Source organism: Lates calcarifer, unplaced genomic scaffold, assembly GCF_001640805.2.
Source record: "Lates calcarifer isolate ASB-BC8 unplaced genomic scaffold, TLL_Latcal_v3 _unitig_5878_quiver_531, whole genome shotgun sequence".
NCBI lineage: Eukaryota > Metazoa > Chordata > Actinopteri > Centropomidae > Lates > Lates calcarifer.
The window spans coordinates 30,343-137,575 of NW_026117778.1; the positions used below are offsets into that span (position 1 = coordinate 30,343).

Below are 107,233 nucleotides of genomic sequence, written 5' to 3' on the forward strand. Positions count from 1 at the left end.
CAGTTTGGTACAACGTACAAGAAAAACACCAGGTTATCACATCTGATGCATCAACCAGCAAACATTTGTAAATTTTGCTTCAATAAAGATTAAAATGATTCTCAGAAAAGCCGCAGATTGATTTTCTGTTAGTCAACTAATTGATAAGTCTCTGCAGCTCTGCCTTAATTAGATGGTCGTTAACTTCTCTTTGGATGTTTGACCTTGTGCTGCTGCAGCGTTTACAACACTTTCTGTGCACAACTTACAGGAATGTTGTTGTGCGTCGACCTCAGATTTAAGTAAAAGTGACGTTTGTTCAGACAAGAAACCAACTTACATTACAACACAAAGGCCAGGAAACGAGAGAGAAATAAAGAGCAAATAAAAAACCAGAGAGAGTGAAAGAAGAAGAGAAGGAATAAAAGACAAGACACCTACACACACACACACACACACACACACTTGTATTTGCTAATTGATGCAGCAGTTGAGGTGTGGTGTCCAAAGGGCGAAGAGGAACACTGGGCAAACAGAGCACAGGATCCTGCTATCTGCTGTGGTGTGTGTGTGTGTGTGTGTGTGTGTTCGAGTCTTCTCAGTCAGACCTTTGTCCTTCTGGGCCCATTTTGCCTCCAGCAACAGTCCTATCTTAACACTGATAGAGACTATCAGCAGTGTGTGTGTGTGTGTGTGTGTGTGTGTGTGGATCACGGACACGGTCACACAGTGTTTCTCTGAACTTGAGGTCGATTTAAACTTGCATCGTGTCGTCCAAACGTTCGTTAAAACACTTTCAGTCTTGTTCCTTGTGACACAGCAGCTGGTTGTAAAATTTGGTTTCATCTGTATCATTATCATCTACTTTCCATTATTTGGCCTCATGGAAACATCCGTCCATTTTCTTCTGTTTATCCAGGGTCAGGTCGTGGTGGTTTCCAGATCCTTCTGCGGGATCCAGAGGTGTTCCCAGGTCAGATCAGATATATGATCCCTCCAGTGTGTTCCTGGGGTCTCCTCCTGTTTGTATCCAGAAAACCTCCAAAGGAAGGCGCCCAGGAGGATCCTACCCAGATGCCCAAACCACCTCAACTGAGCCCTTTCGGTGTGAAGAAGCAGCAGCTCTACTCCAGGGTCCTACCCTATCTCTAAAGCCGAGTCATACTGAATCTGTGTAGGTTCTCAGTCGTCCAGGTCATGGTAGTCTTAAGTGTTGGAGTGTTGGAGGCAGCTGAACTTCTTTTAGTTCCTTGAAGACTTTTCACCTCTCATCCAAAAGGCTTCATCAGTTCTTAAAGTTGGGGAGTCCCAGGTGTTTAACCTTGTAGGTGGTTGTCAGAGTCGTTGACGCACCCAGTTGCCATGTGAGTCGTTAGGGTCACATGGGTCAAAGGGGTAATGAAGGTTAAGTCGTCTGGGTAAGGATCTCAGGACTTTGTTATAGGCTGCTGGTGAAGCCTTTCAGATGAGAGGTGAAAAGTCTTCAAGGAACTGAAAGAAGTTCAGTTGCCTTCAACTCTTAAGAATAATGCTGAGCCCAGACACCCTGCAGAGGAAACTTGTATCCATGATCTCGTTCTTTTGGCCGCTACCCCTAAACTCATGTCTTTGCAAACAGCTTTGGTTCAAGATGCAGCTATTATTGGAGTAAAATAGTAAAATAAATCAGATACAGTTTGGTTTGATTTTTCAGCTCTCAGGAGTTCAGCTGTGGTTCAGTATAAGAAGGATAAAGTAAAGGTCACCAGAGGAGACGTCAATAACTCAGCTTCACTCACATAGTTCAACAGAGATAGGAGACACTCCCAACTCCACTTGATCTACTCTTGATAAGCAGCTATATTCTGTATAAATAGGAACGATGGCAGTGTGCCCAAAACCGTAAAAAATATATCAAACTAGAACACAAACTGAAACTGTTTATATGTCAAAGGTTTGTTAAGGTCTCAGTAAGATTCAGATCAAGTGTTTGCAAGATCATTTAACAGTGTTAAAACATCTATTTTCCAACAGCAGAATTAGGAGATTTTGTACGACAATTTAGTGACTTTACAAATTAACCTGGATTAGCATCGTAAGGGGCACCAGGGAAAAATGTTGTTGGACCCTCATTGACCCCCATTTCCTCAGACGCCCAGAAACCAGCCAGGTCTCAAAAGCTGAAATTCTAATTCCACTTATGGACAGAAAACCTGCAACAATTTTGATTTTTTTTTTTAACTTTTCAAGCAAAAAGTTGTTTAAAATTCACTTTTCCAGCCTCTTAAATGTGAATATTTGCCAGTTTTCACAGTTTCTTACGAAAGTAAATGGAACTTTTTCAGGTTTTTGACTGTTGGTTTCACTTTTTTTGTCACTTGTTGACGTTTGTTCTCAAGTGTAGAATGGGCTCATTGTTGGGTCTTATGGCCGTTGGGATTTAAAACACCCACTACAACTGTGGTTCTCACCAACCACCAAGTATCAGTGGGGTCTCCGACCACAGGGGGCAGTAATCAACCCGTGACAGCTTAGTGAACTGCAATGAGGCGAAGAAGACATCGCACTTGGAAAACATTCAAACAGAAGCAACACAAAGGTGAGATTTATGCTTTAACACTGTTCACTGTGTATTTTATGGTTAATCAAGAGTAAAGACTTAAAGGATGAGGACTAACTGGTTGGTTTCACAAATGTACATCCAGTTAAAGGATAACTCCAGTATTATTATTTTCTTGTCCACTGACAGACTCAGATTGTTCTTCTCAGTGTCTGACAACATGATGAGAGGATTCCTACAGAGACAGAGCTTTTTATTAAAGAGGAAGATCCTTTAGTTTAACCAGAGACATCTCTATATATCACTACCAGACTCCATTGACAAAAACAGGAATTTTACTGAGCAGAACACAGGAGCTGCTGCCTTGATCTGTTAGTTTGTGTTATTGTGTGACTGTCAGTGGTGGAAGAAGTAATCAGATACTTTACATAAGTAAAAATACCACACAGTTATCCTTTAACTTCCCTAACTCCGTTAATGTTCAGTGCACCAAATGCTTTTCTTCTGGAGATTGTGTAATATGAACAAATACATGGGAGGATTTGGTGGAATCCACTTTAACCATTTAATATCTCTGATAAATCATCTTTATTTGTGTGAACTAAGCAGGGATAGTGAGTATGTCTACGTTGTGAGTAGCAACGTCTGTCCTCGCGTCTCATTTTTGGGTAAACAGAGGGTAATGAGAGCGTAGCTGCCTCTTCACCACCATAAAGTTTATTGTGGGGGGTTGGACGCAGTAAAAAAGGTTTCACCACAGAGACGAAGATATGTTTGTTGAGGAGGCGTGATGAGCTCTGATAGCAGCAAGGGATTCACCACACTGAGTTTGGATGTGTGGAGATTCAGACATGAGATTATTTAAAAGGTCTCAACACAAAAATCTGTTGGTTACGTTCACTGCCTCCAGTTTTCTGGGGTAAAACAAAGGTGAAGTTACATAAAAGTGCAGGTAAATAGACAAGTGACAAATAGCTCGTAGAAGTGAAACCTGAATTTCAGGGTTCTGTTCCTAATCAAAGAAAACTTCATTCAAAATCTCATTGACATTTGTAATAATTTAAATAACTAAAAATCCAACTTTGGAACAGAGCCTCTTTCAACAGTATGTTATGTTAAGGATGGTATTTTTTAAAAACAGAAATACTTACACAATATTTCTGTTTTTAATTAACACCATTACCCATAAGCCCACAGCTCATCAGGTTAATGCTGCATTTATACAACATCAGCAGAATGGAAAGACCCTTTAAATTATCCATTATTACAACGTGGAAGTTTTCACACGTTATTATTAAAGAAAAATAATAGACAAAATAAATAAAATGTAGCAAATTCTTAATGAGGTTTGGTCTGTGTCACTGTGTTAGGCTGCTTTTGTAAATGACAGCTGATTAAAAATGGAGAATAAATGGACAAAAAGCATGTATGTAATATGTATGTAGATCTAGAGAATAAAATACACAATAGCAAGTTTATAGTAAAAATAATGGACAAATTCTGAATATGGAAATAGTTTCCAGTTAACTTTCTGTCAGAGCTGGTTGGTTTATGAGGACCTGGGAAATGATTAATCTTCCATGTGTCAACGGGGCCAAAAGATTTTTGCCATCAGAGGTTAATCCATCGAACATTCTGAAGTACAGTTTCACTTTTACACAGTAGACGAGTGAAAAACTGCTCAGCGGGAAACACAGAGTGTTTTTATGGCTGAGGCCTGGTGGCTTCGCTCGTTGTCTGTGGGCAGTGACGGTGTTAATGAGGAACAACATCCTCGGCTGTTATCAGCGAGGTCAAAGGTTCACTCTGCAGCAAGTCAGAGGCCAGTAAAGACCAAGATGTCGAGAACGCTAACCTGTAAAATACAGATCGACTGATTATCACTGAAGTGACGTAACCTGCAAAGTAAAAAGAGTTGTTTTTATCTGCTTTTTAAAAAATGACCCAAAATTTTTCTTCGTTTTGTTTCTTGTTTCTCTTAAAATGTCATTTTGAACTGTCTTTATCAGCGCCAGTATTATCAGTATCAGGTATCAGTTTTGTATCGGCTGGTTCTTCCCGGAAGCTAAACTCAAACACACTCACACGGTCAAACACCGACGACAGCCCGATGATAACGACCGAGGCGGCGGCCATTTCAGGGCATGTTTCACCTCTCCAAAACAAAATGGCTGACGGTAAAACACAGCAGTGACGACCTTGAACAAATGTCAGGCTTCAGGTCGGACACAGAGTTACAGTGAAAGTGAAAAAGAGGCTAAATATTCATGTTCAGGTTTAATATTAAAAGTTTAGTTATAAAACTACGTCACCTCTGTTGCCTTAACTTCGTCTCATTAAAATGTGTCTGCAGGTGATCAAAGATGTTTACTGCATCATCTCTGTCAACACTCCAATAATTAGAGCAAATAAAATGAAAAAGTGAGCAAATAACTCTCACCTCTTGTCAGCGTCCATAAACACTGAGGGAATCATCCCTCGCCGCAGCTCGTCCAGACTTATACAGCCGCGTGTTTATGGGCCATTTTACCATAAACTTTCATTTACAATATACTTACTGCCCCTAATACGCCCCTGTATTGGCCACATTGATTGTGGATAAACAGTGGAGTTGTAAAGACGCAGTGTTGGAACGGTAGTAACGCTGTAAAGAGCAGATAATACTGAAGACACGACGGGGACTACTGGTATTCCCCCGTAACAGCTTCGTAAAACGCAGCAGATTCTCAGTGAGGTTTGGTCTGTGTCACTGAGCCTGAGCTGCTTCTATAGACTCTTTTAAGTTGTGTATAAACACTGAAAAACAGACAATAACAATAGATTCTATAAACGACAAAATTACATTCAGTTTAAAAATGAAAAATAATCAAATTACATATCATTTTATAGAGAAAGGTAACAGACAAATAAATAAAATGCAGCAGATTCTTAATGAAGTTTGGTCTGTGTCAGTAAGTGTGTGTGTTACACTGGTTTTTTAAATGAGAGTTTATCAAACACAATGAATAAATACACAAATACACACCATAAGGTGAAAGCAATACGATAAGAAACTTTTAAAAATATGTAGAATTAAAAACATAAAATACACATAACAATTTAATAGTTTTAAACATAATAGACAGATAAATAAAAACTAAATATAAAGAATTTAAATTTCATTAATTAAAACATGATCCCTGATTAAAGAAACAAAAAACAACAATATATGTGAAAAAAACTGACGGTGCAGATTTATCTTTTATACTTTTATTTCTTAGGAACATTTTAGAAGCAAAATGAAGACATGAAGTTATGAATATAAATTAACATTAAAAAACTCACAAATTAAATTATGATGACATTAAACTTTGCAATTTTATTTTTATAATTGTAGATTTTGCTGCTGTGTGTGTGTGTGTGTGTGTGTGTTCAGGTGAAATGAGGAGTTTTATGAACAGTGATTACAGTCTATCAGTGCGACAGGTTATTGTCTCCAATTACAGCTCATCACACAGTAAACTGCTGCAGCCCATTAACCTACATCAGAGACTCAACACACTGTCACAGCTCTTATCAGCTCAACTGTTTCTATTAAGTCAAGTTTATATTATTGTAGTGACGACACCTTTCACTGGATTCATTATTATGTTACTGCCTTTAATGAAACACAGCAACACACTGACTGATGTTTCCACTGACCAACAGAAACATCAATACATATATATAATATAAAACAATTTAAACTGTGGGAAAATTGAATAATGAAGAAACAGGAAGTAGAAGTGAAAACACGACAAATAAATATTTCAGCTTCAAATAGCAGCTGTGATCCAACCAAGTTCTTTATGAGATTCAACCAAAGTGAAAGAAATTAGAAAAAATGATCAATAGCAGAATAGATAAACAAATAAAACAGACAACAACAATGTGAGGTCACTGCCTCTAAAGATACGTGAGATAATTCAAAAATATTCTGAAATTAGAAAAAGTAGAATTTCCCTGTAAGATGATAATGAAACGAATATAAATAGGATCATATATGAAACCTCGTCAGCAGTGAGGACAGTGATTCCTCTGACATTTAAATCTGAACCATTCACAGATCATGTTCATGTTCATAGCAGAAACACAAAGTGTTTAACAGATGAAAAACTCTGGTTGTAATATTGTAGTGTGTGTGTGTGTGTGTGTGTGTGTGATGGTCTCCACTGTTTCATCAGTCAAACTGTGGGAAAAAGGAAGAAGTTAGTGTGAGAGGACGACTCTGTCAGAAGAGTCAGAAATACTGACGTACGTCACGCGGTCAGTGAACGCCACACGACAAATCGTCTTTATTTAAGTACAGACAGTTTGATTCTCTGCTCGTGGTCATGTGACAGAGTTTAAAGATGTTCAGGGTTCTAGAATGTTGCAGTGGTTGCTAAGGCCTTCTGAGTGGTTGCTAGGGTGTTTCTGGGCAGTGGCTCTCTGGTTGCCATGGAGCTGTGGGTGGTTGTTAGGGGTCAGAATGTGAACACTGTACTGACCTCAGAACAGTTCACCGACTCTAACACGTGTTATTTAAACCCGAGCTGCAGATTTTATTCTCAGGTGAAATGCATTGTGGGAGGTATTTGGTCAGGAGCAGATGGAGTTCACAGTGAATCCTGATCTAAGTGAATCAGATTTTCCAGCTCTTGACCTGTTTTTACCTGCAGCTTATAAACGCAGGTTTAACTGCAGGTGTGTGTGTGTGTGTGTGTGTGTGTGTGTGTGTGTGTGTGTGTGTGTGTCCTCCCACCTTTACCTTTCCCCCTCATTAACCTTCGTCCTGGTGATAGCGTCGGATGTTTCGACACTGACGTTGCAGAACTCTGATTCCTCTCCAAGTTCATGTTTGGCAACAGCAGGAGAAACACTGATAGGCCTCCTGCTCCTCCTCCTCCTCCTCCTCCTCCTCCTCTTCCTCCTCCTCTCCTCCTCCTCCTCCTCCTCCTCCTCCTCCTCCTCCTCTTCCTCTTCCTCCTCCTCCTCCTCCTCTCCTCCTCCTCCTCCTCCTCCTCCTCTTCCTCCTCCTCCTCCTCTTCCTCTTCCTCCTCCTCCTCCTCCTCCTCCTCCTCCTCTCCTCCTCCTCCTCCTCCTCCTCCTCTTCCTCCTCCTCCTCCTCTTCCTCTTCCTCCTCCTCCTCCTCCTCCTCCTCTTCCTCTTCTTCCTCCTCCTCTTCCTCCTCTCCTCCTCCTCCTCCTCCTCCTCCTCTTCCTCTTCTTCCTCCTCCTCTTCCTCCTCTCCTCCTCCTCCTCCTCCTCCTCCTCTTCCTCTTCTTCCTCTTCCTCTTCCTCCTCTTCCTCCTCCTCCTCTTCGTTTCAGTCCTGTGTGACCTGCAGGTTGTTAAACACCATCAATGGTTAACCAATGAAAAAGTAAAAGGAAGTCGCTGAGCGTCGTTATTCTGTTTTATGTGACCTCCGTGTCCTCGGTCTGACCCCAGGTGAGTTATAGGTTCATACCTGTTCCATCAGCTGCACCTGAAGCTCAGGAAGCTTCACACACTTTAAAGGTTTAACAGAAACATTTGATTTACAGTCAAACTGATTCTGATTCTGAGACTGAAACACAGTCGAGTTATAATCAGTCATACACACACACACACACACACACACAGTCATACACACACACACACACACACACACACACAGTCATACACACACACACACACACACACACACACACACAGTCATACACACACACACACACACACACACAGTCATACACACACACAGTCATACACACACACACACACACACACACACAGTCATACACACACACACACACACACACACACACACAGTCATACACACACACACAGTCATACACACACACACACACACACAGTCATACACACACACACACACACACACAGTCATACACACACACACAGTCACACACACACACACACACACACACAGTCATACACACACACAGTCATACACACACACACAGTCATACACACACACAGTCATACACACACACACACACACAGTCATACACACACACACACACACACACACACACACACACACAGTCATACACATCAAAGCAGCCCCTCCCTGCTGTGTCTCAGTCACTGAGGCTCCACAGGTTTATAACTGTGTTTGACCAGAAACAGTCAGACTGCTGTGTGTGTGTGTGGTGTGTGTGTGTGTTTGCCTTGTAATAATCTAATAATTTGACCTTTCACACACGATCGTCGGTGATACTTTAACAGCATCATTAACTCGTGTCTTACTTCACTCCATGTTAAAATACATGGCAGCTGGGGTTAAAGGTCACGACCCAGAGTCAACCTGGAGGAACCGCTCACACCTCTGAGGCTGCCGTGCATGCTAAAAATGCTAATGCTAATGACAGAGAGGGGAGGGGCCGGCCCGGCTCTTCCTGGCTTCCCCTGCTTCCCGCCATTGTTTACCCAGACTGCACCTGTGAAGTGTGGCCGGGCGCCTCAGAGGTGCAGCGAGAAATTTAACACCAGGACGACAAGAAGGTGGAGGAGGAAGATGGAGACGACAGAGAGGAAGAAGGAAAACAAACAAGGAAACAGTTCCATTAATACTTTTACAGCTGATGAAACGTGTCTCAGGATTTTAACTTTAGCCTCGTTTTAAACTACAATATTTAAAGAATCTAAAATTTAAATTAGCGTAAACAAAAATAAGAGATATCTTGGAAAAAATAAGATTAAACATGGCTGAGGTGGAGCAGGCAACTGAAGCCACAGGTATAAAGATATTAAAGTCGCTAATATTCAAAAATACTTTATTCAAATTGTTAAAGCATCGTGAAGCGGATCACGTGATCAGAGCTTGATGACTCGGGGAATCAGGAAGTGAACGTGGGCGTGTGCGTCATCATTTCCAGACTAAAACAGTTTTAGTTTCCAAACTAAAACTGCGGACGTCACACGCAACCATGGCAACAGGGATTAGTGTGGAGGTAGCTCGAGAGGCGGCCATCTTCCTCGACCTGTGGGGTTAAAGACAGAGGAAAGGAACAGCACAGGTTCCACATAGAGATGTAGAAGGTAATAACAACCATGATAATAATAATAACATTAATGAGAGTTTGTTTGTTGTCCAGTCACAGATCCAGATCAGTGCTGTGGAGGTCAGTGACCTCTGGTCCAGACGCCGACGTGTCGTGGTTCTCATGGTTTTATGGCGTCGATGTGAGTGAACGAGTCCATAAAGGCCGACAGGTAAACTGAGCTGATTAATAACTGCTGAGCTCGGCGGTGGGAAACACGCAGCGGGCTGCAGAGGTCAAAGGTCAGAGGTCACACACTGTATATTCTACAAGTTCCCAGAGACGACTGTGAAAAACGTGTACGTGTGTTTTATCACTCACCTGTGGACAGAGTCAGCTGTTTGGACAGGTACAGGTAGAGACCACACTGGATCACAGAGACCACAGAGGACAGGTGTCTATCTCAGCTGAAACGTTACTGAGACAAACATCAGACCATGAACATCTTCATCATTTACACCTTGTTCTGTCCTGAGATCAGAGAAGGAGGAAGGAAACTAAAGACTCAGTCTTATTTAACCTGACGCCATAGATGAAACAGTTTGATCTCTGACTCTCCTGTCTTTAACTGAGAGCAGGTGCAGGGTCTGATCTGACTCCTGTTGAAGAAGCTGCAGTGAGTTCAGCTCTACCTGCTGGTTTACACAGCGGCTGCTGTTTGAGTCAACACCTTTATCAGACTCTCGTTCCCGTCATCGTCTTTACATCCTGAGTCTGTCAGAGGCGTTCGTCATCTGCAAACCTGCAGCGGCTCGTCGTCTTTCTCAGCGATAAGACTCCACACTGAGCGTGGTTTACGACCTCTGAGATCTGTTATCACACACGTCCAGGGCTGATTTATTTCACCTGTGGGATCTGATCTGCTTTTAAAGGACCAGACCGCTGTTTTGAATCTTTCTAACACAACATTAACACTGGTCTGAAACCTTTGGACGTCATCTGGTCCTGGTCCTGGTTGAAGTGGTTCCTGGTGGATTTTGAGAATCCTGGGATGATGGCAGGACGTCCTTCATCTTCAGCTCCTCACTGTTGTTTGTGTAGAGACGTTACGTTCAGGATTCAAGAAGAATACCAGATAAAGAAGAAGCTGTTTTCTGTGATTCTGATTTTGAGTTTATGTGTAATCGTACTCTTAATACTTTAATACTTTCACTGTGTTTTTGTTTTGTTTTACTGCTTTTACTTAAATGTGACGTTTCAGGATGTTTATTTATTTGTTTACTGTGTATCTGGGATGTTTTCAGCTCCACATGTTTGAGTGAAGTGAGGAGAGTTTGTGCAGAAAGAGAGAGTCTCTCGCCCAGGGTTCAGTATGTTCTCCTGTAGCGCCTCCTGCAGGTTTCCTGTGGTTAAACCTTTGTATAGTCCTCAGTTATGTGAATAAAATTATTAATACAAAATAAACGCATATACAGAAACATGTAAACAAACACGCTGTGAGCTTAGTGTCCATTTATTTCTATGTAACCTTCATTTTTCAAAAAGTAACTTTACCACATGGAACTAACTGTATTTAATTACAGCATGTTCCTAAATATATTTCTCTGTTTTCCATCCTTTATGTTGTTGTTTATATTTGTTGTTGTAGTTTTACTGTTTACAGTATTTAATAAATATTTTTTGCAGCGGTGAAAAGTAACGAACTACATTAACATTAGTAATCAGCCTGTGTGTGCGTGTGTGTGTGTGTGTGTGTGTGTTAACGTGGGTGATGACGTCCTCTGACCAGCAGGTGTCGCTGACGGTTTCTGCGCATGAGCGGAAACGTCAGAGGAAGAAGCAGCCGAAGAAGAAGTGAAGCCGCTGCGGGAGGAACTAAAATGTCTGCTCCGAAAACCATCCCGAAAGACGCTCAGGTAACGGCGCTGAAACAGTCCGGTGGAGGTGTGTGTGACGCGGAGCCGCAGTTTAAACTAAACACGGCCGCTGTTTTGAGTAAAAACTACAGGGAGCGTCGGTAACGGACGCGTTTCTCTGAGCCTTCTGAAGCGGCAGCTAGCCTAGCAGCTAACGTTAGCATCGCACCGCCGTTCACAACAATAGCCACCGGCTAGCGTGTTAGCCTAGCTTAGCCGTTAGCTGTTTTTGATATTGACAGACGCTGGATTTAATGAAACATTAACGGTCAGAGTTTGACTGAGACACTGTGAGGTGAATTCAGAGGGTCAGTGAAGTACTCAGATACTTTACTGCTGTAAAAGTACTTGACCACACAGTATAAATACTCCGTTACGTGTATAAGTACTGCACTCCGTGTCAGATCAACAGATAACATGGTCAGCTCGGACCTTCCTGGGTCTGATTCATATTTTGTTGAAATAACGTCGTTATGTTCAGTAACTGGTGTTGCAGCCTTCCTCTTTAGTTCCTGAGGTTTATTAAAGACGTTATTGTTCCATTCATCACCATGTTTAATATTCAGGGACAGTTATGGTTTGACTCAACTTTATATTGAGTTTATTCTCTAATTAAAACCTGCTCTTTACAGGTTTATTTTAATTTTAATGCTGGACTGGGACTTTGTCACACACATTCCTCATTTGATATAAATACAGGTTAATATAATGTAGGTGTGAAGTGTTGCTCACCTTCAGGCTTTATTGTTGTCTGACCCTGACTGTGTCGGCGCAGGTGATGATCCAGATCCTGAAGGACATGGGGATCACAGAGTACGAGCCCAGAGTCATCAACCAGATGTTGGAGTTCACCTACAGTGAGTGAATCTCTCTGTTTAACAGAGACGTAAACATCACATACAGATGGCCTTTAGATTCATGGATTACTGTTTCTAACCTGTTCCTGGTTTAATAATGAGGACTCACTGAAAACATATTAATCATTGTATAAAACTTTATTGTAATCTCAGCTGTTTTCTCTTATTAAACAAGCTGTTTATTTGTTCTGAACCTCAGGGATCAACAGACTTAAATTCAGTCGAACAGGAGAAGATAAAGGAGATAATCACGTGTTGACACAGTGAAGCTCAGTAAACACTCACATTAATGCAGTCACTTCCCCTGTCGATTAAACTGCAGACGTAAACAACCGATCATGGTGTTTAACAGAAGTTGAAGTGTCATCGTCAGTCTGCGTTCTGTTTCTCTTCGTAGGATACGTGACGACCATCATCGAGGACGCCAAGATCTACGCCGCGCACGCCAAGAAGTCAAACGTGGACGCCGACGACATCAAACTGGCGATCCAGTGCCGCATGGACCAGTCGTTCACCTCGCCGCCGCCACGAGACGTCAGTTACACCTCGGCTCAGTCTCCTGCTGTTTGATTCGTCTCCTCAGCTGTTTGTTTATGTTCTGTTTCCTGTTTCCTGTTGATCAGTTCCTGTTGGAGGTTGCACGGCAGAAGAACCAGACTCCTCTCCCTCTGATCAAACCTTACACCGGACCTCGACTCCCCCCAGACCGCTACTGTCTCACCGCCCCCAACTACAGACTCAAATCCATACAGAAGAAGGTAAAAACGCCGTCACCTGTTTCCTCAGGTTTTATTTTACTGATGTTCGGCGACACTACAACTCTTTTTCTTCCAGGTGTCGTCGTCTGCCGGCAGGATATCAGTCCCTCGCCTCAGTGTCGGCGCCGTCTCCAGCAGACCGACCACGCCGACCCTCGGTGAGCATCTGACATCAATATGATAGGATTCCTACAGAAACAGATCCTTTAGTTTAACCAGAAACATCTCTATATATCTCTACCAGACCTCATTGACAAAAACAGGGATTTAACCAGGAGCTGCTGGAATACCACTGCCTCCATCTGTTAGTGTGTCTGTGTTACTGTGTGGTACTTTTACTTCAGTAAAGTATCTGATTACTTCTTCCACCACTGAGAAGTCTCACAGTAACACAAACACACTAACAGATGGAGGCAGTGGTATTCCAGCAGCTCCTGGTTAAATCCCTGTTTTAGTCAATGGAGTCTGGTATACTGTTCTGACCTGTGTTTCCTCCACAGGAACTCCATCTGTTCAGTCCGTTACCACTAAAGTTGGAGCTCCGGTGTCTCTGACGGGTCAGAGGTTCACCGTGCAGATCCCTCCCCCCTCCCAGACAACCACCACCAAAACCAGTAAGAACCCACGTCCTCTTCAGTTTAACGTCAGGGTTCAAAGCTGGCTGGTCCAGTCTGTTAAATCTACACGTGTGGGGGAGTCACAGAAAAATAAGACCAAACTAAAACAAAATTACTTTCATTGCATTCAAAAGGTCTAATAATAAAATACAGTCAGATAAAAGCTGGAGAGCAAATAATGTTTATAAACCATAGCTAATGAAAAGCCAGACTGAGGCTGTTTTGCTGTCAGGTGTCAGGTGACAGTCAAACTTTATTAGAATCACTATAGACTATAAACTATTCACATATATTATACTATTCACACGCTTTGAAACTTGCAGCTTAAACAATGATGCGGCTAATTTGTAGATTTTTACGGGCTAACGAGCTTCATACCGCCAAAACATTTAGACACCTGCGGCTTATAGATAAGTGCGACCTGTATATGTACTTTTTTTTTCTTTTTAACTTTAGTGGGTGTGGCTTATAGTCAGGTGCGCTCAATAGTTTGGAAATTACGGTATTAAGTTTCCTTTATGTGGCTTTACAAAGGAAATTCTCCCTCTTGTGGCCAAAGTGAGTCTTACAGTTAAAAACACCAAAGAGACTTGAACTATTCCACGTTGGAAACATCAATGGGAATGAACAGGAATTGACTGTAAATTTGGGTTTATTTATACAAACTGTATCATATGTAAACATAAACATGTTGTTACGTCTGAAGCTGAAAACTAATACACATTTTAAAAACATTTTTCACTTGATTTATTTGTGCGTAGAACTTTGATTCTTAAACATATTCCCGACTCAATTTATATTAAATCTGGTTGTTTTAACAAACATTATGCTGCAAGATGGTTTTTCCAGCTACATGTGAGTTCCCTGTTATAGGCTAACCTGTTATTTTGCAGATTTCCAGTTTATTCCCGTTTATTCCCGTTAATTCCCATATATTCCATTTAATTCTCACAGAAAACTTCCAACTTTTAAACTTCACCAAATTTTGCAACTCTACCTGAGAATGTGACATAATCTGAGGAAACAACAGGATTTTTATATATACAGGTGTTTAAGATGTACTGACTGTGTTGAGCGTTGGTAAATGTGATGTGTTATAAAGTTTGGAAATGTCAAAATGAGAATTTTTACTGTTCCCTCAAACTCATTTATTTCCAAACACTGAAAATGTTCATATGAGAAGTGAAAGTAAGTAAATACTAAACCTGCAGCTCCTTCTAATGTTGATGCTCTGTTATTTTATCTACTTTAAAGAAATCTTTAAATTTCTTCTCTTCTTTCTGAAGTAGTTGAAATAAAAAGTAACATCATCTCTGTCAAAATGGCCGCCGTTGAGCTCCACCTTCTTCTTTGCACAGAGGTCGCAGTCTGAAATCTAAAACAGTCTAACCTCCTCTTCTCCTCTCGTCTCCATAGCGACGCCGTCCACGCCGGCTGTCTCCAACGTCCTCATCAACCCGTCTCTAATTGGCTCCAAAAACATCCTCATCACCACCAACATGGTGTCGCAGAACACCGGCGGAGAGTCGCTGAAGAGGAAGCACGAGGACGACGACGACTACGACGCTTTATGACGGCCAGACTGAAGATGACCATGCCTCTTTTTTATAAAAACAAATCTCCTTTTTCCTAATCCTGAAAAAGTAAAGAGACTGACCCCTGTTACTCAGAACCTCACTGTGTTAGTTTAAGTTTTCTAGAACATTTGTTGAAGCAGTTGGAGCCTCCACCTGTTCACACTGGGAGTTCACCAGTGAAACCAGTCTGAGGTCTCCAGTGAGTGTTAAAGCTGGACTGTGGATTCAAACCGACAAACAGAAGCTTCAGTGGAGCAGAGGAAAACCTGCTCTGATGTGATTTACAATAAACTATTGAAATAAACACTAGCCGCTCCTGTTTTTAAAGGAAAGATACCAAGCTGCTGCTAAAGTTAGCTTGTTTTTAGGTTTGGATTCCATCAGTGTTCATCGTTCGGGGGGGTTTGTTAGGAGCTGAATTATCCACAGAGGTCTCCTCTTCTCTAAAACAAACAGAAACAATGAGTGAAACGAGTAAAAACACCAAATAAAGTAGTTTCACGTTAAAAGTCAATTTTTTTCCGATGCTTTTAGGTGGACTCAGGCCAAGCTGCTGCTAATGTTAGCTCAAACTGTTAGCTCAGTTTGTTTCTATGTCAGGATTCCTTCAGTATTAATGGTTCAGGAGGTTTTTTACCAGTAGCTGATTTATCCACAGAGGTCTCCTCCTCTCTAGAACAAACAGAAACAATGAGTAAAACCAGCAAAACACTGAATTTAGCAGTTTCACTGTAAAAAAACGTATTTTCTCCGGTGCTCTTCAGCTGCTGCTAACGTTAGCTTAGTTTGTTAACTTTGGATTCCTTCAGTGTTCGTCGTTCAGGAGGTTTTTATTAGGAGCTGAATTATCCACAGAAGTCTTCTCTAACAGACCAGGTGAATAAAATCTGTGAAACGCTGGATAAAAGAGTTTAACATAAAAAATCTTTCTCTATGAGGACATCAGAAGGGGCTGTTAGCCATCAGCTCACAGAGAAAATATTCGATTTAGATTCTACAGTTATCGTACATGTTTAAACATTAAATCTAATCTCTTTTATATTGACTTTTATTCATTAAAATGAAACTCTCAATTTATGACCTTGAGCATGACTGTTGGTTGTAATCATTTGGAGAAAGGTTCGTGTTTATTACTAAATGTTCTGGCAGTGGGTAGGATCTGAACTAGACTCTGTTGACCTGGCTCGGATTCTTGGGGGCAAATATATATTCACAGTGGCACTGACCGGAGCAGACTCAGCCAACCAATCAGCGTTTTGTCTGCCGACATTGCTGCCGTGTGTCGTCACCGGCCGTACGTGGGTCGGCATTGACAGTGACTGAGCAGAGCAGAGTAACAAAGAAACATGGTCAGAAAAACGAGTGAAAATACGGAGTAAAACCACCGTTTGAGTCGTCGGCTTCGTCGCTTTGTTTTGTTAGAACTGTGAAAAACTTCATTACTGAAGAAGTCTGAATGTTAAAACGAGTTTGGAGCCGTTTTTCTCAAAGATGACAATTGGTGCTAAGGTAAGGCTAATGAGCTAACTCATTAGCGTTAGCATTAGCGTTCTTTTTTAATGACATAATTTGATTTATTTGTGTTTTCAGCAGTTTGTGGTGAGAGTGTGCTTGTGCGTGACTGAAGCTTCCCTGACATGAATTGTGAGTCTCTAATGTGGACAGATGAAAACACAATGGTCATCTCTTGGTCTGTGTCTGGTTAGTGTTGTGTCTCATCCTGAACATTTTAAATCTAGTTTTGGATCTCTGCGTTGTCAGGATGAGATATATATACATATATATATATATATATATATATATATATGTATATATAATGATATATTACATTGATTCCAAAAATGTTAAGGCAGAGGTTCAAAAATACCAAAGTTATCTTTCTTTAATAATATACAGCTGTTTGTTTTTATTCATTTTCTGAAACCGCCTGCAACTTTTTGTTAAATGTTGTGGTTCAGCTGTAATGTTGAATATTTCTCTATGTTTCATGGTTAAACTGTTGATGAGGAATAGGTAGTAGTGTATTGATCATTTTCCTTCGTGTGTTTCTCTTTGATTTCCTCCAGGTGTCACCACTTCGTCCACGACATCGTCCACGATCGCTGAGACGTCGTCCATGACTCGTGGTGACTCCCCAATTAATTTGCATTGTCAGTGTTCAGAGAGACTTTGTCAATAATCTCAGAAATATTGTCCACAATCGCAGAGAGTCTTCGTACAATGAAGTTCTTTGAGACCAGGACAGAGGCCTCCAGGTAATTCACAAACACCTTTACATCAACTGTCCAACACAGAGCACGGACATCAAACTGTTTATGTTGAGTATTCAAGTAATATAAAAATAAGTAGCCATATCGTAAGATGTAATAGTCACAGTATTCAGTTAATAGCTGTAGCTTGCGACAGTAAAAGTTCTCTGCAAATACAAAAGTAATTTGTAATGAGAAGAGTAGTATGTAATGCTAAAAGTAATCTAATATTAGTGGTAACAGTTAAAGAAATGTTTAATATAAGAGCAACACAGAAGTGATAGAATTCAGAAAAAGAAGTAAAAATGTCACGTTACAAGAAGGCATCAAAAATGTTATAGCATGCTTTTAAAGATTCCTAAAAATGTCATACTATACTATGTGCAAATGTCAAAAAATGTCATTATATGTAAGACACAGTAGAATAAAGCAGCAAAAGAAAATCACAGAATTGCATGTGGTCAAAAATGTCATAAAAATTTCATAGTATTCAATTCAATTTTATTTATATAGCGCCATATCACAACAACAGTCATCTCAAGGCACTTTTCATATAGAGCAGGTCTAGACCGTACTCTTTAAAATAGGTATTTACAGAGAGAGACCCAACAAATCCGACCAAATCAAAGTATAGCATGTGGTCAAAAACAATGTAAAAATGTCATAAAAATGTCATAGTGTAGTAAAGTGTCGAAAACCAATCAAAAATGTCATAAAAAATTCATAGTATAGCACGTGGTCAAAAACAATGTAAAATGTCATAGTATAGCATGTGGACAAAAATGTCATAAAATGTCATAGTATAGTAAGACATCAGAAATGTCATAGTATAATATGTAGTCAAAAACAATATAAAAATTTTATAGTATAGCATGTGTTCAAAAATGTCATAAAAATGTCATAGTATAGTATGTGGACAAAAATGTCATAGTATAGCATGTGGTTAAAAATGTCATAGTATAGTATGTGGACAAAAATGTCATAAAAATGTCATAGTATAGTAAGGCATCCAAAACGTTATAAAAACGACATAGTATAGTATGTGGTCAAAAATGTCATAAAAATGTCATCGTATAATATGTGGTCAAAAATGCCATAAAAAATTCATAGTATAGTATGTGGACAAAAATGTCATAAAAATTCATTGTATAGTATGTGGTCAAAAATGTCATAAAAATGTCATCGTATAGTATGTGGTCAAAAATGCCATAAAAAATTCATAGTATAGTATGTGGACAAAAATGACCAAATCAAAGTATAGCATGTGGTCAAAAACAATGTAAAAATGTCATAAAAATGTCATAGTGTAGTAAAGTGTCGAAAACCAATCAAAAATGTCATAAAAAATTCATAGTATAGCACGTGGTCAAAAACAATGTAAAATGTCATAGGCATGTGGACAAAAATGTCATAAAATGTCATAGTATAGTAAGACATCAGAAATGTCATAGTATAATATGTAGTCAAAAACAATATAAAAATTTTATAGTATAGCATGTGTTCAAAAATGTCATAAAAATGTCATAGTATAGTATGTGGACAAAAATGTCATAGTATAGCATGTGGTTAAAAATGTCATAGTATAGTATGTGGACAAAAATGTCATAAAAATGTCATAGTATAGTAAGGCATCCAAAACGTTATAAAAACGACATAGTATAGTATGTGGTCAAAAATGTCATAAAAATGTCATCGTATAGTATGTGGTCAAAAATGCCATAAAAAATTCATAGTATAGTATGTGGACAAAAATGTCATAAAAATTCATTGTATAGTATGTGGTCAAAAATGTCATAAAAATGTCATCGTATAGTATGTGGTCAAAAATGCCATAAAAAATTCATAGTATAGTATGTGGACAAAAATGACATTAAAATGTCATAGTATAGTAAGGCATCCAAAACGTTATAAAAACGACATAGTATAGTATGTGGTCAAAAATGACATTAAAATGTCATAGTATAGCATGTGGTCAAAAATGCCATAAAAAATTCATAGTATAGTATGTGGTCAAAAATGACATTAAAATGTCATAGTATAGCATGTGGTCAAAAATGTCATAAAAAATTCATAGTATAGTATGTGGACAAAAATGTCATAAAAATGTCATAGTATAGTAAGGCATCCAAAACGTTATAAAAACGACATAGTATAGTATGTGGTCAAAAATGTCATTAAAATGTCATAGTATAGTATGTGGACAAAAATGTCATGAAAATGTCATAGTATAGTATGTGGTCAAAAATGTCATAAAAATTCATAGTATAGTATGTGGTCAAAAATGACATTAAAATGTCATAGTATAGTATGTGGTCAAAAATGTCATAAAAATGTCATAGTATAGTATGTGGTCAAAAATGACATTAAAATGTCATAGTATAGCATGTGGTCAAAAATGCCATAAAAAATTCATAGTATAGTATGTGGTCAAAAATGTCATAAAAATGTCATAGTATAGCATGTGTTCAAAAATGTCATAGTATAGCATGTGTTCAAAAATGTCATAAAAATGTCATAGTATAGCATGTGTTCAAAAATGTCATAAAAATGTCATAGTATAGTATGTGGTCAAAAATGACATTAAAATGTCATAGTATAGTAAGGCATCCAAAACGTTATAAAAATGACATAGTATAGTATGTGGTCAAAAATGTCATAAAAATGTCATAGTATAGTATGTGGTCAAAAATGACATAAAAATGTCATAGTATAGTAAGGCATCCAAAACGTTATAAAAATGACATAGTATAGTATGTGGTCAAAAATGTCATAAAAATGTCATAGTATAGTATGTGGTCAAAAATGACATTAAAATGTCATAGTATAGTAAGGCATCCAAAACGTTATAAAAACGACATCGTATAGCATGTGGTCAAAAATGCCATAAAAAATTCATAGTATAGCATGTGGTCAAAAATGTCATAAAAATGTCATAGTATAGTAAGACATCAGAAATGTCATAGTATAATATGTAGTCAAAAACAATATAAAAATTTTATAGTATAGCATGTGTTCAAAAATGTCATAAAAATGTCATAGTATAGTATGTGGTCAAAAATGTCATAAAAATGTCATAGTATAGTAAGGCATCCAAAACGTTATAAAAATGTCATAGTATAGCATGTGGTCAAAAATGTCATAAAAATTCATAGTATAGTATGTGGTCAAAAATGTCATAAAAATGTCATCGTATAGTATGTGGTCAAAAATGCCATAAAAAATTCATAGTATAGTATGTGGACAAAAATGACATTAAAATGTCATAGTATAGCATGTGGTCAAAAATGCCATAAAAAATTCATAGTATAGCATGTGTTCAAAAATGTCATAAAAATGTCATAGTATAGCATGTGGTCAAAAATGACATTAAAATGTCATAGTATAGTATGTGGTCAAAAATGCCATAAAAAATTCATAGTATAGCATGTGTTCAAAAATGACATTAAAATGTCATAGTATAGTATGTGGTCAAAAATGACATTAAAATGTCATAGTATAGTATGTGGTAAAAAATGTCATAAAAATGTCATAGTATAGTATGTGGTCAAAAATGACATTAAAATGTCATAGTATAGTAAGGCATCCAAAACGTCATAAAAACGACATAGTATAGTATGTGGTCAAAAATGTCATAAAAATGTCATAGTATAGTATGTGGTCAAAAATGTCATAAAAATGTCATAGTATAGTATGTGGTCAAAAATGCCATAAAAAATTCATAGTATAGTATGTGGTCAAAAATGACATTAAAATGTCATAGTATAGTATGTGGTCAAAAATGCCATAAAAAATTCATAGTATAGTATGTGGTCAAAAATGTCATAAAAATGTCATAGTATAGCATGTGGTCAAAAATGTCATAAAAATGTCATAGTATAGTATGTGGTCAAAAATGCCATAAAAAATTCATAGTATAGCATGTGTTCAAAAATGTCATAAAAATGCCATAAAAAATTCATAGTATAGTATGTGGTCAAAAATGTCATAAAAATGTCATAGTATAGCATGTGGTCAAAATGCCATAAAAAATTCATAGTATAGCATGTGGTCAAAAATGCCATAAAAAATTCATAGTATAGTATGTGATCAAAAATGTCATAAAAATGTCATAGTATAGCATGTGGTCAAAAATGTCATAAAAATGTCATAGTATAGCATGTGGTCAAAAATGTCATAGTATAATATGTAGTCAAAAACAATATAAAAATTTTATAGTATAGCATGTGTTCAAAAATGTCATAAAAATGTCATAGTATAGTAAGGCATCCAAAACGTTATAAAAATGACATAGTATAGTATGTGGTCAAAAATGTCATAAAAATGTCATAGTATAGCATGTGGTCAAAAATGTCGTAAAAATTCATAGTATAGTAAGTGGTCAAAAATGACATTAAAATGTCATAGTATAGTATGTGGTCAAAAATGACATTAAAATGTCATCGTATAGCATGTGGTCAAAAATGTCATTAAAATGTCGTAGTATAGTATGTGGTTAGAAATGTTTTACCTTGTATATCACAGCTTGTTTAACTTTTCCAGTGTGTGTGTTGATTTGTTTCAGCATATTACCTGAGCTTTGTTGCTGTGTATGTTTACATTCAGGTCACTGAGTAATGTTAGCTTGTTCACACATGACTCCCTGTATTGTTTGCAACTTGCAGTCCTCCCCCTTCAACCTGCCACTTTCTGACTTGGTGTTGAATAAAGGAACATTCCTTTGTTAAAATCTCTTTGTGTTTGTGATTTCATTTTGGTGTTTGTTCAAATAAAGACTTCTGAACTCTGAATATTTACCTGGTCTGTTTAATATTGTATGAAAGTAAATATTACCAGTCTCCCTACACACTACACACTCACTACAACTACAAATCCTTCAGCTATTAATTTTTATTAATGTTACGGCTTTTTAGCCACTGTTAGCCAGAGACTAGGGTTAGGGTTTCAGTTTTAAGACAGAAACTAGGGTTAGGGTTAGGGTTTCAGTTTTAAAACAGAGGCGAGGGTTAGGGTTACAGTTTCAAGACAGAAGCTAGGGTTAGGGTTATAGTTTTAAGACAGAAACTAGGGTTAGGGTTAGGGTTTCAGTTTTAAGACAGAAACTAGGGTTAGGGTTAGGGTTTCAGTTTTAAAACAGAGGCTAGGGTTAGGGTTACAGTTTCAAGACAGAGGTTAGGGTTAGGGTTAGGGTTTCAATTTTAAAACAGAGACTAGGGTTAGGGTTTCAGTTTTAAGACAGAAACTAGGGTTAGGGTTTCAGTTTCAAGACAGGTTAGGGTTAGGGTTTCAGTTTTAAGACAGAAGCTAGGGTTATGGTTATAGTTTTGAGACAGGCTAGGGTTGAGACAGCTATTAATTTTTATTAATGTTACGGCTTTTTAGCCACTGTTAGCCAGAGACTAGGGTTAGGGTTTCAGTTTTAAGACAGAAACTAGGGTTAGGGTTAGGGTTTCAGTTTTAAAACAGAGGCTAGGGTTAGGGTTTCAGTTTCAAGACAGGTTAGGGTTAGGGTTTCAGTTTTAAGACAGAAGCTAGGGTTATGGTTATAGTTTTGAGACAGGCTAGGGTTAGGGTTAGGGTTTCAGTTTTAGGGTTAGGGTTAGGGTTAGGGTTTCAGTTTCAAGACAGGTTAGGGTTAGGGTTTCGGTTTCAAGACAGGTTAGGGTTAGGGTTAGGGTTTCAGTTTTAAAACAGGTTAGGGTTAGGGTTTCAATTTTAAAACAGACTAGGGTTAGGGTTTCAGTTTCAAGACAGGTTAGGGTTAGGGTTTCAGTTTTAAGACAGAAACTAGGGTTAGGGTTAGGGTTTCAGTTTTAAAACAGGTTAGGGTTAGGGTTAGGGTTAGGGTTAGGGTTAGGGTTTCAGTTTTAAAACAGGTTAGGGTTAGGGTTTCAATTTTAAAACAGACTAGGGTTAGGGTTTCAGTTTTAAGACAGAAACTAGGGTTAGGGTTAGGGTTTCAGTTTTAGGGTTAGGGTTAGGGTTAGGGTTTCAGTTTCAAGACAGGTTAGGGTTTCAGTTTTAAAACAGAGGTTAGGGTTAGGGTTACAGTTTTAAGGCACAGGTTAGGGTTAGGGTTATAGTATTTAGCTAGAGGCTAGGGTTAGGGTTTTTAGCCAGATGTTAGGGTTACGATTTTAAGGCTAAGGTTAGGGTTAGGGTTTCGGTTTTTAGCCAGATGTTAGGATTAGGGTTAGGGTTACACTTTTAAAACAGAGTTTAGGGTTAGGGTTAGGGTTTTAAGACAGATGTTAGGGTTAGGGTTAGGGTTTTTAGCCAGAGGCTAGGGTTAGGGTTAGGGGTTAGGGTTAGGGTTTTTAGCCAGATGTTAGGGTTAGGGTTTTTAGCCAGAGGTTAGGGTTAGGGTTAGGGTTAGGGTTTTTAGCCAGAGGTTAGGGTTAGGGTTAGGGTTAGGGTTTTTAGCCAGAGGTTAGGGTTAGGGTTAGGGTTTTTAGCCAGAGGTTAGGGTTAGGGTTAGGGGTTAGGGTTAGGGTTAGCTTAACAGCTTAACTGGGTTAGGGTTAGGGTTAGGGTTAGGGGTTAGGGTTAGGGTTAGGGTTAGGGGTTAGGGTTAGGGTTAGGGTTAGGGTTAGCTTAACAGCTTAACTGCAAGCTGCAAATAGAGAATATTTGATGTTTTTACATTAGAAACTGAACTCAAGAGTTAAGTTGCAAAACTTTATTGATTTAGATGTAGAAATTTAACAAATCACAGCAAAGATAACAACAGAAGTTTGACCATTTGGAGACACTTTGTTTTATTCTCTCACCTCACATTTACAAAAGTGATGAGCACACATGAGGATAAGCTTATGAAAGACATTCACACACTTTTTTTTAAACATAAAACATACATACTATAATATGACATTTTTATGACATTTTCGACCACATACTATACTATGAAGAGAGAATAGCGAAAGAAGAACATAGCATAACATGGGTTCCAATAAAATGTAAGGTGATGCCAATAATATTTGTGACATTTATGACACTTTAAATTCTATTTTGGATTTCTATTACTTACTTTTTTAAATTACATAACTGTTACTGTTGCAATCTACATCTAGTATCAGATTACTTTGATTATTACATCTTTCTTTGTACTTATTATACTATACTATGACATTTTCATATTTTTGAGGCCTTACTACACTATGATATGACACACTTCACAGACACACTTCTTAGAAACTTAGTAATAGTTTGAAAGAGTGCAAGTAGAAACACAACTCTGAGTTGTAAAATCCTGTCTCAGAGTTTTATGAACCTTCATTATGAGGAACTGTGCAGAGTTGCTCATGCACCAGACGCCAGTTCTCTCCATCAAAGAGGCCAAAACTTCTGATGACAGGACAGCAGTGAGTGTTAAATGAACGATAACAAAGGTGTGTTTTTATCATTATTATTATTTAGTAATACACATGATGCCAAAAGTTAGATGAGCATTTCTATCGACTCAGGTTATCAGACCTCAGGTTATGTTTCAGCTTGGAGAGAATCAACTTCTTTAAAAAAAATACATTTGTTGGATTGTTCCCAATCTTGTTTTAACCTTGTGGTGTTGGTTTTCTCAGATTGCTTCTGCTGGACACGTCATGTTAGACAAACTGAGGATAGAGGAACAAAGTTTCACACTTAAAGATGACACAGATGAAATCAGGATTGACCTGTGGGGAGAATCCATCGAGCAGCTCCGAGGAAATTCAGAGGGAGACTCTGTTAGGGTGGCCAATCTGAGGACCAGTTGCTACTTCAGTCTAACTACTGAGTCTGTGAAGAGATTCTTGTTCAGAAACAACTGAAGAGAAGCTGCAAATCAGTCAGTTTAGAACAATGAACACAATTTTATAAAAAGCTCCAGAAACAGTAAAATTGATGAGCTAAAGATTCAGCAGTGACATCATATGTGAGGCTTTAGACGATTAAAAGAAGTAGAGTTTAGCGGTCTTCATCACAAGCTAACCCAGATAAACTCAACAGGAGTCTGAAGGTTTTCAAATCATTTACCTTTTTGAAGTGAATGATTAAAACTTAAAGGCTTCAGGTTCAGGTCGGCTGTACCTGTCAGGTCCTCTGAAAGCAAAACTTTCTCGAAGTCTCAAGAAACTTGTAAAAAAATACTTCATCAAGATCTGAGATCCTGAGAAACTTTTACAAACTCTCCAGAAAAATCTCACAAAAGCTTTGCAAGATCTCAAGAAACTTTCAAGAGATCACACAGAACTTTTGACTTTTCTGGCTGCCATTTGGGAATCGGCTAAAAAGAAGAATCATGGAGGAGGATTTTATACATTTCCTGAGATCACGATGGCCTAGAACAGGACGCAAAGGGACGAGGTGGGCAGAAAATTATGGAGCCTGAGATAGGACATGAAATAAAAAAAAAATTAATGGTTGAAAAAAAAGAAACTGCTAATTTTGCAAGATCAAGATTCTGAGAAACTTTTACGAGATCTTGTGAAAAATCTCGCAACAGCTTTGGATGGAAAATTACAGAGCCTGGGACGGGACATGGAGTAAAAAATAAAAACAATGATGGTTGAAATTTGGTTGAAACTCTGTAGAGAGTTTTGTGCAATCTTGCATGAGTATATTTTTGTTTTCAGATCAGATTTTTTTTTTTTTTGTTACTCCATGTCTTCTCCTGGACTCTGTCTCCCTGACATTATTCACTGACTTCATGCAAATAAAGAACCATTCCTGAAAATCTGAATAAAAATTAACAGAATAATCTTAGTTTTTCCTCACACTCACTTTATTGCAGAGGATTATCCACCATAATAACTTTGTCACATAAACATCGTTCATTTTGAGCCACAGTCGCTTTAACAACAAACAGCACAGCATGAACATTTTTTACTTTAACATTTCTATTTCTTCAGGAAACAGCAGGAGGATCTGAACGGTTGATTTACTGTCGACAGGTTGACGTGTTTGTTTCTGATCAGTTTACTTCAGCAGATACAGCAGAGTTTCTTCTTTTCAAAATAAACTGACTCAGTTCAAACCTTGTTCATTTAAACCCAAGAAAAAAATCTGAAGCTGAGGTGGTCAAATGTTTGGTCGCTCAAAGGAATGACGGAATGATTCATCCCACAACAACAACAACAACAACAACACAGCAAACATGGAAGCTTTTAATTTGAAAATAAATAATTAAGGTGATGCCTGACCTCCACCTCCCCCCGTCACCACATCGCCCTGAACTGACATTTAAATACTCAACTCGGGTGAAATCATAAACGGTGTGGACAGAAGATGACCTCTGGCTGCTGCTGATGTCAGGTGGTTCAGAGGTCGGAGGTCAGGCCCAGGTCTTCGCAGCAGATCTTTATGTCACCATGTACTCCTGCCGCTTGTTGAGTCGGACCTGGCAGAGCGAGATGGCGCCTACCGCCACGTAGATGCCAGCGGCGATGAAGCAGTTGATGCCGACCTGGTTGTACAGATTGTAGATGTTCGAAGGAGGATTTTGACTGTGGGAAAGAAGAGAGACGGGAACTGGATCAGGACTGGGATCACTCACACCTGAGGGGGCAGGTGATTCTACTTCCTGTTTGTCAGGTGTGTTTTTTGTGGTGACTCACTCTTTCCAAATGTCGTCCTCATTGAACGGGACGTCCTCGATCAGCACAGCTGACTTTGCGGTGAAGAAGATTCCCAGCATCGCCTGAAACAGAGAGGGTCAACATGAGGCTCGGGGACCCAGTAGAGGCCACAGGAAGTGTTGGTGGAGACAGAGCTATCACTGAGTATCACAGCTCTTTATCTTTATTAACTGGGTGAATTAGAACTGCATCATTTTAGTCACTTTCTAAAGCAAAAATGACAAATATTAGTTGTTGTCAGATTCTTAAATGTGAATATTTGAGGATTTTCTTTGATAATAAACTGAATGTTTGAGTTTTTAACTGCTGGTTCCACAAAACGACATTTTGAAGATTTGTTTCCACCATTTTCTTCCACTTTTTAGATAAACTACTGATGGGTTAATTAAGAAAATAATCCCACCTCTGGTTTATTCATTCAGTCAGTTACAGTTTTATGACTAATATTACTCCCTCTAACAGACAACGCTTTTTAAAACCCCTTTATTTATTCTTTTAAGGAAACAGAGACTTTTAAAGACCTTATTAATGTATTTAACATCTCTGACGGCTCCTGTGGACGTCCAGCACTGGCGAGTGAAACACAGCTGGAGTTATATAAGACACGTCTTCACAGGAAAGTTAGAGCAAATACTTAACATTTATAAACATTTAAACCTTCCTTATAGCTGCTTACATTTATTAAATGTTTGTATCCCGTTTAATAAGGTTGAATAGCAGGAGTACAGTGTTGATTTAATGCTGTAACAGAGCAGTGTTTTTTAGGATTAACAAATATAATGTATTTTTTTAGCCTCTGCCATCATTAAAAAAAGAATCCAAAGAGAAATGAATCATTAGTTACAGCTTGAAAACTCATGTAAATCAAAGATCCTGTATTTTCTGGTTTCACACTGTGGAGGTGGAAAACCTGACTTCCTGCTCTCCAACATCACATGACAACAAAAATAAAAAGTCACATGATTCATCTGAAACAGTCTCCTGCCTCTGGAGTTCCTCAATTAAAAAGCATCTGAGTCAGGGACAGTTTTCCAAGATGGAAAATGTTTTGAATCAGTCTGATCCTGGTTCAAACTGATCTATAACTATCCGTCAATAACTGGACAGATACCAGAATTAGCCGGGTCCTCTGTGACATTCTGGCTCCTGTTTGAACATTCATTTGACTGGAAACCCAGGCTTTAGCCATGTCCATACCTGGTGTAGTTAACCACAGCAGAATGAGATTTAACCTGAATCAAAATCAAACCTAAACAGATCACTGTCATAAAAACAGGTTAAAACATCCAAGTTCACATTTAAGAAGCTGAAACACAAACCTGTAAAAATGGCTGAAATGATCTTCATCGTACAGTCAATTTATTTGATTAACTGGTTAATCGACTGCAGCTTCAGTATTGATTACTAACATTTCCTAACAGGCGTTTAGCTGGGCCTAGTCAGGCTCCGTCTATTAACCGGAGACACATATCTGTTCACTGGCTCCTGCGCGGTAAATACCTGCTTTATTCAGTTTAGAGAGTCTCTGCGACTTTAACAAAAACGTCGCTTTTCTAAAAACGTCCTCTTCTCCGCGAACATTTCTTTAGCTAAACAGTGTAATTCCAGCAAATAGTCGGTTCCAGAGATCCATATGTCTTACCAGCATTATGACGCCCCAGATGCTGATCACGATCCCGCACGCGGCCATCTTCGGCCCGCAGAACAGAAGCGACGGCATGTCGGTGTCCGCTCGTGTCGGTCAGTCGGAGCTTGGTTTTATTTTTGATTCACTAAAACTGAGAAACGTTTTAAACCGGAGGACGACAGCCAGACCGAGGCTCCCTGTCAGCTGATCCTCATCACTCGGCTTTACTCGGAGGGGTTCGATAACCGCCGTGACCGGCAGCGAAGCGACCAATGAGAACATCTCACACTACACGCCCCGCCTCTTCCGCTGAGACTGACCAATGGTGTGCGACTTCCATTCTCGCGCAACTTTCTCTTCATCCCGTCTTCCTTTTGTTGTCCGATATTTACTGTTTTTCTCTGAACATGTGATTTATTCATAATTAAAAATAGAACCGCAGCGCTGAACGTGTGCGCGTCCGACAACACTTCGTTTTTAAAAATCTCCCAGAGCTCTCAATGGAAGCCCGCTAACGATAGCGAGCTAGCTAACGTTACAGAAGCTAACTTTAGCTAGCAGCTAGCTGTGCACGGTCGTGTTATTGTTTTGAAGACATTTACAGAAAAAGCTTCAGATCCTCCAGCGAAATGACGTCCGCCTCCGCCAAGGTGAGTCTGGACTCTGTTAGAAACCGGCGCGTGCACCAAACTGAACAGTAACTGTTAGAGAGCAGGTCACACAGCTGCACACCAAACCTCATTCAGAAATCTCTCAATTTAACGCGTTTGCCTGTGGCGCAAAGACAGACTTCATAAAAAGTGAATTTACTTTTTCCCTATTACATTATAGAAAGTAGTGGTAGATTCGGCATGTAGTTGATGTGGAAAACCTGTAATTTAAAAACATAAATGGAAACATAACTGATTAGTGAGCTGCGATATGAAGCTCCTCAGTGACAGTCAGGGCTGCAACTAAAGATGATTTTATCTCTATTGATAGTTTGATCCACAGAAATGTGAGATGAACGATCTAAAACACAACGCTGCAATAAAATGAAATATTGTTATTGTACTGTGTTTTGTTGTTTTGTGTTATTTGACACTGTGGAGGTGGAAAAACTGACTTCCTGCTTTTCAAAAACCACGAGGACAAAAATAAAGAGTCAAAACCCAAAGAATTCACTTAATAAATATATAACAGAGAAAAGTAGAAAATCTGAGACTCAGAGGATTTCTGGCATTTTTGCTTAAAAACATCTTTAACAATGAGCTGTTTATAAAATCGAGTCATCAAAAGTAACAATTCTCTGATCAATTTGTTACTGAAGAGGCTGAAAACATGAAATATCAGATATTTTCATTTAAATATTGATATGCTGCTGATTGATTTTCTGTCCTCTGATCAGTTAATCAGCTTACCTCATCAGCAGACTTCATTAGGAACCTCTCACCACATGGAGACGGTACTCTGTCGTCATGGTTACAGTGATGCTGCGTCTCCGTGACTTTGACCTTTAACCTCTGTCTCTGCAGGTGGGGGAGATTTTCTCAGCAGCAGGGGCAGCCTTCACTAAGCTGGGGGAGCTGACGATGCAGCTGCACCCGGTGTCCGACTCCAGTCCTGCAGGGTGAGCGCTAACACGCTAACGTACTTCCTGGTTTGAGCGGCCATTTTGTGTGATGAATAAAGATGGAGTCTGTGTTCGTCCTCAGAGCCAAATGGACGGAGACGGAGATCGAGATGCTCAGACTGGCGGTGCGTCGCTTCGGAGACGACCTGAACAACATCAGCACAGTGATCAAAGAGCGAACTGTGTAAGTGCGCCTGCGTCGTTAACGATGTTCGGCTCAGAAGCTCCGCCCCTGTGCGGCCAGGTTGTTAACTTCCTGTTTCCTGTGCAGAGCTCAGATAAAGAGCACGGTGAAGAGGAAGCTGTACGAGGACAGCCGAGTCCCCATCGCCTCCGAGTCGCCGAAGAAGAACGTCAAGAAGTCTGCTGTCACCATGACGTCAGCGCCCGCTCCGGCTGCACCCGCCATGATTGCCGTGCCGACCTCGCAGGTCGTCGTGGCGACAGGGATGCAGAGCAGCCCCTCCCTGGCCCCGCCCATCAAGAAGCAGAAAACGGCAGGTGAGAGACGACAGGAAGTGACTCCTGGCCAATCAGATTTACTCCTCCTCTTCCTCATCTTCCCCTCTTCTTCTCCTCCTCTTCCTCCTCAGACGTGACTCTCAGTGCTCTGAATGACTCGGACGTGAACAGCGACCTCGTCGACATCGAAGGACTCGGTGACGGCTCCTCCAGCAAGAAGCTCAACTTTGACCAAGGTCAGTGTCACAGCTCGTTAACAGCAGCAGCTCGTTAACAGCTCGTTAACAGCAGCAGCTCGTTATAATGATAAATAAAAATATGCAGATGATGTCAATCTGTTGAGTTTTACCTGTGGTTTCCTCAGAGAGCCTGAACCTGGACTCCAGCCTCATCATGAACTCCAGTGACCTCCCCCTCCTCTCCCGCTGACCTCTCAGAGGAAACACGTCTTTTAGTTTTTAATACAGTTCCTCGTTGTGTCACCTGACGTTCACCTGTCAACGAACATCAAGGTTTTTTTTCTTTTTAGTAAAAACAGACTTTTGGATTAGAATTATGTTTTCATCAGATTTTAGTTTTATTTTTCAGTAAAGTTTCTGTTTTTCCAAAAAGAATCAGGTTCAAGAGACGATTTAAAATGAAACTGTCGTGTAATTAGATGACGAATCACTCAGTCGTTTGTGCTCAGTACTTATTTCATTAATCCCTCAGAATAAATGCACAATAATATTTGAAAACAAAACTTTCAGTTGTTCTGAAGATTTTTCCAAAACCCTCAAAGACTTTTCTAACTGAGAGAAGAAAATAAGTTTACTGAACAAACAAGTAAATAACATGAGGAGATGGTTTATCAGAAGATTTCACCTGGAGCCTTAACAGGACTTTTATTTTGAAAGATAAGTCTGGTCTTAATCTGTATTTTTCTTCTTGTCAACAAATTCCAACATCACTTCCTGTCTGTGGCTCTGAGCTCATTGGTTATTGCCGAAGATGTAATTATTATTTCATCGCTAACGAAGCCCTAGTTAACATCTTTTAATAAGATATGTACACGATACCTGTACATAGTTTGTTTATGTAGGAGAAAAGATTTGTTGACAGAAAGAAAAACATAGAAAAGCAGAACGTGATCAAGATGGCGGCTGACGACAGAAAATCTGATTCTGACTCAAACCTTTTCTTAATCAGTGGCTGATGTAAAAACATTGTTTTAATTATGTTAAGGGAAAAAAAACGTAAATAAAAAAACTTAGAACAATTTTCTCATCTTTTCCTGTTTTTGTTTGGATGTTGGAACCAAACAGTTTGATGTTTTAACGAACAGGACGACAAACCGCAGCATCGTTCAGACTCAAACCAACAACTAAATAAAAACAACAAATTAATCAACAAAGAAGGGAGTGTATTTGACAACGCATTAAGACATCAGAATTTCTGAGATCAAAGTAGTAAATTTCTCTATTTAAAAAAAAAAAACTTTTTTAATTTACAGAAAGTTTTGTGATCTTTGAACATAACCTCCTGGGAGCAGTTTAGAGGCGCAGTGTAAATAATCATGGCAGCAGACCTCAGGTAAAACCTGTCCACCACCATAGTTCGTGTTAATCAGGAAGTTACACCTGACGTCACTGAGCGACACCTGAAGTTACTCTGATAACTTCACTTTGTAGATTCTGTTTATTTTGTGTTTGTTAAACTAAAATGTTCCCACACTGCTGGCCTCAATGTGCCCAGAGCGTCTGAGGCCTCGAATAAATTTCTTAAAATTTGGTACAAACGTTCACTTGGTCTCAAAGATGAACTGATTAGATTTTGGTGTTTTTTTGGCCGTAACTCAAGAATTCACAGGTTAATTAAAGACAACTGGACTTGTTGGCGGAGGCAAAAACCACAAGGTGGTGATTCTAGTTTCATCAGGGATTAAAGTTTTAAACAAGACACAAACCTTGAGCTGCTCAAAGACGGGTCATCATGTTCAAATGTGAACCCAGGATTTGGCTAGACGCACTGTAAACACAACAAACAGAAAATTAGAAACTTGTAATAACGCATTTAATTTGAAAAACTGAAACAGAAAATGACAAACTTACCTTAATTATCTTTACATGATTAACAAACTGTTCCTGACAAATAACACACAATATTTCCTGGTATGGTACAGATTTTCTTTTATTGATAGTTTTCATATACAATATACATACTTTATATATATATATATATATATATATATATATATATATATATATATATATATATATATATTTTATAGTGTGTACATGAATTGTTTCCACTAAAAGGTCATTCTGCATCATTTTTACAGCCATGAGCTCATCAGGAGGGAATGAACACTTGAATATAGACTTTTGTTTTTCAGTTGCATAAAAATACATCATCTCATTTGTCTTATGTAGAGAATTTGTCCAAAAGAAAAAGAACAGAAAAGGAAAAACTATTTACACTTTGAAAATACTTGTGTGAATGCTTTCATAGATGTGCTTTTAGTTCCCTTTATCATATCAAACTCTAGCAGCCCTTTTTAAAGTCGTATCTCACTCTGGTAGACTCTCATCATTTTTTAGCACCGTCGAGCTACAGCTAATGATTGTTTCATTATCGATTAATCTACTGAGTAATTGTTAGTCAGAAATTGCGAAAAAATGTCAATGTCAACATCGTAAAGTTGATAGCGATGTCCTCAGATGCCTCGTTTTGTCCGACCAGCAGTCCAAAACCCAAATCCTCCCATTTCAGAAGCTAAAACCCGACAAAGCAGCATTCTTTTCAACAGTTGCAAATTTGTTCTGTCAACTGACTAATCGATCAACTGAAAAGCTGTTTCTGCTCCAGTTCTGACAAAAAAATTAATAACAAATATAACTAATATTCTGTGGCCTCAATAAAAGTGAGCGTTAGATTGACATTGTGAAATCACTTTCTTTTGATTGTGCAAAAACAAAATCCTAAATGTTCTTAGAAGCATCAAAGCTTATCTAAAATGACGTGAACTAAAGGTCCAGATCTTAGCGTCTTTCAAAGCAAAGGAAATATCTTGAATATATTATTTTGTCAAAGCTCTAGTCCATGCCTGTCCTCTTCTGTAAAAATAAATCATTTCAGTCTGGACAGAACCAAAACATGTGATGGGCCAGTTTCAACGTTTTGACTATTGGTGCTGAGAAATAACGGTGTTCCTCCAGAGTGAGATATTCCTTTAATACTGAAGAAACGTTGACTGGTTTACTTGATTAAAAAACATTTGTCTCAGTGACGACAAACAGAAAAACACAAACGGAGAGAGATCAGCGGTCCCACACTCACTTCAACATCAATTCAACAAGGACTGATTAAAGTATAACTGGAATCAGGTGAAGAAAAAGACTAAAGATAAAACGAGCTAAAGAACATCCAGATCCTGATCAATACATCGAGCAACAGGAAGCTTCAACCTTGATAATTGTTACAATGACAAACTTTTCATGTAATAACACAATATCTTTTTGTCATTGTTGCTAGAAACCAAATTATTCAGTTTATACAAAAAAATTACTCGTTAATATCCCAGGGATAATATTCAGATAATAAAACCCCAAAAAGGTCGGAGCTGTAAACTTACAAGGAAAAAACCTCTGAAATTTATGAGTAATTGATTAAAATATTCTCAGATTATAAATTTGTGAAGCAAAATTCTGAATTTCTAAAAATAAAATCTGAATTGTAATTTGCAAGGAAAAAAAATTATGATAAAATTACCCAAATTCTCTCTGAGATTCTAAAGTAATAAATTTGTCATGGATCAAGAAAGTCAGAAAGTTTTGTATTTCCACATCGTGGAAATATTTAAAATCTTTAAATTTGATGAAAATTAACATGCTTTTTTTCTTGTTAATTTAAACCTTTAATCTTAGAAATTCTGAGTTTTTTTTTTTTCAGAACATTACCCGACAACCAAACAGTTTTTTATTTTTACCTACAAAAGCCATAATAAAACTGGACTTCAATGATTTCAGCCCTAAGACATTTCTGGGAATCTGTGGTACGATGGGATGCTTTAAACATCTGAAGAAAGCCAAGAGAGGGAAATTCAGTGAGGGCATAAAGGCCAAGAGGAGAGACAGAAAACACACACAAATGAATACTGTTTTTCTAATATTACAATTAAGTTGCATTTTGATGAAGAATTTTTGGCTTTAAAAAACATTCTTTGAAGCAGAAACTCGTTCAAGCACCAGAGTGAAAACTACTGACGTTCAACTACAAAGATAAGAGTCCACGTCACATTTTGATCCAGCTACATAAAAGCAGTTTCTCTCTTCATACTTACCAACAGTATGGTGAGTGTGCAAAGTTAAAAATAACACAAAGAAAATTGTCTTAAAGCTACAGTTTGTGTCTGTACAGCTATATGAATTTGGCAGCGTGTCGTTACCTCTGAGAAAAGTCTATCCTGCTTCTCACCACCTCAGTCTGCAAATTATTAGTAATTTAAATCTTGTGTAAATGTTTCTCTACATGTTTTGCTTAAACTAAAACCTGTAACTACACTTTTTTCCCCCCACCACAAGACAATTCCTGTGCGAAAACAAATAAAAGCCAATTTATTTTCATACTGATTTGAAATAAGACAGTTTGTCAGAAATTTGCAAATGTTGACGCTAAAAACTGAGGTATCTGCGGGGTTTGGATTAGGAGTTTTGGTTAAAGCTATGTTTTCGTTCCTGTATACAGGGAGGAAGTCTGAACGACAACTGACCCAAACTAATTTGGAATTATTTTCGGCTTCAAGTGCATTTCTCAGAAACAGGGTAGACTCTCAGAGACGGTAACAAGTCGAGAAATAAAGCAGGAAAAACAGAAAAAGCAGCAAAATGTATCAGCATTTCTTACATGGCGATATGTTACCAATCAAAATAATCTAACTAGCACTGTGCAAAGTCGAGATAATAGAAAATACAATGTCAAATCCTGTCACTAAAAAAAAAAAAAAAGATTTGGAAAGATTTTTTAAAATGAACTCAGAAGTGTTGGAGCAGCTGAATGAGCAGCGAACCACACTCACCGACTCACATCAATTCATCGCTTTTTTTCTTAGGGGGAGGGGAGATTAAAGACACTTCCATAAAAACAGCTTATTACAGACTCTATGTACAAACATATCTCACAGGTGACAGGTCAGGTGATTATAAAAGACCAGGACGCTCTGAGAAAAGAGCTTCCTGTCAGCGTGGGAAGTAAAATCTCTCAGATCTGATGTGTCAACAGGTGAGGAAAAACAACCCGACTGTCGCTCCTTTAAAATATGACGACATGTTTAGGCACGATGATGAGTGATAGTACAAAACTGTACAATACTGTGCAAGTGCAAAAGTTGGAAGCAGAACAGCAGCTCGTTTTCTGAAACCCTCACCACCAACACCAACGACCGGATCGGTGAGGTGGCTTTATGAATCTGTGACTCAGACTCAAGTCACAGTTTTGTGCACTCGTACTGAATTTTTACAATAATTTCAAAGAAGAAAAATCTCACATCTACACCTATCCGACCACTCATGAGCCAATCACAGCTTGAGCATTGTGTCGTCCATTTTGCAATGAAACCATTAAAATATTAGCAAGACCATCTAGGGCTGGGTGATATAGTTGACAACATAATTTCAATATTAGGCGATTTGGACTGGAGGAATTTTCTCATAGCTCTAAGAACAGTGTGGGGTGATCGGTAGAATGCGAGCTAATGCAGCATTGGCAACCACCATTTTAAAAAACATCTGCTGTGTAAACAATAGCAGGTAACGTCTTGTAACCTGTAAAAAATGGAACAAAACTTAAATGGACTGACAGGAAGTCCTGGTTTTACTGAGAGTATATGTGATGGGGGGAAATACAACTTTTGACTTTGCTATACCAAACATCGGTCGGCTTACGTCACTTCAGTGTTCCTGTTGGCTGGTGCAAATGCAAATAGAAAAAAGCCCTTGAAGGTTTGAAGTTCTGGGGACTCTCTGAGAGGAACTGCTCACCGTGGAGCTTCCCCAAGAACTGTTCAGAACAAAAACGCAGATTAATTCCGATATTTTTCGGTATAAGATACAGGAGATATGTGCAAAATCCCATCAAATAAACAGATGTTCAAAATGAACTGTCTCGCTGTTCTGAGTTAGTTTTTTACCTACAGCCTGCTCAGACTAACTTACTGGGACAACAGAAGTTTGTAGAAACATAAGTTCATGTCATCACAATGTAATTAAACTAAAGTCAATCAATGAAAATATTGAATTATTGCCCAGCCCTAGGACTACCATCGACTACAACTGGTGACTTCTTAAATTAAGGGGAATTCTCTGAAATGGGAAAATAAGACTGGTTCAACGATCAAGACTGGTTTTGATCAGTCCTTTTTCAGAATAAGTATAATAGATATATCGGACAAGTGCAGAGAAAGTAAGAATTATTACTGACTGTTGTTGAGCTGTCTTTAACCAATCAGATGACCTTCATGAACTACTCAGCGAGAACTGAAATGCTTTGGAAGGACAATGTGGTTGATTTCAAGTAGAACAAAGTGAAGTCGGTCAGAGAGGAAACTAACTGGGAGATGAAAAAGTAAAAATATAAATGCACCTTTAGAAGGGAAGAGCACGGTTGCTTCCTGCAGATTCAATATGTACAATCAAACCCTACAGGCTAAAGAAAAGTGAGCACATATCAGCTGCTCCGACTGTCAATATTCACATATAGATACACTATTAACAAACGAATGTGGTGCTGCAGACCACGAGTTCTTCATTCTACTACTGACCGGGAGTCAGTTTATCAAACTCATCCCACAAACAAAACAAAACCACCCTCCTACGGTGAAACCATCGACCAAAGTTTAACAAACTGTAGACGAATATTTGAAGTCTGTCGAGTTTCTTCTGGAAAAACCAGAAGGCTTCAGTCAGGGTGACTCGGCTGTGACAGACAACTAAAACATTTCGTTAAAACACAAAAATCTTCGGCTTCATTGACTGAAACTATGTTCAGCTGCTGAATTTCATGTTTGTCTCAGGAGTTAGCTGGTTTAGACTAAAAAATACCACTGCTGACTGTGGTTTTTCATTTTAGACAAACAGCTTTTCAGGTTTCTGTATATTTAGTAATTTGTCTTGTTGACTAAAGATTGTAACCCCCTGCTGGCAGAGTCTAGATGCGACTCTTCAGATCCACCGGTCATGAACACTCATGACTTCGGCCTCAGGACCTTGTCTAAATAAATCTGTTCATTTGTACGTCTTCCTGACAGAAAGCTCAATTTACATACTTGATTTCCAACAACAAGTACAACTCCAGGACAAAAAGCATCCTTTAGTTCAATGAAGGTGGAACCACAACCTTCCAGAAGCGCCTTGACGATTCGGATCAACCTTTTTTCGTCTCCTGCATCAGAGTCTTGATTACAACTCAAGACCTTTTTACAGCTTCTTCAGAAACTCCGGATGATTGATAGAAGATCTAAAACTTCATTTAAAAAAAACACTGACTGATTGGTCAGATCGGACCCCAGCTGTGTCCTCCGATGGGCAGCCTCCAGAGCGTCTGCAGAACTAATCGAACAGAACCATTCGATGTGATTGTCCAACCCGAAGAGAAAATCTTCAAGGGCTTGTTCAGAGACATCCATGTGCTTTGTTCTTTTATCCTTGTACGCCATATCAGTCAATGTGTATAACAATTAATTAACTTTATTCCTCTTCGCTGTTTGGTACTCAGGTTCAACACCTCCACCTATCCCAAGTCTGCACAGACTGTTTATGTGAATCTTTGCATAAACGTAATTCCAGCCTTAAGCCCGACGACACAACCAGTGTGTCAGTTTCTCAAAAAATTTCCCAAAGGTTTTTTTCACGATCTTCATGTCGTGATGATACTGATGATGAATCTTCTGTAGACTGTCTGATTTGAGGAGGACTGGGTTCATGCTTGGACCCTCAAGTCTTTCTGTCCGGACTGAACTGGGATTGACCAAATAGCGACTGCGTCCGATAAGGTGAGTGATACTGGTTTTAAATATCCAACCAGATTTGGAATAGTTGATGGACAGATAAGGAACTTAAATCTGGAGCTTCTAGAGGACAGGAAACCAGGCTGAAGGGAGGGTGAAGAAACGTCTCGACCTTCAGATCTTGACCTCCTGTTCTTCTGTCCGTCACATGTGGTCACAGGAAGAGGCGGGACTTACAGTGATGCTGGCAGACACTTCAAACAGAAATAAGGTGCAATGAGGGTCCATATTCCTCCAGGTTTTTTGGGGGTCTGTGGAGTTGCTGGTGGGCGGTCGGCACCCACAGTGACCGGGTCAGGACTCTGGGTGAGACGGGAGGTTTAGTGTCCAGGGTGCTGGTGGGAGCTGAAGGGGGTGAAGGAGGGGGGAGGAGACAGGGACAGAGGGCTGGATTGAGGACTGACGCCTCCTGCTGGTGGAGAGTCTGCCGTCGACTGAGAGACACTGAGGGGGAGGAAAAAGAAGCTTTATTCATGATTTTTCATTTATCATTTGATACTAATGTGACTGTGGGTGTTTCAGGTGATCCTCACCTGACCGTGTAGCTGCTGCGGTGGGCGGGATCTGTTACCCCGGCAACAAAGAGCTTCTTTGGGGGGCCGTCGGACTCTACCCCACCTGAAGGTTCGCAAATTTATACAAAAATAAGAAAAATGGTCAGTCTGAAATTCTGATCTGGATTCAAACCAAAACCTCTGATCTAGATCAAGTTTAAGTCTGACTTACAACGTTAGTGCATGAAACAAAAAGCAATTAACATTTAAAGAAAGGCTAATTATCTGTTTTCTGCAGGGTTTGGATTTAATTCTTTTCACTTCAAAAATGAGAAATTATGGAACATGCCCCACACAACTGTATCTTAAATATTTCTCATGCATCTTTAGAATTTTAAATAAAAGAATTAGAGAGGAGGAGACATAGCTCTTGACAAAACAACAATAAACTTAGTTGTCAGTTTAGTAGGGAACTGGTAGCTTAAGCTGCATCAGTCCAATCTGACAGTCCTGAAATAAATCCTCCGTCTTTGAAGTTATAATGTTCAGTTTGTGTGGAAACTGTTAAAGAGGACGTGATTAGGCTGAGTGATCATTTTGGAGGCTGTTCCTATTATTCTGTCCACCCCATTAAAATCAGTGAGAGCAGGTTAAACCACAGATGCGCTGTTCAATACCTTTCCTCTTCAGTGGAGTTAGTGCCGGCCATCTGACAGTGGCGCTGACCGCTGGTCTGTCGGACAAAAAACAAACATGTAAATACAAACACAAACAACCAGCTCGCATTAAGTCCAGAACACCTGAGTATGAGTACCTGAACCTCCTGGTTGGACTTGGGGAGGAGTTGGGTGTGATGCCGCTGTCCTGCGACTGAAACCACTGGAGAAGAAAAAGGTGGAGATCAGAAAAATCAGTCAGCGCAAGACCTCTGATTTGGATTTATTCTTACAGTTGAGTTCAGTTTGATCTGGATCCAATAACACAGTCATCTGGACATACTCTGGACCATATAGTCTGGATTCAGTCCAATAATCTAATCTAGATTTAGTCTCAAGAGTCTGATTAAGGTCAGTCTGAAACCTCTGATCTGGATTCACGTAGACACTGATCAGTCAGAGCTTCTTAGCTGGATTTAGGTCTTATCTTGGAACTGGAAGTGCCCAAAAACCTTCAAAATAAGAGCCAAGCAGTGAAACAAGTTGGTGTGGAGATGCTCACCACTGAAGCATGGTCGTGCCACTGACTGACTGGAGGAACTGGGATCAGACTGGAAGCACTGGGAGATAAAGAAACAGGGGAATGGTTAATGGTTTTAGTTTTAAACCTCTGAAAGATGAACAGTGTTGTTTCTGTCTGTACCTCAGTCTCTGCAGACTACCTCTGAGCGTCATCTCCATGTTCTCCTCCTGAATTCAACACAAACAGATGGGAGTTAACGTCCATGTCCGTTAAGACCTCAAGAAGAAGAAGGTTTATCAGAGTTTACTTGGTTAATAACAAGGTTTCTGCAGGAGTCACCAAATTAAAGACTGTTTAATACCATGTTCCAATATATTTTTCATGGTCACACTGGTGACAGAGAGTCGGAAATAAAGTACAATAATTTACTAACATTTATCAAACTGACTTAGATTTAACACATCTGAGATATTTATTAATCCAAATTAAAGAAGGTTACGAAAATTAGAACGTAACGTTTTCAAATTTCAAAAATAAGAAACTAAAATATTTTTAAATCTTGAGATGAATTTAGATCATGAAGTGCAACTTTGTCTCAATGTTCACTTAAATATCAAATTCTTACCATTGAGTCTCGTTATTTTCATCCAGTTTTACAGACATATCTGGATTTTAGATCATGTTTCTGCTTTGGAAAACACTTAACATCTCAGTGTTTGATAAAATATATAAAGAAGATTTAGATGTACACGTTTTTTGTTAGATTAAAAGCCGTTAAAGCTATCGGACACACCTTTTGAATTTGAGAAAAATATGGGGGACTGATTTTGTTCATTTGAATAAAACAGAAACACAATAATTTAGTTGTATTGAAGGAGCCTGTCAGACTGTCCTGGATCGTCTCCAGCCTGTTCAGACATCAGGACAAAGACAGTGTTGTGTTGGAGTGAATGAACAGAGACAGAGAAATGTTGTGAAGGAGGAAGAAGAAGAAGAGCTGAACTCTGTCCGTCCTCACCTGCCTCTTCTGGTCCAGTCTGTCTCCAGTCAGAGAGAAAGGAGAGAGAGGGACGAGCTGAAAGACGACAAGAAAAACAAAAACAACTGATGAAAGTCTGCGGGGCTCGACAAGAGAAACCAAAACAAAACTCAGTGTTTTCTGTCTCTGCATGTAATCCCAGACTGACTCCTTACAAGAAACAGGAAGTAACTGTTTTTTAGCCTGTGTTTCTTTACGTTTTGGGAAATTAAATATGCTGAATTAACCATTAACAGCTCCTGTTATCATCGTATCCATGGACGTACAGACGACTATCACTGATTCACAGTGAGACTGAAGAAAAGTTAAAAACATGAGGATTCTGAATGACGTTCTGCAGCTATAAGAAGCAGCTTTTTCTTGATTTCTAGGCGGGTTTACTGAGACACTGACCTGTGAAGGACAGCTGGGGTTGATGGAAACGCTGCTTCGTCTGTATCGAGCCGAAGACACAGGGCTGAAGACCGTCATCGCATCACTGAGAGAGAGACATTAACAACACATTCAGATACAGAGAGAGAGAGGGAAAGAGTCTGTAAATTACAAACAGAGCAGGGGGATATAACTATTCACAAAATCACAAATATGATATTTGATTATTTGGACATTAAACTGTCAAAACAGGTGAAAAATGTCCACCGCAGTTTTCTTAAGTCCAGAATGACATCTTCCAATGTCTTGTTTCCAGAATACAAACATATTCAGTTTCTAACGACATAAAACAAAGAAAAGCAGAAAATCCTTGTGGAACCTGAGAATATTTGGCATTATTGTTAAAATAATGACTCAACCCATTAAACAATTATAAAAAAGCAGTAGGGAACTGCTATAAAAAAAAGCAGTTGCAGTTGTACTTGTGTATAAAAATATAAATAAATACCTTTGGGCAAATTAAATATTTTGTTGTTTTCTGGAGGGAAAAGTAAATAAACCTCCTCCAACAAACACACATTAAAAATTATTGTGTTAATACGCTGTTACTTTGTTACTTAATTGTATTAACGAGGAAAAAATCAGCTCACTTCACAAATCAACAAAATATATCATGAGTGCAACGTTTTTTACACAGTTGCACTTTTCTATTGTGGAAATACAAGCCAAACAAAAGTTTAGACATTATCTTTGTAAGTACTGTTTGGTGTTGTTAAACGTATGCCGAATTAAAAAGTGGCTCCTACAGGTTAATAAAATGTCCGACATGAGATTGTGTAACTTCCTGTAAACAAGACAGATTATAAATGCTGTATTTTTTGAATGGATTACAGTACTGCGCATTGGGGTGCAATACCACTGACCTGACACTGGTGATCATGGGGGCGCTGTTCGACCTGCGGAGTGCCCCGCCTCCTGCCCCGCCAGCTGCGCCTGCGCACTGGTCCACCTCCATCCGTTCCATACCTTGGTCCGCAGGCCCGGCGGTGGCAGCGCCAGTAGCCGGCCTTCGACCCTTCAACTGCGGCGTCGGGCTCTACTCAAGCCCGGTGGAAGCCCGACCCGCAGGCCTCACGAGCGGCAAACCCAGAGTCGCCGAGTCAGCGGGCTGAACACCGAGGCTGCCCGCTCTCTACCGCATTTCCCTCCAAAAACTAAAGCCCTTATCCGTGTGTGACTGCGGGTCTGATCGACATTTGTGATCCCGCAGCTGCGCTTCACTCGCCGCTGTCTCCAACGCAAATTTAACGGCTGCGTGAAAGCGAGTTAAAATACGAACCGCGCGCAAAAACACTCGCCTCAAAGTTTGGTAACTGCGGACGGTTAAAACTCACCCGGCTGTCCCGGCTTCACGGGGAACTTTTATTTCGAGTCCGCACAGGTGACGCGACTTTTAGGATTAGCTGTTGAGCTAACTTGGGTTTGCAGTAAAACCTCCAGTCAGAGATCAGAAAACCGCTGAGCAGGTCGTCCGACGCCGTCCAACCCGGGACCGGCCGCGGTCCTTAGAGAGAGTCGGTCACACGGTCCCCAGATGCACCGGGCTGACCACCCAAGACAGGCTCGGAGTCACCGATAATTAACAGTTTGAAAGATTTTTACAACATAGTCCTTCGCCAAATAGAGGTAGTTCACCAACTGTGAAAACAGCGCCCCCCTCCGGTCACTGAGAGAACTGCAACTCAAACACAGCAACACGAGCAGAGAGAAAGTCAAGCATCAACTTTTTCATGTTACACACAACATGATCTTTAAAGCATTTCTATGGATGTTAAGAATAATTTAATCATATTAAATATCTAATTATATAATAAATATATAATACAACTAAATTATTGTAAAGAGATGCAAAACAACAACAAAGAGACACAAACAAGTTGCATCAGCTTGTTGTCTCATACGTCATCTATCTTTAAATGTGCCATTAACAAACAGTAATTAACAAAACAACATATCCTCAGTTTACCTTATTGGTATAATCTATAGAATGTTGCCTAATCACATAAAACTTAACAACAAAAATGTTTATCTTCTAGTTGGAGTTGTTGTGTCCCATCTTTTAACAGGGCTGAGTGGGTTAGTCGGTTCCTTTGCTTCCAGGTTTAACAGAATAATAACAATATTACATTAAAAAAACTAATTATATTGGTTAGTTGACGGCTCAATGTTAACATCAAAAACAGCTGGAACTGGTTCAAGTGGAAGGAAGAGTGAGCAGCTTAATAAAAGTATTAAAAATAAAATTATGGCAGGACTTAAGCATTAAATTCTATGTTTTCATTGAATGCATTGATAATTTAATGTATAAGTCCAAGACTACATCTTAAAATGTTTTGTCTGACCAACAGTCCAAAACTCAAAAACAATCATTTTACTGTGATGTAACACAAAGAAGAGCAGAAAATTCTCACACTTTAGAAAGTGGTACGAGTAAATATTTACTATTTTTGCTTGAAAAATGACTTAAACAGTTATTAATTTTCTGCTGCAGCTCAAGTGTAAATAAAGTAGTTGAAGATAAAGTGAAAACCCAACAGGAATATTACAAGAATATCATATAAAGCAGAGGTGTGTAATAAAGCTGAGGCTCTGATGTGATCGTTGGGATGTTATAGGAATGCTGTGGTGTTTTCTTTGTTGTTGTGAATCCCCCAAATCCTCCATCTGCTTTGAGTCGTCATCTCCAAAAAATGGTGAAACAGGACACCGGGAGGCTCGGCCTTTAACCCCTTCACTGCCTCCACCCGGAGCAGATTCTCCACACACGGTCCAGACCAGAGTCCAGACCTGAACCAGAGTCAGACACAAACAAACACAGAGATTAGACTTTTAAAAATATGTTAGATTTTCAGAAAGGTTTTCTTTTTTAGTTTTTTCTCTTTACGTCATCTTCAGTGTTTACAGGGACACTTTAAAGAACCACAGCAGGTCCTGTTTATGTGTGTTTGTGTTTCCAGAATGAAAAATGACGCTGTGACCAGGAGACTGACTCAAACAGGGGGAGGGTCTAAGAACTTTTAAAGAAAGGGTTTTAAGTGGAAGTCCGGATTTTTGGTCTGTTTGTGGTCATTGTCATCACTTTGTGGTCGTTTTGTGTCTCTCAATGGTTGTTTAAAGAGTCGTAGTGGTTGTTTTGTATCTTTGTGGTTGTTTTGTATCTTTGTGGTTGTTTTGTATCTTTGTGGTCATTTTTTTTTTTTTGACTCTCCAACAAGAAAAAAATCAAAATAAAAATAAGTCGCTTCATACAGAGTTTTAGTTTGGGGCCTGTACCCAGTTGGGCCCCTCAGTACTGTACTTATGTACAAATTTGAGGCACTATTACTTTACTTACATATTTCCGTGTTAAGCTACTTTATCCTCATAGTCCATGACAATTCAGAGAGAAATATTATTTCACAGCTTTACTCAATTTATAAAACAACACGTTGTTATAAATGAAACTACCCAACAGAACTTTTAAACTACAAAAATTAAAGAACTTTGACTTTTGATACAAAGCATCAACCAAACTTGTACTTTTTTCTCATGGGAACTGTAGTTTTTAATTAACGATTAATGAACTATATATATATATATATATATATATATATGTGTGTGTGTGTGTGTGTGTGTGTGTATAGTTGTTGTGACAACCAAAGCAAACTCCATGTTGCTGATGAAGACTCTCAGATGTGGTTGAAAGCTCTGACAAACTTTAAAACTATAATTTATTTCTTTTGTACTTCTCCTTTTTGTGGCGGGACTCCAGAGCTTCTTGGAGGACATCTTGTCACTTTAAGTTTCTATAAGTGTAGGTAAGTGTCCTCTCTGTGCTGCTACAGCCAGTACAACATGTACTTATACTACAGCGAGTACTAGTGGTACTGCTAACGTTACTAATCACCGGTAACGGGCTCCTGTGACTCGGTGCTGTCCGCCGTTATAACCGGATAAAGCTCCGTCACTCCAAGAGGTTAAAGAGGGAACAGCGGAAGGGGTGAGGAGGGGGGAGGAGGAGGGAAAGGGAAGATCCTGCCTTCCTTCAGACGGACTTTTAGGCCACTTTTATTTTTCTACTTTAATGTTTCCGTCGCTCCGGAGCTCGGAGCCGCGGTCAGCCCCACACAGCCGGAGCGGAGCCGCGCACTGACGGACGGCGACATGTCGGGCAGATCCGGGGCCGTCTGGATGTGACTGGTAGGTGGGTAAAAACCCTCCGAGGTCTCCCCGCCGCTGGTAAACAACCGCGGGGCAGAGGAGGCGGTCTGCGGCTCCACAGACCCGAGAGAAACCACTTCAATCCGGATTAACGTGATCCGGACTCGCTTTAAATAAGTTTGTTAAAAAGGTTTTCAACTGAAACTACAACTGATTACAGAGACAGTGTTAAAAGTACTAATACCACACTGAGAACATACTCTATTACAAAGAAAAGTACTGCATCCAGAAAGTATGTGCGAGTAATCAGATAAATGTACTTTAATTATTAGAAGTTAAAGTACTCGGTGCAGATTATTAGATTGTTATGACTGATGTATTAATGTACAGAGGTTGATGTGGAGCTGATGACTGTTTCCATTACTGATTAATCGATTGTTTAGTTTCAGTTACTCGGAGCCAACAACGCGTGTTTCACCCACATTAAAAATTAATGAAAAGATGAATAAGAATTAAAATAACTGGAAGTTAAAGCAGCAGATCCGTCATTTGTAAAGTCATTATTAACTGTCAGATAAACGTGGTGGTGGGAAAACAAAATACTCAAGTACAAGTACCAAATCTGCTCTTAAGTACAGTACTTAGTTACATCTGTTCTATCCACATTCTATCTTAAAGGTTGAAGGACTTAACAGAGTCCTGCAGGGATGATGTGTTTCTGTAGTCCAACCTGAAGTTAGAAAATAAACAGTGAGCAGCTAAAGTTTCTGATCCTTCAGGTTTAGTTGATCAGATCATCTTCACAGATGAACACCACTGTTCTGATGTTTGAAGTAAGAAGCTAATGTTAGGCTATAAACCAACTACACCACGGTCACATGACGTCAACGTCTCCACCACTAAGCTTCCAACTGGTCAATGATTAAAAGTAAGAATGAAGAGAAACGTCAGATCAGAGGCCTCAACGACTGATTGAGTAATTGATTGACAGGAAATGAATCAGCAGCCATTTTGATGATCAGATAACTGTTAGAGAAATTAATCGATTAATCAGGAAACTAATCATCAGATTAATCAATGACCAGTTAATTGTTACAGCTGTCAGTTGTGTTGACGATCGTCATGCTTTAACGCAGGACTTTTAATGGTGTATTTCTACTCTGTGTAGGATGGAGGGAGAGAAAGAGACGGCCGAAGAGAAGGAGGAGGAGGAGGAGGACAAGCTTCATCATCACATCGCAGCGGCGTCCTCTGTGGACTACCAGGACCTTCCCATCATGCACTGGGAGGACCTGAGCCAGCGGATAGCCGAGTTGGAGAAACAGGAGCAGGAGAGGAGGGAAAGGTCAAAGGTCAGACATGAGGAAGAGTGGTGGTGGATATTTCCTGGTTTGAGTCTGTGGTTCTGTTGGCCTAGAAAGGTTAGCTGTTACTGGTTAATATTCTGAAAAAGACAGGGGAAAAGACTACATTTCCCATCAGCCTCGGTGTCTGTCTCCCTCCCTGAGGAGGGACAGTCAGCTTCGACTGGAAAGATTTAGTCAAATCTGAAAATGAAACGTTTCAGCCACAAAGATTTTCCAACATTTCTGCTGGTTCTCATGAATCTCAGAAAATGACCACAAAGAGTCAATATTTCCCTCAGGAGGTGGTGGAGACCAAACACAGGGATAAAACAGAGGCAATACTGGACTTATGAACACATGAATCATGGTGTTGCTGCATGTGGAAATAAGAAACTGAAACTTAGATGTCTGTGTCGGGTTCATGTTGTGTTTCTGCTGCACTAAAACTCACTGAACTCTTTTAAACTGCGTCAGTGTTGGTTTATTTCCCCCCTTCTTTGTCATTATTTTACTCTCAGTGTGATTACATTCCTGAAGGGATGAGAACATGTTTGTTGTGGCTGTAAATCCTCAGTTTGTGATTCACACAGCGAGAGGAACTAAAATAAGACTCAGTTCAAACCACCCTGACGTTACAGAGACTCTCTGAGTAGATGGCAGCTCCAGATTTGTACATTCTCGGATAATGATAACTTAGTCGTCTGAAAACTTCCCAACGCCTGTTTCCTCTTTGCTTCAGTAAACAGGCCTCAGATCAGATCTCTGTGGGCTGTAGCTGCTGTATGATCTTTTCATTCTGGATTAACACTGTGTTATTCTGTCTTCCTGCAGAGGGGGGCGGAGGGGAGTCAGGGGGGAGTGTGGAGAGACGTCTGGGAGGAAGAGGAGGAAGACTTCAGGAGGTGTCGAGTCGCTGTCGTCACGTCACGGTAATGAACAGCAGCATTACAAAAGTATCGTAACAGAAAATTATCGTACGCGAATCAGAACCAAGAGAACGAAGAGGCATAAATGTGTCATTTAGGAAAATGCAGATGTTTGATTCATGCTGAGATAACTCTGAAAACTCGTAACATTGCGAATTTAATGACAGCTGTGTTCGTGAGTCGCGATCATCATCACATCAAACGTGACTGGATGGAAAGACGTCACATGACATGAATAATCGTACATTACTGGATTTTTGGGGTTTTGATCGTACGTCATACAGAGGGTAAAATTATCGTACAAATGCGATAATCACTGTACATTTGGCAATGCTGATGCAGAGCCACACTTAAAAGCCTGTAATGTTTTTTATTTGTGTCCAATGATTTTACTGTTTTTTAATTTATTTTTATACCAAATACTGGGCGACATGTTTTTTTAATTTAAATCAACAGTATCAAAGCTGAAACTAGAAGTTGATTAATCTGTTAGTCGATCAACTAGAAAAATGTAATTGTTTCATTCACTTTTCAAGGAAAAAATGAAGAAAAATCAAAATATTTTCACATTTCTGACTCATGTAAGAGAAGATTTGCTGCTTTTGGACATTTGAAGACGTCACTTTCAATTCGATAATGAAAATAATTGCCAGTTGCTGATCTAGAACTGCAACATTTCATCGATTGAATTTGTTTCTGAAATTTGTAAAACTGAAAATGTCATCAAATCATAAGGAGTGAATTTTGAATTTGATGAACTCACAGGAAAGTCTTGAACCGCTGAATATGGATGTAAGCAGCTGTTGGAGCTTAAGGATGTTTATTATCTGTTTCCAGATTTCACAACCACAGAAACCTGCAGCTGTGCTTCATCAACAACAGTGACAGTGAAGAGGAGGAGGAAGGAACCAACAGAAAGGTCTGTTTCTGTTCGAGCTGGGTATCCATTACGTTTTCTGGTCCAGCGTCAATGCGACACTCGAGTTTCATGACCACTCAGAATAATACTCTTTTTGACTCCATTTACAGTCACTTCATGTGTCTCAGGTGGATCAGATGTCGGCCTCATCTCTAAAAAGCTCAGAGACTCTTAACATCCAAACACATCTGTAATCCTTTAGTTGGTCACAGTTTATTTTCTGGAATAATCCAAAACCCAATGAAAAAATCCCATTGGCTTTTTGTGGAGGAACCAAGGCTGATGCTAACTTCAGGGCTGGACTACAGAAACACATCATCACTGCAGGACTATATTGAATTAGATTTTGGTGGTCAAAGGTCAAAGGTCAAAACACAAGCAGCTGTACAAGAAGTTTAGTCTAAAGGTGCAGAAATATCAGATCAGAGAAGAAGTGAGCAAGATTCTGGATCTGACCTGATGTCTACTTTCACAACAGGACAGTTTACGACACTGTTCAAGTCAAGTCAATTTATTATATACGCAATTCACACAGAAGTTATCTCGAGACGCTGTACATATAGAGCAGTCTAGACGTACTCTTATTATAAGATACAGAGAAAAAAACAGATCACATGACACACTAGCACTTGAAAACACTGCCATTAACTTGTTCATATAACATCTATATTAGACCTTTATATTGGGAAAAGTGACAAACTTGAATTCACCTTCATCTCCCATCAGGTTTCCGTGGGAACAGGACGCAATGGTTGCCATGCTGCTGGTCTGAAACAGGAAGTGGCCACCGCTCTGAGGACACTGAGAGACAAGCTGCTGGCTGAACAGAAGGAGAAGGAGGTAAAGAGGAAGGAGAAAGTACAAAATAAGTAACAGAGGAAATGAAGAAGATTATAGCAGAGTGTCTGTAGAACAGTCTAAAAAAAGAACGTGCTCAGTTTCCTTCCAGAGAAAAAGGTTTAGAAAAGTCCAAATTAAATTTAGTCATAGACTGAAAACAAACAATAAGAGTTGGAATCATTACATGAATTTATTATTATTAATATCACATTTTCATCAGGATTATACCCAGTTGTATATGTCAATAATTACTGGTAATATAATCGATAAATGAACGTGACCTGATGTATGGATTAGTGATCAGGTCTACAGGGGCCGGAGGAGTCAGGGAAGTCACAGAGCTCAGTTAAAAGACTAATGTGACTCACAACAACTACAAAGAGACAAAAAATGACATTTGTAGTTGTTGTCATTTTGTGGGTGTGTAAGATCAATCGGAATCGGTTTTAATCCATTGGTTTGTTTTGCTCATTGTGTAGAAACTATTGATCAGACAAAAGACATTTGAAGACGTCAGCTGAGAGAAATCACAGTATAACTGGTATTTTCTTACTATTTTCTGACATTTTATACATTTTATAACAATCAGCAATCATCCATGGTGAAAACAGTCATTAGCAGCAGCTCTAATATCTTTATATCCTGCTGGTGTGATATAATAATAAACACTTGTCTTTGGGTGGTTTGAAGCTGAAACAGACTCTTCAGAAACCCTGTAAGTTCAGTTAACGTTCGGTCAGTAAGTGCGTGTGTGTGTGTGTGTGTGTGTGTGTGTGTGTGTGTGTGTGTGTTGCAGCGTCTGGCCGGCAGCAGTGGTGTTGCCAAGAGGAAACATCTGGAGCGCTGGGAGCTGCAGGAGTGTTCGATGCAGCAGCTCAGCAGCTTGAGAGCATCGCTTCAACAGGACGTACACGGTACACAACACACACACACAATACACAACACAGAAACACACAAAATATGTCACAACACAAAGAACAAACTGAACTTCAACTGTACGAACCCTGGACGCTCCAACACTCACTTTCCTGGAAATACAGCATCATCCACATCGTCTTCAGGTTTGTGTTTGTCATTTGCGATGAACATAAGGAAACATAACTGCGATGTGATAAAGATAAACATCACATTTTGGTGAATCTTGCTGATGTTTTGACAGTGTTGAGGTGAGAGAAAGATCAGATGGTCTGTTGTACTGCTGTTCTCCATGAGCCCTGTTCTTTTTGCTCTGTATTTGTTTCCATTCAGTCAAACTGTCTCCATTAAAAGCTGCAGAATCAGCTGTGATCAGCTCCAGTTTGCAGTGTATCCATGGACGTACAGACTGAAGAAAGCTTAAAAACCGGAGGATTCTGAGCCTCTTTCTTCTCTGATTTCTGGAGGTTTATTCTGGATGGAAATCAGAGTTAATGACGTCACAATCATCATATCAATAATTATTTTTCACTCTAATTCACCCGACACTGTATCTCTGCCCCATGTCCAATTAGGACTTTAGACGTGTAAGGCACTGTTACAACCTTCATTTAGATTTTGGTGTTGTTGTTTTCCTTCCAGCTCTAAGCTCAGAGCTCGTGGCCCACCTGTTGGTACGAGACCAGCTGAGGACGAAGCAGGACGCCATGCTGCTGGACGTCCAGGACCTGACCTAACACCAGGACCACAGACTGGACGGTCCACCCAAGAACTTCAAGTTCTCTCCACATCTAAGTGAACATTTTTTTCCACTCTGGGACCAGGCCAGGCTGCTCGTCCACGTCAGTCCAGTCCTTTACTTCAACAAAACGTTAGTGAACCTGCTAATTTATCCGAAAATGACAAATCACCACCGAACGGAGCAACAAGATGGAGATTGGTGTGGATGGTCACGTTGACAGGAAGCTGAATAACTCAGATTTGGCATTGCTCTGGCATTGGACGACTGGATGCCTTCAACAAACATCCAAAGGAAAGTTCTTATCAGAGTTGGTACATGATTGGTTGACATGAAATGACATGAAGAAGTAACCACACAGGCAGAATCTCACCCATTTCAGTCGGATTGCTGGGAATCCAAATCCATTTTGTCAATCATCTCCAGTCAGCTTCTGACGAGCGAGGGCCGTGTTTAAGAAGCCGGGATTACGAAGACTATAAGACATCAAACACAACACAGGTCTTCAACAGATTCTGTCCTAATGTCTTCAATCTGCAATCAGCCATTTAATTGACATAGTGTAAGTGTTGTGGTCTGTTAAACTACTCAGGATCTGTGTTTTCAGGTTTTTTGCATTGTACCTGGAAATGGCTCAGAGTGGAAATATACAGGTTGATGGACACAGTATACATAAGAAAGTAGTATGAGGGCAGTTCTTACAGTTAAGAAAACTAGACACAGGATTACTAGCAGGTGACACTTAATGATTGGCAATAACATCAAAGGAAGTTGTATTTCAGTCAGTTTACTTCACAGGGAGAACAATGTTTGGATGCACTTGGATGTTATTTGCTCAGATTAATCTAAAAACATAAGAAAGATCATTTATGTCTGGAGTTATGGATATTTCAGAATCAAATACAATCTCCTTCATCTCCTAAAATGCAGCTCATATACTACTAACTTAAAACAAGAAGGAATGAAATAAGTTCTTTAATTAGCCTCAGTCACAAAATGTTCATACTGAATGTGTCTGTATCTCATTTTATGGTTCTGTTTAGTCAACTCAAAGGAAACGTGGTGGTCTTAGTTAAATATTGAAAAAGTCCATGTTGACTTAGGTCACAAGACAGGACAACAGTGTAGTTCTATGGACACATCTGTCTGTTGGTCTTCAAAGATGAAGTTTTGTTTCAGACATTCATGGTTCCCAGAGGATGAATCCTGTTGACTTTGGTGATCTACTGACTCTGGCACCACTATGAGGTTAAAATTTGTGGTTTTGAGAGAAATATCTCAACGACTACTGGATGGATTGGCATGAAATCTGGCACACATATTCATATTCCCCTCAGGATGAACCGTAACAACTTTGGTGATCCTGACTTTGCATCTAGTGCCATCATCAGGTCAACATTTTAAGACATTGGTCAGACCTAGTCCATAAGATGTGCAGAGTGTTTATGCCTGATCTGAATGGCCACACTGGACAGCGGAGGGAAAAGCCGATGTTTTTTAAAACCAGGGATAAAGTGACACAAATAGTTTTGAACCCAGCATAATTTCTCACTGCTACACACTGAGTGAGGTCGGCGTAAATGTTTTGGAAAGTGACAGAAGTAGTCGAACGTAGACCCCTTCTAATCAATTGTCTGAAAGGTGTGGGTAGAGTTGGTGTCTGAAGCTATTCGACTATCTGACTACCAGTTTGAACAGAGTGTAAAGCTAACTTTTGTTATTGTTTTAATCTTTCTTGAATCTTTACCTTTTAGGAGCCTGAACCTAAAACAGGTGTCCTGTGCTCTAGCTCTATACATCCATTAATGCTGACAACCTTCCTGAGACTTTGGTCTGGTACAAGAACGCAACACAACTGGAAAAACTTTAACCCTCCCAGTTTAGATTATCAGCCTAATACTTTGGTGAGAAATGGCTAATTTCAGTTTCACTTCAGTGAAAGGGGACAGACACTGTAAATATATCAGTATTTTTCACAGAGGACTCACTTATTCTTGGGCGAAGTAAAGATTACATATTAATCTTGGAGACAGATGCATTTACAGAAAGAGTGGTTTGGATTTCAGTCTCTGGTCTGCATTAGTTTCATATACACTTTTTAATATCAGATAGTTTCCCAAGACTTAAAACATTTGCAACAATCTAGTTTTAAAAGACTAAGGTGTGGTCAAGGGGTAATCCTTAAAGGCCCTGAAAACCCATTCTCTCAATCAGCTTTTTACACATAAACAATATTTTCTGTCAAAGTTTCAGTTTCAGTTTTGGTTACACATTAGAAATTTATGCCATTTGTTTTCTGTCATATTCTTCCTTCTTGTTTGAAGTGGGCAGGACATGTATTTCCATCCACCAATCAGACTTTTAAGCTTATTTTATTCAGGATCTGATGGCTACTGTCAAACAAATGTGCTAAAACTAGACACAGAGTTCTATTGAAGCAGATTAACTCAGTTTTTTGTGTGTCTAAACTTAATTAATAAGAAGTAATGATGTTTTTTTTCCAGACAATAGTTTTAATTGTTGCTCTTATTTTTTTTAAATATTTAATCTAAAAGAAGAAAAAATGGTTTTCAAGGACTTTAAGATGCACTCAAAGAAACAAACGCTGGTGTTGTTGGAGTAAAAACGAGGGAATCTTTAATCTTTTAAAATTTGATGCTCTGACAACTTTAATGTAGAACACATAAACGTTGTGGTGAAAAGATTTGTGTGATTTTTCTCAGGTAGAAAGTCCATCAGCAAGTTCACTACTGGAAATCAAAGCAGTTGAGAACTTTGACATCCAGAGTAGCTTTAGACGTGAGAGTAACCACAACTACATGAAAAGTTTTGGGATCAAATTGTCATATTCAGATATTATTCTGATTTTTTATTTTTTATTTTAGCCTTAACACTAAAAAGAAACGTCCAGATTGCGTTACTTTCCAAGTGAGACAAAAGTTAAATATCTTTGGATAAAAGGATTTGGATTTCTAACTTATTTAAGTTTTATTGTGTTTATTACTTTATTACTTTTGCCTGTTATTATAAGAAGGGAACAGCACACTCATACAGCATTTGTAGCAAGACAACTGATACCTTTTTATTTTGGTTGTTATGTTCTGTTTTTCTTAAAAACACAAAAGGGGAATTTCACCAAAATTAGTTTTTATATATGGTGTCATTGTTGAGCTAAAAAGTCCTCTGCACTTAAGATAAAATGAAAATTATAAAAGGTTTTATAATCACATTTGATTTTAGGTACAAGAACAAAGCCGTCCATTTGTTTAAAAGCAATGAAAGTTGATTAGCTGCCTTTTTAAATTAATTCTTGTCTTGAAATTTTGGTGGCATTCCTCTTTAACTGATGCTAAACACTTCAGGTACAGGCAGCAATTATATTATTGTTTACTTGTAAGGAATGCAAGGGAATAATCCACTTAATATAGCCAACTGTATGTGATGTTGTACATCAAATATTGCTGCCATATTTTGAGTTTTGCTCTTTTAACTTGATGTTTATGTCAACATGTGGTGGTCCACCTTAACAAGCTGTTTTTATAAACTCCCTATTATTTTTAAGGTTGCGTTTTCATCTAACTACAGCAACTTACCTTTGGAGACTAGCTACGGATATTTAGATGATTTAAAACATGGCTTTTATAAACCACCACTTGCAATGTCCTCTAGTGCCTTACAAAGAAATTATATTTTGATACTGATTATTTCCACATTTTCTCACATTGATCTGTGATAAGAAGCTGAATGTTATATGGAGGGCGATGTACTGTAAAGGGAAAATGTGTTAACTTTTTTATTCACGTATATATATTTAAAGTCACACTGAAATGTTATTATGAGAGTGTCAAAGTGATGAAGCATGTTTAATGTGACGTGTTTCCTCTTGAAGCATTATGTCAGTGGGGGACGTAACACAGTGAGGGATAATTCAGAAGTGATGAATAATAATAAGAGTAGTATTTTGTCCTGAAAATGAGTTAACAAAGTGAACAGATAGTTTTTCGTTTCACTGTGACTTTAAGATTATTTAGAGATGTATTTTAAAATGTAAATAAAATTAATTACAATTGTATTTGTGAATGTAAACATTAATTATGAAATATATTTTGAGAGGCTAAAAGCTGATGATCTGTGACAGTTGTATTTTTGTGTCTGCTTATTGCTTCAATGTTTTGTGTTCTCAGTATAAGAACAACACTAGATATTAATTATTTATATGCCTAGCAGTGTTTTTATCATGAAAAAAAATTGGAGGGTTCAGACAGGAGCACAACTGTAACGATAGCCAACAAATAAGCTAACATAACTAACTTTACTTTGCTAATATAGCGTAATGTAACTTTGATTTGCTCAGCGAAATTTGGGCTCTATTGATTTTTATGCCTGCAAACAGATGGATCTTGTAGCAGTCACATAAGGAGGGACTTTTCCTCATGTGACTCTAAAACAAAGCTATTGTGAGCATTGAGCTAATGCTAAAGCTAGCATCTTAGGGGTGGTGACTACATGGGGCATGTGAAGCAGTATGATACTTCTGGAAGATCAATTCTGGCTAAATTAGCTAACTTGTTAGCTATCATTAGTCCTGTCCTACGCTGACTCTCCAAAGAAAACAAAACAGTAGAAACATGTAGCTTTGTTATTAAAACATGAGGAAAAATAACTTGGTTCGGCACAGGAGCTCAACTGTAGCTAACATATTAGCTAACCCAGCTAACACAGCTAACTTGACTTTGTTAACACAGCTAACAAAACTTTGATTTCCTCAAGTGAATTTGAGATGTTATCGTCAATCTGAATGCCTGGAACCAGCGTTATCATTGTTATTGGGCAACTATTAATCCACAGTGTAGATGGTAGATTTATTATTTCCCCAGGCACACAAAACAAACCAGTACTCTAGACCTGACATGAGGTAAGTCTTTATAAGCAAACAAACAAACCAAAAAGCCAAAAATTAAGTGGTTCCTTCTACTACTAAATATTTGCTAATTTTCATAGTTTTCTATGACCGTAAACTCAACATCTTTGTATTTCTGACAGCTGGACAAACAGAAAAATCAATTTAATAATGTTAATTTGGGCTTCAGGGAGTACTGACATTTTTCACAATTTTCTGACATTTTAAACCCAGAACAAAATAAGTGTCAGATATATTAATATTAATCATTAGCTTCAGCCGTACAGTTCTCATGGTTTTATGAAATATTATTTTAAAATGAAGGACTTTCAATATAAGTTATTAAAACAATTTAGGTTTTAAAACTGGATCCCTCTACAAGAGCAGGACCACAAAATTGAGGATGGAAGACCTGTCAAACTATGTGGACCCAGATAATATGGTGTAAACCTGGGACATTTGGGGCCCCTGGGCAGTTGTCCAGACTAATATGATTTATAAGTTGGATAAACTCTTGGATCTTGTGGCAGCAAAAACAAAGAGAACTCTTTTTTCGTTTTTCGTAGCAGGTATTTCCTTTTTATAAATGTTAGAGCGATTTGATGTCCTCACAGTCACCATGTTTATTCATACCTCTGCTACCTGCGCACTGTTTGACCTCCAATTGTGTTGCTGTGTTTGATTATACTCAACACGGCTGCATGTTCAAACACACAGGCAGTGCTTTGTCATGCGGCTCTCCGACTTGTGTGTTCACTGTCAGAGAGGACAAACTCAGTATTTACCGTATGAATCGGAGTTGATGATGACGATGATGGAGGGAACGGAGCAGAACGGCTGGAGGTGGAGGAGGGAGAACAGAGGAGGAGGGGCGGATGTGTTTACTGTATTCACTTTACTTTCTAATTAAAGCCTCAGATAACGAGAGGCAGAGAGGAGGAGAGACACTTGCAGCTTCAGAAGCTTCTCTGGAAGAAAAGGTGAGTGGTTTACTAGCTCAGCTGCTTTATTTAGTTTTTTAGCGAAATTAATCAGATCTATATCATTCACCAGATATGGATTAAAGATTTGTATGGCAGGATATTGGCAATTCAGAAATGTAAATGATGATTTTCTTCTGTGTTTCATGAACTGAGACTTTCAGTCAGTCTTGCTCTTGATCCTCAGTGTGAATTTAATTTGATGTTTTTAATGCAAGGTAACATTTTCTTGGGAGTTTGAAAACATAAATCTTTATCTGTTTGGTTTCTTGTAAAAAAATGAGTAGCATGTTGTGTTTTAGATATGTAAAGAATATGATTAATTTGCCAGAACATAAATCAGTGATTCAGTTTACTGTCTTTTTAGCAGGGATGATATGCAAGGCAATTCAAAACAATTACAGCAGTTTGCAACAAGCTAATTTAGATCTACAGAATTTGGGTGGTACAGACAAACAGCTATATAAAACCAAATAAATGGAAATATAATAATAATACTTCACCAAAATTAGAAGAGAAATTTAAAGCTGAAAGACAACCATGTGGTCTTGAGCCAATTTCAATCTTGATCATTTGTAAAAACATTTATTTTTCATGATTTCAAACCTCGGTTGCTATAAAGAGTCAGCGTGTCCTATAAAACCAACAGCTTGGAGCTGCACTGTGAGCGCCTCCTCCTCCTGCTCTGCAGTCCCTGTATTGGGTTTCATTCCTGCAGTTCTGACTGAATGAACGCTGATCAATTATTTACAAAGAAGCTGAAGGTCAGGGGAGAAGCCCTGAGAGACCCTTTTGCCCCGAAAACAGACACCTCTCAGGCACAACTTGGCCGAAGAAACTGGACAAGACGAGACCAAAAGGATGAGCGGGATGAGGAGGACGACTGAAGGTAGGACCTTTACATCTGATCCAGGTCAAACTGATGTTCTGAATGTGAACCACTGGAACTGCATTGGCTGAAAACTTCAGTTCTTCATGTTCAGAAACAGAATAAATTTAATTTCAGATTTGATTTCAAATTGCTCTGACTGGACGTGTTTCCATGTTTCATACAATTGAGGTTAACCAATCTGAAACAAATCCAGCTGTGATGCGTTCATGTCCTCTTTGTATGAAAACAGAAATGACTGAATAATCAGTAACTTGATCAACAGTTCTGTACCTCCACTGAGTATCTTCCAAAGACAATGAACTGTAACAATCTCTGGGTTTTGGACAGTTGAACAAAACAAGACATCTGAATGCATCAACTTGGGAATTTTGGGGAATCGTACAGTTGCCATTTTTTAACAGACCAAGGCAAAGTCCTTGAAATCTTTCATACTCAGTTCTGGAGGAGTACAGGTGTCTTTGTGTGGATAACTGTTTATTTGTATGGAAAAATAATCTAAACTCTTGATACTTTCAGGAGGATGATGGGCTTCCTGGTTACTGATCACACTCTTAAAGGAATTTTGCTAAATTCAGCAGCAACGTTTGTTATTTTAAGTCACACGACAATGTACTGATCAGAGTTCAGCGACAATATTTTGTTGTTGTTAAGACTTCCAGACCTCTTAAGAGTTCATCTACTAATCTGTTAAAAATGTCAATTTATGGTAAAGGTAGTTTTCTAGAACTAGAAGTGAATATTACCATGGAAAAGTTTTTTGGTTGTAAAATAATAATTACAGTAAATAATATTTACCATAGTGTATTTGTTTAAATTGTTATATCAGTGTGGTTTTGTTTGGACATTCTTCAGATATTTTCAATCGGTGATAATATTGAAGTAATCAAATCAAAGTATTGGACAAATTAATGGCCAATAGTTGTTGAGATATTTCACTCAAAACCAAAAATATCAACCTCACATTGGAGTTAGAGGTCATGGGATCACCAATATCAGTGGATTTATTTATTTACTTTTTTGCGTACAACAGAGTCATGCTCCTGGTGTTGCTAAAAACTGTGTGGCCCAACATCTACTTCAAAATGTGTATAATATCCATATCCACCCTTCTCAATCAGTGTGTCTAGTATGGTTTTAGGGCATAAATAAGAAGTAAAGCTGTTCTTGTGAACACAGTCCTTTGCACTCAGTATGAGGCACAGTATTGTCACCTCAACACAGAGGGCACTGGTTGGACCAGTTGTTATGACATTATTTGATACAGTTGTTTAAAAACACAGTCTTGAATTTAAACCCTGACCCAAACGCTTCAACAGCTGGAACAGACCGCCCACCTGCTGTACAGAAAGGCTACATGAATGGAGAGAGGTTTCCGGAAAGCTTTGTTAATGATTGACGGGCTAATTGAGCGAGACATAGTCTTCATCAGCAAAACGCCAGCGGTACATTCTGAACGAGCTTTTCCAAACTAATGACTGTGTGTTTTCTTTCCCCTCTTTGTCACAGAAAAGCCATCTTGTCAGAGATATGGATCAGTCAACAATGAATAGAGACAGAGATTAGATAGACAGATAGATAGATAGATAGATAGATAGATAGATAGATAGATAGATAGATAGATAGATAGATAGATAGACAGATAGATAGATAGAGTTTAGACAGATCAATCAGAGGAAGGACAAATGAAGGAAACTTCAGCGAGTGAGAAGACTTGAGTCCGGTGAAGGAGCTGAGATGATGCCAGAGGAACCTGAACCAATTCAGCTCTGCCAGAAATAGCCTTCAGAGGTTCATCATGAGACTGAGCCACGTCTCCAACGTCACTCCAGACATCAGTTTGGCAGCAGCAGTGGTGGCAGTGAGCAACCATCCTAACACCTCTGGCACCTTGCCCACCTCGTCTCTCCCTCCGTCGTCTTGCAGCTACGACGAATCCTACAAGTATGTCTTCCTGCCCGTCTGCTACTCACTGACCTTCCTCTTCAGCCTCACCCTCAACTCAGTGGTGCTGCTGCGCTCCTGTCGACACCATGGCGGCTGCTGCGGTGGCGGCGGCAGCAGTGGTGGGGGGCGACGCTGGAACACCTCACTGATCTACATGGTGAACCTGGCCACAACTGACCTGATGTATGGCCTGTCGCTGCCCTTTCTGGTGGCAAGCTACGTGCTGAGGGACAGCTGGGTGTTTGGGGACTTCATGTGCCGCCTCGTACGCTTCCTCTTCTACTTCAACCTGTACTGCTCCATCTTCTTCCTCACCTGCATCTCCGTGCACAGGTAGGACTCTTAGCCAAATTGTACTCCTTGTTTCTCAATATTTTGATTAACCGTTGAGTGGGCAATTGATTTCTGATGATTAAACCTTTTTGGATGGTTTTCTTTCTTGCATAAATTGGCTCTTGACTAAGCCAAGCCCTCACTAGATACTACAGCTACCAGTATTGGTAGATGGGGGTGGTTTTCCACCCCATTAGCCTGCTTTTTATTAGACTGGGTGGGTAAAAATGGTTTTGGGTAACTTGTCATAATTTGGTAGTGCTCCCCTGAACAAGCCCCCCCTGAACTCTTGGATTCCTGGGCCCATCCATGGATGGAACAGAGCTTTTTCTAACCTAGTGCTATGCTAACTCTTAGTTTTGGAAGGAACACTGAGTTGGATCACCACTGTTGGTATGCTAGCTTGCTAGGCATGCTGATGTTTGCAGCTTACATTAGAAAACAGTAAACCACTGTTTAATCCATTCCTTCCAGTTTTTTCTCTTGTAGTTTAAGTATATATAAAGAGTATATACTTAAACTACAGTATGTATTTGTCCTCCTAAACTATGATGGAACAATTGCTGTTTAGGGGAGGGGTTAAGCTAACGGTCAATTTGGTTAAAATTTTGTCTCATTTGCACCAAAAGTTTAGCAACTACCTAAGAAAGCATGTTCAGGTGCTTTGTTCTGGGGACATCACCAAAACCCAAGAGCAGCAAAATGTTGCACAGTTGGTATATTGTCTTTTATTGTCTCAAAGAGGGTCAAAAATTAGGCCTTCCTGCAGATATCAGAAGATATATATATATATATATATATTATATATATATATATATCAGAGTTCAGGTCACCTCAGTGTCTCTGAAAATTACTGCCCATATATTTTCCTGGTAACATTAATCTTTGACAGCGCCTTTCGTTTTCTGTTTGAACTTTGACTTGCTTACAAGGAAAGTGCACTATTACATGCTAGTGAGGCAAATGGTGATTCTAGCTGATTCTACTTGACCTTTGAGCCAAAAAGGACCAAGTTAGCGAATGGGTTTGGCTTCAAAGTCGAGTGAGAAAAGTTTGGGGTCAAAGCCCAAAAACTGCTGACCTGTCCACAGACCTGTTTACTCTAGTTTTCTGAAGTCAGCTGTAGATGCTGAGATAAACAAATGGGCAGCAAATGGACTCACCCTCTACCTAAGTACTACTTGGTTCTACCTCTCTCTCTCAGTCAGACAAATGTACAATGGATTTGGAAGCTCATTATGACAAAACAGTAACCAGTCTGAAAATCAAGATTCAAGCTGGTGAGTGAAGACCAGGTTTAGACAGCAAACAAAGGGTGAGTCGGGCCCATCAGAAAATGTGATATATTTCAAACTTAAACAAATTCCAACTAATTCTAAATTTCCTAATCAGCTTTTTAATACACAAATGTTTAGAAGAACAGATGAATGGAAACAATTAGTGACACAATTAGTGACACAAAGCAAATTTCAGAGGTAGCACAGTTACGTAAAAAAGTCTATGGAAAGCCTCAAACAGGAGGTAACAGTTCTCTTTTAAAATTGCAAATATTTTATCATGTTTTAAAAGCTGGAAAACCATTAAGAGTGAAAGCTGAACTCTTGATGACAAATTCTCAAGTGAACATCTAGGTCTTTAGAGTAAAGATGCAAGTAGCCACAGATCTCCACCTCCACCATCTTGCTTTGTGTTCAGTCTACACAGTCATAAATGTTTCTTTTGGATGGTCTTGTGTCTGCGTAATGTAAAATAAATAAATTTGCTTTAAGTGAAGGTAGCAAATGAGCCTTCAGTCACACTGGAACTATTCTCGTTGGACACTCTTTTGTCCCTTACTCTCTCTCTACTCTATGGTATGGTCACCAAAATGGTGTTTGTTGCTCACAGATTAAAAACATTTTTTCAGTTTGTGTAGTTTATGTCCCTGAGTATAAAGACTTTTTAGGACTTAAAGAAGAACAAGATTAAAACGATGGATTCAAACTTACCTCTGGTTGTCCTCCACAGGTACTTGGGGATCTGCCATCCGATGAGGACCATCACTCTGGAGAGCAAACGGGTGGTGAAGGGGACCTGTGCCTTGGTGTGGGTGGTGGTTTTCATTCTCACCTGCCCCATCTTCAGGTTTGCTCAGACGGGATACATGACGCGAAGAGGTAGTGGAGCTGCTGGGCCTGGAGGGTCAAGGGATGGTGGGAACAGGACAGGGGAGCAGGATGAGGAGGGGTACATGAACTGCTGGGACGACGCCATCGATAAGGAGTTTGCCGACTACGTCCCGTATGGCATCGTCCTCCACCTGTTGGGCTTCTTTGTGCCCTTCGTCATCATTGCCTGGTGCTACTCTCAGGTGGTCAGGACGATATTTCAGACCCTGCGCTCTCCTCCCAGCTCAATAGAGGGCGGTGAGGACGGTCAGGTCGGGGATGGAGCAACAGAAGGAGTCAGAGAGCGGGAAAGAACCTCTGTCTCCATCTCCGGCTCACAGTACTCCCACTACATCCGGCGTCGGCGGAAATCCATTAAAACCATCGTAACCATCACGCTTCTGTTTGCGCTCTGCTTCCTGCCCTTCCACGTGACCCGGACGCTATTCCTGCTCCTGCGGCGGGGGCAGCTTGGCGGCTGCAACGCCATGAAGACCGTCTCCATCTGCTACAAAGGTCACTCGGCCGCTGGCCTCCTGCAACGCCTGGCTCAATGCCCTCCTCTACTTCCTGACGGGAGATAAGGGTGCCCCCTGCTGCTGGCCAGTAGAACACACTGTCCGTCGTGACCGTCGGAGCGGCTCCCTCTGGTGGCCGCTCAAGATCCTAAAAAAAGAGGGGTTGGGAGAGGATGACCAGGAGGTGGCGGAGAGGGTTGAAAGAGAAGTGCACATGGAAAATGAGTCCAAGTCTTCAAGGGTCATCTTCTAAGACATTTTAGTGCTGTTTTTGTTGTTTTTGAATGAAAACAACAACAAAAAAAAAAACAGTTTGTGATGCACCAGGAAAAAATCCTGAAACTGCTCAGTAGTGCTGCGTATTGTTTGAGAGTTTTTTTTGACACTGTTTCTTGGAGGTTTATGATACCTGGGTTTTGTCTCTAGCCAAGTTTTCATCCAAAATTAAAACAAATTTTAAACAATTTTCCAGATAATTGGCAGAAAAAAACTTGGACAATGGAAACAATGGAAAACCATGTGGAATTTTTCTGTTTGTTTACAGTCTCCTCTTCACACAGATCTGATGGTTTGGTCTTTTCAGTGGAAGCATCGCAGAAGTTTAAGTCACCTAGACATGATTAATTCTCAAAAGTTTGTTTCCATCTCATTGATTCATCCAAGCCTATTGTAAAAACTTTAAATATGCATAAGAACAGTTGGAAGGAAATGCACTTAGTAACACCAAAACAATATATGTGTCATCTAAACTCAAGCAGACACAGGCTACAAGAACTTATCTCAATTTTAAATTCTCAAATTGCTAAAGTTTTTTGATGGTTTTCAATTCGACACACAGAGTACTCTCTGTACTTAAGAATCATAAAACTTCAGTCTGAATAAAGTTGGAGTTTAAAGCTAATGTTGCATAACTAACATTAAGCATCATCATAGTGCAACAAAACAACTACTATATAATGCAGCCTGTAGGAAGGATTTGGGACACAGTGAACAGTGGTTGTGTTTCATTTAAGGCAGAAACTAATGATTATTTCTATTACTAATTACTCTGTCTATTCTTTTTGATTCTATCCTTAGTCTTTTCTAGAATATAAAATGTCAAAAACTAGTAGAAAATGCTCCAAAAGTCCAAGGTGATGTCTCCCAATGACTTGTTTTGTCCAAAACCGAGATTCAGTTTACAAAGGCAGAAAAGCAGCACAACCTCACAACTGAAAATGAAATCAATGATTTATAAGATTAACCTGTTAACTTATCTATCAATTGACTCAACCTTTTCTTTTACCCTCTTTGCAAAGAAATGCAATAAAGTTTCACTTCTGTCACTGTTTTCATGGGAAATTGACATCACCTGAGAAGTTTAAAGGGTAATTACACCCATTTGAAAGACCTGAAGATGCACTTTCTCCCTGCTGTTAGCCAGAAACTAGAGAGGTCACCTTTGATCCTGTGACATAAAATCTTTGTTGTGTTGAGGATTAACTGGTTGCTGACTCTGTTGTTTTCATGTCACATTAGTAACAACAAACCCTCACTCACTCATCCTGGAAACATGTAATTAATGTGTGATTCTTAGAAAAAAAGGCAGCGCCTTCCTTTAACTGGCAGCCATGTTACTGACCTGTGCTGGTGTCTGAATGTATTTTCTTCACAGAGCAACACTCTGCATGATGGACGTTCCTGCTTCATGTGATGTTGTTGTTGTTTTTTGAGCTCAGGTCAGTCTCTGATTTCAGACCTCATTTTTTCGACTCGTGTATTTTGATGTTTTCGTGGCGCAGTATCTGGATTAAAGTCTGTTGTTGACATCAGCTCTCTGTGTCCTCGGCCTTGTTCATGGTTAACGAGTGGATCCGTCCGGTCCAAGTGAACGTCTCAGGAATGATTAATCAGCTGAACGTTCACCTCCGTTTGTCTGGACCACACACATCCGCTGCTTCTCTTGACTCTGCAGAAACCACAGTTTTATCTCACAATCATTCAATTATTACAAACAACACTTGACATACTTTTACACAAAATCTGAAATATTTAACCTATTTCTTCACTTAACAAAATTTTACTGTTTTTCTTGCACAGGACTTTATACATTTTGCACAGAGCCTTTATCTTTTGAAACAGATGTACAAGGTGTGTTCTGGTCTGTACTGGACTCAGTCTTCACACAACCCGGACTAATTACTACATTGTTTGAAAGCCTCAAGTCTCCTCATTTCTGTCTGTACAAAGAATTTTAAGATCATCACATCAAAGAACCGGATTCAGGCTTGTGGTGTTTTCCACACTTGAGGTCAAACTAAAAGCCTTAACTTTTTTTTATGACAAAAAATATATATACTGTATATTTCTACGATGTTTGTTCTGTAACTTTGGTTCAGTGTCTCTTTGACTCATTTTGAGTTCTTGGTTGTAAAAGTTAAGAAGCTTCCTTCCAAAGGAGACCAGAAAGGTTGAAGGACAGGATCTTTTCTGTCATAATATTTATTAATTATTCATTAGATTATAAGTTTAACAATATATAGCATTGGTAGTGTAGTGTAAGTATTTGTTGGATAATATTTCACAGGCCAATCCCAAAAACAAACTATACACTTCTACAGGATTTATAAGATGTAATCAATGGCTTTATCAATGACTAGTACATAATTTATCAGTGATTCTGTTTGAATCCATTAATAGATAAAATCTGTGCCAGGTGGAAATCCTCCTCCAGCAGACACTTTGTCCAAAGGACTGTTTGACCAAGACCAAAATCCAGTGATAATCTGATTATTAACATTATTAATGTTGTGTGTTTATTAGTATCTTTACCTCTATTTCTAAAGTTCTGGCTACAACCCTAGTACTGGAATTTAACTTTCACTTTCAAATTTGACTTTCATGGTCTAAAACTGTCGTACTACTCGTGGAGGAACATGTTGCAGTCAGTGATCATCAAGTTTCTTAAATAAAACAAAGGACACTTCATGTTTTTATTTCAAGAGAAAGAGAAATGAAGTCATGCTGGGTTTTAGGTATCAACGAGAATGAAGGTCGCAGTGACCAAAGGCCAAAGATACCCAAGTTCAGGTCTTGATTTATAGTTCCAGCGTCTGATTTCACCACCACAACACTAGATGTGATCAGGCAGACTACTCTGATTATATTCTTCATAATAACTGTTTCATTCTTTCATTCAGTTTGTGATACTGAATGGTAGAGGAAGCGTCTCATTACTTAATAGCAGAGTTCCTTTGTGCGACCAACAGTGGAAGTAACTGTGCTAAAGTTACGTGACATCTCCACATCACATCTCTGTCACTGATGTAGCCTCAACATGCAGCTACATTTTTGTGGAGAGGTGTGGTAGCTAACTGCAAAGGCTACACGTTAATTGCTCCATTAAGAGTCTACAGCCATACTAGCAGCTACGAGCAGCTGTAAGGCACAGTGGTGGTTTGAGCAACAGCTGATGGGATTGTCTTTAGTTCTGCAGGTGTTTGGTCAAATTAAAATGTTGACAATCCACCCAATAGTTGTTGAGATCTTTCAATCTGGACCAAAAAATTCCATCTTCATGGTGGCACTGGAAGAAAAGTAAGCGGATCATCAAAGACAGTCGGATTCGTCCTCCGGGGAACATCAACTTTTGTGCAAAATCTCATGGTAATCCATCCTGGGGGTTGGTGACATATTTCAGTCTGGACCAAAGTGGCCGATTAACTAACCAACCGGTAACTTTGTCATCCTGGAGCCACTAATGAGTATGCCTTCATGTGATGGAGTGCAGGTGACGATGGAGCTCATGTGGTGCATAATTTTGTCTTTTGTCGATCAGTAACTGGAACACTGCTACTATCGGACAATTCATCAACACTGAATTTAAGACATAAGATATTTTGCAGAACTACAGCTTATAAAATGATCGGAGTGCATTGAGATGAATCAACACCTCAAAAAAAATTGACACAATGAGCTTCTTAAATCTAGTATTTGCTGAACTCTCTTTCTGTTTGTTGTTTCAGCTGTACTTCTTAATACTGCACTATGTCATCAGTCAATTGATCACCTCCCACTCGGTGTCGCTGATAAGCCTGTAGTTGATCCTCCGGTAGTTTTCAGGGTGAACCTGTCGCTGTCGCCACACCTCCTCATACAGGCTGCGTACGACTGGAGGCAGCGGCGAGAAGCCGGCCGTCTGAGCAAGCGTCCGGCAGTACTCCCACTGATCCTGGTCCATGATCAGCAGGTGGCGCCGCTGGACTCCACACTCCACCTTTTCATGCAGCGCTCGCCGGACCTCGTCCTCCATCTCAGCCTGAGGCGGTAAAGAGACTGAGCCGTCCAACACAGCGAGAGCGAACTGGACCTGTGGAGGAAAAACTGGATCTGAGAATGATCACATTCAGAAATCAGAACTTTCCCTCAAACTAAAGTTTGGAAAAATGAATTCATGCTTTGACGACTGTAACATCCAGTTCATTCAGGTTTAGCAACTCTGGACTCCAGTTGGTCCTGAACTCTGCAATGAGGCTTTGACCAAAAACTATCATAGATCACATGACACTCCAGCCAAGCCATCACATGATCAGGCCCCTCTGACCTCTAAGATGAGCCTCAGGTCTTCAGGATTTGCGGCTAAAAACAACAAGCGATGGAGCCTCTTCTGCTCACCTGGCAATCAAAGTTGGGGAAGGGACAGATGATCTTGCAGATGCCAATGAAGAAGAGTGAGGGGAAGGCGGGGGGCACGAGGAAGCGGTACAGGGGAGACACCATGTGGTCCTGGATCTCCAGACCCAGCTGATCCCCATCCAGGAATGGATAACTGAAGTTGTACCCGGTGCAGAACATCAGGACATCAGCCCGAGCCATGGAGCCGTCCTGCAACATTCAATTTTGATTTTAATTCCTTTTTTAAATCTGTGAGCAGCTCCTCTGGGTCTCTGGTGCATCATGGGACAATAACAGAATAAAAATGAACGGGATGTGGTCTGAATACTGACATCTTTGAGTAAACTGACACTGAACTGGGTCAGGATTAGTGCAGGGAAAGTTAAGTCACCTGGAAGCGAATGCTGCCGTCATCCTCGATCGCTACCACTGGACTGGACTGTTGAATCCCAGAGGGAAGAGGAAAGGTGAGACGAGGACGCCCATGACTCAGAGTCACCTAGAAAGAGAGCGAGAGAGATGGATATCAGACATGGAATATGTAACAAAAGGTTTATGAAAAGTTAATGTACGATCTTTTATGATTTCCAACCACAGTGCTAGAAATTCAGAGGGAAAATAGGTGTTTTCAGCAGGTGTGTGGTGTTAGATGGTAATGAATTTAGTGTTCTATTATGGTGACTTAATGTGTTTGTGCATTTTCCAGCCTGTCAGGACATCACATCCACAGTTTTCCTGACAGGAAAAGGAAACTTTGTGCCTTGGTTACTCGATGTGGGTCAACAGACAGCTGCATCTATAACAGGAAACTAGAACTAGGATCCATATGTATGATTATTAAAATTCTCCCTTCAGCCTGAGGACACCAACCTAACAGTTATCATTTAAAGACAGCAGACTGTTGTGGATGTGGAAGGACAAATGACATTGTTACCTGGGCACCAGCTTTGGCCAGTTCAATGGAAATATCCAATCCTGAAGCTTTGGCTCCCAGAACCACGACTGACTGACCTGAGAACGGCTCTGCAAACCTGTACGAATGACTGTGGAGCACCTTTCCTACGAACAAAGTGAGGACTGACGTCAGTTTAAGTTACAAAGACAGGTACAGGAGGTGTGTTTAGCCTAGCTTAGCATAAATACTGCTCGCTTGGCTCTGTTAAAAGAGGAAAGATCCATCCTCCAACAGCTCTAAGTCTGTTGAGTGAAGGCGTTAAAGTTAATGCATGTTCTCAGAGTTTACAGTGAGTAGCCACGTCCATTTAATAAAAATACACACATTAATGTTAACTGCACCTTTAAAGTTCCCCATCCCTGGTATGTCTGGGATGTGTGGGTCAGAGTAGTGCCTTAAAAACAAACAAAAACAAACAGCAGGACGTCTAAACAAATACGTTTTAAACACACAAATGAAGCATTTTGGCGACACCAAGTGGCAACAGGAGGTAATGACTTCAATCCCAAATTTATTAGTAGTATTATTAGTAGTATTAGTTATGGTGTGTAAATCTAGGTGTGATAAACAAACTAACACATTACGTCACGTCTCACCCTGAGCAGACAAACACTGAGTCGAAAGTCTCGGTTTTCTGAAATCCTGACGAATCAGAAGACGTCACCTCCCATGTTGTCGTCTTCTCCTTATCCTCCTTTGTCACAACAAAGGGTTTCACCTTCTCCACCACGGTGCTGAACTGACAGAGCAGAGTCACAGTAAAGACTGAAGCTGAGACGAAGCAGAGTTACTTCCATTTTTGTTTTTTTATCTGCTAAATCTAAACCTAATGATGCAGCCGGACGACTCACCCTGATGTGAGGCCGAATGTTGTGGCTCTGGCAGTATTTCTCCAGGTACCTCTGAACCTCCTGATGGGGCAGGAAGCTGTTCAGCTGAGGGTCAAAGGGGAAATCAGGGAACATCATCACCTCTTTGGGCAGGTTGGTCCTGGGAGGGTTGGGAAATCAAAATTTGATGCAGGAAAAGGTGCACTTTAAGAACTACTTTAAGAAAGAAAGGCTCATATAAAGCTTCACCAGTCCCACCAAGATACATCAAGTCAGTGTCTTAGTTACAGTCCATTTAGCAAATGTCTTTTCCTGTTCGTATCCTGTCCTTTATGTCCCTCTCTTTTATGTGTGTTTTTGGTCTCCACTGAAGACCGACTGACCAGTGAGATTCTCTTCATCTACACATTAACCTACCTGAGGTCTCTGTACATGCTGCTATGAATTGGCCATCCATTGTCGTACGTGCCGATGCGTTCGTCGTAACACCAGGTGCCGCCGACGTTGCTGGTGAGTTCGAACACCACCGGAGGGGCGAAGCTGTTTGGACGGGACAGGATGTGTCTGGCTGTGCAGAGTCCTGCCGCCCCGGCGCCGATCACCGCCACCCGCTGCAACATCGTCCTCAACCTGAGAACACCAAGGTTAAACCTCTCAGGAAACGACTGGAGGGGATGGGGGATATGGTTTATTTAAGACTTGTGTTGAGTACATTCACTAACGTGCTGTACTAGATAGATGATCTTCAGTATTTTCTTTTCATGCTACTTTATGTTTCTTCTCCACTACATTTATCTGTTGATTGATAGAAAATTAATTCAGTTAATCACTGAAGTCATATTTTGTACAAATGTCAAACATTTCCTAGTTCCAGCTTTTCAAAGGTGAAGATTTATTGCTATTCTGATTTAATAAATCACATCATTTTAATTTCTTTTTACTGGTTTGAGGTTTGGACAAAACAAATATTGAAATGGTTTCACTTTGGGTTTTAAATAAATTTTAACAAACCTAACAACCAATTAAATTAAATTAAAATGGTTAGCAAATTAATTTGTGATAAAACTAAATAATTTATTGAAATATAAAATAGTTTAAAATGATCTTGATTTCAACCAACCACAACAGTGACCTGATTCTGCTTTTACTGAAGTAAGATTTTAAATTTTAAATGTAATGGAGTATTATTACACTGTGGTATTAGTACTTTAACTTAAGTAAAGGATCTGCGTTACTTCCTCCACCACTGCAAAGAGATTTATGAAAATAACGACTAGAAAATGTTTTTTACTGACAAAGTCAAACCAGGTGAAGTGAACACTCAGTTTATCAGTTCCCACTAACAGTCAGACTGAACTTTGACCCACAGAGTAAAAACATCATTTAATTCACATTTTTCAGGTTAAATTTGAACAAAACTCTTCATTATTGTTCAACAAAATGTGTGCTCTGGGAAAACATCTTCATTTTTAACGTTTAATCAACCGTTTGCATCGATGTTTTGATTAAATGCTGAGGGTGAACGTTGCGACCCTAGACTGCGCATGCTCAAACAGAACGACAGTAAACTTTAAATAAGCTAGCTAGCTATGTGGCTTGTTACGTATTCAGACTTAAAACACACGTTAACACAATATACTCGGAGCGATCAGCAATAATCAATAAGTGTTACCGCTTTCAGCGTCAGTCTGTCTCTCTTCCGGTGTCGCGACCGTTTGCGGCGGAGATCAAGGAAACATCGCTGAAAACACTGAGACTCCGCGGGGAACCGTTCTGTGAGGGGGAACGATTCACGCTGTAACACCGGTGCCGGACGTTACGGTCAAAACACAACGGTGAAGGTGTAGCGACGAGAAACGATCGTGAACCAGGTAACTTCCGACACAGCTCCTTCAGAATAAAAGCCACATCATTGAAACACACAACAAAATCTGCATTTACTCTATTCTACGCTCATATTCACTCTGTTAGGGTTAAAGAGGGAGAAGTGTTACTAACAGACATTCCTGAGGGAAATTCAGCAATTATAATTAAACATAATATGCAGCGCATTATTCTGAAACAGGAAGTTGTGTTTAATGAACACGGTCAATAAACAACGTGTTTTAACTCTTTACCTTTGTCACGTTTGTATTTTTAAAGTTTCCTCTGTGTGTTCCTCAGACAGAGATAAACATTATTTTTTAAAGCTTTTTCTAATTTTACACTTTTTATTACAAAAAGTTCACAAAGTCAAAGCCTGAACATCTCAGCCACAGATCCACTCGAAGAATTTTAAACAGTATATAAACATTTCATGACTGGTTTCAAACAGACTCTAATGCATCTGTAATCAGATCTGAGTGTTTATTAATCTGTTAGTTTAACCTGAAACATCTCTATATATCTCTACCAGACTCCATTGATAAAAACAGGGATTTAACCAGGAGCTGCTGGAATACCACTGCCTCCATCTGTTAGTGTGTCTGTGTTACTGTGTGACTTTCAGTGGTGGAAGAAGTAATCAGATACTTTACTGAAGTAAAAGTACCACACAGTAACACAGACACACTAACAGATGGAGGCAGTGGTATTCCAGCAGCTCCTGGTTAAATCCCTGTTTTTATTAATGGAGTCTGGTAGAGATATATAGAGATGTTTCTGGTTAATCTAAGGATCTCCTCTTTAATAAAAAGCTCTGTCTCTGGTAGGAATCCTAGTCATCATGTTGTTCGGACACTTTTCCGAGTCAGATTTCCTCTGCCAGTGTTCGCTCTGTTTCAGGTGAGAACACAGGTGAAATATGAAAAGACTCTCAGCAGCAGACGTCCTCACTGAGAGAAACCGAGTCCATTTATTTATTTTAAACTAATGATAAACTCCACACACTCATGCTCGACTGATAAATTGGCCTGAATATCATCGCAGAGTTTTCAGTGTGTGTGTCAGTCTCGTCCTGGTTTCAAAGGATGCTCATCGAAAACATTCAAGTCTTTATGTACAAAAAAAGAAGAAAAATGGCTGACACATGTCGACGTCAGCGTGTTCCTATGTACCGTCCTCCTCCCACCTCCGGGGGGCGCCGTCACTTGGTGGCGGCGTTCCCGTGCGGCGGCTGCTGCGGCTGCTGCTGCTGCTCGGCGAGCGCCTGCTGCAGCCGGGTGCGTTTCCTGGAGTAGTGCTGCCAGTGCAGCAGCTGCTGCTCGTCGATGAACTTGGCGCACTGAGCGTTGACGAGCTCCTTCCTGAAGTGTTCGTACTGCAGCAGCTCCAGCATGTGGAGGCAGTGAGGATACCTGAGGGGAGGAGGGAGGAGGAGTCAGAATCTGGAAGATAAAAGTAAAGGCTGTTCATGTTCAGGTGCAGCAGGACGTCTTACTTGAGGAACTTGGCGTATTCAGGCTCCTTCCAGTACAGAAGGTACTTCAGGTAGTTGATGAACGGTCTCTCTCTGAGGAAACCTCTCTGAGCCAAGACTGGAGCCACAAACAAACACAGGAGGTCAAAGGTCAGTGTCTCCAGCAGTAAGAAGCTAATGTTAGGCTATAAACCAACTACACCACGGTCACATGACGTCAACGTCTCCACCACTAAGCTTCCAACTGGTCATTTCATTTAGCTCTGAGCTCTTCTACAAAAGCCTTTCTTCTTAGAAAGTTAGTGAGAGTTTGAAAGAGCGTGAGTAGAAACACAACGAGGCTGTAAAGGTGGACTGGTGAGTAGATGGGTTTTCATGTTAACGTCCCCAACAACCTCTGTAGTCTCATTTAGACACTCGTTAGCAACCGCCTTTTTTAAGACACGTAAAAGCTTCAAACATCAGGAGTGGGGGATTTACTGACCCATTTTATGTCGGAGAATAAAACCTGAAAATGTCTTGAGCTTGTGTTAAAACCACAGACCTTATTTCAGACATTTAACCAGAAACACACTGACACAGGAAGAGCTAACATGCTAACATGCTAACTGACTTCCTGGTTTTAGGATCAGTCCTGCAGCTCTGTGTTACAGAGACAGTTTATAAGAGGAATTAGCTTAAATAAACTGTTTATTATGGTGGTTTCTGGGGTTGTAACTTCAGTATTTGTAAAGTCTGATCTGGATCTGTCATTAAACCACCTGAACACTTCGACAGGTGCACACAGGTGACACAACAGCAGGTTCTGATGACAACAGGACAGGTGTAACCACACAAACATCAGAGCAGGTGTCTGCTGTCACTCACAGTTCAGGTAGTTCGGGTTCGCCAAACACTGGATGAACTCCAGCTCCGACTGGAACCGGTTCCTGGCCTGCTCCTCTGGACCACAAAACACACACAACAACAGATTAACAGTTAAATAATAACTATAATAATACTGATAGTTTCAGTTGATCTGGTTCCACTGCAGCTGAAACGTTTATCTTTGAGTTTTAACCGCACCAGACTCTATTCAAATATCTACCAATTTAACGCTGCTGGGTTTATAAGCTGAATACTGAAGGCACCTAATCACTAATCAATTTTACCATTAATTAAATGTATTGATTAATTAAAAGGGTGCCGATTTGAAGAGTCAGTCACACTTAATCAGAAAATATCACAGGTAGTGCTCAAACACACGCTTATTTTATCAGTAAATTAAAACATCTTCAACTGGAATAATTTCTAATGTGGTTCGGAACTACATTTCCTCCATACAAGCTAAAGGCATGAATGTCCACTGACAAATGCTCAACAGCTACAACAACAGCTGAACGCATAAACCAGACTCCATTCAGAAATATGGCCATATAAGCTGTTTAAATCCGCCTGATTCACCAAACTACACTTACATTTAATAACACGAACACAGTAACCAGCTTCAGATGGGGCAAAGCGTCTGTAATACACAGAATAAATCTAATAGTTTAAAAGCTGTTGAGATGACAGTGAGGTATCATGTTTGCCGAATTGAAGAGGCGGTCTCGTTGACACTTAAACGTCTTCACTGTTTCAAACATCTAAAGCCGACTTAAATTTAGCGTATTTGTTAACAGAGTTTCGTCCTCTCATTACAGAACTGAAGCTAGCAAGCTAAACTTAGCGAGCAAAGCAGCTAAAATAACGGCAACAAACCTGTTTCCATGACGACGGCTGCGGACAGATACAGTCCTTGAATTAAACAACAGATAAAGTTGTTAACTGTTAAACTAAAAGACGAACTAAAAACGTCTAAGCGCTGGTCTTTGTTGTTGCTTACTCGCCGCTAACAAAACAGCGCCGCCATCTTAACCGGAAGTCGACGTTTCTTCTTCTCCTTCGTTTTAATGGCGACCTGTGACAGGGCGGAGCATCAGCGCCACCTGCTGTTATGCTTACAGAATCCTTATATTAAAGTCCTGTACGTTAAGAATTATAATATATTATTATAATTATAGTCCATATAATCAAATGCACTTAATGCATCAATAATTAAGCAATATGAAACAAACCGCTCTGGGACAGTTTGTATTTTAACTTGTAGCAGTGTGTAAGTGCTGCAGCTGCTACACCAGGTGGCGCTGCCTGACTGTCTTATACTGCTGTGTAGTGTAATATACCAGTTTATATTTCTGAGCTAATCTTTAACCCTTTTAAGGAACCTGTAACTCCAGCTGTGACACAGAGGAGTAAGCATTTAGTTAATGTTGTTCATTTAAATTTAAAACAACAAATCTAAATACTTTGAGGCTTCATGTTTTTGTAGGAAATGGTTTAGAAATACAACTACAGTTTGACCCACAGTGTGAAAGACTCCAGACAGAAACTGTTGGTGACTTGCTGGTATCAGAAACACTACTACACATGAATGACCATAGTGCTCTGTAACTGCTGAGCAGTGGTGGAAGTAAACAACAATGGAAAAATACTCCATTACATATAAAAGTGAGCGTACAGGAGTAAATATCAGATTCCTGTAGTTAAAAGGATAAAACTGGGGTCATGAGGTGATTAATGGGAGGGGAAAGAAGAAAAACATTTCTGAGAAACTGCTGATTTACCTCTTTGAGCCTCAAACTGGTTTTGTAATGAAAGCACGTGAGAAGTTCAGAGGGGACATGTCCCTTTGGAGGAACAGATATCAGCTCATAGATGTCTGAAATGTGAAGAAGCCCTGAGTAGACACTGATTGGTTGCTAGAAATGCAAAGAGACTGTTTTAAACTTCAAAAATACTTCATATTTAGAAGCTGTTGATGTAAAATCTTAATCCAGTAAATAAAGACGTCAGGTAAATGTAGTGCAGTAAAAGAATACAATGTGACGCTCTGAAATGTGGAGTTTTTAAGTATAAGGAAGCATAAATTGCTTTCTACACAACTGTACTTATATGTTTTAACATCAACTCTGTGAGGTAATAATATGTTAAATATTGTGTTAAGAGCTTGTTGTGCTGCCATTATATTAGAGTATGGAAATATACAAAAAGTGGAGTAACAACACCTTCAGCATTATGTTAAAGATTTGAAGTAAAACAGTTCAACCAAAAAAATAAAAGCTTTGATTACTGATAAAATCAAGGGATTGTTGATGCAGATTTCTTTAAAGACCAACGTTTATTAACATCAAATAAAACTGTTAGCAACATGATACAAAACTCTGCAAGTTACTTATGTACAAACCCATTCACTCACATAAAAACTATGTTATTCAATAAAACTAATGTGCTTAAATAGAAAACAATAGAAAACACACAGTATATATATTTTCTAATTACGTAAAAGAATTCCAATTCACAGGGATGAGGGTTGTTGTTTTTCCTGCATCTTGTCAGGACAGAAGAGTTCCTGGAACAGTAAAGTCCTGGTGAAGTCACTGATCTGGAGTCAGTTTACCCAAACATTGCACCTTTGTGAGGTTTTAATTTTTGATTGGTAGGTTTGTTGCTTTATGAAGAAACTGTAAGATATCAGACTTTATCTTCTTCAGTTTCAGCCTCCATGTTTTCTGATCTGCCCTTGTTTTAATCTGCGAACTAACCCTGACTTGTTCACTTGCACTTACTTGATAAATTCAGAACAATGTCCATCTCCACTGAACTAATTAGTCATATCATTGTCTTCTAAAGAATAATAGCTAAATAACATTTGGGAAACACGCTCTCGATCAGTTATGTCCAGATGATGCTTCTGGTGGCTCAGAACCAGCTGTTACAAGCTGCAGTATAACAATAAAATAAAACATATTCCCTGCTAGGAAATTTCACCCAAACACTGTCCAGAGTCCAGTGGTGAAGCCTGAAAACTTTGATAAAATACATTTGTGGCAGCAAGTTGCAGGTTGTAGAAACCAGAAGTGGTCCTACACAGGTGCGGTGGTGTTGGCCCAGGAAGGAAACGAGTCCAGAGAAAACATGACGCGACCCCAGCTGTTGATGGCCAGACTGATGCAACCGATCCCAATGATGTTCATCACCACACCTGTTTTAGCCTGCAGGGGGCGCATAGGAGGAGGAGAAGGAGGTTATTATGACGACATGCGTGGGTCTGAAAAGTCATTTTATTTACCTGCATCCTGACAAAACCAGGACTCACCATGTCGGACACTTTGAGGAAACCATAGGAGAAGACGATGGCGTTGGGAGGCGTGGCCACCGGCAGCATGAAGGCAAAGGAGGCGCTCAGGGTGCAGGGGATCATCACATACAGGGGGTTCAAGCTTATGGACTGGGACTGGGACAGGACACAGAAAAAAAGATTTACTATAGAAAATATCTGTTTTAATATCAGCTCCAACTGTTTTAATATTCATTTATCAAGTTTAAACCTGCATTAATAGATTTCTTGGCCACTAGGTGGCAGCAGAACAAGTTATTCAGAGGCTAAAAGAGGAGCCCCTCCCATTCTTAGTAGACTTTTAATGTGAAAAACCTGCAGGAAGTGCAGTGTATCTGGCCGAGCCCTCCTTTACTCCGACTCTACGCTGATGATGACCTGTCGTTACAGTGTGAATATACTTGTATGTTTTTATGTGTTTTTGTACCATGGAGGCCAGAATGGGCAGGAAGAGCGTTGCCGTGGCGACGTTGCTGGCACACTCAGTGAAGGTGGCGATGAGGAGGCAGAGGACGATGGCGATGGCCCAGGGAGGGATGGAGTGGAGCGGTGTCATCTGAGCGCCGAGCCAGCGGGACAGACCGGACTCCTGACAACACACAAATACACAAATACAGTTTGTATGAAATGAATGAAGCTTGTGTTTCTTCTGCAGAGTCTGAGGATATAAAAGCTTCCTGTCCTGTGACCTCTAATGTCATGGCAGTGTGGTACAGTGGTACGTGTACCAAATGTCTCTACGGTTCAACAGTGTCGTCATTTTCCAAAAAGTTTTCTAACTAAACAAAAACATTCCTTCACTTTCCAAAGTGTCTTCCCTCTCTGAAGCTCAGAAACAACAACACACCTCGCTGCCTTTGGCGAGGGCGAAGCCTCCTCCCAGCAGCAGGACGATGTTCCAGGGCATCTTCTTCTGAGTCACCTGCCAGGTGAGCAGTGGAGGGGCGGGGCCTCGTGACACTTGGGACTCTGATTGGATAAAAAAGAATATGAAACCACTGTCTTCTCTGTGTATATTTGTTATCTGTGTGTGTGTGTGTTACCTGTGTCAGAGCTCCTCCAGCAGCAGAGGTATCTCGGCGGCTCAGAGGGAAGAACGAACAACAACACGGCAACAAACAGAGAGACGGTCGCATCAGTGACGAACCTGCAGAGAGAGAAGAGTTTAGTGCTTTTATCAAATCAGCGTCCAACAAAGCCCAACATAAATTCATTTTGTGGATGTTTTACATCGTTTTGTGGTGGTTTTGCATACGTGTGGTAGTTGTTAACGGACACTTCATACAAGGTTTTGGTTCTGGCCTGTCCAGATGAAGTGTCAAATGAATTTCAAATGTCAAACGGATTTAATGTTGTTACTGTTTAAAATGTTATTAAATCAAATTCAACTCAGTTAACTTTATTTCCTGTTCCACATTATGTTTGTTCTCTAAGTATTTAGTCGTCATTAACTGTGCACCGTCCTGTCTGCTGCTCCAGTCTCATGCTGCAACACCACCTGATCAGCTCATGAATGGGGAGATTTCACCACCAAGTATTTGTATTTGCTTACACCCAGTGACCAAAAACCACTGGGATATTTCCACATCTGTGCACTTTGTGTGTTTTTTTAACCTTTGAGGGCTTTCATTCAAAAAAAACAAAAAAAAAACAAAAACAACTTCAGATTAGTTCAGGAAGGAATTTCCACCTGCAGTTACCGGACTCATGACATTAATGTTTTGCATTATTGGTTGGAGAAAAAAGGCAAACAGGGGAAGTCATCTCAGCTCTGAGAAACTGTGAACGGCCGCACATTAAATCAATAACTGACAGAATCATTAGTTGTAGTCAGTGAGTGAAATCAGGTGAAGTTGGGGTATGATCAACGGCTGCAGGACGTCAGAGTCTCACTATCAACCTCTGTAATCAGGAAACATGTTGAAATCCTTCATTTGCACAAACTGCAGGTCCAAGGTGACAGACTGACCACCCTGACTCCTCAAAACCAGGTCAGGAGATTCTGCATCTCTGTCCTGCTGCTCTTGTTTTTAATGGTTGCTTTTTTTCCTGAGGTCTTTTTCCAACCCAGGACCCGAGCTGCAGCGGACTCATTATAGAAACCTTAAGTCTGAAATCTTATCTCGGTGTTGACTGCTTCCTGAGTACATCTGGGAGAAAATCCTCTTTTATCTTAGGACAGAGTCAGGATGGAGACACTCTTGTTAAAGCATGATGCTTTAAATCTCCCAGGACCATGTATTAATGAGTATATGTTGACTGCTAGGACGTCCTCTTTAGACGTAGGAACAGTGGAGGAAACAACACTATGGAAAGTAAATATATAAATAATCTGTCAACTGAACTGAGTGGAGTTATGAGGGTTTATCAGGAAAGTTAATCCTGTTTGTGTTCACAGTGTGAACGAGAAGCAGAGGTGTTTTATTTTCCTCTGTTCTCAGCAGCTGTTTTACATCTGATCTGGTATTTAATACACAGGACAAAAATAGGTGTCAGCACAGACAGATCAATGGCTGACGTCCACACCATGCTCCTGCTGGTCATGTGACCCAGCTAGGAGTTTATGAATGAGAGTGTATGGAAAAGAAAGCAGGTGATAGGTGAGGGGGCGGAGCCAGTGACACAGGGAGTACAGGTATATTTACAGCCTGAAATACGAAACACGGATGACGTCATTTTGATATTTACTATGGCGGGACAGACTGGAACTGACCTCAGACCATTGTGTGCAGGTGAACCCAGGTAGCTCCAATGTCTTCCAGTGTGGATGAGAGGTTTGCTAGACGCTAACCTACAAACATAACTCTCAAATTGACCCCATTAAAAGTAGCTGAATCAGCATTTAGCAGCTCCTGTTTGCAGTGTAGCCACAACTGTCACTGGATCACTGAGATACTGAAGAAAACTTAAAAACATGACGATTCTCATTCCATGTCAATGATATGTCCACTAAAGTCCTTGTTTTGGCAACTGACAGACTCAGATTGTTCTTATAAGTATTTAAGTGTGTAGTATAGGTTTATTTTGCTGTTGTTTATATCTTTACTGAAACACAAATAATATTCAAAATATATCAAAATTGTGAAAAAATTAGTAATATGCACGTTCATGAATAAGATCTTTACACCAAATTTCAGAGAATCTTGTGTAAAGATTTTGTAAACAGACACTGAACAGACGTTATGTCAAATTAAACATCAGCAGTTATTTATCTTCTAGAGGAATTGATGCTTATCTTAGTGACTGATACTGAGAGATGTTAAATGATTGGAGAAAAATGTATAAACTGAAAACAGATCAGTGAATCAGGACTGTTTTCTTCTTTCCTCTCATGAATAATCTCAGATTTATCTGCTGGCCTAATCCCTAGGTTTAGAACCAGTAACTAAACTATCTGACTGGATACTGGATCAGAGGAAAAGTTTGTCTTCTGGACACATTACTTCCTTTTTTGGTCAAATAATAATCAAAGTAGAGACGCTGGCTCTCGTGTAAAAAGTCAGACTGTGATAAACCTGGATAATAGCAGCCTTTGTAAGCCTAATAAAACATACAGGTGATCTCAGTTCAGTGTCCAGTCCAGTACACAGGTCAAACCTGCAGCTGACGTGACACTAAAGTTCAGCGTTTGTACCCAGGACACGTTTCCTCTGTTTGTTCTTCGCCTCTGATTCCTGTTTGTTCAGGGGTCTTGTCCCGAGGCAAGGTCTGCGTTAAACAGCAGTTTGGGTTCATTCATTCGTCTGAACTGAATCTTTTTTCCACTTTACATTAATGCACACACACACTGAGAAATGTAGAAATTTATTCCAGGCGGTGTTTCTGTCAAAGAGCTCCAGACAGCAGTTTAAAGACAGAGACTGAACTGCTGAACTGCTGTTGAAACACACCATCCAGCCATGGTAGCACCACTTCAGGTGTGTTCTGGTCTGTACCAGACTCAGTCTTCATACAACCCTGACTAATTATATGTTATTTGAAATCTCTAAATCTCCTGATTCTTATGACTTGTGAGTATTTCCTATGACTGTACCTGACTCACAGTACTGTGGTAACAAACACACCAAGTTCTGTTTTCTAATTCTTGGTATTACCGTCAGTTTCCTGGCTGGATATCAGAGATGAACTCTGGTTTTTAATGCAGCCAAGATACTAGACCTTCTCAAACTGTGTCACATGACATAAAACTGTAGGGTTAACAAAACTGTAGGAACTCCCATCATATCGTCTTCAGTTGATGGTTTTCTGAGCCCCGTTCAGTAAATTCTTCAGGTACTCACTCAGCTTTGGCGTTGAAGATGTGCGTGGCCCAGCCGTCCATGAAGCGGGGGTCTCGTGTGAACCACAGCACCACCATGAGGATGAAGAGCGCCAGGACGCTGAACTCTCCATAACTCATGGGTCCCAGGCGACGATGCTCGTCCCTGATCACCTTGTACGCTGCTCGCTCCTTCTCTGATTGGACAGCCCCGCAGCCCCACGTCCTCCGCAGGCTGCAACAAGACAGTCAACAACTTCATTCAATAATCTGAAAATCCAGCAACAAAGTAATCAGTTACATCTGAAGACATGTAACTTTACCTCATACAGGAAGTTCAAAATTAAATTGACTCACTTGCAGCCGATGTAGAGGAACTGCAACCAGAACCAGGCGAGAGTCAACATCAGCATCATGGTGGGGAAGGCAAAGGCGAACCAGGACGCAAAGTTGATCACGTCCCCGTTCTGAGGGAAGAGCCTGAGAGGGAGAACCAGGCAGGAAGTTCACTTTCACAATAAGACATCTTGCTTTAAGAAGACAAGAAGTCAGGAAGTACTGAGTACTCACTGGCTCATCTGTCCGATCAGAACCAGGTTTGGTCCGGTGCCCGTCAGAGTGGCGATGCCTCCGATGCTGGCGGCGTAGCACACGCACAGGAGGAGGCCTTTACTCATCCTCCTCCTCTCCTCCACCACGTCACTCAGCTCCTCCAGCTCCATCTGACAGCAGACGTTCTCCACCGTCACAACCACTACAACGAGACATTTAAAGGACATGTTGTGGTTTGGTACCTTCAAATAACGACATAAACTTCTGTCTTGTCTTTTGTTCTGTGGACTCACCAGGTCCAGTGTTGTCGCTGTCTGACGGAGGTTTGTCCTGAGGTGTTGGTTTGACAGTTTCCTGTCCGTCTATCTGACTCTCTGACGACACCTTCTGTTCAGAGGAAATGTTGTCCTGTAGGTTGCTGGTTTTCTCTGAGTTGCCTTGTGTCAGACCTGACAGAAGACACACATCAAATTCATCCAATATTCATGAAGATGTCTGACCTACATGGGTCCAGCACCACCCATCAATCGTACCTTTCTCCAGGATGCTTGTAGCAGCGGTTTGCAGGTTGCTGATGGTTTTCTCTTGATGTTCCTGATGCAGAACGATGGTCCCGTTCTGGCTCTTGGAGGAGGGCTCTGGATCTACGTTGCCATGGAGCTGGTCCAGGACGGCCTGGACTATGGGGACCATCATGGCGGTGGTGGCCGTGTTGCTAATCCACATGGAGAGGAAGGCCGTTACTCCCATGAACCCCAGCATCAACCTGGGAGAGAGGAGGAAGAGGAGGTGAGACCAGAGAGGGACTGAACCTTCAGGACCAGAGAACGTGTCTCATATTCTCATGATGCTAACATGCTAAAATATCCACACTCAAAGAAATGTTTTCATTTTTTTCATTTTTTTTTTCATTTTTTGTTTCCTGATGATTATTCATCAATAATTTCAGTAACTCACTCGTGTGTTACAGAGCATCTTAGTAACATTAGAAGTAAAATATAGCTGTATTTCACAGAAAAGAAGCTTCCTGTTTCATGTAGAAATGTTTTTCTAATATTCACTGACTGAGGATTATCACCAGATGTAGGCTGTTTCTGAAATACCAGGTAATTATCACCTCAACCGAAACACCATTTCCTCCTTTTAACTTTTTGTTGCAGTGTTGAAGAACTCAAGTCCAGGATTCGTACTCGAGTGAGACATGAGTCTCGATTTTCAGCATTGACTGGAAGTAGAAGAAGTTGGAGACCTGAACCCTGACTTTTTTTGTTATGTTTTCTGTGATAGGCCATAATATTTTGGCTTATTACAACCATGATGACTCAGACTTAGTAATGGGGACTCAGACAGTGGAGAGTCGAGACTCGACTCAGACTTGAGGTTTAGTGACTTGATTACAACACTGACGTCTGGTAACTTGTTCTAATCCACATTGTGTGATAGTGATGTATTCATTTTGTGCTTTTATTCTGAAATATCTGGTGACCATCAGCCCTGTGACTCGGCTGTTCACGCTGCAGGTTTACAGAGATCAGGAAACTCACAGGGCAGGTCGTACACCAACCAGCAGCAGGACTCTGAGCGCGATGCGTTTGTGGAGGTTCCAGTGCTCCACAGCCACGGCCACCATCAACCCCCCCACAAACAGCATGTTGGTGTCCTTCAGGTACTGCATACACACCTGCACAACAACACACAAAAGATTTACACAGGTATCTTGAAAAGTGACACATCAAAGTGCTGATCAGTCAACAAGGGTCCAGATTCGTCATGTTTGATGATTACGATTATGTTATTTCAGAATTGAAGTCTTTATTAATCAAATATACACAGTGGCCAGTTTAATAGGTACACCTGTACAATTCTGTGTTCTGTGTTGTATTGGACTATTTATTCTCCGACATAAAATGGGTCAGATAATCTCCCACTCCTGATGTTTGAAGCTTTACGTGTCTTTAAAAAGGCGGTTGCTAACTCAGCTCCTCTTCTGAGGTTAGAGGTCGATGAGCTGCTCTGACTTCCTGCCACTGTTGTTGTACAGTGTGTATTTGTGTTTGTATGTATCCAGTCTTACGTCTTTGGACTCCATGATGCCGAGGACAGGGAACAGGATGGTCGGCAGCAGCGCCGTCACCGCCAACGGCAACACCTCAGTGCACCAGTACACCGCCATGAGGGCTATGACGTAAGCACAGGCCGCCTCCTGCACGCACGCGCACACACAACACACACACACACACACAAAGTGTGTTAGTCATGTTTTTCTCAACAAAATGTGAATTAAAGCTTGTTTCCCTCCTCTGGAGATAACGAGCAGGTGGAGCTGATTCTCCAGTCACTACCATTAAACCACTACAGAAGAAGAGGAAGACACAAGGAGGGAAACTGTCCTTGTTGGTGCAGCATCTTGTTACAACTTGTAGTTGTACATTTTTGTATTGTTAAGTGACAACTAAAATGTGTGTAAAACAACATCTGTCTTTTCAGGAAATGTCCTAAAACAACACGATTATGTTCAGGTGACAGCGCCCTCTGGTGGTTGGAGCTACGGCGCTGTTACAGAGCGTAGGGAGGAGGTCAGGGTGGATGGAAGGTCGACACAACATGAGACTTTAAGAAAGAGACGTCTGTTTGTGTTCTTTACATGACATCCTACAGGTTTAAGCTGAGAACTCATCGTCATGTACATTGTCCTTATGTAATAATATATATAACTGTCAAAACAAAGGCTGTTTTTGTAGAGAATGGGAGAAGTGTTGGTACAGACTCACGCTGTACAGTAAACCATGAGCTTAAATCTCATGAGCACGTGTAGAGGTGGATCTAATACAAATGTTGGTTTGTGCTTATTAAAGTAAAATCTTCAGTATATATCACTGCCAGACTCCACAGACAAAAACAGGGATTTTACTGAGCAGATCACAGGTAATCTAGTTACATACTGTGTCTTTAAAGTGAAGTTTTAGAAACTACATGTAATGAATGTGAGAACATGGAGGAGGGACTGTGGAGATCCTGGTCCTGCTGGGAGGGACGACAGGACCGACTCTGTCCAAACACACCAGCTCTGTTTTAATGAACTTTCATTCACGTAAAAGACAAAGAAACCTGCGCAGAGTTACACACATATAAACACACACACACTGTGATGACGGATCCATGAAGTGTGGGTTTCTGGGAAAAGTTACTGGACCAGATCACGTAAACAGTAAGTCCAGTAGGAACAGCTACTGGTTTTACTGGTTGACTCTTCTTAAGAGGAGACTGTCTTTAAATTCAAAATAAAAGCATAAGTATTCACTTAATATCATTATTTAAACATTTTCAACATATTCAGGGAAATCTGATGAATTTCTAACTTCAAACAAAGGTTAAAGTATTCATTTACATTTTAAAACAACTAATCACACAACTCTACAACTATACTGAATTTGTTTTGAAATACAAAGCAAATTCACCTTAAAGGACCAAAACTCTTGCTTGAAAAATGCTGAACCAGCTGCTGATTTGTTTAAATGACTCATTGTTTTAGTGTCCAGATCGTGTCGACCTCTGAATCACTTGTTTTAGATCATGAAACAGTTCATGAGAAAACACTAGTTTCAAAAACTCCTTCAAGAATTACACAACTTTCCATTGAAACCTGTCGACACGTTTTGTAGAAATCAGTTGATAAATGGACTGTGTTACATTATTATAGGTAAAGAAGCAGAGATGTGATGTTTAGTTTAACTTCTCAGTAACTTGTGTCGGTGAATCTTCAAACAGTTCAGACTCAGTTCGTCAATCAGTGACAGAAAACTGTGAAGCTGCTGTCAAACACTCCAGCTGAACTGGTCACACTGGTCAGAGTCAGTGGTTAGTTATTCATAAACCAGTTCACTTGTTAAGGTTAGTTAGTCGACTGATTAGTGGTCAATAAACTGGTTTAGTTAACTGGGATATTTCAGATTGACTGGTTCAACTGGTCAGAGCTCAGTAAACTGCTTCTTTAAACTGGTCAGTGAAGTGGTCTCACCGAGGTGCTGACGGCGAGCGGCAGCAGGATGAACGGGCTGCAGACGAGGACGACGACGCCCTTCAACCTCCAGACCTGCCGGAAAATTTTCACCCACAGAGGAAGAACCGACATGGGTGAAGATGGAGATGAAGGTGAAGGTGGAGATGAAGGTGAAGATGGAGATCAGTGAAGTCTGTCAGAGAACAAGTGTATCGATGAGAGTCCGGTCTTTGCTGCCCTACTTCTATCTCCCTCTCTCTCCAACACATTTGTGAAGCGTTTCACAGTCGACACTACATATTAACTTCACACACACACACACACACACACACACACACACACACACACACACACACACACACACACACACACACACACACTGTGTCCCTGCAGACTTTATCTAAACTCTCACCAGAGCAAACACAGAGTAGGAAATCAGATCTGTTTACGTCAGACTCACCTTTTATCTGCTCATTTACTGTTCGTCAGTTTGTACTGAGGCTGATCAAACTTAAACCTTTCTCACTCTTCATCTGTCAGGTGGAACAGAGCCCACAGTTTCACGTCTTGCTGTGGAGGAAATTCAGGCAGCTGCATCTGAATATTGATTCCTGATTATAGTTATTTTGCTTAATCACTGCTTTTAATAATTGAACTGAATAGATTAAAGCTCTGTGGTCGTCCTAAAATCCTGTCACCTCATGTCTAATAAGCTTTTCTTCTTCTTTACAGTTTAAAGTTTAAAATCTTGTGCTTAATATATTTTATTATGACTTCTAGAAGAGTTCAACACTGCTGCCTTTGAGAATAACGTCTGCTTGAATAAATTAAAGTTTAAGATTAACTTCATTATGTGTCATTTTCGTCTTTGGTTCTGAAAACAGCAGCTCCTTTGTTTCTTTTTGTTCTTTGCTGATTCCCTCTCTCTTCTCCTCTTTCTTGCCCTAATGTTACTTCTCCTCTCCCTTTTTCTCTCTTACTTTCGCTCACTCTCTCCTCCATCCACCGTCCGTCCTCTCTTGGTGTTTGTTCTGTCTTTGTCCTGCTGTGTTTAGACAGGATGGAGTCTCACTGCAACCAGCTGAGTCTGACAAAGACCCAGTGTTCGTCTGCAAAACCTGCGACATGGATATTACAGATAAAAGAAGGAGAGATACTCAGCCCATCACTTTGATCTAATGAGGTCAAGAAGAAAACTAAAAAAGAGGAAAACTATTCCAATAAAAACTTGTTAGGAATCACTTTAAAGTCGTGTTCAACCGACCCCACATTTAATCCAAAGGACAAGATAAAACTTTATTCGTCCAGAAGATGTTACAGATTTTACACTGATCAGCTACAACATGAAAACCACCTGCCTGATACTGTATAGGTCCCGTCTCGTGCCACTAAACCAGCTCTGGATCCTTTGGGTCCTGGGGGTTGCGGGGTGGGTCCTCCACTGATCTGGTTTGTTCCACAGATGCTGGATCAGGTCGGGATCTGGGGAGTTTGGAGGCCAGGTCAAAACCTTGCAGGCGAGTAAAAGTAATGAAGATGTATGAAGGATGAATGATGATGTACACCCATGACTGAACCAGCTGAAGGAAATAAAACCAGCTCCACCCAATGAAGCATCAATGACTCAGGACCAGTGAGGTGATAAGGTCAGAAACAGTTACTTTCTATACTTGGAGTAGATTTTGCTGAAAATAGTTTGTACTTGTGTAAGCTTCTGAATGCAGGATTTAACTTGTAATGGAGTATTTTTACTTCATTGTACTGGTACTTTTACCTAGGTTCTTTACCTAGTTCCTCTTGCATGTGTTATTTACTTTATTCTATTAATGTTTGTGCTTTGGCAACATATTTTCTGATTAACACATCATGCAGATATGGAAGTATGAATAAGGAAAGATACAACAGGTGACATCAGATTCTAATATAGTTTTAGTTCACATCACAGGACACTTTGATCATTTTCACAACAAAAGCAGGTAATCTTTGTTCAAGATGTTAATGTGAACCTTTCTCCTCTCATTCATCTGATGCTGAGAAGAAAAAGAAGTAAATTATTCCTTCAGTTGACAGTTGAGTGATTGGTTTAGTGGCTGTATCTCTGATTGTACAGTGAACCCCAGTTTATCCTCTGCTGCCACCCAGTGGATTCACACTCACCTGCTGAGGTCAGAATAAAAGATAGTAAACACATTATTCTCTTCACGTGTATAAAGGACAGAGTGAAGAGCTGAACAGCTCAGCAAGGAGATCCAGCCAGAGACCAGGACACAGAACATCAGGGTTTACAATAAAAGAACCATTTCTTAATCTGATGTTTCAGTAAAGTCATCTGTTTTCTGACAGACTGAATGTGAAAGTGACGCTTTTAACCCCAAAATCAAAGCACTGAGTTTTATAATGAAGACCCAAATGTGAACAGCAGTTCAAGGGAAGTGTTCGCACAGTGAAAATGGTGACATCTGCTGGCCAATCCTTGCTATTGCATTAGTATGGAAATATCCTGTAAACGCCTTGTTCATACCTGGATTTACTGATCCGATCACAGGTAGACAGATCCTATCAAACGTGTCCTGGATTCTCCAACCCATTTAGATTAAACCACGCCTACTTTTCTATAACAAAAACCTGGCCGATACGACGGAAGCCTCTACGTCTGCATTTCCGTGGAAACCACGTTCACGTGGATCAGGCAGGACTACGTTTGATAGAAGCGTCCTGGACCAGACTGACGACCAACTACTCAACTGACGTCCTCTACGTAAGCGAAAGTACATACACATTCATTTGGCGGTCAAATAACATCTTCATCCACAACGTGTGGGAATTTCGACAGATACATCGTGTGTCAGATTTGGTTTTTCTAGAACACGCCACTGTTTTAATTTTCTTCTTCTTCTGTTAATTTCCGGCAGACTACGCACGGGAAGTGCTGCCACCCATCGGTTAGAATCGGTTGTTTATTTGTCATTCTGTTTGATTAGAATTATAATATTGAAATCTAAACATTTTTAATGATTTTACAGCTCTTCACTTATGTTTACTTTATGGTTTAATTGGAAAAAAAAAGTCCTAACAGGGCCTTTTTAAATTATTACAGTGGTTGATAGGTCAATACATTATAATATAGTCCACTTCAAGTGAAGCATAATATTGTAAAACACATCATTGAAGCTGATGGCTCCAAATCAAGTTATCAGGTGTCTGAAGGATCAAAATCAGGCAGCTGCTACAGGCAACTTATTTTCTGAGTGTCATTATGTCTGTTTTTATACTGATGATAACATCTTGTATTTGGCTCTTCTGAAAACTAGGTTTTCTCCAGGTTAATCTGCTTTAGAAGACCTCAAGACTCCAGGCTTCTTCTAAACTCCAGCAAACTGATTAGACTGAATACACATTATAAACACTCAGGACTTTGGTTAGACAGCAGATCTAACACTCCCAGGCCAGGATAACAAGTATTTTTCCTGTTCCTTCACTGACATTCTGACATTTTATGAATGCAAAATAAGGCTCAGTCACACCAGAAAATAGTAAACCAAATCAATCATAGTACCTAGTTGGTGAACTGCTGTAGCTGGTGAGTTGTCCATTTTCTCTCTACTGTTCCGTTTACTCCCCCTGGCATTTTTTCACCATTGTGCATCATTTCCTTTGATTAAAAGTTACTTAAGAGGAAAAAACACAGTTTCTTGTCACTGACGGAACAAAAAGTATTTGTTCCATTGACTCCTGTCTCATGAGCGTCTGCAAACCTTTTCTCTTTTGAGGAGCAGATTTTACTCCGACAGAAGAATTTATCTGTTTTGGACTCTTTGTCAGCTTGCTTTTGGTCAACAGCACAAATTCACGGGTCAAAGTTCAGCGACCTTGAATTTAACATGAAAAATTTCATATTTTCTTTTTGTATGAGTGAATCCATTGATTGTGGTGATCAAATAAGAAGTGACTGAATCTGGCTGTTGTGACCAGGTCTTTATTAAACCTTTAAGAGTTTTCTCCGTTCTACAGTTAAATCTGCAGATATGGTGATTCTCCAAGAGATGATAGTAATGAATTGTCTGCTGTCTCAACACTGGTTTAAAGGGGAGGGTATGTGTTGAATGTGTGGGTCTGTGTGTTCACAGTTGGCAAAATGTCTGATATTACTGGAAGTCAGGCAGCAGAGTGTGTGGGAGGAGCTGGATGGATTTTCTTCCTTTTATTAACACACTGAGAGCACAGCGAGTTCTCCACTTTTACCTTAACTTTAACCTGAGCAAAACTCTGAAACACATCACATCATCATCATCTGGTGCGACAAACCTTCCAACCAGAGGTCCAGCAGACATGTTTAGTTGCTGCTGTCTGAAACTCTGGACTCTTGGCTGTCATTGTGTTCATTTGAACAGGACATCACCTCAGTAAATAAACAGACTCCTCAGTTACGCTGTGGGCGTTGTTTACCTCGTAGTGTGGAGACTGACATGTTTTAAAACAAACCTCCATGCCTTTGCCAGATTTCAGACTGGCATGATTCACAGTGCGTCTCAGTGACTGTTGTGGTTCTATGGTGAAACCAGGAGGATCGAGGTGAACCGAGGCGGAGGAAGGACCCTGTTTGTGACAGAGCTGCATTGTGGGGGCGTAGAGCTGGAACCAGGCGGTCCGAACAAGACAAATATACACCCACTCTCTCTGCTGAATGTATGTGTAGAGCACCCTGAAGGCACCAAACTAAAGGACGATTCAGCGCACAAAGCAGTTTGAGACTCATTTTCAATCCACTGTCAAACCTGTGCCAGCTGTGTTCTTTAGTTGTTTAGTTGTTGAACTTAGCCTTGATCTCAAACTTATTTTAGTTTAGTTTTGTTAGTTTAGTTCATTTTAACTTTGTTTAGTTTAGTTTTACACAGTTGTTTAGTAATATCCTAGTTTATTTTTGTTTACTTAAGTTCACCTAAGTTTATTTAGTTTATCTTATAAATTCATGAGCTTATTATCTTTTTAATTCTATCAATAATTCTAATTTTCTAGTTCTTAAGTGTTACATACAAAGAATCACTATCATAACATTATACATTAAGACATACATTTGACTTTATCTTTATTTGACTGAGATATATGAGAGCTTTTTGTCGTTCCTTACCTGACATCTGTTTATTTGTTTTCCTGACAGGAGTGGGCCTGTGGGCGTTCGAATAGAAACTTCTGTCCAAAGTGACAGAGTGTTCCTTTAATTGATCTGACTCTGTCAACACAGTATATTGGAGTACACAGTTTGGCTTTTGGTTTACAGTGTCATAGTACCCAATAAGTGATAAATCACAACAGTAATGAATGAATCTGATAGTATCTAGTCCAACCACATGTTTAGACTGGTGAAACCAAAGCAGTTGACCATACAAAGAGCCTGTCTCTTTATTTTTACATGGTGTAGTGAGCCATGATCGGTCCAGGGTTGATTATTAACCAGCCAACAGGGGGGCGGCAGTGGTTGAGTCCAGGCACTACGCTGTCCAGCCTAGAGAAGGTTGGCCATATCTGTCTTTACTCTTATTTTATTCATCTCATCTTTTAATCCCTTTTCTTCCTCATCGTCTGTCTCCAGGTCAGACACAGGTCAGGTGAGTTTGGACCATCTTTGATTTCACCAAAACCTTCTTGAAATGCGTTCTGAGTCTCCGCTGCCAATCATTTGCAGCGCTGCTAAAATAATCTGTCATTTACAAAAATACAGTGAGTCATTGAGAGTGTTTTGGATTGCACCCAGACAGTGAAGTTGCAACTCCTTATATCCATGGGTGCAGTAGATGTATATGAGCGTGAAGCTCATCATTTATACAGTGGTGATACACTCATATAGTTAATGTAGTTCAGTGAATTCTGTGCTCTGTGTATTCAGCGTATTACAGCTCAGCCAAAAAAAGATTCTGAAACAGTAACCTTTAGTCTCCTGGTAAACACAGCAGCCATATCTGAAATCTGTGACTCTAAACCTACTGGACAGATACATTGAAAGATTACAAAGTATGTAAATAATAGCCCAGACTGGGCCAAGCCAAAACAGAGGATGGTTTGTTGTTTAATCACTTTGGTCCAGACCAAAAATTCTTGACAAATATTTGATAGATTGTCATGAAATTTGGTATAGACACTATTGACCCATAGAGAAAGAATCCTAACTATGGTGATCACACAACTTTTCCACCAACAGAGTGAAATTCTACTTATTCAACATATAAGTTAATGACAGGATACCTCAAAAGCTATTTCTGTCAGCTTTAGTTGTACATCTGGATTAATGCTAATATGCCATGCTAACATGCTAAGATTAGCATGCTAAAATGCTGGAATGTCTTCATGTGCACACAAAGTTTTGTTTCATGTTACTTAATCATATAACTTCAGTGAAGAGATGTGGTCTTTGTTGGACTGAATTTGGGCAGCAACCCTTGTATCCCCCAAACTCTCCATTTAGGAAATCTATAGCTACATCATGATTGTCATCATGGAGTATCCAGGTGATCACAGCCACAAGTGTCTTCCTCCTGGTTGATGATGTCTCTCTGTGTTTTTCAGGCTGGTTGTTTGGAAATGAAGCTGTGTCTTCTTCTTCTTTTGTTTTGTCTCTGCCACCTGGGACTGACTGTAAGAAGAATCTCAGTGTAGTAAAATAACATTTTAAGCGCTAAAGGGAAATTCTTTATTTGGTCTTTCTCTTCAATCTGAGTGTTTTGTTGAGAAGCCGAACCTCAGTCTGTGCTTCTGTCTTCAGGAGGACCCCAGTCCAGGAGCTCCTGATGTTTTCGATCCTGTAGATGAAGACGAGGAGACGGAGGATACGCTTCACGGCTGTAGAAAAAAGGCATTCAGTTCTGAGGAACACCAGGCGATAGGGGGCGCTATTGAGCAACTGGGTTTACAGCTCCTAGAAAATCTTCCTATTGGTCCACAGCAGCCTAATGTCATCCTATCACCTCTAAGCCTTGCCTTTGCCCTTGCTCAGCTCACCTTAGGTCAGTCAGAGTTTTATCAATAGTTCAGTATTCAGTCATTGATGTGCAGGACTGTTACCTGATTAATGAGCTGCTCCACCATTTCTCCACGACTGTAGACACATTTTTTAAGAAAATAAAGGCTAAATATTCTACTTCTCTGTACCCCAGAGAGATTTTTAGGAGACTATTGTCCATAAACTGCAAACTTTCATGGCTAAGGGACAATTCAATCTGAATAAAAATGTACATCTGCTACTAGCACTGGTAGAATTATCAGGACAGCATCAAAGTCCTCTGGCAAATTTCATTGCAGTTTATTCAGTCTGGACCAAACTGTTGGACTGACCAACCAACCAGCATTGCCAGCCCACTGTCGCCAGTCATTGTCTAGTTACCTACAGGCTTAGAACTGGAAAAGCAAACCCCAAAAGATGTGATCCAAAAGCATGATTTGTTTGGTCCCCTAACATTTAATCTATGACTGACAACTGGACAAGAAAAAATCTTGACTTGTTGGCAAATTCATTACAGGCTAAGACCAAATTCTGCCTCAGCTGAACTTTCAGATTAGCATAATAGCCTGCTAATATGCTAACACATCCTTTCGTATACTGGAAGATAAAAATGTCCAACTCTCTCTCCAAGTCTGAAAAGAGAATCCTGAGATGTTCTAAAATGGCCGTACAGGAAATAAACCCTGTGATTTTTTTCCCCTAGTGTTAGCCTCAACAATTTGTTTTTGGTGAGGAATGAACCTCTAGTGTGGCTGCAGATATTTAGTCTGGTGTCATATTGCCAAAGTAGAGAAGCTCTACCTCAAGTATTTTTTTTGCACATATGAATATTTCCCTCAGGTGCTTGCAACGAGACAGAGAAGCTGCTGTTGAAGAGCCTTCATGCCCACAGTCTGCCATGTTATCACCACATACTGGGAAGCCTTGTACCTCATTTCAGACACACATCGTTGGATGTGGCAACACGAATGTACCTGAGACCAGGTGTGTGCTGATGGCAGTAGAACAGGTGATGGTTTTTGAGAGTTTTGGTGTAAAACTTGTCTTATCCACCTTTTCCATTTTCTCTCACTTCTTTCATCTCTCAGGATTTGAAGTGAAGTTGTCTTTTGTTGAGGACTCTTTGGCCAGGTATCAACTACACTCAGACCATATACACTGAAGACTCATGCAGATGTTGAAAGCATTTAAAGTTTGGACCCACATTCAGACAACAGACTCTGTCAGGTGGTGAGCTAAAGGTTGGGAACTATAGATCAAAGTGGCGAACATATGTTCTAAAGGCTAACGACAGGTAAACTGTTCAAACAGGCTAAGACAGAAAGATAAGATTCAAGGCTGGTACAACACAGTTGGTAAGCAATGACGAACTAGCCAGTGAAGAGCACTGAATAAGAGCTGTATATACTGGGGAGGTGATTGCTAAATGTGCAGCAGCTGTGGCGGCTCAGGTGGAATAGCTCTGTTGTGACAGCTGCTGGTCAAGTGGGGAATGACATGGTCTAAAAACACAGTACAGGTAGTACGAATGGCAATCGCCTAAATTAAACAAGCTGTATATATAATTTATATGGTCCATGTTTGTTATGGAAGTGTAAAGGTGTGATTTTTTTCAGGTACCAATCACGGCCAGTCCCTCTGGTCTCTGTGGAAGAGGTCAACCAGTGGGTGGAGAACGTCACCAACGGTCACATTCCCAACTTCCTGGAAAGTATTCCTCATGACGTGGTGCTTATGCTCATGAATGCCGTGTACTTCAAAGGTGAGCCATTCAACCAAAAACATAACAGCAAGACCAGCTTCCCTGCAGACTAACATCAGCTCAGTTTAAGTTCTACCTTAATTCTAAAAATGAATACTTGGAGGAAGGTGGTTCATGAATTCAGGTTGTTCAAATGTTTCCCTCTTGCTCCTCTCTGTGTTTGTAAGGTGAATGGCAGACTCGATTTGACCCCCAAGCAACCTCTAAGGGAGCGTTCTACCTGGACAGCCAGAACTCAGTGTCGGTGGACATGATGAAGTCTGCCCAGTACCCCCTCCGCCTGCTGGATGATCCAGAGCTGGAAGCACAGGTAACAGTGATGGTTCAGATACTATCCATCATCACTCCAATTCCTATGTTGTTCCTTAAAAAATGGTCTTACTTGCACTAGAAATCAGGCTAGTGGGCATCCTGGATTTCTTCTTTTTCTCAGTCCTGTAGGGTGACTAGATGTGGAAAGGACAGTTTAGATTTTCAGCCATTTGCCCTGGTGTCCTGACAGGACTGTTAAACTTTGGATAGCTTATGGATACCTAGCTGCATTTCATTTTTCTGTATATGTAAGCAGTGAAACATGACAAAGTGTCCTGATATGTGAAAACAATTGACGTGGTGTGGTGTCTTTTTGCACATCTCAGAGGCTCTTCAACCATGGTCGCTTATTACAGACCAAAACAGAAGAAAGACAAATCACTCTGGAGGTTTTACTGATCCAACTGGGAAGAGACCTGGTGCACAGATTTAGGCTCTGAGTTAACTCATGCCCAGAGATATCCTCATCCCAACTTCAGATCCCATCTTGGGATGTATGGACAACCTTTCTTAGCGTCTGTGCGTCTATGCCTTATACCATGCACTTTTTATTCTATTTTCATTTTGTTTTCCTCCTTTTCCTCTACACCTTTTAACCACCATGTGCTTTAGGGAGTTTGTCCTCATGAAAGATCAAAACAAAATATGACAGAGTCTTTTCCTCTCGTCCAGGTCGCCAGTTTTCCCTTCAAGGGAAATACCAGCTTCTTGATCGTCCTGCCTTTGCCAGGCAGGGCAAACGTGTCATCAATGCTTCCCAAACTGAACATCTCTGACCTCTACAGACGTCTACCTCAGGAGAAGACAATGCAGGTCAACTTACCGAAGGTGAAGCTGCAGTACCGCCAGGAGCTCCAGGAGGCGCTGACCAACATGGGTGAGAATATTACCCTGATGAATGGATGGTCACATCGTTAGTGTCACATAATGTGATCCAATCAGTGGGCCATGGCTTATCACTCTGTAACTCCCACCTCTTTTTCTGTCAGGCCTCGGCTCTCTGTTTTCAGGTCCTGACCTCTCTGGAATTTCTGACCAGCCTCTGCGGGTGTCGAGTGTCCGCCATGCCAGCACCGTCGAACTTAGCGAGGAAGGCGTGGAGGCGTCCGCCACCACTGTTGTAACCTCCATGCGCTCCAGTCTCCCTCTTCTCCGTCAACTCTCCCTTCCTCTTCGCCCTCATCGACGACGCCTCCTTGACCCCCCTCTTCATGGGCATCGTCACAAACCCTGCTCCTGACAACAACCCCATGCTCAACGATGATCCCCACGGCAACAGCACCATGGGCGACCAACCTGTGACGGACAGTGCAGGGGAAAGAGACATTAATAAACACAGCGACAGGTTGTGCAGCAAGATAGAGTTGGTAGAAGACAGTGGCCTGCAGACATGCAGTGACCCTGCTGGTGAGGAAGAGCAGCTGCAGAGTGTTAACGGACTGGAGACGAAGACACAGGGAAAAGAAATCTCCAAACCAGACGACTCTGTACCTGCCTGAAGTTTCAGAGCTGATTCATTAAAGGAATAGTTCGGCATTATGGGAAATAATGTTTGTTCTCTTTCTTGCTGAGAGTCAGATGTTCAGATTGATCTCATGTCTGCACAATAAATATGAAGCTACAGGCAGCAACCGGTTAGCTTAGCATAGCATAACAATTGGAAATAATTACCCTGGCTCTGCCAAAAGGTAATCTCATCATCTAATCTCTGCAGGAAAGTGAATTAGTATAATTCCCATATTGTCGGACATTTCCTTTAACGTAGATTCAGTGGACAAACACCTTGGTCTATTGTAGTTTAACATGGAAAAATACAAATGCACTGCAACTGTAGTGACCAGTATCAAGTTTTCTATGACAGAGTCAACAATTTGAAATATTATAAACTCTGGTGATGTTGTATAACCTGTCAGGGGTCTCCTGTGATGACAATGTTAGTACAGTTTTCAGTGACTGTGTATGATGCACTTAGGAGGCCTGGCTTTACAGCTGAACTGCCCTGTACACACACTTAGAAAATTCCCTTTGAGAAAACATGAGGTTGTTTCATACACAAAAACAATATTCCTTCCAACAAGCTATGCAGTATGATGGGTTTTTTCTTGGCAGATGTTTTATCTGCAATGTAATGATTTAAATTTGATATTCAGTCCGGGAAAATAAAATGTTGACACAAGAGTGTGTTTGTATTGTGGGAAAGAGAGTTACAGTACTTTGGATTTGTTTGGAGGACTTTAACCTCTCATGTGGATTCACTCAGAGGAAAAAAATCCAGCTCTTCTCAAAAATTAAACCCTCTTCACTCTGTGTCCTGAGATAAAGCTTGACTGTTTCTCTGTTTATTTCAGACCTCCTTCAGAGTTTTAAATTCATTGTGTGTGAGATATCAGCTCCTCATAGCTCCTCGTTATTGTGGGTCTTAAAAGCAGGGCAGTGCACATGTTAGCAGCTACATTCAGCCAAAAACAAAATAAAGACTCAAACAATCAGTATGAGAAGACCGGTGTGGTTCTCCTGCTACTTTGGACTCCTTTTCCCTGAGTCTGGCTGCTCGGGTTGCAGACAAACCTTACCTCTTTTATTGGGATTGACTCCAACTATTGTCTTGTTCTAATTATTACCACCTTTATCCCTTTGATTGATGGAGCTTGTTAGAGGCCAGGGAAGTAACTCCTGCCTGACAGGCAAAGCTCAGAGCGAACAAGTTCGGAGAATTTGATGGATCCTTGATTTTTGTGAAGAGGTCCGTGTGGGGGCTTAAGTCATCCATACATTAGATCCATTGGTTGCTCAGGGGAGTCTAGAGGTCCTTGAGGGTTCGCAGAGTCTTTAAAGTTGCCATGGTCACTGAAGTTTCTGAGGTTAGCGTCCTAATGTCGACTTTAAGGGCTCTTAATTGGTTCCATGTGTATTGTAGGGTCTTAGTAGCCATTAGGGAGTTTTAGATGTCACTGTGTAGATTCCACAGGTCCAACAGAGGTTCCAGTAGACCTTAACGGAACTCTGCAAATCCCTGTTATGGTTCCAGTGGTGTATGAGGTGATTCCTTGGGGGGTTAGGGAGACCATAAAGGTATTCCAGATAAGAGGTCCCTGACATGTTTTCTTAGGTGATTCCAGGGTTCTTTATGGGTATCGGGTAAATGCATCAGGTTTCTGGATTACTGGGGTCTCCTAAAGGAGTTCCAGGGTCTGATAAGAATTTTCAGGGCTGCTTCACTACAAGGTTTAATTTTATTTAAATGTATAAAACACCTGAGAGGATACATAATAAAATGATGTCCCTGTTCAGAGTCAGAGGTTTAATGTTTAATCAGCTAACATCAATCTAAATATTGACACATGGGATTAAAAATTATCAAATGAGGGACGTTTGAGTACTAAATAGTCATTGGTCTAAAACTGTGCAGAGGTTCCGATCTAATACAATTACACCTAAAACATATTTGCTTTGTCTGAATGTGTGAACACAGTCGGTTTCTCGTCTTCTGTCTTCGTTTGTAAAGTTTCATTCACCTGGAATCAGCTGCTTCTTTCCACTCGCGCGCCCCCGACGCTCTGTTGGCAGCAGCCGGACGCGCGCCGCGGTGGGCGCAGGGCCAGGAGGCGTCTTCAGGGCGAAGCCTCGATTCATCTGCAGCGAGAGAGAGAGAGAGAGAGAGTCTGAGCGACGTGGACCGAGCAGAGGAGAGGTGAGTGCGCTTTTTGCGCTTTGTTGGTAATTTTTGAGCTTTTACGCACAACTTTTACGTTTTGAATTTACAGTTAATTTGTTGCTGCTTGGTGTCGGAGCGCTGCTGCAGGTCAGACTGTAACTCAGCTCTGATCCTGCACAGAATCCACAGCTCTTCATCTCTTGGCAGCGCCTGTCTCGGGTGATAAAGTCAGATTTATTTGAGTTTTTCACTCTAATAAACACGTGCTCCGACATGTTGACTGGTGTTTCCAGTCTGTGAAGATTTTCTTCTTCCTCTTCAGTTTTTCCACCTCAGTCTGCGCCAACAGACGCAGACTCAGTCACAGCCAGAGCTTTTCCCCTCAGAGGTTTATATAACAGTTCCACAGCAGGTCAGTGGACCAGCAGCTGGGTCAGTGCTCCGCCGCTAATTAAACAAACTTAAATCATCAGATCAGATCGTTTGAAAACACTTAAACATTATGATCAGCGGAGGTTTTATCATGAGTCGCTTTGTGACGATGGGGAATGTGAGGTGATTTGCAGTAGATCTTTTTAGTGAAGTCTGAGGTTATTTGGGGTTGTTAAGACTTTGATGCCAAGAAAAACATCTCTGCAGTTCTGTGGAATAATTTCGGGGTTGTGACCTGGACTTTTGAAAACCCCTGATGTGATTATCAGAGAGTTGATGAGCAGCCAATGAGAAAACATTCCTCTGAGACTGAGAGACAAGTTACTGCAGGAAACGTGTCTGCTGTGTCAGCGATCATCTCCAGTCTGCTGCAGGACTCTGCAGGTCTCCATCAGTCCAACAACCTCAGAGACGAAGAGAATCACTCTGACAGTTTGACTGGTGCTGAAACAGTTGAAACACCTGAGGACCTCTTTAGAAAAGTTATTAAATTATTACCCACCGTCCTGTGTTGCCTTCATGCCGTGGCGAACGTGTCCAAGCCAAACACCTGTGGTGCCTTCAGGTGCAGATGGGAAATCCAGAGCAGAGAACAAACATTAAGTGAAGTGAACAGAAGTGTCAGTTTATTTTGCTGTTGTTTTTGTCTTTATCTCATTTTACTTTTGAGTTTTGCATTTTACTTTACAGCAACATTGGAGTTTTATATAATTGTGTACATGACAGTGATGAAGTGTCTTGATTTATCAAGTGTTCACTTCACTGGATCAACAAAAAACTGACACAAATGTTTGGTTATTTTAGTTTGTCAGTTGATTTCCTCATAAAATGTTCCATAAATTCAGCCCTTTAACTGTGGACTGAGTGTAAAAACTCATTGTTTTCTAGGTATTTTTTTTAAATCTGCAAATGCACTTCAAGTCACTGCACCTTCTTCTCATTTAATTCTATTATATATTTTGAACTTTATACCTGAATTGAGTCTTTAAATTTCTACATTTTCGAGTCTTTAACTGAATAAATACAGAATTTGTTGGTAGAGTGGTTTACAGTTTTTACTTTGTGTTGATCAGGAGATCAGAGTCTGGACTTTGGGTTTAGATCTGAGGAGAGGGAAACTGCAGCCTCTGAAGTTTCTGGACGACACCGTCTGGGTTTCTCATCAGGCATGTGGTGTGTGTGTGTGTGTGTGTGTGTGGTCAGAGGTTCAAATGACAGACCCTGTGAAACCACGAGAACCAGGTCCAGATGTGTGTGACCTTTGTCCTCGCTTTGTTTCACTGTTTTTAACATAATGTGTGTTTGTGTGAAGTTGGACTCAGATCAGAGCAGAGTTACCAACATTATAAGGAAAATATTTAACTTAAGAAATACGAGTCACAGTTTTTGCTCAGAGATTGTTGTTAATTTTCTCACATGTTTACAAGGAAACCTATGAAAACTATAGCATTGATGAGTCATTACATAAACTTTTAGGGGTTCGTGTGGCTCAGCTTTGGTCCTGATGGCGTCATTGGTTTGTATTTTGTGGTGAAGTCTAAGCAGGTTGTATAATTTTGTGGTGATCCCCTGCAATTATACAAAACACTGTGTGGACATTATGTAGTTCTGCTCTTTATCACTGTCTCCGAAACTCAGGATGACTCTTCTCCCAGTATCTCTTTACAGTTTTTCTTCTACAATAGTTTTCTGACTTAAAACATCACTACCAGACTCCATTGTCAAAAACAGGAATTTTACCAAGCAGAACACAGGAGCTGCTGGAATACCACTGCCTCCATCTGTTAGTTAGTTTGTGTTACTGTGTGGTACTTTTACTGTACTAAAAAAATCTGATTATTTTTTCCACCACTGAAAGTCTCACAGTTACACAAACACACCAACAGTTGGAGGCAGTGGTATTCCAGCAGCTCCCAGTAAAATTCCTGTTTTTGTGAATGAAGTCTGGTCAGAGAATAAACCAGAAACATCGGTATATATCACTACCAAATAGTCCCTTTCTTTAAACAGAAAACTTTTCTAACTCCAGACTTTATTTAGGTAAACTCCTTCATTTAACAGCAGTGTATCTAGCAGTTCAGTATATTCATGCTTGTCCCTCATCTTTGTCTTTCAGGATGAAGCAAACAACTTTCCTGTTGGTGTTTGGAGTTGTCCTGAGCTTCTGTCAGGCTCAGGTATCCACATCACCTGTTTCCACGTCATGATTGTTTTTAAAGATCATGTGTTAAAGTTAATTAGCCTGAATCATGTGTTATTCTGTATTTTACTTATTTTCGACAAATCCCATACGCAGATGATACTATTATTTCTCTCTACTGTCTGTGGATTTATCTCAGGGCTCATTGGTTCCCAGTGAAGACATAAATCTTTAAAGACACCTCACACATTGTTCAAGAAACATTAACTAAATAAACGCTTCATTAGACAGGCAGATCTGCTGACTCTTGTCCTTACCAATCTGTTGCAGTCGGAGACGGGAGGTGAGGAGACGGGTGGAGAGGAGGAACATGTGGAGCTCTTCACCACGCCAGCAACAAAGATGGGCGCTGCCACCTCGGACTTTGGCTACAACCTGTTCCGTGCCCTGGCGAGCCGCGAATCTGCAACCAACATATTCCTGGCCCCCATCACTGTGTCCGCCGTGCTGACACAGCTGTCCATGGGTGAAGACACAAACACACAACAAACTAAAACCAATCTGGTGCTTTGGCCGCCATGGTGTGTACGGGCTTGTTGGCCAAACTGGTTGAAATTTATTCCAGTTTTGTTTGCTGCTCTCCAAAAACTCCTCAGTCATCAGGTGGTTCGAACCCAGAGGGGTGAGGCAACAGTGCTAACCACTGCATCACCAGACTTAAAACAGCTCTGTCGTCTAGTTATGATTCTTGCGGCAGGTGGGTATTAGCAGAAGGTGCTTATAATGAATTTTTAACAAAAGATCTTTGAATTTATGGGCACAGGTGTAGTTAAGAATAAACAGAAATAAGCACAGAAAGGGGAGAAACAGAAAAAGGAAGTGAGAGAATGTCTAGTTTGATAGTTTTTCAGTCCTAACAAAAGCAAATATCTGGTAGATTATATTCTGTAAATAATGTCATTATTGCTCTGTGTCTTTTCTCTCTTTCTCAAACCAACCGGTCGAGGCAGATGGCCGCCCAAATATGAACCCGTCTGCTCAAGGTTTCTACCTGTTAAAAGGAAGTTAATCCTCATCACTTTCGCCAAGTGCTGCCCAATGACTGTAGATTTAACAGTATCATTTTATATCACTATAACAGTGGTGCTCACATCTTAGTCCTCCTTCCTCAATATGCTTTATACAGGAAATTGATGTTGACTTGGATGAAGGAAATAATCACAGTGCACTTGAATCTTGCATAATTTTTAACTTACGTCACTCATGTCCCTCAGGAGGGTCTGAGCAAGCTGAGCGGCAGCTGTACAGGGCTCTGAGGTACCACACCCTGCAGGATCCTCAGCTCCACACCACCCTGAAAGACCTGCTGGCCTCCGTCAAGGCTCCTGGAAAAGGCCTGAGCACTGCTGCACGCATCTACCTGGCACGACGTGAGTTCATGTGGGTTGGGGTCATGGGATGTTTTAAACTCACTCATTAAAACCCTGTGTGGATTTCTTCAGGTCTTCGTCTGAAGCAGGACTTCTTCTCGCTTGTGGAGCAGCAGTACGGCGTTCGTCCCAAGGCACTGCTGGGAGGAAACAGAGACATGAAAGAAATCAATGACTGGGTGAGTCAGGAGACGGGCGGGAAGGTGCAGCGCTTCCTGGCCAAGGCCCTCCCCCGAAACTCTGCTGTGAACACAGTGAGCGCCGCCTACTTTAAAGGTGAGTCGAGGAGGATCTTAAACTCTTGACACGTCTCACAATCTTGCTCCTGCTGTTGGACAGTTTGATGTTGATGTCCAGGTCAGTACAGACCTGAGGGAGCAGTGATGACTCTTGTGCTTGTGAACAGGGAAGTGGGTGACCCGGTTCAGTCAGAGTGGAGTAATGGAGAACTTCCAGGTGGACGGGGGTTCACCTGTTCGCATTTCCATGATGCAACAGGATAACTACCCTGTGAAGATGGGAGCCGACTCAGATCTGAGCTGCACGGTGAGAGTTTTCTGCTCTGAAACATGTCAGGACAAATAAACTACACCTGTCTGCTTGTTAAGTTGTGACATCAGAACTGAAGAAAATACTATTTCCGGGGCCAACTTGCAGTTTTTCTCCTTAAAATAGTATTTTCTTTGGTCGTCATAACTTAACAAACAGATAGATTCAGCCGTTTTTCTGATGATGCCTCCTGTTTTTGTTGTTGTTTGGGTTTTCTCTTCCTCCAGATTGCTCAGATTCAGATGCAGGACGACATCAGTATGTTCATCTTCCTGCCCGACGATGTGACTTCCAACATGACTCTGCTGGAGGAGAGTCTGACCGCCGAGTTTGTTCAGGACCTCTCCATGACGCTCCTCCCCGCCCAGGTGTCCCTCACCCTGCCCACCCTGAAGCTCAGCTACTCCACAGACCTGCTGCCGCTGCTCAATGACCTGGGTAAGTCCACAACTAGGACCACTGTAAGAGTCTGACAACATTATGGATAGGATTCCTACAGAGACAGAGCTTTTTAGAGACCACAAACATCACTACATGTCCCTACCAGACTCCACTGACAAAAACAGTACCTCTTCCCTGCAGGTCTCGCTGAGTGGCTTGAGACCCCGGACCTGGAGAAGATCTCGGGCCAGGCTGCCACGCTCAGCAGCGTCAACCACAAGGTTGTCATGGAGACAGCGCCAGAGGGGAACCAGTACCCGAGCGCCACCTCGACAACCAGCCACCTGTCGTACCGTGTGGACCGCCCCTTCCTCTACCTGATCCGCGACGAAGCATCAGGGGCGCTGCTCTTCATTGGGCGAGTGGTCAACCCCAAGGACCTGTCGATATAACACACACACACACACACACTCTTAGCAGGTCCTAGGAGGGATTTCAGGTGTTTGCTTTGCGTTTGTGGTTGGGTAGACGTCTTTTTGATTTCAATTTGATTTTACATGATTTTTTTACTTTTCATGTTGAAACACGTTGGCGTGATCATGTTAATCTGACAGGATACTCAAACACACTGATGATACTCTGAGCTCACCAAAGGACTTATTTTAAAGAAATCAAATATTGTCATTTGTTTTCAAAGAAATAAACACGACAATGAAACTGGACGTGTCGTTTGATGTGGTGTTTGTGATGTGGTGTATAAAGATGGTGATTTAAGTTGGTTCGACTCATTGCTACGACTCATTATCTTATCTGTGGATAGTCCTGCTCTCCAGAGGATGAACTTTGTCAAACAAAATAAACTCAAATGTCTGTGACTCTGGTGGATACTAATGTCTGTTTATGAACTATGTCTGTTTATGAACTATTTTTCACTTCACTAATCATTTACAATTTTTTTCTTAACGGGTAAGTACTTATTAAATTTAGCAACAAATGCTTTCACCAGTTCTCTGATAGTTGTGTTGACCTTTCTTGGAAATATGCTTGTAATTTACAGCTAAATAGCAGCTAATTTTTAGTAAATTATGAGGCAAGTTTCCTGGAAATTAGCTGGAAAATGTGGGACCTGTACAACAAAGTACGACCAGCAGGACATAATGAAGGTCCATGGCATGTTGGACAGCACTGACCACCACCTGCAGGGGGGACTAACTGAGAAGGAATAAACCTCAGCTGCAGGAGGAAAGAGAACCAGAGTTTTAAAGACAAGCAGCACAGATTGTACAGCAAAGAAGCATGTTGTCACCAGCAGGGGGAGCTGTACTGGAAGAAGAGATGAGGTTTTGTCACCAACTCAAACCCTGAACTCATGACTCTAACTGAAGTCGTCCTGCTGACACTGATTATTTCTCCATATGTGAAACTCACTGATCACATTCTGCCAAAATGCTCTCTGTAGAGAGATGTTTTGTTTCCAGGTTTACGCTGATGCCAGAGTGATTTTCCAGATGTATTTACAGAGTACAGACACATCTAAAGCTAAAACCTCTCCAGTGCATTGTGTGTGTGTGTGTGTGTATGTTGAACACATGTGGTCTTGATTTTCCGCACAGTCAGATTCAGATTCCTGAGGTTTCTGAAACATTTCCCAGAAGAAAGGGAGAGAGAAAAAGATGGCAGGACGAATGAGAAGAAGAGGTGGAGAAACCGGAGAGAACTCTGAAACTCTGTAATCTATAGGAGACAGAAATATAAATTCTCTCTGATCCTGTTGTTGTCTGTTGTTCTCACCAACTGGATTAAAAGTTTCCACACAAACATGATGAAGACATTTTACATTTCCACAAGAAACATACTGTATGGATTCAGACTGGAATTACAACTTGTGAAGTCAAAATGACCTTTTGCCTTTGGCCACCAAACTAATGAATCTGTCTTTGAGTCCAATGGAACATTTGTACCGAATTTTAAGAAATTCTCTTGTGGCATTCTTGAGATATGTCGTTCACTTTGCCAATTCTTTTCTAAATCTGAGAAGTCAAGTCAAAGTCAAGTCAAATTTTATTATATAGCCAATTCACAACAGAATTATCTCGAGACGCTGAAGATAAACAGATTTGAAATGACAAATGATCAAACTAAATAAGAAAAGGTAAAACTCTGAATGAAGGACTGCTGTTTTCTGTCATTGCAACAATCCTTAGTTTCCACTAGAGGGCGGCAGATGCTCAGTAAAAACCACATCAGATGCCTCAGATTTGCAGAGACGAGACTCCTCAGCCTCAACCTCAGGATAAGATCAGGACCAGAATAAAAGTCAGGACATAAATCATGTCTACAGTGGGTTTTGAAATAAAACTCTTTAACTCTTCACATTCCTGCTGGAGGATGAAGCCTTGCCTCCTGAATCTCTCTGCTCAGTGTTTGAATTCTCTTTAACCTCTGGCTCTGATGACCACCTGAAAACTGCCTTCCAGTCTTAAACCATCTGGACTTGATTCCTCAGACCTCAACAACAATAGATTCATTACTAAAAAGACATTTTATTGTGAAAAGTCTGGAATAGACAGGTCCCAGGACCCAGGTCCTAAAAGTTCTGGAAGGAAACTCTAAGTGCTGGAAGTCCCCCAGGTGCCTGTCCTGGGGCCGAAGAGGATCTTAAACACACTGATTGTTGTGACCTGAGCTGCTGCAGGAAAAAACACGTCAGCCTTGAAAACGCCAGAGACAGAAACCAGCTGACAGGAAAGCTGCTGAGGGTCAGAGGTCACGAGGAGGGAGGTCGATTCCCTCCTCTGAACAAAGAACTGCAGCCCCGGCCTTAAAGGAACAGTCTCACATTTTGGGAAATACACTTATTCCAGATGGATCGGTCTCAGGTCTGAGCAGCGCTGGACTCAGGATGTGGTTAGCCTAGCTTAGCACGAAAACTAGAAACTAAGGGAAACAGCATCATAACCTTTTTTTAGCTGATTTTACTGAGCAGCTCCTCTCTGTATTTCACCACACATACCAGACATGTGAAGGAGCAGCACTCACTTCCTCTTCCTCATGTCTCTGTGACGAAATAAGACCTTTAGACTGAAAAACTGTTTCCTGTCACAAGATAAGAAACAAGTTCAATCACAGCTCTTTAAAAAAAACCTGACGTGGCTGAAACACACTTCACACTGATGATGACTCATTTCATCTGTGTGAAATCTTCAAGTCTGCAGGAATAAAGATCAATTTATAAAGTCAAACATCAGGATGAAATTAGAGGAAATTGTCTGAAATGTGAAACTAAATT

General features: G+C 40.3%; 11 protein-coding genes across 15 annotated transcripts; 6 read left to right on the forward strand and 5 right to left on the reverse strand.

Annotated features, from left to right (window-relative positions):
* The first annotated feature begins 11,297 nt into the window (after nt 1–11,297).
* Nucleotides 11,298–15,528, forward strand: taf9 (TAF9 RNA polymerase II, TATA box binding protein (TBP)-associated factor). Its single transcript, XM_018667247.2, has 7 exons — nt 11,298–11,415; nt 12,191–12,272; nt 12,670–12,806; nt 12,896–13,030; nt 13,107–13,188; nt 13,531–13,644; nt 15,064–15,528. The coding sequence occupies exons 1-7, from the start codon at nt 11,314–11,316 to the stop codon at nt 15,219–15,221; spliced, it is 810 nt and encodes a 269-aa protein (XP_018522763.1). The 5' UTR covers nt 11,298–11,313; the 3' UTR covers nt 15,222–15,528.
* Nucleotides 15,529–26,206: 10,678 nt separating this feature from the next.
* rnasekb (ribonuclease, RNase K b) lies at nt 26,207–28,952 on the reverse strand. Its single transcript, XM_018667211.2, has 3 exons — nt 28,724–28,952; nt 27,061–27,143; nt 26,207–26,949 (listed from the first exon to the last, which is right to left on the reverse strand). The coding sequence occupies exons 1-3, from the start codon at nt 28,799–28,801 to the stop codon at nt 26,805–26,807; spliced, it is 306 nt and encodes a 101-aa protein (XP_018522727.1). The 5' UTR covers nt 28,802–28,952; the 3' UTR covers nt 26,207–26,804.
* Nucleotides 28,953–29,024: 72 nt separating this feature from the next.
* On the forward strand, nt 29,025–32,040 carry cunh17orf49 (chromosome unknown C17orf49 homolog). Its single transcript, XM_018667210.2, has 6 exons — nt 29,025–29,358; nt 30,223–30,317; nt 30,403–30,504; nt 30,592–30,821; nt 30,914–31,018; nt 31,147–32,040. The coding sequence occupies exons 1-6, from the start codon at nt 29,338–29,340 to the stop codon at nt 31,209–31,211; spliced, it is 618 nt and encodes a 205-aa protein (XP_018522726.1). The 5' UTR covers nt 29,025–29,337; the 3' UTR covers nt 31,212–32,040.
* A 2,629-nt stretch (nt 32,041–34,669) lies between these two features.
* Nucleotides 34,670–43,673, reverse strand: LOC108877241 (P2R1A-PPP2R2A-interacting phosphatase regulator 1). Its single transcript, XM_018667208.2, has 9 exons — nt 42,831–43,673; nt 41,929–42,013; nt 41,515–41,571; nt 40,677–40,723; nt 40,536–40,593; nt 40,132–40,196; nt 39,995–40,050; nt 39,357–39,441; nt 34,670–39,267 (listed from the first exon to the last, which is right to left on the reverse strand). The coding sequence occupies exons 1-9, from the start codon at nt 42,929–42,931 to the stop codon at nt 39,144–39,146; spliced, it is 678 nt and encodes a 225-aa protein (XP_018522724.1). The 5' UTR covers nt 42,932–43,673; the 3' UTR covers nt 34,670–39,143.
* Nucleotides 43,674–45,932: 2,259 nt separating this feature from the next.
* On the forward strand, nt 45,933–55,917 carry im:7136398 (schwannomin-interacting protein 1). 3 transcript variants are annotated; one of them, XM_051069108.1, is made up of 8 exons: nt 45,933–46,150; nt 47,276–47,459; nt 48,285–48,382; nt 49,217–49,298; nt 50,025–50,138; nt 50,935–51,052; nt 51,696–54,311; nt 54,348–55,917. In XM_051069108.1, exons 2-7 carry the CDS (start codon nt 47,277–47,279, stop codon nt 51,788–51,790), a joined length of 690 nt encoding a protein of 229 aa, XP_050925065.1. In that variant the 5' UTR covers nt 45,933–46,150; nt 47,276; the 3' UTR covers nt 51,791–54,311; nt 54,348–55,917. The 3 variants fall into 3 exon arrangements, with proteins under 3 accessions (XP_050925065.1, XP_050925064.1, XP_018522750.1); XM_051069107.1 differs by having other exon boundaries at nt 45,933–46,146; XM_018667234.2 differs by having other exon boundaries at nt 45,933–46,146; nt 51,696–55,917.
* Nucleotides 55,918–60,188: 4,271 nt separating this feature from the next.
* LOC108877260 (P2Y purinoceptor 3) lies at nt 60,189–63,766 on the forward strand. The gene is given in 3 exon segments (XM_018667230.2): nt 60,189–60,841; nt 62,849–63,500; nt 63,502–63,766. Coding segments are annotated over 3 exon segments (1,392 nt in total). The 5' UTR covers nt 60,189–60,359; the 3' UTR covers nt 63,760–63,766.
* A 2,698-nt stretch (nt 63,767–66,464) lies between these two features.
* Nucleotides 66,465–72,544, reverse strand: LOC108877261 (uncharacterized). Of its 2 annotated transcripts, none has more exons than XM_018667232.2 (9): nt 71,617–72,544; nt 70,362–70,574; nt 69,966–70,104; nt 69,711–69,853; nt 69,456–69,508; nt 69,094–69,218; nt 68,551–68,658; nt 68,160–68,369; nt 66,465–67,854 (listed from the first exon to the last, which is right to left on the reverse strand). In XM_018667232.2, the coding sequence occupies exons 2-9, from the start codon at nt 70,562–70,564 to the stop codon at nt 67,543–67,545; spliced, it is 1,293 nt and encodes a 430-aa protein (XP_018522748.2). In that variant the 5' UTR covers nt 70,565–70,574; nt 71,617–72,544; the 3' UTR covers nt 66,465–67,542. The 2 variants fall into 2 exon arrangements, with proteins under 2 accessions (XP_018522748.2, XP_018522749.1); XM_018667233.2 differs by having other exon boundaries at nt 70,362–70,609.
* A 210-nt stretch (nt 72,545–72,754) lies between these two features.
* Nucleotides 72,755–75,204, reverse strand: med31 (mediator complex subunit 31). The gene is made up of 4 exons (XM_018667201.2): nt 75,022–75,204; nt 74,149–74,223; nt 73,303–73,399; nt 72,755–73,219 (listed from the first exon to the last, which is right to left on the reverse strand). The coding sequence occupies exons 1-4, from the start codon at nt 75,029–75,031 to the stop codon at nt 73,009–73,011; spliced, it is 393 nt and encodes a 130-aa protein (XP_018522717.1). The 5' UTR covers nt 75,032–75,204; the 3' UTR covers nt 72,755–73,008.
* A 1,257-nt stretch (nt 75,205–76,461) lies between these two features.
* On the reverse strand, nt 76,462–86,601 carry slc13a5a (solute carrier family 13 member 5a). Its single transcript, XM_018667197.2, has 13 exons — nt 86,308–86,601; nt 84,364–84,492; nt 83,834–83,970; nt 82,823–83,055; nt 82,583–82,738; nt 82,308–82,491; nt 82,095–82,217; nt 81,760–81,972; nt 78,523–78,626; nt 78,327–78,448; nt 77,907–78,068; nt 77,459–77,596; nt 76,462–77,354 (listed from the first exon to the last, which is right to left on the reverse strand). The coding sequence occupies exons 1-13, from the start codon at nt 86,419–86,421 to the stop codon at nt 77,226–77,228; spliced, it is 1,944 nt and encodes a 647-aa protein (XP_018522713.1). The 5' UTR covers nt 86,422–86,601; the 3' UTR covers nt 76,462–77,225.
* Nucleotides 86,602–91,455: 4,854 nt separating this feature from the next.
* LOC108877233 (alpha-2-antiplasmin-like) lies at nt 91,456–97,678 on the forward strand. The gene is given in 10 exon segments (XM_051069113.1): nt 91,456–91,801; nt 92,851–92,919; nt 93,047–93,287; nt 94,124–94,267; nt 94,372–94,414; nt 94,900–95,045; nt 95,213–95,355; nt 96,030–96,234; nt 96,347–96,503; nt 96,505–97,678. Coding segments are annotated over 10 exon segments (1,587 nt in total). The 5' UTR covers nt 91,456–91,714; the 3' UTR covers nt 96,857–97,678.
* A 1,080-nt stretch (nt 97,679–98,758) lies between these two features.
* On the forward strand, nt 98,759–104,666 carry serpinf1 (serpin peptidase inhibitor, clade F (alpha-2 antiplasmin, pigment epithelium derived factor), member 1). 2 transcript variants are annotated; one of them, XM_051069114.1, is made up of 9 exons: nt 98,759–99,048; nt 100,518–100,610; nt 101,561–101,621; nt 101,915–102,110; nt 102,859–103,014; nt 103,087–103,290; nt 103,421–103,560; nt 103,791–104,001; nt 104,146–104,666. In XM_051069114.1, the coding sequence occupies exons 3-9, from the start codon at nt 101,562–101,564 to the stop codon at nt 104,394–104,396; spliced, it is 1,218 nt and encodes a 405-aa protein (XP_050925071.1). In that variant the 5' UTR covers nt 98,759–99,048; nt 100,518–100,610; nt 101,561; the 3' UTR covers nt 104,397–104,666. The 2 variants fall into 2 exon arrangements, with proteins under 2 accessions (XP_050925071.1, XP_018522715.1); XM_018667199.2 differs by lacking the exon at nt 100,518–100,610.
* Nucleotides 104,667–107,233: the final 2,567 nt, after the last annotated feature.

Coding starts and splice junctions, on each gene's coding strand:
- LOC108877241 (XM_018667208.2), bottom strand. CDS start 42,931: ATGGAACGGATGGAGGTGGACCAGTGCGCAGGCGCAGCTGGCGGGGCA. Junction 42,014..42,830: donor CCCATGATCACCAGTGTCAG/GTCAGTGGTATT, acceptor TCTCTCTCTCAG/TGATGCGATGACGGTCTTCA. Junction 40,051..40,131: donor AGTCCAACCAGGAGGTTCAG/GTACTCATACTC, acceptor TTTGTCCGACAG/ACCAGCGGTCAGCGCCACTG.
- slc13a5a (XM_018667197.2), bottom strand. CDS start 86,421: ATGTCGGTTCTTCCTCTGTGGGTGAAAATTTTCCGGCAGGTCTGGAGG. Junction 83,056..83,833: donor GTTGGTGTACGACCTGCCCT/GTGAGTTTCCTG, acceptor CCTCTCTCCCAG/GTTGATGCTGGGGTTCATGG. Junction 82,492..82,582: donor CAGCGACAACACTGGACCTG/GTGAGTCCACAG, acceptor GTCTCGTTGTAG/TGGTTGTGACGGTGGAGAAC.
- rnasekb (XM_018667211.2), bottom strand. CDS start 28,801: ATGCCGTCGCTTCTGTTCTGCGGGCCGAAGATGGCCGCGTGCGGGATC. Junction 27,144..28,723: donor TCTGGGGCGTCATAATGCTG/GTAAGACATATG, acceptor TCTCTGTTTCAG/GCGATGCTGGGAATCTTCTT. Junction 26,950..27,060: donor GAGGACGACATTTGGAAAGA/GTGAGTCACCAC, acceptor TCTTTCCCACAG/TCAAAATCCTCCTTCGAACA.
- LOC108877261 (XM_018667232.2), bottom strand. CDS start 70,564: ATGTTGCAGCGGGTGGCGGTGATCGGCGCCGGGGCGGCAGGACTCTGC. Junction 68,659..69,093: donor TGGCCAAAGCTGGTGCCCAG/GTAACAATGTCA, acceptor CTCTCTTTCTAG/GTGACTCTGAGTCATGGGCG. Junction 68,370..68,550: donor ACGGCAGCATTCGCTTCCAG/GTGACTTAACTT, acceptor TGAATGTTGCAG/GACGGCTCCATGGCTCGGGC.
- im:7136398 (XM_051069108.1), top strand. CDS start 47,277: ATGGAGGGAGAGAAAGAGACGGCCGAAGAGAAGGAGGAGGAGGAGGAG. Junction 47,460..48,284: donor AGAGGAGGGAAAGGTCAAAG/GTCAGACATGAG, acceptor GTCTTCCTGCAG/AGGGGGGCGGAGGGGAGTCA. Junction 48,383..49,216: donor GTCGCTGTCGTCACGTCACG/GTAATGAACAGC, acceptor ATCTGTTTCCAG/ATTTCACAACCACAGAAACC.
- taf9 (XM_018667247.2), top strand. CDS start 11,314: ATGAGCGGAAACGTCAGAGGAAGAAGCAGCCGAAGAAGAAGTGAAGCC. Junction 12,273..12,669: donor GATGTTGGAGTTCACCTACA/GTGAGTGAATCT, acceptor TTCTCTTCGTAG/GATACGTGACGACCATCATC. Junction 13,031..13,106: donor TCAAATCCATACAGAAGAAG/GTAAAAACGCCG, acceptor TTTTTCTTCCAG/GTGTCGTCGTCTGCCGGCAG.
- cunh17orf49 (XM_018667210.2), top strand. CDS start 29,338: ATGACGTCCGCCTCCGCCAAG. Junction 30,318..30,402: donor TCCGACTCCAGTCCTGCAGG/GTGAGCGCTAAC, acceptor GTTCGTCCTCAG/AGCCAAATGGACGGAGACGG. Junction 30,505..30,591: donor GTGATCAAAGAGCGAACTGT/GTAAGTGCGCCT, acceptor TTTCCTGTGCAG/AGCTCAGATAAAGAGCACGG.
- med31 (XM_018667201.2), bottom strand. Junction 73,400..74,148: donor GAACCCGAACTACCTGAACT/GTGAGTGACAGC, acceptor TTGTGGCTCCAG/TCTTGGCTCAGAGAGGTTTC. Junction 73,220..73,302: donor GAATACGCCAAGTTCCTCAA/GTAAGACGTCCT, acceptor TCCTCCCCTCAG/GTATCCTCACTGCCTCCACA.
- serpinf1 (XM_051069114.1), top strand. CDS start 101,562: ATGAAGCAAACAACTTTCCTGTTGGTGTTTGGAGTTGTCCTGAGCTTC. Junction 101,622..101,914: donor TGAGCTTCTGTCAGGCTCAG/GTATCCACATCA, acceptor AATCTGTTGCAG/TCGGAGACGGGAGGTGAGGA. Junction 102,111..102,858: donor GCTGACACAGCTGTCCATGG/GTGAAGACACAA, acceptor CATGTCCCTCAG/GAGGGTCTGAGCAAGCTGAG.